Source organism: Arachis ipaensis, chromosome B10, assembly GCF_059453495.1.
Source record: "Arachis ipaensis isolate K30076 ecotype BB chromosome B10, ASM5945349v1, whole genome shotgun sequence".
NCBI lineage: Eukaryota > Viridiplantae > Streptophyta > Magnoliopsida > Fabales > Fabaceae > Arachis > Arachis ipaensis.
This window is the reverse complement of record NC_142435.1, coordinates 11,427,192-11,549,087: the sequence shown is the minus strand read 5'-3', so window position 1 is coordinate 11,549,087 and position 121,896 is coordinate 11,427,192. Positions and strand designations below refer to the sequence as shown.

The 121,896-nt window shown below is 35.3% G+C and overlaps 13 protein-coding genes and 1 pseudogene across 17 annotated transcripts; 6 read left to right on the top strand and 8 right to left on the bottom strand.

Moving 5' to 3' along the window:
* Positions 1-2,069: 2,069 nt before the first annotated feature.
* Positions 2,070-4,815, top strand: LOC107620113 (transmembrane emp24 domain-containing protein p24delta4-like). The gene is made up of 4 exons (XM_016322328.3): positions 2,070-2,324; positions 2,901-3,110; positions 4,460-4,536; positions 4,671-4,815. Exons 1-4 carry the CDS (start codon positions 2,070-2,072, stop codon positions 4,813-4,815), a joined length of 687 nt encoding a protein of 228 aa, XP_016177814.1.
* A 525-nt stretch (positions 4,816-5,340) lies between these two features.
* LOC107624007 (F-box/RNI-like superfamily protein) lies at positions 5,341-8,043 on the bottom strand. Its single transcript, XM_016326435.3, has 4 exons — positions 7,701-8,043; positions 6,421-7,164; positions 6,040-6,320; positions 5,341-5,951 (listed from the first exon to the last, which is right to left on the bottom strand). The coding sequence occupies exons 1-4, from the start codon at positions 7,702-7,704 to the stop codon at positions 5,715-5,717; spliced, it is 1,266 nt and encodes a 421-aa protein (XP_016181921.1). The 5' UTR covers positions 7,705-8,043; the 3' UTR covers positions 5,341-5,714.
* Positions 8,044-9,207: 1,164 nt separating this feature from the next.
* On the bottom strand, positions 9,208-11,704 carry LOC107624032 (putative plastid-lipid-associated protein 4, chloroplastic). Its single transcript, XM_016326465.3, has 6 exons — positions 11,321-11,704; positions 10,535-10,648; positions 10,343-10,438; positions 10,185-10,259; positions 9,823-9,890; positions 9,208-9,606 (listed from the first exon to the last, which is right to left on the bottom strand). Exons 1-6 carry the CDS (start codon positions 11,639-11,641, stop codon positions 9,534-9,536), a joined length of 747 nt encoding a protein of 248 aa, XP_016181951.1. The 5' UTR covers positions 11,642-11,704; the 3' UTR covers positions 9,208-9,533.
* Positions 11,705-20,058: 8,354 nt separating this feature from the next.
* Positions 20,059-25,504, top strand: LOC107622887 (chromosome-partitioning protein, putative (DUF639)). Of its 2 annotated transcripts, none has more exons than XM_088505872.1 (11): positions 20,059-20,486; positions 20,751-20,979; positions 21,369-21,523; positions 21,738-21,836; positions 22,073-22,230; positions 22,782-22,947; positions 23,226-23,362; positions 23,463-24,150; positions 24,300-24,412; positions 24,628-24,883; positions 25,004-25,504. In XM_088505872.1, the coding sequence occupies exons 3-11, from the start codon at positions 21,377-21,379 to the stop codon at positions 25,301-25,303; spliced, it is 2,064 nt and encodes a 687-aa protein (XP_088361998.1). In that variant the 5' UTR covers positions 20,059-20,486; positions 20,751-20,979; positions 21,369-21,376; the 3' UTR covers positions 25,304-25,504. The 2 variants fall into 2 exon arrangements, with proteins under 2 accessions (XP_088361998.1, XP_016180441.1); XM_016324955.3 differs by having other exon boundaries at positions 20,069-20,486; positions 21,376-21,523.
* On the bottom strand, positions 25,472-27,035 carry LOC107622889 (pathogenesis-related thaumatin-like protein 3.5). The gene is made up of 3 exons (XM_016324957.3): positions 26,847-27,035; positions 25,919-26,588; positions 25,472-25,831 (listed from the first exon to the last, which is right to left on the bottom strand). The coding sequence occupies exons 1-3, from the start codon at positions 26,905-26,907 to the stop codon at positions 25,693-25,695; spliced, it is 870 nt and encodes a 289-aa protein (XP_016180443.1). The 5' UTR covers positions 26,908-27,035; the 3' UTR covers positions 25,472-25,692.
* An 8,482-nt stretch (positions 27,036-35,517) lies between these two features.
* Positions 35,518-36,799, bottom strand: LOC107621885 (fatty acid elongase 3-like). Its single transcript, XM_016323866.3, has one exon. It carries the CDS (start codon positions 36,726-36,728, stop codon positions 35,862-35,864), a length of 867 nt encoding a protein of 288 aa, XP_016179352.1. The 5' UTR covers positions 36,729-36,799; the 3' UTR covers positions 35,518-35,861.
* Positions 36,800-39,166: 2,367 nt separating this feature from the next.
* On the bottom strand, positions 39,167-40,491 carry LOC107624509 (fatty acid elongase 3-like). The gene has a single exon (XM_016327002.3). It carries the CDS (start codon positions 40,272-40,274, stop codon positions 39,456-39,458), a length of 819 nt encoding a protein of 272 aa, XP_016182488.1. The 5' UTR covers positions 40,275-40,491; the 3' UTR covers positions 39,167-39,455.
* A 1,134-nt stretch (positions 40,492-41,625) lies between these two features.
* Positions 41,626-42,528, bottom strand: LOC148579147 (uncharacterized; annotated as a pseudogene).
* A 4,352-nt stretch (positions 42,529-46,880) lies between these two features.
* LOC107623077 (plant/protein, putative (DUF3411)) lies at positions 46,881-50,622 on the bottom strand. The gene is made up of 8 exons (XM_088505859.1): positions 49,921-50,622; positions 49,299-49,463; positions 49,088-49,180; positions 48,894-49,009; positions 48,257-48,355; positions 47,858-48,163; positions 47,570-47,734; positions 46,881-47,460 (listed from the first exon to the last, which is right to left on the bottom strand). Exons 1-8 carry the CDS (start codon positions 50,266-50,268, stop codon positions 47,169-47,171), a joined length of 1,584 nt encoding a protein of 527 aa, XP_088361985.1. The 5' UTR covers positions 50,269-50,622; the 3' UTR covers positions 46,881-47,168.
* A 489-nt stretch (positions 50,623-51,111) lies between these two features.
* Positions 51,112-52,309, top strand: LOC107621962 (E3 ubiquitin-protein ligase RING1). Its single transcript, XM_016323913.3, has 2 exons — positions 51,112-52,069; positions 52,175-52,309. Exons 1-2 carry the CDS (start codon positions 51,157-51,159, stop codon positions 52,213-52,215), a joined length of 954 nt encoding a protein of 317 aa, XP_016179399.1. The 5' UTR covers positions 51,112-51,156; the 3' UTR covers positions 52,216-52,309.
* A 473-nt stretch (positions 52,310-52,782) lies between these two features.
* On the top strand, positions 52,783-55,700 carry RBL10 (RHOMBOID-like protein 10). Of its 2 annotated transcripts, none has more exons than XM_016326282.3 (9): positions 52,783-53,048; positions 53,604-53,824; positions 54,025-54,079; positions 54,157-54,237; positions 54,326-54,422; positions 54,506-54,573; positions 54,713-54,811; positions 55,196-55,237; positions 55,419-55,700. In XM_016326282.3, exons 1-9 carry the CDS (start codon positions 52,890-52,892, stop codon positions 55,572-55,574), a joined length of 978 nt encoding a protein of 325 aa, XP_016181768.1. In that variant the 5' UTR covers positions 52,783-52,889; the 3' UTR covers positions 55,575-55,700. The 2 variants fall into 2 exon arrangements, with proteins under 2 accessions (XP_016181768.1, XP_016181767.1); XM_016326281.3 differs by having other exon boundaries at positions 52,784-53,048; positions 53,568-53,824.
* A 2,788-nt stretch (positions 55,701-58,488) lies between these two features.
* On the top strand, positions 58,489-60,523 carry LOC107620111 (HSP20-like chaperones superfamily protein). Of its 3 annotated transcripts, none has more exons than XM_021114440.2 (3): positions 58,489-58,577; positions 58,791-59,740; positions 60,117-60,523. In XM_021114440.2, exons 2-3 carry the CDS (start codon positions 58,813-58,815, stop codon positions 60,347-60,349), a joined length of 1,161 nt encoding a protein of 386 aa, XP_020970099.2. In that variant the 5' UTR covers positions 58,489-58,577; positions 58,791-58,812; the 3' UTR covers positions 60,350-60,523. The 3 variants fall into 3 exon arrangements, with proteins under 3 accessions (XP_020970099.2, XP_088361685.1, XP_088361702.1); XM_088505559.1 differs by having other exon boundaries at positions 58,512-58,577; positions 58,770-59,740; XM_088505576.1 differs by lacking the exon at positions 58,489-58,577 and having other exon boundaries at positions 58,750-59,740.
* Positions 60,524-61,585: 1,062 nt separating this feature from the next.
* Positions 61,586-65,305, bottom strand: LOC107623585 (uncharacterized). Its single transcript, XM_016325907.3, has 5 exons — positions 64,784-65,305; positions 63,855-63,964; positions 63,387-63,758; positions 62,365-62,992; positions 61,586-62,116 (listed from the first exon to the last, which is right to left on the bottom strand). The coding sequence occupies exons 1-5, from the start codon at positions 65,028-65,030 to the stop codon at positions 62,022-62,024; spliced, it is 1,452 nt and encodes a 483-aa protein (XP_016181393.1). The 5' UTR covers positions 65,031-65,305; the 3' UTR covers positions 61,586-62,021.
* Positions 65,306-106,727: 41,422 nt separating this feature from the next.
* On the top strand, positions 106,728-109,224 carry LOC107621599 (putative plastid-lipid-associated protein 4, chloroplastic). The gene is made up of 6 exons (XM_016323631.3): positions 106,728-107,127; positions 107,417-107,530; positions 108,479-108,577; positions 108,666-108,740; positions 108,824-108,891; positions 108,986-109,224. The coding sequence occupies exons 1-6, from the start codon at positions 106,852-106,854 to the stop codon at positions 109,056-109,058; spliced, it is 705 nt and encodes a 234-aa protein (XP_016179117.1). The 5' UTR covers positions 106,728-106,851; the 3' UTR covers positions 109,059-109,224.
* Positions 109,225-121,896: the final 12,672 nt, after the last annotated feature.

Here is a 121,896-nt window from a genome sequence, read left to right as displayed (position 1 = left end):
AGGCCGCTGCAAAGAGAAACTCATTTTTGTTGAGGTTAGAACGAATCCAAGACACAAAATCCAAACTAGAGTCCTCAGCGGTCATTCCCAAATTTAAGCTAATCCAAATCTGACGAGCTTTTTGGCAAGTCCTAAAGCAGTGGTTAATATCCTCTAGAGCAAGATAACATCGCTGACAAAAATCAGAAGTAGCAAGACCTCTTTGAAACCGGTAACTAGCTGTGGGAACTCCGTTGTTGAGACAAAGCCAGAGCAGACACTTTATCTTCTCCGGTATTCTCAAGCGCCAAAGCCAAAGCCAATTTTCATTATCGTTCCAGCCAAATTTCTTCTTCAATAGCCATTCATACCCGCTTTTAGTTGAGTAGGTGAGAGTATTTGAGTTTGTCCAAAACCAACCTGTTTTATCTCCTGCCTGCTTGATAGGATCAAAGAGCATCAAATCAAGTTTAACTTCTTCCGGAATCATTGTGCAAAGAATATCCCACCGCCAATGTCCATGGTACCAGACATCTTCTAGCTTCAAGTGAGAATCAGAGATGTGCACAAAAGGAACCAAAGGAGCTAGCGTTCCACATGGTCGCCAAGCATGATACCAAAAGGATTGAGACATCCTGCCTGTACACCAATCAAAACCATCACGAAGCTTTTCTATTGTCTTATAAATCGCTCGCCAAGTGCTTGAAACATTATTAGAAAAACTGGATGAAAAGCAAGACCTCCCAGATAAATATTTTGCCAACATAATTCTTACCCAAAGCTTATCATTATTATGCAGTAATTGCCAAACAAGCTTTCCTAATAAAGCAAAATTTACACACTGGGTATCTCTAATTCCCAAGCCTCCATATTTTCTTGGAGTGACAACTTTGCTCCACTTGACATAATTTAAGCATCGCTCCCCCACCTTTCCCTTCCACAAGAATTGTCTAAGCACAGAATCAATCTTTTGACAAATTGAAGTAGGAAAAAGAGTCACTTGCATCTGATAAATAGGAAGAGAAGAAGCAACAGATTTAATTAAGCAAAGCCTGCCTGCTCTGTTAAGGAGCCGACCTTTCCAACTAGCCAGCCTATTCTTGATCTTCTCTAAAGAGTCCGCAAAAATAGACCTAGCAGCTCGAGGATGATTAAGGTTCACCCCCAAGTATTTGCCTAGGTCACTAGTAAAAGGAATATGAGAAACACCAGACAACATTTCCTTCCTTCTATTTGAGATATTTCTAGAACAAATAGCTTTAGATTTTTCAATGTTAACCTTCATACCTGAAGCTTTGCAGAACAACTCCAAGGTGTGCACAACATTCCGAACTTGATTTTTCTTTGCTTTACAAAAAAGGAGGAGGTCATCTGCAAACATCAAGTGAGAAACTCTAGGTCCTCCTCTAGAAACAGCCACACCATCCCAAATACCCTCGTCAACTTGTTTGGAAATGAAGCACGCCAATCTTTCCATGCACAAAACAAATAAATAAGGAGAAATTGGATCTCCTTGCCTGAGCCCTCTGCGAGGTTGGAAGCTGTCCAATAGATTCTTATAGTTTATATAGAAAACTTTTTAAGTTTTAACTGTCTTTCAAATCAATAAATTTTTGTAAGCGAATCCTTAAATTAAACTAAGATTACAAAACATTTTAAATTCTTATACAACTTAATGCAACTCTATCTAATTTTATAAATTCTAAATGTAAAAATTGATTCAATATAAGACAAAATTTAATAATAAACATTAAAAACTTTATAAGAAATAACTAATTTTTAAATTCATATATATTCTTAAATGATTATCTAAAGAGAAGAATGTGACTGGATAGTGGATACTCTATCATGCATCAAAAACTGATCCTCAAATTTCACTCACAAAACTTATTAATAATATAAAAATAAGATTAAAGAAAAAACAAAAATAATAATTTGAAAAGAAAAAAAGCGGAAAGATAGGAAACAGAAAGAGATCGAAAAAGAGAGAGATCGAGGAACAATTGCCACTGCCATTGCCATTGGCAATTGCATTTGCATTCTTCGTCGTTGTATGTGTTTATATCTTATATAGAAAGTGAAGCAACATCATGTTGTTGGAACTGCAAGTGAAAGTGAAAGCCATAGTTTTATTACTGATCTTCTGCTTCTTCTTGCTGTCACTGTCACCGCCGTGTGGAGCCATCTGGATCACGTTACAGGCGAAGGCTACTTCCACGAAATGCGTTTCAGAAGAAATCCAAAGCAACATCATCGTTTTAGCTAACTACTTTGTCGTTGCTGCAGTCGGTGCCGCTGATCTTCATCATCGCTCACCTCCCCGAAACCCTACTATTTCCGTCAAGGTATCGCGTACCGATCTGGATCGATCGCTTTTATTCTCGTTTGTTTTCGTTTCTCACACAACACAATAATATAATTAATTCATATATCTCACCTTCATTATTAGGTTAGATTATTTTGGATCATCTTTCATCGACGACCTAATTCGATTTGTGAAATTGATTTAGTACTAATATTAGATAGTTCATGTGGTTTGTGCCATGAGAATTACTGAATATAATATGATTCATTCAATTTACGTGTTTCTCTTATTTTGATGAACTCATCTTTCAGGCTATTTTAACTTTTTATCTGAATGCACGTGCTTATATGTATATTTGCTCATGCTGCTACCAGTGAAGTGAATGCAAATAATCCTTCCAGAAATTATTATCAGGGTTCTATTATGAAAATTGATACATTTATTAGATACATTAATCATCGAATAATAATGCATTAATTATAGAGATTAGAGATAGTAGTGTCTTAGTTTCTGTCTGTATACCTATTATTTTGTTATCAAAAAATAACTTCCACCGTTTCTTGTAAGTTGATCTCTGGATTTATCTTATAGTAATAGTACTACAAATTTTGTTTAGGTGACATCACCATATGGAAACAATCTTCATTTCAAGGAGAACGCAACAATCGGCAAGTTCGCATTTACAACTACAGAGACTGGGAGCTACCTGGCATGCTTCTGGGTGGCTGAAAATCAAGGAAACGAAGAAGTTCAAGTCAACCTCGATTGGAAAATCGGCATTGCAGCCACGGAATGGGAAACAGTTGCTAAGAAAGAAAAGATTGAGGTAAATATTCCATTCATAAGTCATATCTACCTACATATATTTTCTTAATTTACCTATATATTCCATTTATGGCATCTACAGATGAATAATCAGTTAGGGTTTGATAAATCTCAGTATTTGTAACACACTTCGAATAGAAATAGTTAGGGTAACTTATTTTGTATTTTATATTAAGAAACTCACGACCTTATTACTATTAAACATATGGTGTGATTCTATTTTAAAATGAGATTAAGTTCTATCTAATAGTAATGGAAGTATGATAGTTTAAAATGGAACCTAAGTACATCTATCACAGCTCTTTTTTTTTAATGCTACTTTGAAATTGTGACTCAAAAGCATATACAATTATCAAAACTGATCTAACAATTAACCTATCTAAGGCATTGAATTACTTAATACTGAGTCAATAATTTAACTGGTTAGTTACTAATCGAACCACTTAATTAAATGTGAGGTAAGCTTGCTTGTCTCAAATCGAAGGAAAACTTGTTTGACTTCATCATGTTTGACCGGGTTAATTATCCCAATTTTTATATTAAAAAAGAGTGTGTTTTGTTATATCATGAAGATGAAGAATGTATCATAAAATTGTGGAAAAAAAAATAAAAGAAATTAGAGGGTCAGATTTAAAAACAAAAAGTTAGAGGATTAAATTTGTATTTATAATTTTTTTTAAATCACAAATCTGAGAGCCATCCTCAGATTTGTGTATTCATAAAATTTTATTATGAAATCTGATCTTCAGATTTTTTATCTCCACATAAAAAAAACACTTAATTTATCCACACTAATGAATAATTGTCCATTTCAAAAAAAAATTAACCTAATTATTCACGGTCCGAACTATTCATAAAATGCTTTAATCACCATGAATGCATTAATGTTTGTATCTTGATAAAGTACTTAATACTACATTTATAAAAGAGATTGAGACTAAAAGATAGAGATTGTCTAAAAGACAAAAATTAAAAAATTAAGACTAAATTAAATTTTTATATTATATTTAGTGTAAAATATACAGGATTAAGTTATGGTTTATTATCTTATTTGATTCAATATAAATGTGAACATGAAATAGTGTTAAAATTTCAATCTTTTTTAGTCTAAAAATTTTAGTTCCTTATGTCTCTATTTTCTAAAAATAATGAAAAGATTGAAATTTTATGTCTCGAAACTAAAATTTTAATTCCAATCTTTAATTACTAAACACAATATTAAATCTTAATATCTCAATATCAGTTTCAATCTTTTAAAACAAACACTACTTAACAGATTATGCTCTGGATATTGCCCCCTTGAAGAATTTATCTTTGCTAACATCAGTTTTATATGTTATTGATGCTTAGGGGGTAGAGCTTGAGTTGAGAAAGCTGGAAGAAGCAGTGGTGACTATCCATGAGAATTTGCTAAATCTGAAGAACAGGTATCGTAATTTTTATTATATGACAAACGCCTAAATGTTGGCACTTATTTTTATTTTTTCCCTTATCATCTTTGAGGCGGTGTTGCAAGTTGTCTCGACTTTTTCTGATTAACCATTTCTTTTTTTCTTCTCAGAGAATCAAATATGAGGGGCGTAAGTGAAAGAACAAATGCCAGAGTAGCATGGCTTAGTATAATGTCCTTGGGTATCTGCATTGTAGTTTCAGCTTTGCAATTTTGGCATTTGAAGCGATACTTCGTAAAGAAGAAGCTTATCTAGAACTAGATGGTGCTAAATTTAGGTCTTTGGATAATTATTTTTTTTGTACAAATGATTTTCTCAGAATTGATTTTATCAGGTTTTTTAAAGCTTATTAGAAAAAAAAAAGCGAATAACTTTTCATTTTACATTTTAATTTTATTCAAATAATTACAAAAATATAGTAGTTTCGTGTGACAAATATAAGCACACAAGAAAAAAAATTGAAAATCAAGAAGGAATTTTATAACTTGAAACATTAGCTTTTACTTGACGAAGTAGAGGCATATTACAGCACTTATTCACTTAAATCTTGCTAACCTACAAGATTTTGTTATAATACAATAGCTATACTTTCTATTGATAGGAAGAAAGGGGTACAAACAGTATTCTAAAAGGTTTCAACTTTCAAGTCTAAACCTCATTGTTGTACACAACTTAAAATGGTGGATAGTATATAAAGTATAAACATCTTTTTCTTAGCAACACCATTATCATGTTCTTTTGATAATCACGTGAAAGATGATAATCCAATCATTCTCCAAATTAGCTTAACAGAAAGATCATAATTCCAAATGAAGTTCAAAAACAATACATTAGAAGTTTACAAAGTCAATTAGCTCCCCCGAAATGTTGAGAACCATACATCAATTCAGCAGTGAGTAGTCCAGCTTAAGCTAAAAATGAACAACAAAAGTCTCTTTTGACAAATACAAAAATGAAAAATAAAAAGTGTAGACTAGTGCACAAGACTCACCCACTTAATGGGAGAGTAAGTCCATAACCTTATTCAGGCAAATAAAGAGCCTATTTCTAAGATTTGAACTCATAAGGCAACAACCTTGCCAGTGAAACAAGGTTCATCACCCTCTTCCTATATTATGAATGCATCAAGAAACAATGATAGCCTTTTATAAGCTTTATTCTATTCGTACCTTCTCATGGTTCATGTATCTCAAGCGGCAAATCTCATCAAAAAAATCATCAGCACTGGTGTGGCAGCTCTTCATTTGAAGAATCTTTATAACCATGGTCCTCAAATTTTTCCCATACTTCAACAAGGATTCAAGAGTACTGATTTTCTGTTCAGCATTTAGTGGTGATCTTACAGTGATTACAGCCTCCTCCAAACATGGGATGGCAAACCCAGGATCAACCTGCAAAATGAATCAATATCAGCATTAGATAAGATTTCTAAGAGCACACTTAATCAGAAGAGTAATATTTAGCCTATTATGAATTTACATGTTTCAGACTGTTCCTCTGGCACAGAGCTGCGAACATAGCTCCATGGATATCAAACTTCCGCAGCTTTGGATGGCTATTGAAAAATTCAACAAAATCAATCTCTGGAAAGGGTTGCAGAGCCTCAAAGTCCCCTGTGAATTCAACCTTCATAAAAAGATGCTTCACCTCACTTGCCAATTTCAGCATTTTACATATTGCATCCCAGCACCACTGGACTCCCCGCATTGACAGGAACTCCAGAACATTGAGGTTTCCGAAATCTATCATGTATACCCTCCCTGGAAACAATTAACATGAGATGAAAGAAATATAAGAACAAGAAAACACAGCCAATAAAAAAAACTATATGTACAAGAATCACTTAATATTGAAGATTACCCGAACTGTTGGAAATTGAAAGCTTCTTCAAATGCCCGGTTTCAGGGACCCTGATCCAACTACAGCCTTGTACCTCAAGGGATTCAATTTTCGGAGAGATAAGAGAAAGTGAACAGTTTCCCAAACCATAAAAATCAAGCTTACACTCCTCTAAATATGGCAGCTCAATTGAAATTGATCTAACCCCCTCACATCCAAGCAACAGCAACCGTTTAAGATAAGGACATGCTTGAAGCACCACAGTCAATACAGGATCCTCCAATCTTGCACCAATTATTTCAAGGGTGCTAAGATTTTGGAAGACATCCCATTTTGGCGAATTTATCATTAAAACACCCCACAATTTTAGAGACACCAAATTCTTTGCTGCCCCAATGCAGTCCAACTTTGATGGACTTTCACGTGATGCCTGGTTATCAGTAAGGTTGTCCATTCGAAGCTCAAGCTGAGTGAGTGATTGACCTACAAGAGACAGCCATGAAGCAAGGCCTGAAGGGGAGAAAGGGCTATATACCACTAACTCTTCTAATTTTACAACAGTTGATACCATTCTCTGCACAATGTTGTCCGGAATTTCACCACTAGAAGGGTTATCAAATGAGTTGCGAGGAAAATAGAGAGTTCTGACATAAGTTGTTGCATCTTTCCATCGCTTAGAAACACAGTTACAAGCTGCCACATCACGAGCATTACTGATGTGGGACAAGATGTATTGAAGTAGGGCATCGGGGAGAGATTCCATGGCTGAGGACAATAATCATAGAGGTAATGAGCAATATGAAATAGACAGATTCAAGTAAAGAATATAATTGAACATAGGGAAAACTGCCATCACTAAAACCTCAAAATACATGACTAAACTAAGCAAAGAATTTTGCTTCCCACCTTTACTATCACAATCTCCTTCGAGTTGACCCTTGTTGCTTCAACTCACCTCTGAAAACTTCACTCTTTTTACTCAAACAATAGATTTTGCAACTTTAGATTATACTAACACTATCAACATGTGAGAAATAAGAGAACTATCATATTCAATAAACTTGCTCAAAAAATTGAAATCTCAGCTAGCAATGCATACATTTCTAGAGTAACTATAAAGGCCCAGTTAAGATTTAAATATTTCATGACAATTCAAAACAGAAATGAAACCGAATCTGAGAAATTCAAGTAAATGCAGTAACAGAACCCACTCATAACTCAAACCATAAACATCCAAAACAAAAAAAAAGTTCAATTTTATTCCTCTTAGTTGAGCGTAGAATGTGACGGGAAAAACTTACACATAATGAGATCCGAAAAGAGTGAGGAAAGAAAAAGCTTTGGCAATTAACGCTGAATGAAGATCTGGGTATGGGTCTTCGTTACCCCTTGCCTGTGCTGTGCCAAAGATTCTCTCCTTCTCTCTCTTTCTCTCTCACTCTCACTCTATATTGCAATACCAAGAGGGACATAATAATATAGGGAGCTCATAGGAACAGTGTTTTTCTTTTATTGCAAAAAAAAAAAAAGAACGAAGAAGAGAGAAATTTTTTGGATTTTTTTTTTTAAATTTTCTGGAAAGTTTGTGTTGTTTTGTTAGTTGTCTGTTTGGCTCAAGTTGAAAATTTTTGGAGAATGAGGGTTGCGCCTCAAAATTAAAATTTGCCCGCTTTCATTTTCGCTATTTCAAATATTTTTTGACCGTTCAAACAGGCAGGCCAAGGCTCCAACATATAAAACCATATAATATATATAGTTATATACATAATCCTATACATGTGAGTTACTTGCCATGCTTAAACACACACCCACCCACATTATTATTAAGTAACATTTTATATATCCATCACTGTTAGTTAAGTAGATGAAGTTATACCATTGTATTTGAACTTGATATCTTTATCATGAAGAGTGATTCTTAAAAAACTTTAGCACTGTATGTAAGCGTGTTACTATGCATTCAACAATTAATTAATTAAATTCTAGTAAGAATAATTCTCCACATACAAGGATTTTTCCATACAAGTCTTTATAAATTATTTATATTCATGTGCTTCAAACTGTTATTGCACGTTCTTCACTGCACGATTCTTCTTCTTCTTTTTGCTGTATGTTCTTCTTCCTCCTCCTCCTCCTCCTCCTCTTATTCTTCTCTTTCGTTATCGTCGTCACCAAGAAGAAGAAGAAGGAAGAGGAGGAGGAACGCAAAGCACGCTATAAAAATCGTTGAGTAGCGCGCGTGTGTTTGCCCCACTTTATATGACTTGTAAACTCAAATAACTTGTATATATAGTACTACTCTTCTAGTAAATGAGATATATCACGTTTAGAGATTTAAATTGATTTATCGCCGTGGTAACATTAGTAACAATGTGGAGCAAGCACGTTGCAAAAATAGAGGCAAGCTTTGTTTTAAGCACTCCTTGACAACAGCTGCTTAGCTTGCAAATTGCATTTTTTTTTTTCGGCATTAGAAAAATCTTTATCACCAGCTAAGGAAGCCTTTTTTTTGTTTTCATAAAATTATTTAGAAGTTGTTTAATTATGTTAATAGTGGTTTATTGAACGAGTCATAATTATTACAATGACAAAAAACCAAATGTTATAATAATTAATTGATCATTCACCTAAACCAACCTAAATCCTTCACTTAAGAAGGTCAAAAAAAAAATTTAAACTATCATCATATGCTTCAATAGTATTGGCTATACTAACATGGATCTGTGGTCACAAAAACATAGTCGCTTTGAATGCATCTATTAATTAATGGCACATTTCCAAGCTGTCTTGTTTTCCTGAATCCATAGCTTAGTTGATAAGATATTAAATCAAATTAAATAATATAGTATACATCAAGTATCAAGATTTGACAACCACTTATTTTGTCTCAGACTCAGAGTCTCCACTTAATACAACAAACTTACAAGGGGTGGATCATGGATGTACTCATAAGTCATAATTTCAGATTTTTTTTTAATACACCAAGAGTGCTCAAAGTAAAATGGTTTTAACTGTTTGAGACTTTAAGTCAACTTGAATAGCAACACTGCAGCAGAAAATTACTGTAAGTTTCAACTTGTATATATTTTCAACTAGTTGAGTCATAGAATAGAAGTGCTGAGAATACATCATTTTCACACAGGAACCCGGTAAGATGGATCCACCATTTTCAGGATGAACAAGTTTCCTTTGTCACCTCTTGATACTCTGTTATTTTGAATTATGATAATAATTAATCAAGTAAGCAAGCATCACAATGAATATTTAATTTCTACTCTATAATATAACAACTTAACAAGTCATATATATAGGTAGCTAAAATTGAGATGAAGCTAAAGAAAAAGTTCCAATGGGTTTAATTTCATTGCTTTTTCCGAGTGGGATACAAAGTAAATGTGACTAGAATAAAATGTGGCAACTCACCTAAGTTCTTCATCTAAATATGTAATTTCCAATTCACCACGGGCTCTTCCAGGTGCTTTCACAGGTATCTGCACATTTTTTATTATAACTCTCACAAGATTAAGGAGGTCAAGTAATAATTTGCTATGAAATTTTGAAGAAGCCTGATAAAATGATATGAAGAACTAACATTGCAAAATATAATTTAAGTCATAATTTGTCGAACGAAAAATGTTTGGTAACAAAAAAATATTAGACAAAAACAGTCAGAACTTACCTTATTTAGCATTCATTAAATTAATGAATGCTAAATAAGATAAGTTATAGCTGTTTTTTTGGTCTCCCTAGCATTACCGTTTATCGAAACACTGAATAAAACTTACCAAGCCTAAGATTTTGAATGTATCAAATTGTACAGCTACTTTCCTTGCATTTAGAGGTGTTAGATTTGCTGTCACCTACACAGTTTAAAATGCTGATTTCATTTACATGTGAAATACAATTTAATTATCTGAATTTTGTAATAATAATGGGTACGCGCCTGGTTGAAGAATGGCCAAGACTCCATGTTTTGAGCCCTAAGGGTATCCACATTGATTGCTTGATAATTTGTAACTGATCTCAAAAGCTTTGGTCTCTGTCATTCAATATATGATATTAACGAAAGCATACAGAAAATGAAAAGGCTAATCAATTATTTATCAATGACATAGAAATAGTAGTATTGGTTTACCTTGGTTTGCAAGATTGACTGAGAGGTAGTGTATATAAGCTCCCATTTGCCATCAAGTAGATTAGATTTCAGGGGCTCCTTTGTAGGATTTACTGCTTCAAGTTTCCGTGCAATCTATTTAGATGGAAATAAATCCCAACAATCAACAATGAACATGCACGTGAACAACTTACATCAAAATTTCCTCACAAATATACCAAAGAATAATGCATATATAATTTACATATTTGTAAATATGAAAAAAAGTTCATGAAACCACTTTAAGTTTTTGAAATAAGTAATTTTATGATATGGTATAAAAACTTGTAAAAAATATATAAAATTTAAGCAAACCAAATCAAAAAAAGCTTTGAGTGCAATGGATATGGTAGATTAGAGTTTAAACTCTATCCTAATTGAATCCGTACATCTTAAATCTCTTTCTATCCAACCCAACTTGAATAAAACAAATTTATTTTCAATAAATTACAATATTTAGTGTTTTCAAATTTTATAATATCAAATATTATTTATGTATTATTAGCAAATTAAATTATTAGGTCAGTGACACTAAATACTTGAAAAACTTGGATTCAACCCTACCTATGGTATCATAAACTTTTTGAAGTAAGTAATTAATGAGTAGGAAATGTAGCTCCATAACAATTTTTTATGAATTATGGATTTCACTTGCGCTTATTACTCGTATTCTTCTCTGGAATCATAAAATCCGCATCCAAAAACTAAACACTGTTGATAAAAAATAAATAAAGTTGAAGGAGATAGTAGAAGATTAGGAAATGAAACCTGATCAACAGTTTGCTGGTCATCGGGGGTGGCATCAGCACCTCGATCAAGAGGTGCAATGGCCTGAAGTAGCTCTTGCTTGATGGTGTTGGCATCTTTGCCGCCTTTCTTCAAGAAAGCAGGGAAGAATGAGACTTGAGCTCTCCATTTCTCAGTCTGAGGAGTGGTGGCGGTTCTGATGATGATAGGGAAGTTACAAGAAGAAGAAGAGAAATGCGGTGGATGAAGAAAGAGTAGTTTGGGAGAGGAGGAGTGATGTGTGGTGTGGAGAGGTGGAAGGTGGTGATGGTGTGCGCCCAAGGAGGGAGAGGATAAGGCCATTTTTCATGTTCATCTGCCTTTTCCTTTTCCTTTTCCTTTTCATTTTCCTGCTAAATTTTCTTCTCAAAAAATAAATACAGATTAATGGCACATTTGTATTTATTGATCAAAATAAAAAAATATAAATATCAAAATGAATATAGATACTTTATACATATTAAAATTTATTTAAATAAAATTAAATTTAATTAGAGAATTAATTATTTATTAATTAATATTAGTTAAAATGTTATTTTTAATTCATATTAATATTTATATAAACGTCTAAAATTGTATATCAAAACATTCAAAATTTTATTAAGAAAAATTCAAAAAGAAAAAATTAAAATTAGAGAAATAATATGTATTTAAAATTGAAATTAAGTCTTAATAAATTTAAATAAACAAAAATATGACTAAAAAGTATTTTTTAATGTATTATTAGTATAAAATAATTCTATATATATTTAATTACATAATAACAAACATTTGTAACATTAATTATATAAAATATTATTAATAAATTAAAATTAAATTTTGTTAAAAAATTAAATTAAACTTGATTATAAAATATAATTTTAAATTTAACACACTAAAATATGTTACACCATCATATAATCACGTGTATTTTTTAAATAATTATTTATGCAATTAATATCAAAAATAATTATTTTTAATAATATAAAATTATATAATTAGATGCACATTTAAAATTATTTTACACTACAATAATACTCTATATCCATATAAAAAATACATCCAAGTTATCCAAGTAATATTGGTCACCCTTACTCGTTTGTCATACATGCGCTACATATAACGTGCTGCAACAACCTTCCTCTCTACTCGCATGTTCTTCTTCTTCTCTGCTCGCGTTCTTCCTTATTGATCTGCATTGCCTTCATCGTTTTCTCCTCTGGTTGGGTTCATCTTCTCATTTTCTTCTTTCGATCTGATTATGTTGCATTTATCTTCTTCCTATTCCTCTTCATTTTCTTCTTCGATATGCACTTCTGAATCAAAACAATGAATAACTCAACTTCAAATCAGTTGAATGAGAGTGATTTGGATTATTCTTCTGAAACGAATCGAACTGATGAAGTTTGGATTGTTCAATTTTGAATCGAATTGAATGGAATGGAATGCAATTGCTAATTTGAATTGAATTGAATTGAATGGACGGAGGTGTACTGAATTGAATTGATAATCTGTAAATTGTAGGAACTCAGTACTATATAATTGTTTCACCATGAGTATTGTGTTCGGTTCATTATGCAGAAAGCTGTTTGAATTTGATTTTATATAATGGATTATGTTTCATTCACTCAGTACTATACAATTGTTTCACTATGAGTACGCGTTCGATTCATTATATAGAAAAGCTGTTCGAATTTAATTTTATATAATGGATTATGTTTCGTTCACTGAGTACTATACAATTGTTTCACCATGAGTACTGTGTTCATTATACAGAAAGCTGTTTGAATTTGATTTTATATAATGGATTATGTTTCGCTCACTCAGTATTATACAATTGTTTCACCATGAGTACGTGTTCGGTTCATTATGCAGAAAGATGTTCAAATTTGAATTTATATAATGGATAATGTTCCATTCATTTAGTACTATACAATTGTTTCACCATAATAACATATTCGGTTCATTTCTGTTCTACACAATTCAAAACTCTTCCTCCTCACCTTCTACTGCTTCTTCACCAGAGAAAAAATGAGGAAAAGGCAATAACAACAAAAGAATGATGATAAGGAGAAAATATGTGAAGAAGAAAGAACATGAAAAAGAAGGAGGAGAATGAGGAGGAAGAGGAACGCAAAGAAAAAGGCAAAGAAGAAGACGCTCCCTGCGTAAATGAGCGTGAGAAGAAGAAGAAGCGCGGGAAAAGAAGAAGAAGAAGAGCAGAGAGAAAAGAAAAAGAGAAGAAGCGTTGGATAAGAGCAGTTTTATGTGTATTGAATGCATGTCTTTTACATTTCATTTAATGGTATTGAATTTTTTTAATGTTGGGCCAACTTGAATGAACTTGTATACAAAATTACATGAATGTATAGAATGACGCGTCCCGTCATTTTAGGTACGGGACACAATTTAGTGCTCCACAATTGTTTGGAATATTAAAACTCCTCTTAGAAAGTTAGGAATAAGTTACCGTTTTGTAGTTTAAATAATACTTTTTTTTTGGTAATAGTTTAAATAATGGTTGGGCTTGTTACAATAAAGATAAGGATGGATGCTCATTGATGGTGGATCTGATTTCCTATACTGAAAGGAGTAAATTCCCATGACAGCACAATTAATATAGTTTGAAAGGTTGAATTTATTTGCCTATAAAAGCATAAACGAGGCAAATAGTTTTTACACACAGTAACAATAAACAAATGCAATTCTCTCTCTCTTTACTTTTAATACTTCTTTCTATCTTTATATATATATATATATATATATATATATATATATATATATACACATTACAACATATAATATTATTATTATATATATAAATCATTATTGAACTAATTATATTAATACTAAAGTCTTCTATTTATACATCTTTATTTTATATTTAATATATCTTTTATTTATTTTACAACAGGGCTAACATTATTTTTTGGTTTTTACTTGGACCTGTTTTAGGTTTCTTTTATTTTTAAATTGCTATTGGATTTTTACAAAATTATAATAGAAACAAAAATTAAAAACCTCTTAACAAAAAAAAAATTAAAAAGTTTAAAAAGTTAAAAAGACAAAATACTTCTTTATAGTGAATTTTTTAAAAAAGTATAATATGTTTTAATTAATTGCAAAAAGATAAAATTTTTTTAGGAATTAAAGTTGTTTTTTTCCAAAGATACATAGATTCAAACCTACAACCTCTTATATGAGCACGAAAAGATTATACCATTTGAGATATAACTGATTGACAAGATTAGGGTTGTTTGATTTTTAAAAAATAAAATAAAATATGTTTGAATGTAAAATAGATAAAATTATTCCTGTTGAAGATTTAGTTTAAACTTTTAAAATATCCATTTAAAGTTTAATTAAAAAGACAAAAATATATTTTTAATATTAATGTTGTTTAAATATATTTAAATTTAAAAATTTGAATTTAATATTAAAAAATTAAAATATCATGTTTAAGATAAATTTTAAAAAGACCAAAATTTTTTTAGTATTAATGTTATTTAATAAAAATTAAAATGTTAATTTTTTTTTGTCAAAGCCAGTCACCCAGTCCAACACAAACAGAGACCCGAAAACTCCACTCCACCCAACGCCTAATACCATCTCCTTCGTCACTGCAGTTCGTGCACCCTTGAAGCATGATTGGGATCGGTAGAAAAGTTTTGATGCCGTTTGTTCTCCAACGCTCTGGTTCCGCAGTCATCTCTGCTCCTCCTTGGTCACATGTAATCTTTCCTCTGTAATGGATTCAAGCCTTCCAGATTCTAGTGATTGGTGACACTTGCTCCACCTCGGTTTCAAGAGGTTCACTCTCAGGCGTATGGGTCTTGCCTTCGGCCGACGCCGCCGCTTGTCTTCTGTGGTTCTGTGTTGATTCTCCGATGCTACTTGATCTCCGTCCGCAAAGGCTTTAAGTTCCTAACGTTTTAAAATTGGCTCAATATTGTCCTACCATTAGGGATCTATTAACAAAATTGGTGGTGGGACAAAATTGAGACGATTTTGAAACGTTGGAAACTTAAATAAGACGAAAATGCTGGGAACAAAAACGATACATAAAAATAAATTTTAATTTTATCTTTCAATAATATCAATTTTTTAGGTACATCGTTATTTAATTATTTTTTAACCACATCCAAGTAAATTAAACTTAATAACATTACTTTTATTCTAAATAAATTTAATTTTTTTTATAATTTTACTCTTACATATTTTTACTCATCATGAAATTTTTATAAAATGACTAGTATGTAAACTTGCGAAAAAGAAAAAAAATTGATACATATACAATAAAGTATAAATTGTACTTTTTGTCTCTAACGTGTCAAAATTCTTTAACGTTTAAAAGTAAAAATCTTTAAAAGTAAAATTATAAAAAAAATTTTATTTATAATGAAAGTAATGTAATTAAGTGTAATTTACTTAAATGTGATTAAAAAATAATTGAATAACTATGTACCGTAAAAAATTGATATTATTGAAGGATAAAATTAAAATTTATTTCTATGTATTATTTTTGTCTCCAATGTTTTCGTTCAATTTACATCCCTAACATTTTAAAATCGTTTTAATTTTATCTCGTCGTCAATTCTATTAACATATTCCTAACGGCAGGACAACATTGAGCCAATTTTAAAACGTCAGGGACTTAAATAGGACAATTTAAACATTAGGGATAATTTTGAGACTTATCCCAAACGTTGAGGACAAAAATAATACTTTACTCTTTAAATAATTAAAGTTGTTTTTATTAAATTTAAAAAATAAAAATTTGAATTTGAATTTTTTTTGGATAACCAAAACACGGAAATGTGAAGTTGAATTTAATTAATTGAACCAAATATATTATTTAATATTAAATTTAAATATTAAGATGTTCTTTTGGGATTAGATTACTTACCTGAGTTAGAAAGTAAAATTTTAAATTTTAATTTAAAACAATAAAATAGGAACAAATATTTATTTTTTTAAAATTGAATAAATATAATTAATTATATAAATATAATAATACGAATACGTTTATTTTTATCAAATTAAATTAAGTTACTAGTTAAATTATATTTATTTAAATTTTAATTTAAAAATTTTATAATTTAAAATTTTAAATTATGTGAATAAAATTAGATTAAATAAAAATAAAAATATACCAGTACGATTTAGATCATACTGTAATGAGTTTATGAAATTCTAAAATAAAATAAATCTTAAAAGATAAAAATAAAAAAATGTTATGGAAAAAAATAAAATTTTTTATTTTATTTCAGTAAAATAATTAACATTAATAAAATACTAAAATTAAAAAAAAACGTTGCTTAATAAGTACAGATGAGAGATTAATATTTTATGATTATTTTATAATTTTTATTTAAAAGTATAATTTTAAGTTAGTGTTAATTTTTTAAATATTAATTTTTAAAAAAAATATAATTTTTTAGTATTAATTGTTTAACAATGTTATCAATATACAATAAAAACGAGATAAGTCTCAAAGTGGTCCCTGAAGTTACTGTCGAGCCTCATAGTGATCCCTGAAGTTAAAAATTACTCATATTCATCCCTGAAATTACACTACGGAACTCAGACTTGTCCTTCCGGCCAATTTCGTCCAGCTGGCGCAACCGGAAAGCTAACTTGGACTCGTTGGTGACACGCTGTCAGCACAACAGTTAGCTGACGTGGTGACGTAAACTGTTTTGACTCAATTTGGTCCCTAAATTGAGGTTAAAAACCCTAACCCCCAATTGACTCTCTTCTCCTATTTTCTCCATCGCACACTCTCTTCTCCTCTCTTCTCCATCGCACCAGAGGTAACTCTCCTCTACAGTGTCTTCTCTATCTTCGAAAACTACACGTTATGGCTAGCGCGAGCAACGCAGCTGGGAGCTCCAACAACCCACGATCATTTGAAAGCATCATGAGAAGAATGAATAAAAACAGAGATGTGCGTCTGCCAGAATGGTGTGGGTGCGGGTCGAGACTAGTGTTGCGATGGTCAGCGACGGATTCTAATCCAGGGAAACCGTTCGTGGGTTGCCCAAACTACAATGTAAGTGTTTGATGCTGTTGTTTGCTGTAATTCTGGATGTAAACTTGGTTGATTTACTTTCCTGGGTGCAGACTACAGGTAAGAGGTGGTGTGGGTTGTTTCTGTTGGTGGATTAAATTCTGGAAGAAGATGCGGTAACATGTGATTGTAGAACAAGCTCTTCAAATGACAACAAAAAATGGAGGATGAAGATTAGATTCTAAAGTTAGAGTTCTCAAAATGGGGAGAATTTTGCTGTTTACATGTATGCTGCTGCTACTGATTACAATTGTTGTGCTTGTCTTAAGGTTGGATAGGCAATATAGTTAATTGTATTTAGCAAAAAAAAATGTGACATGAGATATGCATATGTTGTTCTGTTCATGTATTTGTACCTGTCCTTTTGGTTGAAAAAAATGCAGATTAAACTGTTTGACATGACTGTGTAAGAATAATTTGGAATTTGAATAAACAAGAGGTTATATGTAAATAATTGTTCTTGCACTACTAATGGATTCATCTAATGGAATTAATCTTAATTGCATATCAGAGACCAAGAAAAAAAAAATCTGCCACAGCTCAATTCAAGGGAGTCATAATCCATATTCATATATTCATAATGCAGAAAACATATTTAAAATAGGCATTACAGAGTTAGGGCAATATTCAACAAGTATATCAAAGTTCTCAACATATTGAGAACACAAGTTTTGAACACTAAAATCTCCAACACTGGTTTCAAAATTCAGAAAGCACGCTGCTTCATCAAAATAGATAAATAAAATAGTCTTCTCCTAAACGTAATAATCCTAGTCTTCATTTTTTGTTTCTGCGTGGTCTGAATCTAAGGTTGGGAACAAACTTCATGAAGTTAGCAAACCTTGTAACGCTCTCCTGTGATGCACCTTGCATAGAATGAGACGGATGATTTGTTGCGGGTTAACTGGTTGCTGGTTGGGTGGTTGCTGCTTGATTGTTGTTTTCTGGAGTTGCCTTTTCTTGTTTGGAGGACTTCCTTTTGGGACGGAGTTTTGGTGGCCTCACAGGAGAAGGCAAAACCTATTAGTAAAGACATGTAAAATAGTTAGTAAAAGTGCATAAGAACATGCACATAATAAAATGAATGTCATCTAATTTTTTGAACCTATTGAGAGTCATCGGTTTGTGACAAGGATGGTTGACTGAGTTCAAGCTGAATTTTGGTGGACAAGGGTGGCTTCACCACCATTAGCAGCAAGGGGTTGGGCAGCAACAGCCTCTGCAGTAACAGCAGCATCCTCATTAGCAGCTCTAGAGTTACATAAGTGACATCAGAATGGTCCCTTCAGTTTTATAAGTGACATCAAAATGGTCCCTATTCTTTACATACAAATCAGTTCATTATATACACAGCAGTTCATCAAGCATTAGTCCATCTACTAAGTAAAGCAGTAGTTCATTATATACACGGCAGTTCATTATATAAGCAGTGATCCAACTACCCTGTAATGAGTATCTTCTCACTTATTCTATTATCACAGCAGCCAATACTAATTATACAACAACAAATAAATTTCTAAAACATACCTTCTGCTTATCTGATACGAAACAGAGCTTGTTTTGCTTATAATCTCCCAAGTCTTCATGAAGTAATTCCAAGAACCACCTCCAGTTTTTAGTATTTTCAACAAGGACAATTACATATGCAATCACGTACATATGATTCTCTGCATATCTAATATGAAACAGAGCTTGTTTTGCTTATAATCACATTCTTCGTTGTCATTTGAAGAGCTTGTTCTACCATCACATGTTACCGCATCTTCTTCCAGAATTTTATCCATCCACAGAAACAACTCACACCACCTCTTACCTACAGTCTGCATCCTGGAAAGTGAATCAATCAAGTTTACATCTAGAATTACAGCAAACAACAGCATCAAACACTTACATTGTAGTTTGGGCAACCCACGAACGGTCTCCCTAAATTAGAATCCGTCGCTGACCATCACAATACTGGTCTCAACCCGCACTCACACCATTCTGGCAGACGTGCATCTCTGTTTCTATTCATTCTCCTCATGATACTTCCAAATGATCGTGGGTTGTTGGAGCTCTCAGCTGCATTGCTCGCGCTAGCCATAACGTGTGGTTTTCGAAGATGGAGAAGACACTGTAGGAGAAGCAATAGAGGAGAGTCACTTCTGGTGTGATGGAGAAAAGAGGAGAAGAGAGTGTGCGATGAAGAAGGGAGGAGAAGAGAGTCAATTGGGAGTTAGAGTTTTTAACCTCAATTTAGGGACCAAATTGAGTCAAAACAGTTTACGTCGCCACGTCAGCTAGCCGTTGTACTGACAGCGTGTCACCAACGAGTCCAGGTCAGCTTTCCAGTTGTGCCAGCTGGACGAAATTGACCGGAAGGACGAGTCTGAGTTTCAGAGTGCAACTTCAGGGATGAATATGAGTAATTTTTAATTTCAGAAATCACTATGAAGCTCGAGGGTAACTTCAAGGACCATTTTAAAACTTATCTCATAAAAACTCTATTAATAGAATATCTCTTAAAATATTATGCTAATACACATACAATATTAATAATGTAAAGAAGTTTTAAAATTCCAAAGATTAGGAAAGTATAGTAACATTTACCTAGAATGACTATCATCAAAATTAAATTCTAAAAACATTGACTTGACTTTAGTTTCTTGTAAAAAGGTGATGAATTTTTTTCATAAACATTTAGCACGTGGAAGGGCACTACATTGAGGGGTGGCCGGTGGCTCTCATTCTCAACGCAAGCGCAGGAATGCTATTTGCATACGTTTCTCTTTCTTTCTTGATTTCTTCCATTTTAGATACTAATCACTTCCCTTTCCCTTTCCTCTTTTGATCCATCATTTCGTCTTCAGCTTCAGCTATGAATTATCAGCTCCAAGTTTGAAACTTGAACTTCAAACACACTTCACTCATGAAGAATGGGGCCAAAGCTTCCATTGACCCACTTCAGAATAACACCCACTTATCTTGTTTTTTCATCCCGCAAAGATTTCCATGGATACCATAAGTATTCCCCAAGAATATTCTCAGAGCAGAGATTTCCCTTCAAGTTCACGCCTCAGTCTTTGGGGGATAAACTCAAGCTCAATGACATAACTCCCAGTATGTTCTCTTTCAAACTCTTTTTCAATTTACTTCTTTGTATCAGTTTCTATTATACGTTTGCCTTTTGTTTCATTAAGATATGTTGTTAATTTCTGTGTAAATTTGAAATTGCTGATATTGATGCTAAGGAATTTGATTTCCCTCATATTTTGAAGTCTTGAAGAAGTGTTGGTGTGTGTTGTAGTTATTTATCTTTAGTTTTTTGGTCTCCTCATTGTGAATTTGCCTTTGAACTTTTAAATTTCCATTTCTTCTTCATAGATTCTATACAAGAGAGGTTGAATGCATTGGTATCAAGGACCCAGAATTTCTTAAATGAAGTGGCTTCTCCCCTTGCAAAGCCTGGTCAAAATAGGAAGCCTTCTCATGAAAATGAACTCGGGTTTCAAGTAATGGAAGACATATTAATGGTAGAGGAGACAATAGAACGCAAAACCCGATATGGGGTTCTATCTCTAGCTGCTGTTATATGTATTGAGCAATTCAGCAGGTGAATACATTTGCATTCTTCTATCTATGTTGGTGACACTTTTCTATAATTGTGCTTTGGATTAATCAAATGGATCATATTTAAGAAATTCACGAGTCAAGACTAAGAAGTAGCGCTATATCATATATGCTTTTTGCTTATGCCATTGGAATGTACAATAAACATTAAAATGTTTTACTCCCAAAATTACAGTGAAAAAGAGGTCATTGGAGAAGACACTTACTTAATGTTTTCTTCAATATGAAAATATATGAGTGGCTTTTGAGCTAGCTATGATTTAAGTTATGACCTAGTTGAGGAATTTGTCTTTGTTTTCATATCTCTTAGTTTGCTTACTTAATACCTATAAGACTGATACAGAAATTATTATTTGACATGATGGAAATAAGATTGCAGGATGAATGGATTGACTGGGAAGAAGATGCAAAAAATTTTTGAAGCACTTGTCCCGGAATCTGTATGTGGTGATGCCCGTAACTTGGTTGAATACTGCTGCTTTAGATTCTTGTCAAGAGATGGTGCTAATATTCATCCTTCCCTTAAGGTTAGTCTCATCTTGTTCTTTGAAAGGTGTATTGGAAAATTTGTTCGGTTTCTGTTTTTAACAATATGTCGGGCTTAGCACCCACATGCAGACAGAAGTTTGTCAGGTTTCTTTTCCAATCAAATGAATTAATAAATCAAGTACTGTATGAACAAATTTATTCTTTTATGTTCTCTCAAGAACATGCTTGCTGCTTGTTGAAATTTTTGCACAGGATCCTGCATTCCAAAGGCTGATATTCATAACCATGCTTGCTTGGGAAAATCCTTACACCAATGACCTTTCCAACAACTCAGAGAAGGCTTCCTTACAGGTACAGTTCTTTCCTTTGCATGTAAATGTCCCTTTGAATTGTATGAAAGGAGGATAATCTTTTTCTTAGGGATCCCCTGTTTAGCTTTTCTTTTCAAACTAGTTGAACTTGTAAGAGTGGTGCATGGCTTATTGGAGAGAAAACTACTAAGTACATCTTTTATCTTTTCAGTTAGTTCTTTCATATTTCTGATGTAGAGTGCTCATTTTAGATGCATAATTTTGTGGGCTTTGCAGAGTAAACTTGTCACTGAAGAAGCTTTTGTTCGTATTGCTCCTGCAGTCTCTGGTGTGGTTGATCGACCTGTAGTGCATAATCTTTTTAAGGCTCTTGCTAAAGATCAATCTGGAATTTCTTTGAGCTCATGGCTGACTTACATTAATGAATTTATCAAGTAAGTTTGTCTTTTTCTCTCCCTTTTTCAATGATGTTGCATTCTTACAAAAAGGCATCCAAGCAAAGTTTGGAAAGAATAATTGGGATGCATGATTAGGGGATTAAAGTTTTCTACTGAAAACATCTTCTAAATAATCCAATTCCCATAAGAACAAAGTACGATGAATTATTAGCTCTTCGATTTTTTTTTTGGTTCACTTCTATTGAAGTATCTTTTGATATTTATTTGTGCTGCTTTAGACTTCTCTCCTTTGTGTCCTTTATCCAAATCTGCTGTGCTCAAGGTTAATGCAAGCTATTACTAAAAATAAACTAGGTTTCCTGGACCTTTATCCAGTTTCTCTTCTTTGATATAGTTCTGAGTTCTGCATTATGTGGTATACGATCATTTCTATAGGATAAAGATAAGCAAGTTCTGCTATTGTGTTGTAGTGTAAGAATAGTCTCATTATTTTACTTCTACATTGATTTGCTGGAGTGCTCTCAACTTCTATATAATGTCTGATATTACAGAACATCTCTGCTGACCTTGTACTAATATTATTGTAGAGTGCGTGAAGGAAAGAGGTCATATCAGATTCCAGAGTTCCCTCAAATTTTAGGGGAGAGAATTTTATGCATTGGTTCCAACAGTAAGCAACCTGTTCTGAAATGGGAGGGTAATATGGCATGGCCAGGCAAACTCACTCTTACTGATAAAGCAATATATTTTGAGGTACACAGTCTTTGCCACTTTCTCCACATACAAGACCCATTGATTTCTTCAGTATAATCACAATGACCTCTATGCCTAATTTATTTGTCTTGCTTAGTTTCAATTTGATTGATATGTTGTTTTGTTTGGCCGAAAGAAAAGTCTCTCTGGTCAAAGTAAGCTGATTATAAATAACAAGAGAAAAAAAGAAAGAGGGGGGGGGGGGGTTAGAATAGTTCCTCTGCAAGGAGAAAGGGATCATTATCTTTTTCTATTGATAACTTAAAATAAACGTTCAGGCAGTTGGCTTGCTGGGAGAGAAGAGAGCCATGAGAATGGATCTTACACATCAAGGATTAAAGGTAGAGAAGGCAAAGGTTGGGCCTTTAGGGTCTGCACTTTTTGACTCTGCTGTTTCCATTTCTTCTGTCTCAGAGTAAGTATGCTTTGTTCCATCGAGCATTGGATGCTACATTTTAAATTTTTAATATCATTGTCTTACAATAATTGATACTTCTACTTTATTTCATACTTAGGCCAAATAGCTGGATACTGGAATTCATTGACTTGGGAGGTGAAATGAGGAGAGATGTTTGGCATGCTTTGATAAGTGAAATTATAGCGTTACACAAGTTCACACATGAATATGGACCTGATGATTCTGACGAGTCATTGTTTCATGTATACGGGGCTCACAAAGGAAAGGAAAAAGCAACAACCAGTGCCATTAATGGTATAGCTAGACTCCAGGCGCTTCAATGTATGAGGAAGTTGCTTGAAGATCCCATCAAGCTTGTTCAGTTTTCTTATTTACGGAATGCTCCACATAGTGACCTCGTCCTTCAGACTTTAGCTGTTAACTATTGGGGAGGCCCACTGGTTACAGGATTTGTGAATACCCGCAATCAGCCAGAGACTCAATCCTCTGAAGAAATGTCTGATGGCAGCAATAGCATCAACCATGTTTTTGACATAGATGGAAGTGTCTACTTACGGAAGTGGATGAAATCTCCATCTTGGGCATCTAGTAATTCCATTAATTTCTGGAAGAATACTTCAACCAAAGGCTTAATATTAAGTAAGAATCTTGTTGTGGCTGATATGTCGCTTATAGAAAGAGCAGCAGAAATAAGTAAACAGAAATACCGGGTTGAGGAGAAAACTCAAGCCACCATTGATGCTGCAACTCTACAAGGAATACCCAGCAATGTTGATCTCTTTAAGGTTTGGATGCTCAACTTAATTACTTCTCATATTATGAGTGGCATTTTAGTTCACTATACATATAGTTTTGAGCAATTACATAATTCTTCATTAGCATAATAATTGTGCCTGGACTAAGTCTGCATGAGATTGGTCTTGATCATCTGCAGGAGCTATTTTTCCCCTTCACTCTAACTGTCAGAAACTTTGAAAAGCTCAGGCGCTGGGAGGAGCCACCATTGACAGTTGCATTTCTCTCTCTTACCTATACAATAATCTTTAGGTAAATTCACTCCTCAATTTACTTTCTCTGCTATTAATGATTGTTGCTTTCTAAAGGACATTTGTCTATGATCACATGGTGTGCTAAACTGATAATTATTTGGTAGCTTCCAGATTTGGATTTCTGTTTGACGCATTTAGTTGCTTACATTTTACGTATTTCTGGAAGGTGGAAACCTTATTTTAGATGAGCTAATGTGTTTTTGTCTTCTGCAGAAACTTGCTGTCATATGTGTTCCCCATGATGCTGATGATTTTGGCAGTTGGAATGTTGACAATTAGGGGCCTTAAGGAGCAAGGTCGCCTTGGACGATCGTTCGGTAAAGTAACAATACGTGATCAGCCACCTTCCAATACAATACAGAAGATTATTGCTGTAAAAGATGCGATGCGTGATGTTGAAAATTTCTTACAGCAAGTGAATGTTGCACTTCTCAAAATACGTTCTGTTTTCCTCTCTGGCCATCCACAGGTATAGTTATGTGCTTTCAAAGTAGATCTTGGATTTTTTATTTCGGCGATATTTTCATATTATCCTTGCTCTTTGCTCCTTGTTTTAATGTATGTTTAATTTGATTTGCTTCCTTCTCAGATAACCACTGAGGTTGCACTAGTCCTGTTAGCTTCTGCAACTGCTCTTCTTGTTGTGCCATTCAAGTACATCCTTTCTTTTCTTCTCTTTGACTTGTTCACGCGGGAGCTTGAGTTTCGGAGAGAAATGGTTAGGAAATTCATGAAGTTTTTAAGGGAGCGTTGGAATGCAGTGCCGGCTGCCCCAGTATCGGTTTTACCATACGAAAATGAAGAATCAAGATCACAGATTTACTTAAAGGAGAGCAATGACCAATCAAAATCACAAGAAAATAATATCAGTGGTAAGTCCAGTAGATAGTATCACTAGTTTCCTGGCTGCCTAAGGAAAATGTGAAGATGTAAATTTTGTTTGATTTTTTTGTAAAGAAAAATAGAAAGTTTGTGTGCTAGCTTAGTTATATTTTGGATTTGCTACATAAAATGCTTGAGTTGGATAGTACTCTTTTTTAACTTGTGTTTCATAGGATTGAAGAAATCAATAATATATGGTTTATTACAATTGAGGATTCTACTGATGTTCTCAACAAAAGTGAATGAAACAACAAAACAAAGAAACATTGATTTACAGTTATGGTATACTAAAAAAGATAGTTGAATCTCTAGTCAATTCCAACCGGTGAAAAGGTTATGTTGTTGTTATAATCATATCTGCCACATAAATTACTGCATGACCTTTTTATCCATTCGCTAAGATAAGCATAACTTGGACACATATGCCACTAAGAGCAAGAAGACCCACCACCAATCTGGTTTTGTCTTAAAGCCTTTTGAATTTGAGCCATTGCATAAAAGCTGCTTGCCATGATAAGAACACACGGTTTGATTCCTGCATCAAAGGATATTAGCAACAATTATAAGAATATAGGATCATGGTAACTTGTAAGATGACAATAAGTGTCAAGAATAAGAATACCTTGATCCACAGAATGTGACAATGAAATCTGCTCCAGTGCATGTCATAACACTGGTTGGGTCATCACGTGCAAAACTATAAGCTACAGGGCACACTTGTTTGAAAATCTTGGAGTAGTTTGAAGAAGAACACATAGCAGGGTCCTCATATATGCCTCTGCAGCAATACTCATCAGTGTTGAAGACATCACAGGCGCTCCTACAAGCAATGACTTTGTCGTTTTTCTTCACCGTCAGCTGCGAAGGACAGTTATTCCTCAAGTCGCCGTCGCAGCCAGCAGTGCTGCAATTCCCAGAGCCATTCACAGCTTTCACTGCAATAGGCAAGTTGAAGCCGTCAACAAGGCTAACATCATAGAAATCAGGTTTACCATCACCGAGTGTGAACTCTGCTATGGTGGAAGGTGGGGTTCCTGGGCCGGTGCAGTTTATATTGCCGCCGCAGCCACCTGTTTGGCAATCACCATTGCCGTTCTTGTCGAAATCACATCCTGTTCTTGCCCATATCCTGCCACTCCATCCGGCCGGTGCGGTGTACACTGCTGATTGCCCTGGTTTCAGTGTGAAGCCATCACCACTAAAGTTCTCACTTGGTGTAATCCCTGGCCATACTGTTTCCTTGCAGTAATTCACTATGGTCACTGATTTACTGCTTCCACCAAGTTCTGGTGCTGCAACATCAAATTACAAGCTATTGAACAAAAATAACTTCCAATATAAGACGAAATGAGTACACAAAATATTTGCATTGAAGTTTTACATAAAATAAATGGATCAAGAAATATATTCAATTGAAAATTGAGAAACATTTTGTAGTAGGAACCTATATATAGAGGCATCAAGCAAAAGGTGTAGCACTAAATGCTATATTTGCTCTGCATGGCTAAGGTTGGTGACACAACAAAAAGGCTCAAGTATGAAAAGTTTACCGGATGCAATGACAAGGAAGATGAAAGTGAGTTTGAGAACTGCACTATAAGGATTAGCCATCCAATGACACTCTTATAGCAGTAATTAGTGTCTCTAATTACGTGACATTTGATCAAGTGATGAAGAGTTGTGTTATTTATGAGTATGCTGTAAAGAGAGGAGTTGAAGAATACGTGAGGAATGTGAACACTAACAACCGAGAAAAGCTTCCTTGCTTAGGAGATAAATCAAAGGATACCTTGCTCATCAATGTCATGCTCATGTCCTAAGATTCATTTATTCTTTCACTTTTTTCCCTCTTTTAACTTATTTCTCAAACTTTTCTTCTTCTCCTCTTGTTTTGAAGTGCTTTACAAGATTCACCCAAAATAACAGGATATTTTAACTCTCTGTAAGAATTCCAGTATTACTGCTTTAATTTACTCTCAGCCAAATATGTATTTAACTTCTTTTGAATTAAGCTTAAATGAGATTTACTCTAAATTCTAAATGATAAAATTAAAATTACCTGAGAACTATTTTTATAAAAGAGCATATTCTAACATTTAATAGTAAATATTATGCATAAATTGTTAATTTTTTTTGCGTCGCAGTGTTAATATGACAATTTTAAACCTATGAAAGAGACATTTTTAGAATGAGTAAATAGTTAAATTAGTCCCTGAAAAATCACTCGTTTTTCAAATTGATTTCTAAAAGATTTTTTTTAATCAAATTCGTCCTTTAAAGATTTTAAATTAGTCATATTACTCATTCCCTCATTTTGTTCTAATCATGTTAATAGTTAACTAAGACTTCTAAGTGTGTGTTGGAGTGTCATTTAACGTGTCACATTAGCAAAGTTTTACACCATCAACAAACAAAGTCACGGAAGGACTAATATAAATAATTTAAAATATTTAAAGAACGAATTTGATTAAAAAATTTTTTTAGAAACTAATTGAAAAAAACTAGTAATCTTTCAAGGATTAATTTAACTATTTACTCTTTTCAGAATATATTAATTATTTTGATGGCTAGTTAATTATAAAAAGTTTCCACTCTCATACATATTTAAAAGCTACATAGAACACCGAATGAAGGAAAACAAAGGAAAAAAAAGAAAGAAAAAGAAAAGGCCTACCATGATATTTTACACACTCTTTGTATGTGAGTAACGACTTTATAAAAACTGTCCTATATTTTTAAGAGTGATTATCATTTAGAAAAATAATATATAGAGATAATCATAGATGTGTTAGATATTTTATAAAATCAATAATTTGTGTACCTCTAGTCATTGTCAATAAATTTTTTTATTTAATTTAAAAACTTTTAATTCTTGAATCATAAACTCAGATAGAATCAAAGTGTGTTTGTTTATTATTATGTAATCAGAATTGAGGACCCAAATTTTATAAAATTTATAAATAATCGTGTTCTTTTTATCAAAGAATAGACCAACTGCCAATATAATTAATTAATAATTACGACACCACTCAAATTAATTTCTATATTAACAAATTGGACCATAATTAGAATAAAAATTCTAACATTCTCCCACTTGGTCCAATATCTGTTACGTATAGTTTGTAATTACATACTATGCTTAAACAATTAAGACAAATTATATGAATCATAGCGATAGGTTCTCATTAATCGAGTATTACCTTCTATGTATTACAATGTAACATCTCCTAAGTGAATAAACTCTTTATGTGGTATTTCTGTAGGAATATGCACAATACTTATTCTAGGTCCTTCACTGAATTTTATTTGTCATTCTCAATTATGTATGCGCATATATATTAATCAATGAGAAACAAACAATAATAAGAATTTCATATCCAAATATATCATATAATATAAAATAAGTCATATAAGTGACGTTATAGAATATAAACTCATACTAGTAACATGATCCTTAAACAATCCTGGTGGCATGCCTTTTGTCAAAGGATCAGCTATCATCTGTTTAGTACTAATATGCTCTATCTGTACCTCATTAGACCTAACTTGGTCTTTAATGGCTAAGTACTTAATATTGATGTGCTTACTTCGACTACTACTTCTATTATTCTTAGCCATAAATACAGCAGCTGAATTGTCACAATATATTCTCAATGGCCTAGAGATACAATCCATAATCTTAAACCCAGAGATGAAATTCTTTAACCAAATACATTGTGATGTAGCCTCAAAACAAGCAATAAACTCGGCTTCTATGGTAGAAGCGGATACAAGTGATTATTTTGCACTCTTCCAAGATACTACTCTATCAGCATGCATAAAGATGTATCCTGACGTTGACTTCCTAGAATCAACACATTCCACCAAGTCTGAATCTGAGTATCTAACAATTTTCAAATTGTCGGTTCGTCTATATGTAAACATGAAGTCCTTGGTTCCTTGAAGGTACCTTAAGACCTTCTTTGTAACTCTCCCATGGATAATTCCTGGATTACTTTGATATCTTCCTAACATGCTAACAGCAAAAGCAATGTCAGGTCTTGTACAGACCTGAGCATACATTAAGCTTCCAACGGCTGAAGCATAAGAAATATTTTGTATCTGTTTCTTTTCAAGTTCATTTTTGGGACATTGATCTAAGCAGAATTTGTCACCTTTCACAATAGGTGCAACACTTGGTGAACAATTTTGCATTTTAAACCTCTCAAGAATTTTATTAATATAGGCTTCTTGAGATAAACCTAAAATTCCTTTATGTTTATCTCTATGAATCTTTATGCCAATGACATAAGATGCGTCACCCATATCTTTCATATCAAAATGTCTAAAGAGAAATTGTTTCACTTCATGTAACAATCCTAAATTATTTGTTGCAAGCAAAATATCATCTACATATAAGATGAGAAACATGATCTTACTCCCACTAACCTTATGATATATACATTGATAAGAAATATTCTCAATGAACCCAAACGAAAAAATCACATTGTGAAACTTCAAATACCACTGTCGGGAAGCCTGCTTAAGACTATACATTACTCTCTTAAGCTTGCAAACTAACTCCTTACCAGCACTTGAGACAAACCCTTTGGGTTGTCTCATATAGACCTCTTCTTCCAAATCTCCATTAAGGAATGCCATTTTCACATCCATTTGATGCAATTCTATGTTAAAGTGTGCTACCAATGCCATAATGATGCGGAAAGAGTCTTTCTTTGAAACAGGAGAAAAGGTTTTATAGTCAACTCCTTCCCTTTGAGTAAATCTTTTGACAAGTCGAGTCTTGTAGCGCTCAATATTGCCTGATGAATCCTTCTTGGTTTTAAATACCCATTTACAGCCAATGCCTTTTTCCCATCAGGCAATTCTACAAGATCCCAAACTTGGTTATCCGCCATAGAATTCATTTCATCCTTCATAACATCTAGCCATAAATTGGAATTACGACTTTTCATTGCTTGTGAAAACATCTTTGGGTCATTTTCATCACAAACATTGTAGTCAGACTCAGCAAGATATACTACATAGTCACTAGAAATTGTAGGCTTTCTTATTCTTGTTGATCTTCTTAATGTTGCATCATCAACCTCTTGTAAAGGTAGTGGCATAACAGGTTCTCCCTCTTCTTAAAGTTACTCTTGAGCAATATGTTTTTGAACAACATTTTTATTACGAAGAGTTTGATCCTCCACCATATGATATACTTGAACATTATCTTCATGATGTGGAACATCAGTAATAGGTTATTCTACATTGACTCTATCTGTATGGGCATTGTATTGAACAATCATTCTTGTACATGAAGAGATTTGACAAACATTATCATTCTCAACAATTTTAAGAGGATGATTTCTCACACTTTTCACATCATGCTCTAAAAATCTTGAATTTCTAGATTCAACTATTTTACTTGAATGGAAGGGATAATAAAATCTGTAACCCTTAGACTTTTCTGCATAGCCGATAAAATAGGCACTTATCGTCCTTGGGTCCAACTTCCTTTCTTGTGGATTATAAACTCGAACTTCAGCAGGACAACCCAAAATGCGTATATGATTCAAACTAAGTTTCCAACCTTTCTATAGCTCAAATGGAGTTTTAGAAACTGCCTTTGTTGAAACTCTATTTAATATATACGCAGCTATCTTAAGGGCTTCACTCCACAAGGATAAAGGAAGATTGGAGTTGCTAAGCATACTCCTCACCATATCTACCAAAATCATATTTCTTCTTTCAGCTACACCATTTTGATCTGGTGTGCTAGGCATGGTGTATTGTGCCACAATACTATGCTCTTGAAGATACTTTGCAAATGGACCAGGTGCTTGTCTACTTCCAATATATCTCCCATAGAATTCTCCACCTCTATCTGATCTCACGATCTTAATTTTCTTTTCGCATTGTTTATCTACTTCAGCTTTATAAACTTTAAAAGTGTCTAATGCCTCATATTTATTATGAAGCATATATAGATACATATATCGTGAATAATTATCAATAAAGGAGATACAGTATTTCTAACCACTTAAGAACATATCAGGACAACATATGTCAGTGTGAATTATTTCTAATATGTCAGAACTCTTCTTAGCACCTTTTTCATACTTTTTGGTTTGTTTTTCCTTAATGCAATCCACACAAGTATCAAAATCAGTAAAGTATAGAGGTTCAAAAACTCCATCACTTACCAATTTATTCATTATCTCAATGGAGATGTGTCCCAACCTTCGGTGCCACAACATGGAGGATTTTTCATTCACACCATTACTATGCATAACCATAAGACTATACAGAACATTATTAGCTAAATGAATTTTAAATAAATCACCAGTTAAAGTACCACGTCCAATAATATTAGAATTTTTAATAATGTCAACAGAATCATCATAAAAATTTATACATAATCCTTGTTTTACAAGCTTAGATAAAGAAATCAAATTTTTAGAAAAATCTGGAATATAAATTTTTTTTAAATCTAAAATACAACCAGTATTTAATACAAGTCTAAATGTTCCAACAGCTTCCACACGTGAATGCATCCGATTGCTCATATAGATGCTTAGTTCACTTCTTATCGGTTTCCTTATGAAACCCTGCATGGTATTTGAAATATGAATTTCAGCACCAGAATCAATCCACCAAGTGTCATGACAAATTTCAACAACATTAGATTCAAAACACACTGAAGGAATAAGATCACAAAAGTTAGTACATTTCTTTTCAACCCAAACTTTAAATTTTGGTCACTCCTTCTTCATGTGTCCTTTCTTTTTAAAAAAGAAACATCGTGCACCTTCTTCCTTCATAGGATGGGATACAATACCCTTTCCTTTCTTCTTATGAGCTTGCTTTTTACTACCCTCATTTGTCATTAAAAGTGCACTTTCACCAAGTTCCTAAATTAGCCTTCCTTCCTCTTGCACACACATCACCAGTAATTCGTTAATGGACCATTTTTTCTTATGTGTGTTATAAGAAATCTTAAATGGTTCGTACTGGGTAGAAAGAGAATTCAGAATAAGATGCACTAGAAATGAGTCAGAGATCTCAACCTCTAAAGCTTTCAACTGTGCTGCAATGTCTCTCAACCTCATGATGTGTTCACGCACACCTCTTATGCCGGTAAGCCTCATGGATGACTTGCAAGTGCGCCTTACTAGAAGACTCAAACTGTTCATCAATAACCTTCATGTAATCCTTGTCATTTCTGCAATCAGGAATTGAACCTCGGATACTAGTTGAGATACGAGACTTAATTGACATCATACTTAAACGGTTGGATTTCTCTCACCGTTCGTATAATGCTACCTCGACTTGAGAACTAGTATCAGTAGGTGCCGGAGGCTCTTCCCTACGAAGAGCATAGTCAAGTTCTGCACACCCTAAGTAAAAGAGAATCTTATCTTTCCATTCTTTATAGTTGTCACCACTTAACAAATGAACTTCAGATACAGTTTCAGATATCATTATTGCTACAAATAATAAATCATACTAACATTACTCAACTTTAAATAAGCACATCAAAATCCATAACATATGATAATACATGCCAATGCAAGTCATATCAAAATAAATATGAATCATAGTGTCATTAAAATCTACTTGTGGGCAAAGATTTTAACACACATAATATTCACTATATTAACTAAGGTATTGAAAATAGAAAATAAAATACTACTTCTTAATACCTGTAGGCTAATTAAGAAATAAAAAGATATTTTCTATTTCAACCTAATTATATGTGAATAACATAATAAATTCCTATGGATAAGTTCATTATATAATTCACAACAATTACAAATATATCATATTAATATTTATGTGATTTTTTAAATATAATTATTATTATCAAGGATGCTATGGTTATTTCTCAATAAATCATATATTAATCACAATATGATATGCAGCGAAATAATTTATATTGCATGCAAATATAATCATCAAATAAATAAATTCAGTAATATGAATTATCAAAGTGGAGACGATCTAGTGGACAAATATTTTAGCAATATTTAAAAGATCCAAATTTAAATCTCACTCCTGCCAAAGTTTGAGTTTTTATAATAAATTTAAATTTTGAAGCCCAACAACTTCAATATTTAGAAGATCCAAGTTCAAATCTCACTCCTACCAAAGTTTGAATTTTTATAATAAATTTAAATTTTGAAACCCAACCACTTCAACGTAAAAGTAGCAAGCATCCAATGTTATATAACAAACAAAATTCATCCATTGAAACAAGTTCTTTCTGTCTTCTCTCTTCCAGTGTCTTATCTCTCTTCTTCTTCTCTCTCTTTTTATTTTTTATTTTTTTTATTTATTCAAGAATAAGAAAACTTATGGGAATCACAGAAAATTATGCTATTATAAAAAACAACTACGACATAAATTTAGAAGATTCCTTCTAAGAATAATATTTATTATTCCCTCTTTTTATGGTACGTCAACTTTAATTTCAATAGTTTTTCTTACTTATTTTAAAATTCATACTATACATTCTTTTTTAAAAATAATTTATCAAAATAATGCACAATAATTAAATTTTAAAATGGCAAAATAGAGATAATTTGGGTCTGATACCATATGTTAGATATTTTATAAAATCAGTAATTTGCGTACCTCCAGTCATTGCCAATAAATTCTTTGATTTAATTTAAAAATTTCCAATTCTTAAATCACAAACTTGGATAAAATCATTCTTTGATTTAATTTGAAAATTTTCAATTCTTAAATCACAAACTCAGATGAAATCAAAGTGTATTTGTTTATTATTGTGTAATTAGAATTAGGGACCCAAACTTTAACAGTCGTATTCTTTTCATCAAAGAATAGACTAATTATCAATATAATTAATTAATAATTACAACACTACCCAACCTAATTTCTATATTAACAAATTGGACCACAATTAGAATAAAAATTCTAACAAGATACTATACTTCATTTACTAACTATCGATATATTCATTAACAAAACTTCTAATTTTTCTTTTTAGCTGCGTAGGGTTGCCCAATTATGAAGGTTTTGAGACATGACATGTATGTTTTGAGAGAGACAATAAACAATTAAACATTTTAAAATTTACTATTACATACGTACTAAACAAGTTGCAGGCTTGCAGCTGCATTGAAACAAAGAATGCCTTTAATTTTCTAAACAAAATTATACTTGCAACATTCAAGCCTTGTAAGAGAAGTATATAAACAATAGGATCTAAATTTAAATATACAATTCCATTTTTGATACCAATGTGCGCGTAACAATTTTCTCCATGCAATCCTATCTTATTAGAAACAAAAACAACAAAATTTGTAACTATAATAATGATAAACTAGACACTTCATGGGCTTAGAGTAGAACGAGATTTAATAAAAATAACAATATATAATAATACTATGGATAAAATATTATTTTAATTTCTAATATTTAGGTTAAATTTTAATTTGGTCTCTAATGTTTCAAACGTTATATTTTAATCCCAAAAATATTCAAACATCTTATTTCAATCCAAAAAAATTTTAAATAGGTTCAATATTGTTCTATAATTAAATTTGACACAAATAATTTGCATATTTTTTTTACTAAAGATAGAAAAATTGAACTCGCAACTTCTTAATTGAGTATGGGGAGATTATGCCATTTGAGCTATAATTCATTGGCAATAGCATTCATGTAAATAAAATAATCAATTCGCCAGCAATTAGGATTTGGAGTTTTGTACAAAAAAAATTGAGAAAAAAAAGTATTACAAAAAATTTTTGATTATATTTTTTAACACATAAAAAAAGATATAACTTAACAACAACCTTATTAATGTCCACATCACTCAACATTGAACTTTTTTTTTAAACCTTTTGGAACAAAAAAAAATATAACATTTAAAGCGTTAATGACTAAATTAAAATGGGAACCACCCAGATAAAGACGCTGAAAATATCTTTTTATAAAGATGTTTTTTAATAATTAAAATTTAACACATATAATCGATTAAATCGTGTTATTTTTGTCAAAATTAGACTAGACAAATTGATTTGACCGAAAAATGGTGAATCGAATCTTGAACTGGTCTAAATTAATATTATTTTTTTATAAAAAATGTCTACAATACTCTATTATAAAAAATGACTAAAATATTTCTATTATATATATTAATTTTGAAAATCCTAAATTTTAGTCCTTTATTTTTCTATGATAAGGTTAGGATTTAGAATTTTTAAAATATATATATAATAAGGGTATTGTAGTAATTTTTTATAAGAAAATAATATTAATTTAGATCAGTTCAAGATTTGATTCACCATTTTTTTCGATTAAATCAATTTGTCTAATATAATTTTAACAAAAATAACATGATTTAATCGATTATATATATTAAATTTTAATTATCAAAAAATATTTTTTAAAAAAAATATTTTAAACATTTTTATCTAAATGAATGGCTCCCAATTAAAATTTGACCCCAACATTAAGGATCAAAATAGTATTTTACCCTAATTCTATATAGACCAAACATTAATAAAATAATGACAATGCATGGTACAATTAAATTAAGACTAATACTAACATCATGAGATGTGATAAGCACAAAACAAGCCCTTGGAATAATCCTGCTTAACGTTGTTGAGAGTAAACTTTTTCTTGGAGTTTGCAGTACTACCATAATTCTTTTTGTGAAAGTCAACGAACAAGACCAAAAGAGAGGAATAGAAAACGACATTGAAGGTCCAACCCCAAACACCAGAGCACCCTGAACCCGTGAAGTGGTAGTAAAGCATCAAACTCAGAACAACGAAGCTGGAGTAGAACTGCATGATCTGGATATTCGTCACAAGCTTCTTCCACTTAGGTCTCACTCCTAGCGCGCACGATAAGTAGTAGGCGTACATTAGCACATGCACGGAGGCGTTGGTAAAGAGTACCGCCGGGAAGAGTGTTTGCGAGGTTTGCAACCATATGTAGCACATGATGACCACGTTGGAGTGGTGGTACACGTGGAGAAACGAGAGCCGTTGGATGGAGTTGCTGAGGATGATGAGGAGTGTGTCCATGAACTCAAGGATCTTGGAGAGGTAGAAGATGTAGGCCCAAAAGAATATGGGCCCAGTGGGCTTGGTTTGCGGTGGGAAGCAGATGATCCAGTGGACGTGAGGTGCATGCGAGATGGTGGAGAGGAGGCAGCCAAGGGCCATGACGAAGGAGAGGAGGAGGAGGGATGTGTTGTGGACGGCTGAGATTGGCCTGAGGATGGATTGGGGGATGGACGGCAGGGATTTCATTTGAGGGAGGATGAAGATGGACGACAGGTAGGAGAGGATTGTGAAGCAGAGAAACTGTGGAGTTGAGGCCATGGTTTTCCCTGGCGTCCATGTGAAGTTCTTGATTGTAGGGTGGTTCACTAACCAGTACTCTAATGCTGCCAATATGTTACTCATTCTTCTTTTCTTTTTCTTTCACACTCAAGCTAGCACCACCCTTAGTTATAGTGTGAGAAAGAAGAATGATATATGGAATGAGGAGTCATATATATAACATGCTCTCAAATTAGTTATTAGTCATTTAAAATTAATTAAGAAGAATAAATGAGTATTATTATCAGCTATGTAATATTAGTTGTGATAATACATATATCTAGATGTTTAAATAATAAAATACTGGTGTAGAAGGTCCCATTTAAGTGCTAGCTGTATGAAACAGAGACAACTTCGCTATATTGAATGTTGCTCGCTCTTAATAAATGGTAACAGTCTTGATAGATAGGAGCATGACTTCCCATTGCCACTGCCACTGCTAATGAAGGTGCCAATCTCATCGCCTCTTTATTTCACCCTGTCATTGTTATTGCCACGTCAACTCTTAAATAGCCTTTGGTGAAGAGACAAAACCGGAAATACGGAGATTGAAAGATAGAAACTAAGGTAGCATTTGATTGAGAGGCAGAGACTGAAAGATTGATACTGAGAGACAAAGATTTAGAGACAGAGACTGAAATAAATCTTAGTATTATGTTTGGTGCAAAGTGGGAGACAGAAATTGAAATAAGAATGAAACTCTAATTTAATTTGTACAAAGGATAAAATTGGAATTAATTATTTAAAATGAGAGTATTTTAGGTATAAAATGTTGTTAAAGTTTCAGTCTCCGTCTTTAAAAATTTCAGTCTCCTGTGTCCCCACTTTTTGGAGATACTGAAATACTAAAATTTTGGGGACAGAGACAGAAATTTTAGTATCAGTCTCTGAGCCAACAAACATGATACTGAGTCTCAGTCTCTCAGTCTTTATCCCAGTATCTCAAAACAAACGCTACCTAAGAGACAGAGATTGAAATAAATCTTAGTATTCTGTTTGATGTAAAATGGGAGATAGAAATTGAAACAAGAATGAAACTTTAATTTAATTTGCATAAAAATAAAATTAGAATTAATTAATTAAAATGAAGATATTTTAGGTATAAAATGTTATTAAAGTTTCAGTCTCGATCTCTAAAAATTTTAGTCCCCTGTCCCCCTACTTTTTGGAGATACTGAAATTTTAGAGACAGAGACAAAAATTTTAGTACCAATCTCTAAACCAACAAACATGATGCTGAATCTCAATCTCTCAATCTCAATCTCTCAATCTCTGTCTCAGTATCTCAAAACAAACTACCTTATAGTTTTCATTTATTTACACATACATCTCTTCATGCATGTAACTAGAATGAGATACATCAAACTTTATACATGTAGATTTTAGAAATGGTCAACATACATGTTCTATATATATGATTATATCCACAACATGCTAAAAAAAGAAAGAAAACAGAAAAAAGAAACAAGGTATATATTGAAATAATGAGAGTGGTTATTGGTTAACACTTAACAGGGATGCATATATCTCTTTTTATCCCAACCATTATTAATGATATACATTGCACACTTGTGCAGCGTTCAATGGTTATGCGATACATTCAGTTATGGAGAAAATCTAGTTACACCTGTCCATTTGTCGATTTATAATCTCTATCGGGGTTCAGAGAAAGAGAATTGAATGGCTTTTCATTTAGTTATCAACACCAACTAACTGCGGTTGGGTGCGTTCTTCTATCTGCAGAGGTCACAAGTAATAATAAGTACGTATAATAGTAGTTGGACACACAATCTCTCTTTAATTTGTACATAAAAATACACATATAATTAAAGTGGATATATACTATATACTATAATATAAATAACATTAGTCATGATCAGCAATTAGTTAGAGGTATTTAAAACTTAGGTACTGACAGAGGTTGTATATGAAGCATCTTACATAACCAAAAATGCAACGTTTATGAGGTTGGGTGATCCTTGATTTTCAGTCTTGGGTCCCTAGTCCCCTACAGTTTCTCCTAGCTAGTTTCACTAATAATGTTGCAGGACATATACCTAATTAATAAGGACTCATCATTTGAAAACATCATTATACCTAGCTCTGGCTAAAGTTCATGTATTATTAAGTGTAAAATGATGAGTAGTTGTGCATAATGATCAACTTAAATGTTTTTCTGAAAGAACCGGAAGCATGTGTATTGAATATTAATAGTGAATGAGTCAAGTGAGAGATGATGATGGAGTCCACAAATTTTGTCCAATGAACAAAGTTGATATAAATATTTGTACTATTCACAAAGTGGCATTTTGTACCGCATAGGCCCAACATACTCGTTTATTTTTTATTGTTTATAAGCGGGTATAGGGTAGATATATCTAAGTTATTTATCCATAAGCCAACCACACGTTACATTTAAGTTAGTTTCATGCTTATTTGCTTGCCATGCAGAAGGTAGGTGCGGCTTTCATTCTGTGTATGAAAGGGATGTACAACAATACAACATTTGAGCATTAGAAATATGCATTAATTAGTGACTAATATTATTGATATGATTAATTTGTAATCAACAATTACCACAAAAAAAATAAACAAAGTTGTTTCAAGAATGAAAATGGAAATGAAAAAATAGTGATTATGAGTGTTCTTTTTAGTGCTTCCCGCATCCCTCAACTCAACTGGTGAATGGCTAATCCGTCAAGCATCGAAACTTCAAGAATTCGCTGCATACATAAAGTAAGATTCCAATTTCTGATACAGTTTAATCGGACTAGTTAGCGAATCACTAAACCAACTCAAATTGGTAAGTGATTATGAGTGTTTAATCTTCTTGTTCTTGTTCTTAGCATAACTCTTGAGATGAAAGTCAACGAACAGGGCCAAAAGAGAAGCATTGAAAACCGCATTGAAGCACCAACCCCAGATCCCGGAGCAACCGGACCCGTAGAAGTGCTGGTACAGCATCAAACCTGAGACGGCGAAGCTGAACACGAACTGCACGATCTGGCAATCCGTCACGGCGCGCTTCCACCGCGGTCGGATCCCTAGCCCGCTGAGGAAGTAATAGCCGTACATGAGCACGTGCACGGAGGCGTTGGTCACGAGCGCCACCGGGAACAGCGACTGCGAAGTTTGGAGCCAGAGGTAGCACATGACGAGCACGGTGGCGTGGTGGTACACATGGAGGAACGTGAGGCGCGCGAAGGAGCGGGAGAGAACGATGAAGAGCGTGTCGAGGAACTCGAGGATCTTGGAGAGGTAGAAGACGTAGGCCCAAAAGAAGAGAGGCCCATTGGGCCTGGTGTTTGGAGGGAAGCAGATGGCCCAGTTGAGGTGAGGGATGTGGGAGAGTGTGGTGAGGGCGCAGCCAAGGGACATGGCGAGGGAGAGGATGAGGAGGCTGAGATTGTGGAGTGCCGTGAGTGGCTTTAAGAGATTCGGGGAGAGTGGCGGAAGAGGGAGGACGGAGAGGATGAGGATCAGGGATAGGTAGGATAGAACTGCCGCCGACAGGAACATGGTGGAGGAGAACGGGGTTTGAGGTGGGTCCCATTGGAAGTTGAGGATGGTTGGGTGGTTAACTAGCCAGTATTGGAGGCCGGAGATCATGGCGTTCGCCGTCATATTCATACCCGTGAATACCGATTGAGATGCCTCACCTTCACTTCAACTGGTTCGCAATGTGTGGTTTTGGATAAGTGGGGTTTTGGAGAATGTGATGGATTGCGTTATTAATTCACTTGGGAGTTGGGACTTCGCTGTTAATACTAAATAGATTTTTTTTTTTAATTGTAAAATCGCCCCAACCATACTTCAAGCGAGAGGAATATGTGTATATTCTTCTCATTTTTGTGCATTTAAGTCTTATTTTGGTCTCTGAGATTAACGAGTTGCATTGATTTAGTCCTCCAGATTCCGATTGCACTAAATTAGTCATCCAGATTCGAAAAAATGCACCACGTTAGTCTTTAGCCTATTTTCCGTCACCGGATGACTAACGCCGTTAATGACGTAGCCAAATATTACCACGCTGGACACACTAACGGTTATATGATGTGGCGTAAAGTTTGATTTACTCCAATTTAGTCCTTATCCCCCCTTTAAAACCTAAGTTCATCATGTGACCTCATCATCATCTTCTTCTTTTCGTTTCTCTCTGGTTCTTCGTCTCTTGCTCCCTTCCGAGTTTACCATCATGATTGCAAGTGGGAGCCAGAGTTCCATGCGGTCCAACACAAGGAGTTTCAGTCGAAGTAGAGCATCGGGTGTTCCGCAGTGGTGTGGGTGTGAGTGCCGCCCTGTTCTTCGGTGGTCCACAACAGAGGCTAACCCTAACAAGTCATTCTTTAGGTGCCCTAACTACAATATTAATGGTAAGAGGTGGTGTGGTTTGTTTGTCTGGACTGACATTGGAGAAGAAGACCTCAGAGGAAAGGTAATTTCTACTGTGGATGGTGACCAAGTTAGGGTAGATTTGGCTTGGAGAATTGGGAAGATAGAGGCTGAAGTTAGAACCCAAAAAATGTACATTTTAGTTTTGGCTTTGTTTATAGTTTTTGTTGTTGGTTTTATGTTGGTAGATAAAGCTTGAAGATGAGTTTGTGTTACTGTGTTCAGGGTGGAAGTGTATTAGAAGAAAGAAAAATTCTCCTTCTCAAATTTTCTAGTTGTTTTCTGTCATTCAATGAAATTGTTAAAAAAAATTGCAAAAAATACATCTGAAGTAGCATAATTGAAGCTGGAAGAAATTGTCATAATAATAATAACCATATCAATAAGTTTTAACAAAAGTAACAATAATCCTGCCATATTAATGACAACTCTCCAGACAAGTAAAGAGTAGTTCTAATTCCAAAATACACCTTAGCTAAAGGACACAGAGTGCAATCATTGTCATATTGTATTCAAATATACTAAAAGTTTACTGCCATAAATTCAGCCCACAAAACAAAAAATATGATTCACAAAAAGATTCAAAGTTTCATCTAAAATAGGCTGCACAGATCAGGTACATCTTCATTTCTTCTTTCTTGGTGGCTTGAAGCCAGGTGTTGGGACAAATTTCAGGAAGTTGGCCAGTCTGAAAGATGTGGCTGAGCTTGCTCCTTGTAGTGGATCCATAGTGATCGATCCTGATGGTGGTGTGGAGGACCTCCTTCTGGTCTGCAACTTGGATGGCCTCGCAGGTGGATCCTGTTTCAGTAGGACATAAATTCAGTTGAATGTGGACAACAATTTTTAGTATGAGTTGTGAAACTAAATGCAAGTATTTCTTGACTATGTTGGGACTGTTGTGCATCGGAGTAGTTTAGCTGGGAGAGGTCGATCTCAACCACCTGGGCATCAACTGGTGCAGGTGCCTAAGCAGGGGCTTCTGGAGTAGCTTGAGAAGGTGCTTGTGGATGAGACTGAGCAGGTGCATCTGGAGGAGCTTGAGTAGGTGCTTGAACAACATTTTCTTGTTCAGTGGGCTTTGTCTTAGTAGCAGCTGCAGCTGCAGCTGCATCAGCAAGAGCTTGAGCAACATCAGCTGCTCTCTTTTTTGGACAACCCCTCTTTATGTGCCCCTTTTGTAGACAGTATTTGCAAGTAAATGGTTTTAGTTGTCTCTTTAGAGTCTCAGTCACGTTAGATTTCTTGCTTCCTCCATTACCCTCATCTGCATCCTTTCTCCTTTTCTTTGTTAGTGGTCCGGGCTTCTTCTTTTTCTTTGAGCTTGTGGTCTATTCTGCTCAGATTTTTTTCAAAGAGATTGTCCAGGCAATGGATTTACATAATGTGCATAAGTGTCTCTATATGCGTCCATAGTGATCCACTTATGACAAAAATCTTCAGGTCTCTTATTCACCCTTGCGAGTACTGCACACGCATGCACACAGGGCATTCCTGAAGTAATTAACAAAGTAATGTGTTATTAAAGTATTTAACACAGGTCTCTTATTTAATAAAGTATTTAATTACCTGTTAGCATCCAAAATTGACATGTGCAGAGTCGTTTGCCCAAATCCACTACCATGTTAGTTGGATGACCATGCACTTCAAACTTCTCATACTCATCATCCCCAATCCAGATTGGCATCCAACTCTTAGACTCCTTCCTGATCTTATCCAACCTACTTTGAACCACTGGTGGTAGCTTTCCCACATGGTTGGCTAACTTAACTTTATTTTTAGCGATTGACCTCATGACAAACATTCTGACCTCCTCAAGTAGCGTGATGATTGGCTTGGCCCTTGTTTCCTTAATTCTTGCATTAAAGACCTCGCAAGCGTTATTGCAGATATTATCAAGTTTAGGAGCATGATTAAATGCTGACTTTGTCCACGACTCCATAGGCCCCTTGTTCAGGTAATTCCAGGCCTCTTCATTAATTATTTTAATCTTCTTCATATTGTCAGAGAAATCTTGATAAGTTGTTGATCGTGCGCATTCCCAAAGTAACCCCCTTAACTCTAAATCCTTCCACTGCTTGTTAAAATTTCTCCATAAATGTCACACGCAGAACTTATGGTGGACATGAGGCATTACCTCCTGGACTGCAGAAAGCAGGCCTTGCATGTGAATCAGATACAATTCGTGATACATAATAGTCCCTGAGTTACAAATCGTGACACATAATAGTCCTTGAGTTACAAATCGTGACACATAATAGTCCCTGAGTTACAAATCGTGATACATAATAGTCCCTAAGTCATATTACCAATACTATACACAAACAGTATAATCAGTCAGTTCACAGCTATTCAGACCAGCATGTGGACACATAATAGTCAAAGAACTTACATTAACTAGCAGTAGGCTACACCTTAAGAACTGTTCTAATAATAGAGTATACTATGAAAGGGCATGGAGTAGCAATTTATATTTACCTTCTGCATGTCGCTCATGAAGCACCATTTGTTTTCTTTATAGTCTCTGAGGTCCTCATGGAGTAGCTCCAGAAACCACCTCCAGTTCTCCGTGTTCTTGACGTCCACAATTGCCCATGCTATAACATAGATGTGATGATTTGCGTCCTGACCCACAGCGGATAGAATCTGGCCTCCAGTTTGTGTTTTAAGGAACGCACCATCTAAACCAATCAGTCGCCTACACCCTGCCTTAAAACCATTCTTGCACCCACTAAGACATACATACATCCTCTGAAAGATTACCTCTCCATCTGGTTGGGGGATGGTTCCTATTCTAACTGTTGAACCTGGATTACACTTCAAGAGGGTTTCTCCATAGTCCCTGACCATTGCATACTGGGCCTTCTCATCTCTATACACCACAGCTCTAGCGTCTGCCAAGGCTCTAGAAATTGAATTCCTATTTAGCACCAGATCACACTTGGACTTGAAGTAGACAGCTGCCTCACATTGTCTGAAGTTAGGATATTTCCTAACCTTCTTCACTAACTTGCTAGTCAACCAGTTTCTATTTGCAGCTCGGTTGGTGGCTTCTCTAGCACATGTATGATCATCATTGAAGGTTTTTATCTGCCAACATGTCTCCTCATGGTCTCGTGAGGCATATACCACCCACTTGCACTCCTCATTCTTACAGACAGCCTTGCATCTCACAGCATCGTTCTTAATAAACTGAATCCGCCTATCTTCTTGAATTGTAAACTCTCTCACCGCCTCTCTGAACTCAGACTTTGTATTAAACTTCATCCCCACCTCAAGTTTTAAATCACCGAACCGAATACCATCTCTAAATACCGGGAATACATCATCTGGATCTTCTTCAGAAAATTCATCTTCCGAAGGAGGAGGAGTCTTCATTTCTTCCAAGTGCCAAGAGTTGGCACCATCAGACTCTGCTCCAGGATCCAAAGCGTTGTCCAGGTTTTCATCTCCTGTCACAGGGACTTCTAAGAAACTTAAGTCCACCTCACACTCCTCATCATCCATCACCAATGCATCATCATCGTTAAGAAACTTCCTCTTAGACTTTGCTAGTCCCTCAGTAGGTGCATGCTTCAACCCAGGCTCTCTTTTCTTGGTCTCACATTTTTTTTCAACAACATAATCATCACTTGAGCTATCATCTCTCCCAGGATCATATGAACTGTCCTCTATGGTGTGTTCATCTTCAGAAGAAGACAACCTCAGCACTTATTTTTTCTTGTCATGTTGCTGCCCCTTCCTCACTTGTGAAGCAGATCTTGTGCAATAGGCTTTAGTTGTGATTTTGGGCTTTGGATTTGGTTTGGGCTTGGACACAGAATTCCGGTTGGGCTTGAGGTTGAGCTTAGAGGCATTCTTCGGGTTGGCAGTGGCCTTATGTGATGATGTAGTATTATTGGATTTCAGATTTGGGTTGGCATTTGAATTGGGTTTAGTTTTTGGGAGAACTGGAGGAGTATTGGTAACAGGATTTGCAGTAGTAGCTTGGCTAGGATTAGAGTTGGATGTGGTAGTGGGGTTATTATTTTGGGGTGTTGGGTTATTAGCACCAGGATCTGTTGGTTCTGTGGTCTTGGGTGGTGAGGTATTATGCATTGGTTCATTGTTGTTGGTGAATGGAGTCTCATCAGCAGGGACAGTGGGTATATTTGCTTGGTTTGGGGTCTTGTCTTGTAGGGGTTCATTGTCAGCTTCATCACTAACCTCTCTCAAATCATCATGGTCACCCTCAATATACTCCACAATCTCATTTCCCTCAAGAATTTCTGGTGTTGAAACTGCATGCTCAAAGTAAACATCAACCAGCCCATCATTCTTTTCACCCATGAAACACATCTCTCTCAACTCATCATCACAATTCAGAGCTCTTAACCTAATGTCTAAACTCCTCCCGGGCACATGCCACCAACATTCTCCTATCCTATCATATCCTAGTTTTTTATAATAATTTCTAACCCAAAAAACATCTAAAGTATCTACATCAATGTCACCAACGCATGCCTTCTTATCAGGAGAATATATAGTCATCCCGTTTTTATTTTTCTGAAACTTTCTCCCATGGTGGAACATAATATCTAAGTGCACATCCATCTGTATGATTCAAAAAAATCTCTTTTCAGCACCAGTTCCACACAATGATCCCTTTAAGATAGTTTTCATCAACTACATTCATATATGATAGAAATATATATCAAAATAACACACATTTATCCACCATCGGAACAGAGCATGAAGACAAACCCCAAAAAAACAGTTGCAGACAACATCAAAATAAAATCCTAGCCCAAATTCCACTACAAACCTTAAGGAAAAACAATATACAAAACAATAAACTATGATCAACAACCATCAACGCATTCCCTAAAATTTGAAAAAATAAAATTTTAAAATCTTCACTAACCTCGGTGACGGAACAGAAGCTCCTTGTAGCGGCAAAGCACCTCCTCAGACAACTATACAGTGTTCACTCGTGATCCAGTAGTCTCCAGGAATCCTATTGCAGTTACTCGTTCCTATTTTGAGTGAGTAACGGAAGAGAGACATTTTTCCTCTGCGTCAATCATGGAGGAGTTGAAGACGAAGAGTGGAGACAAAAGAGGGAGAGGCCAACGTTTTGTTTTCCATCGCATAGAAACGACGTCACTCAAAGTGGTTTTTTAGCGCCAATTTAGAAACGATACCGTTTCCTCGTGTCCAGCGTGGCAATATTTTGCCACGTCACTAACAGCGTTAGTCCTCCGGTGACGGAAAATAGGCTAAGGACTAACGTTGTGCATTTTTTCGAATCTGGGAGACTAATTTAGTGCAATCGAGATCTGGAGGACTAAATCAGTGCAACTCGTCAATCTCAGGGATCAAAATGGGGCTTAACTCCATCTTTTGTACATATTTTACGCATAATTGTTTTTATATTACAATTAATGAATAAAAAGTAGAAAAAGAATTAAAAAAAAATCATATCATAAAAAATATATATTTATTAATAAACCTAAAATCGATACAAATATAATTTCTCGGCTACCTGCCACTGCTGCACACGCTTTTCATTCCCTTGTGTAATTACACTTTTCGAATTTACCAATTTTCATTACACTTTACCTGCACCATCTAATATTCAAATTGAACTTGGGAATGATGATAAAAAGGTAAAAAAAAACAATAATAATAAACAAAGGACGACGGAACTTTATATGCTCAGCTATATTTTATCACCGACATTTCTATGCATTTATTTACCTAAGCTGGTATTACTTGACACTTGTTTACTGAAACATAAGAGCTCTACTCTTGAAATATGAAATATCAATTGAAGTTGTATGGTTGAACGATTGAACGGAAGTGTTTCGATCAAAGGGGAAAAGAACTAGCTCTACTTTATTTGAGATTCAAAATATTACTACAAGTTTCGGATAGGAAACACAATATGGATATAAAAATCCGGGAAAAAAATTTGAAAACAATAAAACCCCCTCAAGCTTTAGCGTGATGAAAAATTTGGGGCCACTAGTCACACTCAAACCCCTCCAGGTTCCAGAGTATGCAGAGCCTGAAACCGCAGGGACACCCGAGCAGTAGCTAACAATGACAAACAGCAAAATTGGATAATGCCTACGTTTACATTTGAAGAAACTAAGCTGTTCCTGCAGCAACCTTCTTCCGTACAATCCTTTTTCTTCGAGCTTTAGGGGCTGACGATTGTCCATCACCAACGGAACCTGCATTCTCTTGTTTGATGCCCAGTAGTCCAAGGCCTGAAACAAGTGCATTCTTAGATATAAACCATCTTGAGGACTGTTTTTCTACATTTTCAGAAGGCCTGCTGTAAACTTTCTTCAAAAGTTCATCCGAGTGAGCAAGGGGATCTGCCTCCACTCCAAGCCAGGCTCGCCTGGAAGTTTCTCCTAATTGAACGTTCATGACCCTGCATAAAATTCAGAGGAGAAAGGCCATATTCATGAATAAGTACATAATGACCACATGGTAAACTGGTATTGGGGAGATGAATAACTCAATGGGGGGGAAAAGCACACCTCAAGGCTGTGCTGAAGAACAGTGCGACTCCAATGACATCAAAATGGCTAACCATTGCTCTATCAAATCCACATAGCAGTTGATATCTCAGATTAGCATAGATTCCAAGAAAAGCACCATAACCAAGTGCATTGCTGCTCACACTTGGGACTGTCACAGATAACCTGCCATTCAGGCACAACACATAAAAAGATAAAATTAGCATTTAATACTCATAATTTTATCAATTACAAGTAAAACTCATTTCTGAAGCTGATGAAAATAAGGTGGGCTTCAACCCTGCATACCTTCCCTCCTTTTTCCGGGCCAAAGAGTTAGACAAGGCACCCTGTACTGCACCAGTGCTTAAACCAACCATGCACAACTCAGCAGCCTTGAACAAAAAGCATTGGATTCTCTTTTGCAAGTCAAATTCCCTTAGTGGATAGCTCTTTTCAAATATGTTGTTTGGAAGCTTCTGCAATGTATTTTGTAGATCAAATTTAAATGTGTTGCCGTATGATCGACAAGGAGCAAGTGACCAAACAACTACTGCATTGCATGCTGCTACTGTCAGCACATTGATTAGTGCAAGATCCCACTCCTGCTTTATCCTAGAGATTCAAATTAAATTTAATCATTATCACTTCAATTCATTGATGAGAATACAGATAAACCTTCAAATCAATTTAAGATAACAAACACACCTATCCTTCCGATTTTTAAGTTCCCACCATACTGAGCAACCTATTGTAGCAGCTTCCTCTAATAGAAACCTATACATGAATGCAGGATCTGCCAGCAACCTGTGCAGTACATCATTGATATATCAGGCTATACAGCTTATAAAGGAAGTTCAACATATTAATTTCCATTTCACAAATTAGCAGCACATTGAAGATAAACATGATTCCCGAGTTTTACTAGCGACATGAGAGGACATATATTTCATGCTCCCACATGTACATCACCTGAATTCGAAAATTAGATACCTAACAGACCACTTAACCCCACTAGCACAGAAATATAGCCCTCTTGTTCTTTCAAGAGGGAGAAAAAACAAAGGTTTGTACTTCTTTTAGTTGATCGAAAACCTAACCTTACCTTCAAATCCCATGTAAAATTGTAAATATACTAAGGTTTTTATCAGAGGACTTTCTTTCATATCTTTTCTACCTTTTGTAAAGAAAATTCCAAAAGAAGTAAAACTAACAATCCAGCAGCATGAAAATTAATTGCACATATACAATTGTATTGTATATACAGAAAAGTTTTGTTTTTCTGGGTTTTTTTTGGGGGGGAGGGGGGGGGGTGTTTGTTCCAAGAGGCCATAGCTGAGATTACCTGCCAATGAAAGCCCTTGATATTCCTTGTGGTAGTGCTCGTGAAATAAACCTACTAGTGGTTGGCCTGGCATTGATTGAAAGGAATTTTACCATTTGAGCTGAGCTAACCAATCCCTAAAATTAAAATTTTAGTCAGTTCCTGCATATAGACCTATACTTCATAGTCTAAACATAACCTGAAAAGCACAGTACCAATTCATAAGCCTGCCGAAACCCAGCAGGCAAATCCATCATCGTCTTTTGCCATTCATTTAACACAGCATCCACAAATTTACGATCAAATAGCTGCAACAAGGAGAAAGACATTACAGGTTTTGCATATATTCTAAAATGAGGACAGACTCTTAAAAAGATTTGTTATTGCCAGAAAACACTCTTAGATAGCACAAATGAGATTTCTAACCTCTTCAAGAAGTATCCGTCTCCTAAACAATCCGCCTTCATCTCCCTCATCACCATCATCAAAGTCATCAAAGTAATCATCATCATCACCATCATCATCGCCTCCGTCACCACCACCATGATTGATTTTCTTTCCAATACCTCCACTACCTCCCCCAACATCTAGCTGCCGAAGGAAAATAAAAAAATAAAAAATGAATTCGCAGATACTAACTTGCAAATAACAGCACAAAGACTCACTCGTTAAACCACAGCCCACATCCACCACATAACTATCAGACACCACTCATGAGTAAGACGTTAAAGCTAATAACAAGACACTATAAATAAAAATAGTTAACTGGAAAAAAGGGAAGAAAGAAAACACAGAAATGACGCTTCTATCATCAGTGTGTTGAATTCTGAAGCTGCTTAAGTACATATATTAGTTTCCTTCCTTATAAGCACGTAGAAGACACAACTACGTAGCTGAAATAGCACTGTAAATAGAGAAACAGCATAGCTAAGCATTCTTTTATTGATTTCCTTCTACTTTCCGTTTCAACTATCCAAAACCGAACAAGAAGTGTTTCGAATTCAACCCTAATTTACCGTTGCAAAAGAAACAAAGAAAAAGCACAAACCTCAGGGCTCGACTTGGTTTGCTTTTGCGTCGTGTCAAGCTTGGATTTCTCAAGCGTCACGGCGCCAAGGGAACCGTACTGCCCCTTCATAACCGGACCCAACGAAGCCGAGGAAGAAGGAGACGAAGAATTCGAAGCCGCGGGGGCCGCAAAGCAGCGCTCTAGCATAGAGACGGAGTCGCTGTCCACCTCGGCGGGGGACGCCGAGGCCCTAATCGGCAGGAAGCGGCGACGGCGGTGGTGGATAAAGGGGAGAGGCGGGAGGGAGGGTTTAGAGGACAAGGTGTTGGCGTTGACATGTGAGTTCATAGGCATGATTTGCGCCGTGTGAAACACCGCGTGAGACATTGTTGGTGGTGCGTTTGGATGGACAGAAAATTGTGATTGGATTTTGCTCAGAAAATGTTCATGAGTGAGGAGAGGGCGCCTCTCTCTAGAAAGTTAGTAGAGAGAGAAAGCGAAAGAGGAAGAGAGAGAGGGGATGGGGCGCTGAGGGTGTAGATAGCCCACTCTGGACACTTGAGACCCAACAAGCCAACAACCCAATCCCAAAGGCCAAGTCAATTCATTCTACTCTAACCAGCTGAGTTCACTCGCCGGGTCGACTCAGCCGCCTCATTCACAGTTATCATTGTTTTCCTACACTTTCTCATATATAATTCGATATAAAATATTTATATAGTTTTATCAGGCTGGGCCAATAAAATAAAATGAAAGAATCCTTATTATCAGTAGTTTAATTAAAAATTTGAAAAGATAAGAGACTCGAATCCGCAACCTCTTAATTGAGTATGGGGAGTCTATTAATTAGCCAATGAGTTATAACTCAAATGACATAGTCTCTCCATACTCAATTCCTATCTTTGGTATAAAAAAAAAAAAATCAGTAGTTTAATTAGCAGAGTCTTTTCTTCCCATTCAAGGTTGTTATTAGAAGAACCAATAATTTGGTAATGTAAACATGCATGCAAAGCAATAAATCATTTGCCTTGCTTGTGAAGAGCACACAGTTTGTGTCCTTCTCAAGTAAAGCAAGCCAGCTACAAAAACTAAAACCCATAGACATAGATGAACGAAATCAAAAACCATTATCATCATCAAAGGAATCCCTTTCTTATGGCACCAATCTAACTTTTCCTTCACCTATATATACATGTAAATAGGTCCAGCTTATTATTGGTTCTGGTTCTTCCTCAACAATACACCCTCCATTCTCCATTTTGCTTGCATACATACATGTCCTTAACAGGGCGTCCTCGAGTGATCGTGAATGGAGTCCGAAGAACAAGAAGTTTCCACTGTTTCTGGTGCCTTAACTGCCAACGAACAGTGAGAATACCTGCTACCTATCCAAACGGTTCTCTCTGCCCTTATTGCTTCAATAGACTCCGTTATGAGCTTGACATAACAAGGCCAACAAGGTTTCTCTTCACCAACAACAACAATCTGGAACCTTCACCAGCTTCTCAGCTATTGAATGGCCTCGCTCTCATTCTCCATCCACCTCAACACAATCATAACCGATGGGAAGGACAAGAAGAAGAAACACTAGAAAATCAACAAGATCCACGAGCTTGGATTACTCTCAGATTCGTCAGGCCAAATAACAACGGTCCACAGAGACTTATGCCTCCACCGCTGCAGCCGCAACCGCAAGCCAACAATAACAGCGATCCGATTGATGAATTCATTCAAAATTTGGTCGAGAATAATAACAACCGGCCGGGGCCGCCTCCGGCTTCGTCTTCGGCCATCGCAGCGTTGCCGGTGGTGAGGCTGGCGCGGGAACAATTGGCTAGTGATCCGAACTGTGCAATATGCAAAGAGGAATTTGAGGTAGATGGAGAAGTGAGGGAGTTGCCGTGCAAGCATTTCTACCATTGCGATTGCATTCTACCATGGCTGCGCATCCATAATACCTGCCCTGTCTGCCGCTATGAGCTTCCTCCTGTTCCGGCGAGTGAGAATCAGAATAATAATCATAATCATAATATTAATAATAATGAGCAGCAGAGGTTTATTAGCTTCAACTGGATTTTGAGACAAATTGCTTCGATCAGTAGCCCCATTCGTGCTATCTTGGATTATTGGACTCACAGACATTACTCTAATCACCAAGATAACAATGCTCCTGCTCATGATGATGGAGGTAAATTAATTAACATAACAATAATCAAACTCTCGTTAATGAAAGCCATACATACATGATTGCCTAACTGATTAAGCTTTACTTTGGAGTGTATATTCCATGCAGGTACTATTAGCTCTTGGTGGAGAGAATTGTTCATCTTATAGCCTCAAAGGTGCATAGTATTTATTAATTAGATTATTATGAAAGATTCTGATGATGACGATGATGAAGACTTCAAAAGAGAGTACTTCTCCTGCATCCTGGTTTACCTTATTATTATTATTATTATTATTATTATTATTATTATTATTATTATTATTATTATTATTATTAATTGTTTTTTTATTATTTACTGTATATAACATTTTATAACTTTCTCTGTGCATATTAATCGCTAGGGAAATTCCCTTGCTGAATTGAATAATTTGAGCTGTGCATCATCATCATCATCATCATCAAGTTGTTTAATTTTTCCGAATTAAATAAATGATGAATTAACCATATAAAAATAATAATAATAATTGAGAAGGAAAAAGAAAAGTATTTAATTTTCTTATTTTTGTGTATTCAATCAATTCATGTGCACAAATATTTTCAAAACTTACTAATATTGTAAAGTTGTAATTTCATACTAGTACTTTTAGTTGGTTTTATTTTTTTATTTTTTTTTTTGTCTCTCTTTTATTTTATTTTATTGCGTGTACTTTGTTTTTATATTCTCTTCGTAAGAAGATTTCTGAGACACCTGTGAATTTCGAAAAAGAAAAAGAAAAATAAAAAGAAAAAAGATGAGAAAATGAGCGAAAGAGAAAAGTAAGAAACGAGCGTGGGAAAGAGAATGGTAGGAGTGAATGGTCCTCAGCTTTTCCTGTCGCCAGTTTGCAAGGCAGCTCCTTACCCACTTGATCTCATCGCCACTGCCGCCGCCGGCCACCTTCTCCGCCACTGCTCCAACCACCATCTCCGCCTTGACGCCCTTCTTCACTCCTGTTTCAAGGTCTCTTATTAACTTATTCTTTTACTTAATTTTGCAACAAATTACGCAGCGTTTTTGTTCGATTTCTCTGAAGAATTTGTAATTACTTCATTTTTATCATGGGAACCTGCTGAAATTGAGGTCATAAGTGTCATATTATTTGAAAAATGTTGCTTTTCGGTGAATTTCGTTTAGAAATTAGAATAATCATGGGGTCCTAGTTCCTTATGATGATTATACGTTTAGGATAAAGAGGTTATAGACTCATAGGCTACTATAGTGGTTGACATGTATCAATATAATGGATCCTTGTTTGGTTTTGTCTATTATTTTGGTACCTTAATGCTGCTTTTGGAAACTGAGACAAGACACAAATACTGAATTGAGCAATATTTTGCATCACTTTCTTTGTATTAATGTCCTATCCAAGCTACCAAAAGCAGCCTTAATGAAAATGAGCAACCTCTTGTGGCTTCTCAGTCTTCTTTTGATGTTGTGGTAGCATACCCTGATGACTCTAGTGTTTTTCTTCTTGAACAGAAACTCACTTCTCTTGATCAACTGTTTAAATTGAAGGATAAATGGTGCCAAAGTTCCCTTAAACTCAAAGGACTAAATTTTCTTCAACTTTCAAACAATGATTTGAATTCCACATGTTCAACTAGTTTCTCTTTCTTTAATGGGGGAGGACATGGAGCACACTTTGGAAATGATGGGATGTCTAACTCCAAGATGTCTGGAAACAATCCATTTAATGGAAGGAAATGGACAAACATTCTCCTTGCTGCTAATGTCTTGTGAGTATTACCATATTCCCATGAATTTTCTTTTACATTGTTGTGTGCATATAGCTGTAAGTTGTAACAATGCATAATTTCATTTCTTTTGTTCTTTAATTCATAGTTTCCTAGTTTATTAGACAGTGTTAGTAACTTGGTGTTTCTGCAAATCGTCAGACTTGGTAGATATCTTATTATTTTAATTATTACTTGCACAGATTTTATATTGCACAACTTGCAACCCAAGGCAAGCTTTTGTTATGGGGAGCGAAGGTAAGGTTGCAATTAAGAATATGAAAACATCCTAAATTTTGTGTAAGGTTTTACATGTCAGGTGTGTATGTTACTAGATAAACAGTCTGATTGACAAAGGACAATTTTGGAGACTCGCCACATCTTCCTTTCTGCATGCAAACGTTGGACATCTCCTGGTCGGGTCAAATATAATTAAATTGTTTGAAGTTTGTTTTGTTACGGCCGATTTGTTCATTTATTAAACTTACTGCATACTCTCTTCAGATCAATTGTTATTCGTTAAACTCAGTTGGTCCTACCGTGGAGATCTTCAGTGGTCCTAAAAGATTTCTTGCAGTATACTTTGCCTCTGCAATTGCAAGTAACGGTTTATATTCTCTCTACAATAGCCGATGAAATTGCTTACCTCCAAATATTCTGATTCCTCAATTTCTAGAAAATCAGGTTCGGCTATGAGTTATTGGTTCTGCAGAATGCCTGCAGTAGGTGCATCCGGGGCAATTTTTGGACTAGTAAGTTCTTTAAATATTATATTGGCCGCAAATTCACTCTACTTCCTTCTTGTTATTCTACTGCTGTACACATAGATAACCACAATTGAAGCTATAATTTTATTTTTACCTCTCTCCTAATTAGCTATACACGATTCAGGTTGGGTCAGTTGCAGTGTTTGTCTTGAGGCACAAGGACATCGTAGGAGGTGGTAAAGAAGATTTGCTGCACATAGCACATGTAATTGCACTCAATATGGTAAGGGTCTTCTTTCCCTGTGTCTTTTCATTTAATCCTTCTCGATTGTATTATCACTCATCTTCGGATAGCGTCTGCTTTCTCGTTCTGAGCTAAGATGCTCAGATCACTTCTGAATTCTGATTCTGCTAAATTGTTGCTCTGACATTAATATTTGGTCAGATTTTTATGCATGAATGTCATGTACTTGCTTAAATATGTAATATACTTATATGCTTGTGTTGGGGAGAGAGATTTTTTCCATGCAATTTTAATTACTTAGGGAACCTTATTCTTCTATTGACTTGTATCATCACTCTATGATTTATTGGGAGGTTGCTGTAAGCCAGTAACTTATGTTTCTGGTCTTTTGTGTTCTAATGGTGACACACATTTATGATGCAGCTCATTGGACTATTATCCAATGGCATTGACAATTGGGGACATGTAAGTATTGCACCGATTTATATCTCATTTTTTTATCCCTCAATTTAGAGTTAATCAATGAACCTTTTTCAAATACCTTCAGATTTTTAGTTTCTTTAGTTAGGTAGCACAGTTGTTGGCCATACAAAAATTAGTTTCTTTTACCCTTGCTAATGCTACTTTTTGACATGTTCTATTTCAGTTAGGAGGGTTAATTGGTGGAGTTGCTGCATCTTGGCTTATTGGACCTGCATGGAAACATGAATCTACATCAAGGGATGGAAGAAGGCTCTTCACTGATAGTGCTCCATTGTATAAACTCTTCAAGAATAAGAGAGTACCTAAGCAATGGAAATAAGATCATAATGTTGGTGCTTAGAATGAGAACCTATAATTAAAAGAACAAATTGTCAATTTCTGGTTATTTGTAATGATTGATTGTATTTTACATATTTCGTTTAAATTATTTTTTTTCATGCTTTTATATCTTATTTTTATTGATACTAATTTTTCTTTTCAAAATAAAAATCACATTTCTGTAGACTCTTCATTTTAACTTTTTTACATGTTTATAATTTATTACTTGCCTATAAAATTAAATTATAAATTAAATTGATGGCTTCAGTTTTTTTTTTTTTTTTTTTTTTGGGGTGGTTTTGAAATGTTGATCCTAGAAAGGGCAAAGTATACCTTTTCTTACATTTAGACATTAGCATACATTATTGCAAAAACTGCATCTTATAAGTCTTATTTTCTTAAATAATTTAGCACTCATCTGAAATACCGTAAAAAGAATATATTGTTTCTCGATGTCCTTAAAAATGTAATTTTTTAACCATTTTAAGTTGAATAAACTATCCTTAAATTTGCTGCTCCAATTTTTTATAAATATATTCATGAATGTGATTACTCAGGAAAGTAACTCTGAAACAATGTCATTAAACAGAAAAATAAAAAAAAAATTTTTGAAGTAAAGAGAGCTCAACACAATATGGTGGAGTGTTAAAAAACACAAAAATAGTAAATAACATCTGACAACTCAAAGTACATAACATCTAGTCATCTTCGACATTGCCATCAACAATCAAAGGGTTTTACCACCAAGCCATTCATCAGAAAAAGTAAAAGACTTGTTCATAATTTCCACCACACTTGAAGCTCGATTTGTGTAAATTCTATCATTCCTTTCTAGCCAAATCGTCCAAATAACAGCAAAAAATCCAACAAACCACCGCTTCCTCTCATTTTTTTCGTTGAAATTTTCGTCCAACTTTCAAAGTGTTGCTTCAAAGAATCTGACATTGTCTAAATCCTTCCAAGAGCGAATAGTCAAGCTCACCACACCTGTCAAGTGAACTCACATCCAATAAACAAATGATAGGCAGATTCTACAGACTTACAACATAAAACACACATATTCTCATTCTGGTCAATAACACCTAATCTACACCGTCTATCCTTAGTATTCACCCTGCCGACCAAAACAAACCAAGAAAACAGCTCAATACTCGGTGGGACAAAACCTCTCCAAATAGCATTAGTGAAGCTATAGCTTGTGATTTCCTCCGGAAGAGCTTCCGCTTGCAACACCTGTACAAAAGAGTTAGTCGAAAAAATGTCTGATCTATCAAACTTCCAAACCACTCTATCCTCTCTCTCAGTTGTCAGTTTAACTGATTGTAAATGCTCATGCAGTTGGTTTACTAGCTCCAACTTCCAGTGGAATAACTCTCTTTTTCATTGGAAACTCCAAATCCACTCTATCCCATCCAAAAATTCACAATCCCCTATAATAGATCCTTTAAGGTTTGAAACCGATAAAAGTCTTGGAAACATATCTTTCAACACACCACTAGGCAACCAGCTATCCTCCCAGAACCGGATTGTTCTACCATTTTCTAACTCCATAGACAAGCCTCGAATCATCCTTTCTCTCACATGTGGCTCTCTAATTTGTAGTTGACAGATGTCTTTCCAGGGACCCCCTCTTATAGGTATCGATTGACCACTCAGTATCTCAGCAGGATTCATATTATTACAGGAGCAAACAACTTTCTTCCATAAGGGACAGCCTTCTTTCGAAAACCTCCACCACCACTTGAATAGTAGAACAGTGTTCCGAACTACTGTATCACCAACTCCCAACCCACTTATCTTTTTTGGAGCCATTACTAGTTCCCACTTCACCAGCGGCATCCCGTTCTTTCCGTCCTCTTTACTCCACAAGAACCGTCTTAGGGAGATCAACTTCTCCGCTACTGTCTTTGGCAACTTGTGTAAACTGAGATAGTAAATTGGCAGATTATTAAGAACAGACTTAATGAGAACCAACTTACCCGTCTTATTGAGTGTCTTTGCTTTTCACAGACTAAGTTTTTCTTCCACCTTGTCAATCACTGGTTTCCATGTCTTAACAAGCCTCCGATTTGCTCCCAGATAAATGCCCATGTATCTGACTAGTAACGACGCCTCCTTACATCCCAACAAATTACACATCTTTAGTGTCCAACGCCGCTCACAATTAATCGGAATAAAGCTGGACTTCTCAAAATTAATACTCAACCTAGCCATCAGCTTAAAACATCGCAACAATCGTTGGTAATTCCTAATAGTCTCCTCCTCAGTAGGACAGAATAGAATAATATCATATGCAAATTGCAAGTGTGACAACTCGATGTTATCCCGTCCAACCAGAAGTGGAAATATACGCTCATTCCTCACCAGCTCCCCAATTATTCTATGAAGAATATCAACAACTAATACAAACAGAAAGGGGAACAGTAAGTCTCCTTGCTATAGAGTGTAGACCCCTTTTCATCTTGAAGGGTTTAGAGGGAGCTCCATTTATAAGAATTGACATAGATGCGCCTTAATCCAGCTCCTCCACCTAAGGACAAAATCCATTTTATGTAGCACAGTATCTATAAAACTCTATTTGACCTATCATAAGTCTTTTGAAAGATAATAAATTAATAGGATGCATCATACGCATTGAGTGCAAAAAATAATAATTATAATAATATTTTAATTTAATATTTATGATTGTGAATAGTAATATGATTGTCAATTATAGCCAATTAGTTGATATATATTAACTTGTTAATGAATCTGCGAATAGGCTAAAGTGTTGGGAATGTTGTTGAGGCCCTTTAAACCAAAAAAAAAAGTTCAAAGGGAAAAAAAAATTATATGAACTCTGATTAATAAATAAATAAATAATAATAATAATAAAAAGACATAGTGGAGTAGTAACGTGTAAAAAATAAAAACGCACACACATTTGTGAAGGGTGATAGTGTTTAACTGCTTCCTCTGTGAAGTGTTGGTTTGTTTCATCGTACTTGCGGCCATCATTGTCACTGTGAGTGTTCCTTTCTCTCTCCTTAGCTTGTTCTTATTCATGCACTCATTTTTTATTTCACTTCCTTGTTACATGCACAACCTTGTTTTCATTTATGATTGAACGAATTATGTTTATTTTATTTCTCAATTGGGATTCATAAATGCAGAAGCTGCATTCCTAAATTGTGATTCCCTACTAAATTGTTATTAGTTTTTAATAATTGTTGTACAGGTGATTGAATCCACACCCCCACATGGATGTGAAAGGAACTATTTATTATGAGAGAAAGCATGTTCCTAAAACTAATATTCCAGTGATTAGTGATTGCAAATTTCTAATTGACTTCATAATGAATAATTACTTGGGACCTGATGTTAAGTCTGATATTCCAAGACGTTCAGTTTCTCAAAGACTAATTACAGGAATGCCACCATACAGATTCACTGATTTGGGACCTTCCTATGTTAGCATTTCTCTCTTAGAGAGATTGTATTACTATTTACTAAGATATGCTCTCCCTGGTCTTGTTCTTGATATCAATATGTTTCATATGTATCTAAAGGGAAAATTGCTTTTTCCAAGCTCTGATTTTACTGAGAATAGTAAGCAGTTTACAAGTTTTTACCCTTTGGATCTTCATCCACAGAGGTGGTTCCCTGAGAGCTTTAGAATCATTAAAGGCATTGTTTTAATCGATGATCCTATTTCGTCGGGCATCAAGGAGAAGGATTTAAATAGGTTCATGTCTTTAACTGGTGTGAATACTTTAAAGTTGAATCAAAATGAATGTTTAGGTGTTAAAATTGACACTCAAGTAGGCAAGGATGTTGGTGATAGTAATGGAGCCAACGAGGCTCCGGAGAAACAGTCTACGCAAGAGTACAAGAGAAAGTACATTGACGACACTCCGCCAACGCCGGAGTTCCCCCGTGTTGTCCCCACAAAGCAATATGCCACCGGAGATCATTCCAAGAAGATTTGTAGCAGATGGGATGGACCTTCCTTGATGCCCCTTCTCTCTATTCCAGACGTTGACGATTGCGACCAAGGTTCGTCTTTTGTTTTAACAGGGACAGCCAAAAGTGGGAAATGTGGTCCTCCTGTGGGTGTTGTGGATATTGGCACTAGTAAAGCAGCATATCTATTCCGGGTTTCGTTACCAGGGGTCAGAAAAGATTATAGTATGTCTCTCCTCTTTTTGATACTCATGGTTATTGTGATTGCATTTTATAAATGATTATATGCTGGACTCATTGTTTTTATAAACTACAAAAAATGGAAATGGCCTTTTAAATGTTATACCACATAGCATTTGTTATAGGCCTCTGATAATTGTTGTTCCATCAATGATGTTCATGAATGATGTTGAGGAACTCCATAGCTAGCTTAATGCCTTTAACAAATTGGATAACCATAGGAAGTGAAGTCCATAACAGTTATTTCTGTGACATTCTTTTCTTTTAGTATATATTACCATTGCTGCAATGAGCATGATGGACTAATATTTTGAGAAACATATAACTAACACTAGTAAGTCTTGTCTTGTTTTTGTATCAGGTCAATTCAGTTGTGAGATTGAATATGATGGGAGGGTTCACATCAAGGGGTTGTTAGGTGGTGGAAGAACCATAACAAAACAATCACGAGTTTATGACATGAAAGTCCGGCAGTTGTGCTCGCCTGGACCATTCACGCTTTCATTCAGACTTCCAGGGCCGGTCGATCCAAGACTGTTTGCACCTAACTTCAAATCTGATGGCATTTTTGAAGCAGTTGTAATCAAGCACTAGCTAGTTATCAGGGAAAGAGTTAAGAGCAATTAATCTTCCTTTGTAAGCAAAATTTTGAAGTTTCCTCAAGAGAATGAACTACATTCCTTACCTTTTGTGGAAACCTTGATTGGCTAAAATAATTTTGTTCATGTAATTATTTAGTATAATTTAAAGAGTTTTATCTTATGGGAAGCCTTTTTGGTACAACTCTTTTAGACTTTAGAGTCATTTTAATTAACTACCATCTATGACATACTTGACTTAATCTATCCTCAACAAATTTAACTTCAATTTCCACTTGAACTAGTTTACGTTTGTTCAACTACTGATGTGTCATCCAAACCTTTATCAATAGCTAGATAAAAGAATTTCCCTACACAACAAAAGATGATTGGCACTGGTTTAGGCACATTTCAATGCAAATGTGTCATACTTGGAAATTATTTAACCTCCTGTTGAGACAAAATCAGTCTCATTCTACCAAAGAAAGAAAAATGAAAATCGAAGAAAAAAATGTTTTGCACTTCTAGAGTATTTTTTATGTTTACATAACAAACTATAAATCTTTGGAAAGTTTTCAAGTTTACCGGTACACCGGTATTTCATTAATTTTTAACCGTTGATCTTAATTATATATGTAATTAAGATCAACGGTAAAAATCACTGAAACACCAATATACTAGTACACTTGAAAATTTTCCTAATTCTTTACCTATTTAACAAGAATTATCTAGAATTTTTACATTTATCTATAGGAGTGTATAACAGAAGCAACCTTTGATTGTATGAGAACTAGTTACATTTTTTCTAATTTTAATTTAAACCACCATTATTTAGAATTCATTGACCTTCATATTTGAGACATTATTCGACTTGAAATAGTAACTTGTCTAAAGTCAGACCTTCATACTTCTTAGGGTTATGTTGGACCTAGTCACATTACATGTGACAACTAGCTAACTACAAGTATATTCAGATGCCAAATTTTACAAAAACCTTTCGAGAATAAGGGGAAAGAGATTCATCCTTTTCCATATTCCATGCATATGGCATATGTATATTGTGTGGTACGTATAAATTGCAATTTAATCCGCATATGCCTTACTTAACTACACAGAAAATGAGAAAAGTATCATTCAATTTTTTGTTTTCTAGCGACTTCCATGGTCCCTTTCAGAAAGCATCTTGTTATCTTTTATCTTTTTCTGCATATTTTCCACTTCGCGAATTTTTTAAGAGAGCACAAACAGTGAGTACTGTAAACTTATCACATTGCTGCATGTTACTACTGTAAACGTTTTACAGACTCAGATGCTCAAAGAACCTGTAATTACTTTGCATATCATACAGTTGAAAATGAATACAAGGGATGGTTCTTTTGACATCTGAAGGCCAATATTGCTCTGGAACATTCTCTTCGTTAGTTGATCCCTTTGGAATCAATTTTTCATGCTTTATAGAATAATAAAAACTAGATTGAGAGGCCTGCCAAATTTTCTGGCTTTGACCTTCTAAGTTTAACCACCGGAAGCTTTACAATGGTGGTTGCGTTGGCTGGAGTAAAAGTAAGACCTAGTAGAATTTGTCGAAAGCTGCTTCCTTCTTTCGTCTGTGCAAAACTTCCAAAGCATCATGGTTAGGTTGATGTCCTTGCATGGCTTCAAGATCCTTAGGCAACATCTCCATGTCATCAAAATGTGATATCATTGAGGAAAACAAAAGAAACTAATAGCATACAAAATCCCAGTAGAAAAATTTTGCTATGGAAATCACCACCTGCTGAAGCTGCACCCCAGAAACAAAATATGAAGTTAAAAACAGACGTTTTAAGATCACAAAGCTAATCGGGTGGCCAAAAATCAAGGGATCTATTATATTATGTTTAATAGAATCTAATAAAATAGCACAAGAACTTTAAGATGATGATATAGGTTTCACTTGTTAGAAACATATTAGGTAAACTTATCATGAATCCCACTTACAGCAAAGCAAAAGAAAACAAAAGGAGGATCAATCAGTCCAGATAAACTTACATATTGAGGATGGAGCAAGTGAATAAGACACCAGTCTTTTAGATATTTCTTCACCCTGCAGAAGCTTGGAGCCACGGGTCACCCGAAGATCAGGTGACGCATCTGGGACTTTCTCCGTATTGTGGCTTGCTGAATGCGAGGTAGGAGTAGGAGCGGGAGGTGAATGATATTGGGAAAAGGAAGTTTTAGAATAATTCTCTCGTGAAGGCTTTGAAGGATATAATCCACTATATGGACAGGGGTCTGGAGGAAGTTTAGTCACAGCAGAAGATGCAGGTGCAGAAACTTCACAGTCGAAACAAGGGGGTTGCTCAACACTTGGTGAGGGTACTGGAGAAATTGATGGCAACGGAGAAGGAGAAGGAGAAGGAGAAGGAGAAGGGGAAGGAGAAGGTGAGGTGGCATGCAATGTATCCCTTAAAACAGAGGATAACATGATTTGTATGACAATGCCAAAGCGAGAGTAATCAAGGCCAAGATTTCTTGCAGCAGGGCCTTTTAATATTTCAGCTAATTGTCTCAATCTTCCAGGTAGGAGGCTCCCAAAGCCTGGCATGACTGAAGCCTGCACTGTTACTGGAGGAGCTACTGTTGAGCCCTTTGCACTTGTTATTTTTACAAACACATTCTGCAGAGAAAGTGACGGTATTGTTATTTATTAGACATCATACAAACAGTTAGTAGAAGGTTTATTTGGCAATCTATGCTAGACTCAAACAGAAATTGTAAACGCCAACTGGAGCAAGAACAGAACATAAGAGAGTTGTGCATCTGGACTTTGCTGTATCCAAAAACTACATTATTTTCTCACCAATAAGGATGGATTTCATTTATCACCAACAAGGTTTTGGAGTTACAGAGCTCGTACTTTGCCAAAATAGTACAAAATTTAACGAAGAGACATTAAACTTCTGTAGCCGTTTACCAACATCACTTGTTTTGCTTTTCTCATTAAAGGGATATTTTACTAAATTATTCACAAGATATAAGTAGCAAAACAGGTTATGAGAATAAGAACATACCTCATTTGACTTCAGATGCAATCCAGACTTCAATTCATCCTTTAGGTCATCAATATTATCCAGCACTTCTGATGTTGAGTTATAAAGAGTAAAATTAAAGAGAACCTCAGGTGTCTGCCAAATAGTAGCCGACTGCACTGGTATTACAGTCAACCCCCCAGAAAACTTCAATATCTCAAATATACATGCATTCCCAAATATTGATTTTGTCAGAGTCAGATTGGTTTGCTGGAGGAACAGTTCAAGAAACGATGACCGCAGCACACTCAAGAGTGCTGGATCTATTGAAGCATTCATTGGAACAGAAAGAACACCGAAAACCACGTCAGTCCAGTTAGGTTGAACACTTTGGCGCATAGATAGGACAGCCACCTGTCAAGAGTGAATAGCTTGTAAGAGACTTGCCATGCCTAAACTGAATCTAGGGGGATGAAAAGAAGATAAGACCAAAGAAGCTTGCGGCTGAACCTTTGTATTTGGAAGACCTATTTCACCATATATATCATATTCTAATCTTTCAACGTATGGCAGAACTTCTGAGATGGGTCTGTCCATTCTGAAGGAAGCTTGAAGGAAAGCTGAAAATATTATCAGGAAAAAACGTCATCATGGTAATTCAGGAACATCGGTTACAGAAGCATCGAAATGGATATACCATCAAAAGAACATTCATAGGAAATATAATATAAAAGAAAGCCAAGCACAAACAAATGAGTACACAAATCAGATGCAACATACACAACAAATGATGTGAACAACAAAAAGACTAAACATTGAAAATCAATGCCTTGGACTGAACATTAACCACAGTTTCACAAGTATTACAGTTCTTGAGTCCTCTTGGAGATTCCCATCAATATAATTTTGTCGGCAGAGCTTATTTCCAAAATAGAACAAATTTTATATCTTTTGATCCACACATTTGTAGTTCCAAAACATTAAGGAGAAAATTAACCACCAATCAGAAAAACATCAGACTCGTATTAAAAGCTGAATAACTACTCTAACAGCCAGAGGCAGTATATAATTCCTCAAACAAATAACCAAATAACCAAAAAAAAAAAAAGGAAGCCATACAACAAGAACCGAAAAAAATCTAAAATTTTGAGAAAAATATCAATACCAAATTACCAATAAATAAATAGACGGTTTCTCAGAAGAGCCAAATTCGGGTTAACAGAACACATCCCCAGCGAACTGATTACTGAATTCGTGTTAGTAAGTACGCAATTCAGCAAACAAATCATAAATATATATAATTATTAGAAATTTAGAACATTGAAATAAAATAACGAAAATGCAAAATATAAGAAAATTTGGCGTTGCTTAAAGCATGAAGAAGGGAATAATTCCTCAAGCGATGAAATCAAAGAAAAGAGAAAGCGGTAAGGACAAACCGCTATGCTTAATTTCAACTTTGGCGTCGTAGCTGAGTTTGTGGGCGTAATTGGGAAGAATCCAGAAGATTCCAGAAAGAAGAGCGGAGAGACTGAGTATGAGAACGAAGAGGCACTTGAAACTGATGGTTCCGAGAAGAAAGGAGAAAGCACGGCACACGATTCCCGATGAGTGTCGTTGTTGCTGTTGAGCGTTGTTCCTCTGCTGTTGGTGCTGCAGGTACTGCTCTGGTTCCTGTTTCCCCATTTCCAAAGCATCTGGAATGAATCACAACGCAGCAAACCACAATTCTCTCTTTCCTTCTCTCTCTGAGGTTCAGAATTTGTCAGAAGCAACGAGAAGAAGTGGTGGTTAGAGAACAAGTGTTCATCTTCTTTCTTCTTTCTTCTTTCTTCTTCTTCTTCTTCTTCTTGTTTTCCACTTTCTCTCTCTAAAGTAGAAGTTTTGAACACATTCTCTCACTAGATTATAAACACACTTTTTACGGTTACTGTACAGTGTTAGTGTGTATATCTTTACTTGCAATGCAATCTCTCTGCTCTACTCTTATCTCTCACTAATCTTTTTACAAAAAATATAGGTTTAATTATTTTAGTAAATTTATAATTAATTTTTTATATTTTGTTTTTTGATTAAATTCTTATATTATTTTTATATTTATAATTAAATTTTTTTATATTAAAAATGTTAAAAATTAAAAAAGTATTCTTTTCATAAAATATAAAATAAAAATTTAATTTTAATATTTTTTATACTGATAGTAATTTAATTATAAAATTAAAACTAATATAAAAATTTATCTAAAAAAATTAATTATAAATTTAATAAAATTATAAAATTAATATAATAATTATAAAGTAAAATAGCATTTAATTTTTTTAAAATAATTACAAAATGACTATTGAGGAGCTAAACCGAGTGCCTTAAAGGTATAAATCTTATGCATTCTTTAACATAGAAAATTTGGAAATACAATAATTATTTATGAGTTTATCTTTTATTAAATTCAGAAAAGTAAAGTAAAACAGTTTTTTTTAAATAAATAAAATGACAATTGAGAAATGGGAGAGAATACCCTAAAATTATAAATCTTAAGCACTCTATTAATATAAGAATACAATAGTTTTTTTTTTTTGTATTTACATAAAAGGTAATTAATAAAAATGAAACAAGATAATAATAATAATAATAATAATAATAATAATAATAATAATAATAATAATAATAATAAGTATTTTAATTTTTATATATTGTCGATATAAAATAATTTTATGTAAATAATACATTAATAAAAATAATTAATTTTTAAATTAATTGATTTAAAAATCATCTAAACATATAAATCAGATTGAATAATTATGTAAGACTTTTTACTTTAGATAAAAATTAAACTTTAATAATAATAATAATAATAATAATTATTATTATTATTATTATTATTATTGTTATTATTATTATTATTATTATTAAATGCCGGCTTTAAAGGGTAGCGAAACGTTGAGGAGAAGCAAAGGTGAAAAAGAAAGAAAAGAAAAGAGTGTGCGAGCATAAAGCCAATGGAATATGTTATGACTTATCACCATATTATTATCATCATACTTCAATCTTATGCAATGCCACACACTATTATCATTCTCAATCAATTTTTTTTACATGATAATAATTTCTATATAAATTTGTACCATTATTATTATAAGACCTAAAAAGTATTTGAGTTCATAATTAGGTATTTTAAAATGTAAATATATATTATTGAATGAATAAAATGAAAAGAATAAAAAATGACAACTTTGTAAACGATTTCAATTCATTTTTTGTTTTGTATATTAGGTTGATAATAGTATTTTTTTTATTATAAATTAGTGAGATATTAATCTCAAATGTAACTGCATTTAATTTGAGATACAAAAAGAAATTAGATTATATAATTTTTAAAATATAAAAATTGAACTCTCCAATTTTTACTTCTAAAAATAAAAAAAAATTGAAGTACAAAAATCAGACATTAATTTCTATACCTTCCATATTTTTAAAAAATTATCAAAATTACAATGATAAAAAAAATCACCCGTCTCATCTTTACCCAACAAAAAATTAGCCATTTGGATTACTTATTAGAATACTAGTAAATAGAAATTTTACTAAAATAAAATAATGAATTGCTTAATGCTTATCATGTACTAGTATTCCAACCTCCTCTATTTAATAATTTATAGTTTTTCATTCACATTTACAACTGGCACCACAACAATAGCATTTTTTGTCGTTTAAAAACAAACAAAGTAACTTCTTTCTTAATCCTTATCATAATTAACCGCGAATTTAAGTTGAGTTTGTTTGGTTTATTTTATTTTATTTTTTTTGTCATTATAATTGTTTAATTATTCATATTTGACTACATAATGGAACTTTTGTGCGATGCTTTTGTGAGGAAGAAGCTAAGAAATACACCAATGAATACGAAGCATGTGGGTGACAAGGGGGGAATTTTTATTTGTACACTTTATTTTCTGAAATAAATAAATCATATAACCAATGAGACTAATGATATATGCACGTTGTAATTGTCAGAACCAAAGATCACATAGCAATTGGACAACAACTATTAATTGAATTTGCCAACGCCTTCCACTTAATAAGCACTATCATATACCTAATTAAAGTATCTCCACGTACACCAAATGTTTCTCCATTTTTCCTAGGCATGCCATCTATGTTATAAATAAGGGTCGCTCTACTGTACAGATGCAATTTTGTACAGATTTACAGATATACCATCTCCTTGTGTCTTTTGCCGACACGTGTTGTCTCCCTTATGCGCCGCTGGAGCAGGCTTTCGGCGAGGCGTGGCTGTGTGGGTGCTCACGGGTGGGCCGAGTGAGCTGAGGTGGTTGCGTGAAATGGAACGGGGTTTGTGTGCGCCGGATTCCGTTGGTGAGACATTTGCGTTTTGGGCTTAAGTGGAGCAAAAAAAAAAACAATGGATAAAAAAAAGGCAACTAGGGTCTTCACCTCACGCCTCTCCTCTCAGCAGAGCAAAACCTAGCTCCGTCTACGAGGGTCGCCGCCACTGGTCTGCTCGCTATCGCTGCTGGTGGCGCTTGGGATCTGCGTGTGTTCGTCGTGGTGAAGCTCGCTTCCTAGTTCGCAAATCGCCAGTTGCTTCGTTGCAGCGGTGGAGTCGTTGTCCCCCGGCCCTTCACCTTGGTCATTGGAATAAATAGTTGATGTAAGATTAGTTAAGAACTTAAGATAACCAATCTTTTACTGTTGAAGTCGTTAATTGTGGGATCAAACTGTAGGAGTAATTTTTTTTTTTGCAGGAAAAATATGAGTGAAAAGGCAAAGAATTGAAGGAATAAGCACTGTAATTACAACATGGACAACTATAGAGAATTTAATTTTAACATGTGTATGATGATGCTGGGTTTTAAACGGTCTTATTGCTATGGGTCCTGCTAGCAAGGTAGGCATGATAATGAATATATAGATGTTGAGATGGCACTTCCTAGTATTGCCCATGTAGGTTTTTGTCATCTTTTAGTATGCACTTTGATAGTTCATATGTTCTCCATGGAAATTGATTTAAGCTGTTAGTTCCATGTGTTGTATTGTAAATTGCTTGGTTTATTCAGAAAGGAATGTTCTATGCTTGATTGCCTCTGAATATTAGAGTTGTTGTAGAGTTAAAGACTTGTTGCACTCTACTAAGCATGGATAACTTTAAAGATAGTAGACACATAGATATGGTAAATCCAAAATTTTGTTTCATAGGGGACAGGCCATATATGTAAATTATAATGAAGCTTGTAAATGAATTATAATTAGATATTAATTTGTTGTTGATATTATAATAGACATAATTTTTTTTTTTAATTTCTGTGATTAAAATCTAAAAAGGATTTTTACTCTCATGTTAACAATTGTGCTGAGAACTTTGTTGTGCCTAATATGATGTATAGGCTATTAGTTTCTGTTTTTAAGTTTGTGAAGAAAAGTTAAAATTGGTGAGTTTTGTTAAGGAAAGGAATACATTGGGCAACCTTTATTTTCACTCAAGGAAGAAACAGGTGAATTAAGTTCAATCAGTTAAGTAGAAGACGAGATGGCAGAATAGCTGTTGCTGGTTTAGTTAAGTGGAGAAAATATTTTTTTATTCCTTGCGAAGGTGCTGATGAATTCACTAATGACATAATGAGTGTTAATATGTTAATTATAAGTTGACCAGTGATATAATGTATTTTTTAATTATAATGAATTTCTTTTTGTCACTTGCAACATTTTCCTTGATGAATTCTATGTTAAAACAGTTTCGATACACTATCTCATGCCAAGCTTTCATAACTAACTAATAACTTCATACTCTTTATATCTATTTCGTAAATAGAATTCTTAATTTTTTTTTCCTCTTATTAGCTGCTTTTAAAATTCTTTATTATAAAAATATACTACAATTTTATATACTTATGTTATGATCCTTGAACAACAACTTATTAATTATAATTTGTTAAAACTTGATTTTTTTAAAATATTGGTGATGATATTTATTTTAAATTGTAATTTTAAACTTGTGACTATTTTAATTTCTTTACTTGCATAGGACCGGTTCTATCTAGACAACCAATAACTTATCCATTAAACCAATAAATCAATAAACTAGTTATCTGACCGATTCAATCATCGCGTCAGTTTTTACAACTATGATTCAGTCCACTCTACTGACCAGTTTATTGGATTGCGGTTTATCGTTTAAGGACTATAGATCATGAATTACGGTTTAAAGTTTAAGATTTATAATTTACGGTTCAGCTTACATGGTTCATGGTTCACGGTTCAGGAATTAGTGTTACGGTGTCCTCTCACATAGAGAAATAGACAAATCAACTGCAATTTAGGCTTTAAAGGTATAGACTTTATTTTTTCGGTTTTTGGGTTTTAGGACTATGGTTCAGGTTTTTTCGATTTTGAGTTTTCGGGTACCAGATTCAGGTATAATGTTCCGGAGTTAGTGCTACCTTATACTTTCCCAACAAGAAATTCACAAATTAGTCGATTTTTTGGGTTTTGGATTTATCATTTAGGGTTTACTGTTATGGTTTAGTGTGACGGTTTACTTTCACCACAACAAACAAACAAGTCAACTGCATTATTCATGAATCTAACCTTCATTTTGTGTCATCGTCACTCCTTCCACTATTTCATAACTTCCACCCAAAATACCTTGAAGATCATCTGCTAACTGTTTTCTGATTTTACTTCTACTCGTCACCAATACTATTTTTACATAAGAGGCATACTCACATCTACACTAATCAAAGTAACATTTTCTATTGCCTTCTTTTAATTAGAAATAATACTTAGAATACAAAAAAAAAAAATGTCACCTGAACACTCCACATCAGATTAGGGGTTTAACATTCAGTAATTATAGCGTCAACCAGTAACGGATATAGAAAAATTTTGACTTTTGGACAAAAATAACATACGAAAATATTAAAATATTTAATCTTAATGTATTTATATTTTTGAATCTTCACGTATATTAGTTAGACAATAATATAATAAATAACTGTAATTAATACATCTAAAGTATATTAACTTACAAATATTTTTTTATTGCAATTTTTGGGCAAAATATGTCATACATCTATTATTAATACTACAATGCGTAATTGCATATTTAATATTGGTTAAATCACATTTACTATATTAACTTAGAAATATTTTTTCTGGTCACATTTACTATATTCATTTGGGTGATATACTCTTTCATTTTTCGTTCAGGAGTCATATACTTTTCAATGATATATTCCTCCTACATCATAGTTTTCACTATCCATAATAACACCTAAAATAACCAAGGCCTTATGTGAAATTTTTTGGTCTCCCGGCCCAAGCATTGCAACAACATGCTTGGCTCCAACTATCCGTTTTGACATTTTCAGAAAAAAAAAAAACCCAACGGAGCCATTCACCCTTTCAGCTTCAGCAGCTTAGCTTCGTACCGTTCTACACAGACTACCACGCTGCTCCCAATTGCATTGCTCTTGGACACGTGTCACCTCTGATTTCTTTCAATTCGAATATCTGTAAATCTTTATATAATGGAATCTGTACACTATAATTATCCTATAAATAATTATATATCGTTTTTCATTCTTAAATTATTATATTTCTTTAAATATAGACCTAGTATTCGTTTATTTGATTTTATATATATGCATGGCTAGATAAGTTTTTGGTTAAATATCACTTAAATTATCATACAAGTTTATAGGATATATTTTTGGCTCGCAACGAAAGGTAAAATATTTTTTATAAATTATAGAGAAAATGACAAATAGATCCCTGACTTTTTACTCCGCGGACATTTTCGTCCCTGACTATTGAAAAATACTTTTAAGTTCCTGACCTTCATAAAACTTGGACAGATCAGTCCCTGACGGAAGTATTTGGACGGATCAGTTCCTGACGGAGGCATTTGGACGGAGGGACTGATCCGTCCAAGTTTTATAAAGGTCAAGAACTTAAAAGTATTTTTCAATGATCAAGGACAAAAATGTCCGCGGAGCAAAAGGTCAGAGACCTATTTATCCTTTTCTTTAAATTATAATTAGAACTCCAGCTGTATCGTGTATTATCCATGAAGAGAGAGAATACTTAAAAATGATTATTTAGGGACTAAATTTTTATATTAGTATCTGAAATTTATAATTTTTATCATTTTAATTTTTTAAATTTAAAATTTATTATATTAGATTTTAAGTCTAATTTTAAACATTATATTAGTTTATAGACTTTTTTCGGATTGAGTCAATGAGCAGAGTATTGAATTTTCATGTTTATTTTGTTTAAACACTAAAATAAAACAATATTGTTTAGTGTTATATTTAGCGTGATAAGCTGGTGCTAAAAAAATTTAAAGATTAATATAATGTTCGAGAAAGTCTAGGGGTCAGCAATTTTATTAAAATTTGACTAGTACTTAATTAGTAAAATGAAAGTGAGCAATCTTATATCATTAGATATAATCTCACACCATTAAAAACACTAATAATAACTAATTAATAACAACAATTTACAAAAATTACTACCCCTAACATTCCTCAAAATTCTCTTCTTTTTCTTCAACAAATGAAGAAGAAAGGTTTAGGTTATTTGTTCAGTAATGATCACGAAGTCACTCCTTAAATAATATTGCAAAATTAACTTAGTTAATTAAGTGAGATTATTTTAATAAGTCTCGTTGGTAATTTGGTATATATATATATATATATATATATATATATATATATATATATATATATATATATATATATATATATATTCATAACCTCCTCTTTTCTTATCTATTTTGTTTTGGCAAAATTGGAGATTTATTATTATTTGACCAACAAAATATATTTTATGCAATTGATTTGATATTTGCCTTTCGAAGTTATCAGTAATAGTTTTCATTTGTATTTTCATTTAATTTATTACTTTGTGATATTCCAATACAATCTTTATCTTGGATTTTACACTTTAATTTGACATTGTTATTGAAGGTTGTTATTCCTCCTCTTGAATAGGTTTACAATACCATAGTACATATTTAACGTGTAGTTAGTAATTTAATTAATTCCCTTTTCCCATGGCTTTTGGTTAAACAAATAAGATAACTTACAAACACAAACAAGTAATTAAAATATTCGGTGTCCACTAATTTAGAAATAAGCAAGAATCAATGAACTATCTAGCTCCCGTGATAAGCTGGAATCATGTAATTAATTTAGAAGATAATAACCTCATAATTAATTAAAGTGTACGTAGCATAAACTTATCAAATCATCATATTATTCCAAATGGGACACTGTGTTAGTTTCTAGCCATTTAATCTGTTTTCTTAAACTATAAACTAAAGCTATATAGTACCAATGACTATGCTAATGAGAGAAAGAGACATGTATCATGTATGTGTTTTCATCTCTTATAAATTGTTCACACTATTTTGATAAAAATAAAACAATAATTTAAAAAAAAAACTTCCTTTAGAAGTGATGACTCGTGTGTAGGACTGGAAGTGAGTCAAATTAGTTTATGAACTAATTCAAATTCCACTTATTAACAGCTTGGTAAGCTGAATTCATGAGCTGGTGAGCTGAGATTGAGTTTGGATAAGTTCAGCTCATTAGCTCATGAACTGATTCGATTATATATATATCCTATATGCATTTAATATATACTTTTAATATATATATATATATATATTAATCGTGTTAATTATTTAAAATTTTATATTTATTTTTTTATATAATTTTAATGTAGGACATAAATAAAAAAATTTATAATTTATTGATAGATAGATAATATATAAAATTGATCTTTTTAAATATTTTTTAAAATATATAAATTATAATTTATTAATATAAAATTATAGATTATGTTCCTATTATTTGAACCAACTCGTGAGTTCGAGCCATCTCGTGAGATTTTGATGAGCTAAGTTTAAGTTTAAGAAATAGACTTCATTGTTAATGAGTCGAGTCATAAATAAAGTTCAATTTTCATGAGTCGAATATGAGTTTGATCTAATTCGACTCAATTCTTCTCACGCCCAACCCTACTCATGACTATATGTATACTCTCATAATTAAAGTTCAACGTTATTAAAATTTATTACTCTACAATTTACAATAAGATCAATAACATTTCTAAGAACAGAAAAGTAATTATTTTTGCTCAATGCATTGGTTTCTTTTAATTGAGAGGGGTTTAGAACTTAGAAGCCCTTTTAATTAGTTGATATAATCATAAAGAATGACATGTAAGTCAATTTACTAATTAAAAAAGCATTTGTCAAATTAATTAGGTGTTTGTATACTTAACTAATAATCAGTGTAACATTTGATACTAGATATTTAGTTTTTTTTTTTTTTTTTTTAAGTTGCTTAGTTTGATATTATTAGTTAATATTTTAAAAATTCATTAAAATAAAAGATGAAGCACTCTTCTGAGAAACATCAAAATGAATTATAATATGACAAAGCAACAACAACCGTATCAAATATTAGGTACTGAACAATATGGATATACCATATGGCTAGGTCCTACCTGTATTCAACATGCATGATAACATAATTTTGATAAGCTAAGGATACAGAATATCCAATATATAAAATAGAAAAATAGATAAAGAAATCTATATAAAATTAAATCTGAGAGAGGTCTTATTTGAAAAAATGCTTATTATTTGGTGAAAAATGTGTAATGATTTTATAGTAATTGAATTAAAAGAACGTTTAAAATCTCACTTAGCCTTGATTTAATATTATTTCTGCATGTTGACATAACTACTTAATTCAAAAAATTTAGCAAAATAATGTAAAAAAAAAAAAAAAAAAAAAAGGAGAATGAAGGCCAGCCACATGCACCATCACAATTTTGAAAAATATAATAGTCTTCTGTATGTGCATGATCATTGCCAAATTTAATGTCATGTATCAAATTCAATCAATAATATAAAGTCACTACAACAAATTAGACATTTAGCGGCGATTCCTGGAGCCGTTTAGCGGCGGTTTTAAACCGCTGCAAAACATATCACGGCGGTTTAATGAGTTGCCCAAAGATGGGGCGCGGCTAAACGGATAGCGACGGTTTTTTCCAATCACTGGAATAATCGCCGCGAAATGGAACATGGGTTTTGCGGCGGTTATTACCCGCCGCAGTATGTGGATGGAAAATGTTATTTCTCATTTTGCAGCGGTTTGTAACCGCCGCTAAAATACCAGTGACTTGAAAACAACTTAATTTTGTGACGGGTGATAACCGCCGCGAAATATTAGCAAGGAAGACAATATTACTGTTTTGCGGCGGTTAAAAATCGCCACCAAATTCAAATTTCCCATTAAAAATTTTAGATTTTCTATTATTTTGTCTCTTTTGAAAAAGTATGTTCATTAAACTTTAATTTGTTTACTTTTTAATTAATTTAGAGAAATTGCAACCAAGTAAAACAGCTCAATTAACATAACAAACCAAATTAAATATATGCAAACATAACATCTATAATAAAATTGTCATAACATCATCCAAAAAAAGTAAGAATGCTTAAGTTGAAGAAAATAAGCATAAAACTCTAAACCAACTTAAATGTAAAAGTATCTAAGAACATTGACTGAAATTCAAAATTTTTATTGCGGGTCATGATTGCCAGATGAAGATGGCCCTGCGCATGACGAGTCCGGTGTACCACCAAAAAAGTCAGCTCTGCAGCAATCTCAACTGGCAAATTGCCTCCTTGCTATTGGACTAGATATCCCAAGACCTTATGTATTGACTGTCTCTTCGCCTGCTCTTCTTCTAGCTTAGCCATTGGTGCACGAAATTGTGATCTCTAGCAACGGTGCCAAAAACTCAGTACGCACGTTCATAATCTCAAATTCTTTTTCACAACTCCGATACAACTAACCAGCAAGTGCACTGGGTCGTCCAAGTAATAAACCTTACGTGAGTAAGGGTCGATCCCACGGAGATTGTCGGCTTGAAGCAAGCTATGGTCATCTTGCAAATCTCAGTCAGGCAGATTCAAATGGTTATGGGATTTTGATAATTAAAATATAAATAACAGAAAATAAGATAGAGATACTTATGTAATTCATTGGTGAGAATTTCAGATAAGCGTATGGAGATGCTTTGTTCCTTCTGAACCTTTGCTTTCCTACTGCTTTCATCCAATCATTCATACTCCTTTCCATGGCAAGCTGTATGTTGGGCATCACCGTTGTCAATGGCTACTTCCCGTCCTCTCAGTAAAAATGGTCCAAATGCGCTGTCACCGCATGGCTAATCATCTGTCGGTTCTCGATCATGTTGGAATAGGATCCAGTGATCCTTTTGCGTCTGTCACTACGCCCAACACTTGCGAGTTTGAAGCTCGTCACAGTCATCCCTTCCCAGATCCTACTCGGAATACCACAGACAAGGTTTAGACTTTCCGGATCTCAAAAATGGCCGCCAATAATTCTAGCTTATACCACGAAAACTCCGATCTTTTGGAATGGAGGCTAAGAGATAAACGCTCAATCCAAGGTAGAACGGAAGTGGTTGTCAGGCACGCGTTCATAGGTTGAGAATAGTGATGAGTGTCACGGATCATCATATTCATCATGGTTGAAGTGCAAGCGAATATCTTAGAATAGGAATAAGCTTGAATTGAATAAGAAAACAATAGTACTTTGCATTAATTCATGAGGAACAGCAGAGCTCCACACCTTAATCTATGGTGTGTAGAAACTCTACCGTTGAAAATACATAAGTGATGAAGGTCCAGGCATGGCCGAATGGCCAGCCCCCTAAATGTGATCTCTGAACATAAAATTATTCAAAAACTAACCAGAGATATAAAATAAATCACTAAAAGTAGTTTTTATACTAAACTAGTAACTAGGGTTTACAGAAATGAGTAAATGATGCAGAAATCCACTTCCGGGCCCACTTGGTGTGTGCTTGGGCTGAGCATTGAGCTTTCATGTGTAGAGACTCTTTTTGGAGTTAAACGCCAGGTTGTAGCCTGTTTCTGACGTTTAACTCTGATTTGCAACCTGTTTCTGGCGTTTAACTCTAGAATAGGGCAGGAAGTTGGTGTTTGAAGGCCAGTTTGCATCGTCAAAACTCGGGCAAAGTATGGACTATTATATATTGCTAGAAAGCCCTAGATGTCTACTTTCCAACGCATTTGAGAGCGCTCCAATTGGGTTTCTGTAGCTCCAGAAAATCCACTTCGAGTACAGAGAGGTCAGAATCCAACAGCATCTGTAGTCCTTTTTCAGCCTCTGAATCAGATTTTTGCTCAAGTCCCTCAATTTCAGTCAGAAAATACCTGAAATCATAGAAGAACACATAAAGTCATAGTAAAATCCAGAAATGTGATTTTTATTTAAAAACTAATAAAAATATACTAAAAACTAACTAAATCATACTAAAAACTATGTAAAAACAATGTCAAAGAGCGTATAAATTATCCGCTCATCAGCCGTCAATTCTGCAATCCTCCTCTTGGACTCTTCATTAGGCTCTACAGAACCCGATGTATGTCCAGCAGAGTTACCAAAGACTTGGGTGGGACATGGTCCAGCACCTAGGGCATGAACTCGTCCTGGGTGCTCCTTTCCGAGAACTTGTGCTAGCGAGTCATTTTGTGAAAGGTGCTTAGAGGATCCATCCTGCCTCTCAACAATCACAATTGCTTCCTACAAATATGCAACACATTGGAAATGCATGAGTTAACAGTAGCACGATATATACAGTAAGCTAAGTTGCTTCAAATTTTCAAATATGACTTACACTAACAATACGCGCATCAGGATGGATATACGAGCCATCTTTTTTCTTAGGGGTAAGTACAATTTTGGTCCCTTAAGTTTAGTGCCAGAATCGAATTCGTCCCTCTTGTTATTTTGCCATTAAAATCGTCCTTAATGTTTTTTTTTGTATTAAAATCGTCCTTTTCAATAAAATTTTTTATTTTATTCCTAAACTACCCCTATCCTATTTTAATAATAAAAATTATAAAATTAAAAAAAAAAAAGAAAACGAGTAAAAACGCGTTGGGGGTGGGGGAAGAAAAGGGTATACGAAGGGGGGAGGGGAGGGGAGGGGAAGGGGGAAGGGGGGAAAGGGGAAGGGGGAAGGGGGGAGGGGGACGGCGCCAGGGAGCCTCCGTCGTCGCCGCCGTGACCTCATCGTCGCCGCCGCCTCTTCCAGAACTCTGATGATGATGACGATGAAGGGAGAAGAAAAGCCGCCGTCCCGCCGCCGCAGTCTCGCCGTCCTGCCGCTGCAGCCGCTGCCTTTCTTCGAACCAGATCTGTTCTTTGTGCTTTGAATTTATGTTTCTCTGTGTTTGTCTGTTTCTGTTTCTCTGGCTTTGTGTTTCTCTGTTTCTGTTTGGGGGTGGGGGGAAGGGGAGACGGGGAGGGAGAGGGGACGCGGGGTGGGGGTGGGGGTGGGGGAAAGACGTGCGGGGTGGGGGTGGGGGGAAGGGGAGGCGGGACTAGCGATGGGGGGTGGCGGTGAGGGTGGGGGTGGAGGAGTGGGATGGGTTGTGGTGGTGCCGTGGGTTGTAGGGGTGGCGGTGAGGGTGAGGGTGCGGGGTGGGGGTGGTAAGGGTGCACGGTAGGGGCGGGGGTGGGAGGGTGGAGATGGGAGTGAGGGTGGGGATGTCGGGGTTGTGTGGGGTGGCGGTGAGGGTGCGGTGTGGGGGTGGGCATGGAGGTGGGAGTGGTGGGTGTGGCGGTGCAGTGAGTTGTGGGGGGTGGCGGTGAGGGTGCAGGGTGGGGGTGGTGGTGGGAGTGGTGGGGTGGGGATGCCGTGGGTTGTGGGGTGGTGGACGAAATTGTGTTCCATGTTCTTTGTACTTGTGTGAGATTAACAATATATAATTGTATTGAATCCTCATTGTGGCTCTATGTGTGGACACAACTCCGTTCAACTAACCAGCAAGTGCACTGGGTCGTCCAAGTAATACCTTACGTGAGTAAGGGTCGAATCCCACGGAGATTGTTGGTATGAAGCAAGCTATGGTCACCTTGTAAATCTCAGTCAGGCAGATATAAAGTGATAAAGATGTTTTCGAATATTATATAATAAAATAGGGATAGAGATACTTATGTAAATCATTGGTAGGAATTTCAGATAAGCGAATGGAGATGCTTTTCGTTCCTCTGAACCTCTGCTTTCCTGCTATCTTCATCCAATCAGTCTCATTCCTTTCCATGGCTGGCTTTATGTGATACATCACCACTGTCAATGGCTACTTTCGGTCATCTCACGGGAAAATGATCCAATGCCCTGTCACGGCACGGCTAATCGTCTGGAGGCATCACCCTTGTCAATGGCTTCATCTTATCCTCTCAGTGAATAATATGCTTACGCACCCTGTCACGGCACGGCTATTCATCTGTCGGTTCTCGATCATGCTGGAATAGGATTTACTATCCTTTTGCGTCTGTCACTAACGCCCTGCAATCGCGAGTTAGGAGCTCGTCACAGTCATTCAATCATTGAATCCTACTCAGAATACCACAGACAAGGTTTAGACCTTCCGGATTCTCTTGAATGCTGCCATCATTCTAGCTTACGCCACGAAGATTCTGGTTAGGAGATCTAAGAGATATTCATTCTAGCTTATTTCATGTAGAACAGAAGTGTTTGTCAGGCACGCGTTCATAAGGGAGAAGGATGATGAGCGTCACACATAATCATCACCTTCATCACGTTCTTGGGTGCGAATGGATATCTTAGAAGCGAAATAAGAAGAATTGAATAGAAAACAGTAGTATTTTGCATTAATTTTTGAGGAACAGCAGAGCTCCACACCTTAATCTATGGAGTGTAGAAACTCTACCGTATGAAAATACATAAGTGAAGGTCCAGGCATGGCCGAGATGGCCAGCCCCTTTGATCTAAGAACCAGGCGTCCAAAGATGCCTAATACAATAGTAAGAGGTCCTATTTATAATAAACTAGTCACTAGGGTTTACATGAGTAAGTATTTGATGTATAAATCCACTTCCGGGGCCCACTTGGTGTGTGTTTGGGCTGAGCTTAAGTGTTGCACGTGCAGAGGCCATTTGTGGAGTTGAACGCCAGTTTCTGTGCCAGTTTGGGCGTTCAACTATGGTTTTGGATCCTTTTCTGGCGCTGGACGCCAGATTTGGGTAGAAAGCTGGCGTTGAACGCAAGTTTACGTCGTCAATTATTGGCCAAAGTATGGACTATTATACATTGCTGGAAAGCCCTGGATGTCTACTTTCCAAAGCAATTGGAAGCGCGCCATTTCGAGTTCTGTAGCTCCAGAAAATCCACTTTGAGTGCAGAGAGGTCAGAATCCAACAGCATCAGCAGTCCTTTTTCAACCTCTGAATCTGATTTCTGCTCAAGTCCCTCAATTTCAGCCAGAAAATACCTGAAATCACAGAAAAACACACAAACTCATAGTAAAGTCCAGAAATGTGAATTTAACATAAAATCTATTAAAAACATCCCTAAAAGTAACTAGATCTTACTAAAAACATACTAAAAACAATGTCAAAAAGCGTATAAATTATCCGCTCATCACAACACCAAACTTAAATTGTTGCTTGTCCCCAAGCAACTGAAAATCAAAATAGGATAAAAAGAATAGAATATACTATAAATTCCAAACTATCAATGAAACAGAGCTTCAATCATATGAGCGGGACTTATAGCTTTTTGCCTCTTGAATAGTTTTGGCATCTCACTTTATCCATTGAGGTTCAGAATGATTGGCATCTATAGGAACTTCAGATTTCGAATAGTGTTATTGACTCTCTTAGTTCAGTATGATGATTCTTGAACACAGCTTCTTTATGAGTCTTGGCCGTGGCCCTAAGCACTTTGTTTTCCAGTATTACCACCGGATACATAAATGCCACAGACACATAATTGGGTGAACCTTTTCAGATTGTGACTCAGCTTTGCTAAAGTCCCCAATTAGAGGTGTCCAGGGTTCTTAAGCACACTCTTTTTTTGCTTTGGACCTTGACTTTAACCGCTCAGTCTCAAGTTTTCACTTGACACCTACACGCCACAAGCACATGGTTGGGGACAGCTAGTTTTAGCCGCTTAGACCAGGATTTTATTCCTTTAGGCCCTCCTATCCACTGATGCTCAAAGCCTTGGGATCCTTTTTATTTTGCCCTTGCCTTTTGGTTTTAAGGGTTATTGGCTTTTTCTGCTTGCTTTTTCTTTTTCTTTCTTCTTTTTTTTTTCTATTTTTTTTTTCGCCCCTTTTTTTTTTTCTGCAAGCTTTGTTCTTTGCTGCTTTTTCTTGCTTCAAGAATCATTTTTATGATTTTTCAGATTATCAAATAACATGTCTCCTAGTCATCATTCTTTCAAGAGCCAACGTATTTAACATTCTTAAACAACAACTTCAAAAGATACATGCACTGTTCAAGCATACATTCAGAAAACAAGAAGCATTGTCACCACATCAATATAATTAAGCTAAGTTCAAGGATAAATTCGAAACTCATGTACTTCTTGTTCTTTTGAATTAAAACATTTTTCATTTAAGAGAGGTGATGGATTCATAGGACATTCATATCTTTAAGACAGAGTTACTAACTACTAATGATCATGTAATGAAGACACAAACACAGATAAGCACATAGAAAACGAAAAAAAACAGAGAAAGTAAGAACAAGGAATGAGTCCACCTTAGTGATGTCCTTGAGCTCTTCTATGTCTCTTCCTTGCCTTGGCTGCTCCTCCTTCATTGCTTTTAGATCTTCTCTGATTTCATGAAGGATGATGGAGTGCTCTTGATGTTCCACCCTTAGTTGCTTCCAATAATTGTGTGGAAGAAGATGTATCCCCTGAGGTATCTCAGGGATCTCTTGATTTGCAGTCAAATGTTCTACCACTGAGCTATAGACCCTTGATGGAGCTTTTGTCTTCCCTTTCCTTCTTTCTAGAGGCTTCTCTGACCTTAGGTGCCATCAATGGTTATGGAAAAAAAACAAAAAAGCTATGCTTTTTACCACACCAAACTTAGAATGTTGCTCGCCCTCGAGCAAAAGAAGAAAGACTGAAGAATAAGAAGAAGATATGGAGGAGATGGATGGGAGTGTGTGTTCGGCCATATGGGTGGGATTGGGTGGGAGAGAGATGTTGAATTTTGAAGGTAGTGGGTGTATGGATGTGAGTGGTAAATGGAAAGTAGAATGGATGATCATGAATGGGAAGAGAGATGATGAGGTAGGTGGGGATCCTGTGGGGTTCACAGATCCTGAGGTGTCAAGGCATTTACATCCCTGCACCATTTTAGGCATGTAAAATGCCCCTGCACACAACTCTGGGCGTTCAGCGCCAGGTTGGTGCCCATTTTGGGCGTTCAACGCCCCGTTGCTGCCATTTCTGGCGTTGAACGCCAGAACCATGCTTGTTCTGGGCGTTCAGCGCCAGGATGCTCCCATTCTGAGCGTTCAGCGCCAGAACTATGCTCTGTTCTGGCGTTTGAACGCCAGACAGATGCTCCTCCAGGGTGTGATTTTTCTTCTGCTGTTTTTGATTCCGTTTTTGATTTTTTTGTTTATTTTGTGACTCCACATGATCATGAACCTAAGAAAACATGAAAAACAATAAAAATAAGAATTAGATAAACATTGGGTTGCCTCCCAACAAGTGCTTCTTTAATGTCAATAGCTTGACAGTGAGCTCTCATGGAGCCTCACAGATGTGCAGAGCTTTGTTGAGACTCTCCAACACCAAACTTAGAGTTTGGATATGGGAGTTCAACACCAAACTTAGAGTTTGGTTGTGGCCTCCCAACACCAAACTTAGAGTTTGACTGTGGGGGCTCTGGTTGACTCTGCTTGGAGAGAAGCTTTTTCTGCTTCCTCTCCATGGTTGCAGAGGGAGATCCTTGAGTTTTAAACACAAGGGAGTCCTCATTCCCTTGAAGGACTATTTCACCTCTGTCAACATCAATCACAGCTCTTGCTGTGGCCAGGAAAGGTCTTCCTAGGATGATGGATTCATCCTCTTTCTTTCCAGTATCCAGGACTATGAAATCAGCAGGGATGTAAAGGCCCTCAACTTTTACCAATACATCTTCTACGTGTCCATAAGCCTGTCTTCTTGAGCTGTCTGCCATCTCTAGTGAGATTTTAGCAGCTTGCACCCCATAGATTCCCAGTTTCTCTATTACAGAGAGGGGCATGAGGTTTATACCTGAACCAAGGTCACACAGAGCTTTGAAGATCATGGTGCCTATGGTACAAGGTAGTATGAACTTTCCAGGATCCTGTCTCTTCTGAGGTAATGTCAGTTGATCCAGATCACTTAGTTCATTGATGAACAAGGGAGGTTCAACTTCCCAAGCATCAATGCCAAACAATTTGGCATTTAGCTTCATGATTGCACCAAGAAACTTGGCAGTTTGCTCTTCAGTAACATCCTCATTCTCTTCAGAAGAGGAATGCTCGTCAGAGCTCATGAAGGGCATAAGGAGGTTCAATGGGATCTCTATGGTCTCTAGATGAGCCTCAGAGTCCTTTGGTTCCCCAGAAGGAAGCTCCTTATTGATCACTGGACGTCCCAGGAGGTCTTCCTCCTTGGGATTCACGTCCTCTCCTCTCCTTACAGGTTCGGCCATGGCGCTTATGTCAATGGCCTTGCACTCTTCTTTTGGGTTCTCTTCTGTGTTGCTTGGGAGAGTACTAGGAGGGATTTCAGTGATCCTTTTACTCAGCTGGCCCACTTGTGCTTCCAGATTTCTAATGGAAGACCTTGTTTCATTCATGAAACGTACAGTGGCCTTAGATAGATCAGAGACTAGATTTGCTAAATTAGAAGCATTTTGTTTAGAGTTCTCTGTTTGTTGCTGAGTTGATGATGGAAAAGGTTTGCTATTGCTAAACCTGTTTCTTCCACCATTATTAAAGCCTTGTTGGGGCTTTTGATCCTTCCATGAGAAATTTGGATGATTTCTCCATGTTGAGTTATAGGTGTTTCCATAAGGTTCACCTAAGTAATTTACCTCTGCTATTGCAGGGTTCTTAGGATCATAGGCTTCTTCTTCAGAAGATGCCTCTTGAGTACTGTTGGATGCAGCTTGCATTCCATGCAGACTCTGAGAAATCATATTGACTTGCTGAGTCAATATTTTATTCTGAGCCAATATGGCATTCAGAGTATCAACCTCAAGAACTCCCTTCTTCATAGGCGTCCCATTACTCACAGGATTCCTTTCAGAAGTGTACATGAACTGGTTATTAGAAACCATGTCAATGAGTTCTTGAGCTTCTGCAGGCGTTTTCTTTAGGTGAATGGATCCACCTGCAGAGGTGTCCAATGACATCTTAGATAACTCAGACAGACCATCATAGAATATATCCAGGATGGTCCATTCTGAAAGCATGTCAGAAGGACACTTTTTGGTCAACTGTTTGTATCTTTCCCAAGCTTCATAGAGAGATTCACCTTCTTTCTGTCTGAAGGTTTGAACATCCGCTCTAAGCTTGCTCAGCTTTTGAGGAGGAAAGTACTTGGCTAAGAAAGTCGTGACCAGCTTATCCCAAGAGTTCAGGCTGTCTTTGGGTTGAGAATCCAACCATAATCTAGCTCTGTCTCTTACAGCAAAGGGGAAAAGCATGAGCCTGTAGACTTCAGGATCTATTCCATTAGTCTTAACAGTATCACATATCTGCAAGAATTCAGTTAAGAACTGAAAAGGATCTTCAGATGGAAGTCCATGAAACTTGCAGTTCTGCTGCATCAGAGAAACTAATTGAGGTTTCAGCTCAAAGTTGTTTGCTCCAATGGCAGGAATGGAGATGCTTCTTCCATGTAAATTGGAATTAGGTGCAGTAAAGTCACCAAGCATCCTCCTTGCATTATTATTATTTTCGGCTGCCATCTCCTCTGCCTGTTTGAAAATTTCTGAAAGGTTATCTCTGGATTGTTGTATTTTAGCTTCTCTTAATTTTCTCTTCAGAGTTCTTTCAGGTTCTGGATCTGCTTCCACAAGAATGTTCTTATCCTTGCTCCTGCTCATAATACAAGGAAGAATGGACAGAAAAATGATAATAATAATAATAGAGATCCTTTATACCACAGTATAGGGATCCCTTATGTGAGTAGAAGAAGAGGGGGAGATAAAGGATGTGATGTAAAGGAAGAAACACAACTGTGAGGATTAGAATGTGAGATGAGATGTTAGGACATGAATGAATAAATAGAATGAGATGGGGGAGGAATAATTTTCGAAAATTATTTTGAGAAAGAGTTAGTGATTTTTGAAAAATGGTTTTTGAAAAAGTTTAGTATTTTTTTCGAATTTTTTTTAATTTAAAATAATTAATAAATTAAAAAGAAATTTTGAAAAAGGGGAGAGATATTTTCGAAAAAATGAGAGAGAGAGAGTTAGTTAGGTGGTTTTGAAAAAGATAAGAAACAAACAAAAAGTTAGTTAGTTAGTTGAAACAAATTTTGAAAAGATAAGAAGTTAGGAGGTTAGAGAAGATATTTTGAAAAGATATTTTTGAAAAAGATAAGATAAGAAGATATTTTTGAAAAGATATGATTGGAGTTAGTTTTGAAAAAGATTTGATTTTTTTTTTTAAATCTCAATTAATGACTTGATTCATAAGAAATCACAAGATATGATTCTAGAACTCAAAGTTTGAATCTTTCTTAACAAGCAAGTAACAAACTTCAAATTTTTGAATCAAAACATTAATTGATTATGTTATTTTCGAAAATTTGGTATAAAAATAAGAAAAAGATTTTTGAAAATTATTTTTGGAATTTTCGAAAATAACTAAGAATTTTGAAAAAGATTTGATTTTTGAAAAAGATTTTGAAAAAGATAAGATTCTCAAATTGAAAATTTGATTTGACTTATGAGAAACAATTTGATTTTAAAATTTTTTGAAAAAGTCAACCCAAATTTTCGAATTTGATGAAAGAAAAAGGGAAAGATATTTTTTTGATTTTTGAATTTTTATGATGCAAGAGAAAAACACTAAAAGGATGCAATGCATGGAATTTTTAGATCAAAACAATGAATGCATGCAAGAATGCTATGAATGTCAAGATGAACACCAAGAACACTATGAATGTCATGATGAACATCAGGAACATATTTTTGAAAAATTTTTAATGCAAAGAAAACATGCAAGACACCAAACTTAGAATTCTTTAATGCTTACGCACTAAGAATTCAAGAATGCATATGATAAACATGAAAAGACACAAAACAAAAAATCATCAAGATCAAACAAGAAGACTTACCAAGAACAACTTGAAGATCATGAAGAACACTATGAATGCATGATATTTTCGAAAAATGCTAGATGCATATGCATGTGACACCAAACTTATAATATGACTCAAGACTCAAACAAGAAACAGAAAATATTTTTGATTTTTATGATTTTCAAATTTTTTTGGATTTTTAACTTATATTTTTCGAAAATTATTTAGAAAAAAAGAAAAATAAGGGTTCAAAATTTTTAATATGAATTCCAGGAATCTTATGCTCTAAAGCTCCAATCAAAGGGTCAGGCATGGCTTAATAGCCAGCCAAACTTTAGTATGTAAATCAGAAACAGTAGCAGGTGGATTAACTCCAACTAGCTTGCTCTTGATAACAAATTGCTGCCTCAGTCTAAATAAATTTAGACATGGCTTTACAGCCAGCCAGGATGCAACATATAATTACATGGGCTGAAGTGATTAGTTGAATACCAATCCCAAAGTAGTTTGGGTATGGCTTTACAGCCAGATATGATTCAACATATTTCATGAAACACTAGAATTCATTCTTAAAAATTTTGAAGCCATAGAATAATTTATTTTTGAAAACATTTTTATTATTATTATTTTTTTTTTCGAAAACATATGAGAGATTTTTGAAAATATTTTTGAAAAATTTTTGAAAAGAAAATAAAAAGAAAATTACCTAATCTGAGCAACAAGATGAACCGTCAGTTGTCCAAACTCGAACAATCCCCGGCAACGGCGCCAAAAACTTAGTGGACGAAATTGTGTTCCATGTTCTTTGTACTTGTGTGAGATTAACAATATATAATTGTATTGAATCCTCATTGTGGCTCTATGTGTGGACACAACTCCGTTCAACTAACCAGCAAGTGCACTGGGTCGTCCAAGTAATACCTTACGTGAGTAAGGGTCGAATCCCACGGAGATTGTTGGTATGAAGCAAGCTATGGTCACCTTGTAAATCTCAGTCAGGCAGATATAAAGTGATAAAGATGTTTTCGAATATTATATAATAAAATAGGGATAGAGATACTTATGTAAATCATTGGTAGGAATTTCAGATAAGCGAATGGAGATGCTTTTCGTTCCTCTAAACCTCTGCTTTCCTGCTATCTTCATCCAATCAGTCTCATTCCTTTCCATGGCTGGCTTTATGTGATACATCACCACTGTCAATGGCTACTTTCGGTCATCTCACGGGAAAATGATCCAATGCCCTGTCACGGCACGGCTAATCGTCTGGAGGCATCACCCTTGTCAATGGCTTCATCTTATCCTCTCAGTGAATAATATGCTTACGCACCCTGTCACGGCACGGCTATTCATCTGTCGGTTCTCGATCATGCTGGAATAGGATTTACTATCCTTTTGCGTCTGTCACTAACGCCCTGCAATCGCGAGTTAGGAGCTCGTCACAGTCATTCAATCATTGAATCCTACTCAGAATACCACAGACAAGGTTTAGACCTTCCGGATTCTCTTGAATGCCGCCATCATTCTAGCTTACGCCACGAAGATTCTGGTTAGGAGATCTAAGAGATATTTATTCTAGCTTATTTCATGTAGAACAGAAGTGTTTGTCAGGCACGCGTTCATAAGGGAGAAGGATGATGAGCGTCACACATAATCATCACCTTCATCACGTTCTTGGGTGTGAATGGATATCTTAGAAGCGAAATAAGAAGAATTGAATAGAAAACAGTAGTACTTTGCATTAATCTTTGAGGAACAGCAGAGCTCCACACCTTAATCTATGGAGTGTAGAAACTCTACCGTATGAAAATATATAAGTGAAGGTCCAGGCATGGCCGAGATGGCCAGCCCCTTTGATCTAAGAACCAGGCGTCCAAAGATGCCTAATACAATAGTAAGAGGTCCTATTTATAATAAACTAGTCACTAGGGTTTACATGAGTAAGTATTTGATGTATAAATCCACTTCCGGGGCCCACTTGGTGTGTGTTTGGGCTGAGCTTAAGTGTTGCACGTGCAGAGGCCATTTGTGGAGTTGAACGCCAGTTTCTGTGCCAGTTTGGGCGTTCAACTCTGGTTTTGGATCCTTTTCTGGCGCTGGACGCCAGATTTGGGTAGAAAACTGGCGTTGAACGCCAGTTTACGTCGTCAATTCTTGGCCAAAGTATGGACTATTATACATTGCTGGAAAGCCCTGGATGTCTACTTTCCAACGCAATTGGAAGCGCGCCATTTCGAGTTCTGTAGCTCCAGAAAATCCACTTTGAGTGCAGGGAGGTCAGAATCCAACAGCATCAGCAGTCCTTTTTCAACCTCTGAATCTGATTTCTGCTCAAGTCCCTCAATTTCAGCAAGAAAATACCTGAAATCACAGAAAAACACACAAACTCATAGTAAAGTCCAGAAATGTGAATTTAACATAAAATCTATTAAAAACATCCCTAAAAGTAACTAGATCCTACTAAAAACATACTAAAAACAATGTCAAAAAGCGTATAAATTATCCGCTCATCATGGGGATAGCGGTGAGTGTGCAAGGTGGGGGTGGGAGGGGGAGGGGGAGGTTGTGGTGGTGCTGTTGGTGGTGGTCGTGGTGCTGGTGGTGGTGTTGGTGGTGCTGTTGGTGGAGGTTGTGGCGGTGGTGTTAGTGTTGGTGGTGGTGGTGGTGGAGGAGGTAATTATGTTGGTAGTGGTGAGGGTATTTTTGTCCAAAAAAAATAAAAAGGACGATTTTAATACGAAAAAAAACATTAAGGACGACTTTAATGGCAAAATAATAAGAGGGACGAATTCGATTCTGGCACTAGACTTAAGGGACCAAAATCGTACTTACCCCTTTTTCTTATGAGTCATAATAAACAACTCTCCTCTACCAACGGGCCTTCCTTGCTCTTTCTCCTATATCGTTGATATCGACACAACTTAGTAAATAACAACATATTCAGGAAGATTAATCAAAATCTTAATGCAAATAATGACTTATTACCACTTCGTCTTTTTTTCTTGCCAATGTTTTGGAGCCCCCAGTATGTGCGTATAGTTGCTTGCTCGGATTTAAAGCATTCTGTCTACACTTTTTCTATGAACAAATAATAGAACAAATGTAAATGAGAAAGAGATGTTGAATATAAAATGTAAGGGGAGTAATATATATACACATGTATATTTTTGTGGAAATAATAAAATATACCAAGGCTTACCTTTATTTCTTCCTTCTGGTGATAGTCAATAAACTTTTTCCATTCATTTTCGTCTATTCCTTTCGGGTGATGCTTAAGATTTTCCTCATAAGTCCTTATTTCTTTGTAACACCTATGATACAAGTGGTGCCTTGTATCCTTCCAAATCTTTCCTACCCTCTTCATAATAATATCGCGCTTTATTTTTCCTCCGGTATCGTCCTCATAGTAAAAGACCCGCTGCAATTAGTTGACATTGTCATTAACCAAGACCAACTAACAAGTATAAGACTGATAATTTGAAGAAATGCCACAACCATTACAGGCTAATTTAAATTGTTAAAGTATGACACTCAAATCTAGTACAAGCAGTCGTAATTACGTATAAATGAGAAGTGCTTAAACTATGATATGAAAAACAAAATACGAAAATTTTACTAATCATATAATTTACCCATGCAAAAGACCTTACAAAAAAAATGAATACTAAAATTGCTTAAATTGTAGAAGCTTAAAGCTGTACCTTAAGCATGTCGTATGCATGTTCCTTCTTAGCTTTGCTCACATGCTTCCAACTGTCTAAGTGTATGGGAAACTGGGAATAATTGGCACCCAAACTTCCTATGAAACCACTCAATAATCCTGTCGTCTGACCAATCGGTTGCAGCTCTTTGTTAAATGGGAGTACTATCTTTGTATTGGAATGGAGCGCTATAGCCTCCTTCACACTCAGCCTAGACACTTTTCTCACGCCGTCCTCTAAAAAGTTTATGGGAAACAAAATTACTATCTAATCATTGCACAAAAGAAAAATAGAAGTAAAGGACTATAAAGTTAACTGTTTACGAAAATAGGAGGACAAAAAAGTGTACCGATTACAGTAACTTCCCAGAAATCTGTATCTTTGCGTTTCTGATTGTTATGCTAACCTTCGACTTCTTGGGCAGCAAACAAGTCGTCGATGTGGTCTTCAAACAACGAAACTTCATCCGCCTCTGGGTCGTAATCCTCATCCTCTAATTCATGATCAGGCACTTCCGTGCGATGCCGAATCTCTATGTGTTTTGTGGGAGTTTGAGGATTGTCAGCACTGCTCGACTGCACAAGCCTGTGATTGATGCGCGGTGCACGAAACGATTCATTCATACGGGTTGCCGGAACTCTATTAGCTGAGAACAAAATCAGAGAAGCCCTATCACGTGGTTGCTCACGTGATGATTGAGCTCCTCTAGTCATGGACCCAACCTTAAGAGTTAAGACAATATGAAAGCATTTAAAATTATATTTTAGAGAAAGAATTCATATTGAGAATTATTTTAATTCATAAAGTAATCATTTTGCCGGGAGAAAAATTAACATGGTTCAATGATACAATTGAAGGATATATAATTTTCAGATAAGGTTACGTCAAGAAATGTTAACCACAAATACTAACCGTTGTCTCTTCAGTTTTGGCATTACTTCCGGCATCTTTCGGAGGTTCCCGTATAACGTTGTACCGTGGTTTCCTTGGCATCCTTACAAACCTGGACAGAAAACAATATTACTAGACAAATGACAAGCACAGCATAAAAAGACCCTTAAAGCAAATAGAGCATACAAACTATACCCCAAAATTAGGGAATACAAAATTATGAAATCTATATGGAACACTATAAGGCACATTACATGATACATCATAGGTGAAAGGTGTAAACCCCGGTTAAATTAGTAGATAATTAGTCAATAAATTGGTTTTTAATAAGGAGGATTAGAAATGTGAATATTATATTAGATTAGGGTAGAGCTCATCGAAACAAGAATTTTGACACTAATTTCAAAAAAACGGTCCAAAATTAGACCGAAAGGGCCGAACCAGTTGAACCGAACCCAAACCGGGCTGTCAGTCCAACTGAACCAGCCCTTTTAAGTGAACCCAAAGCCTTTCTTCCCCTTCACTTTAACAGAAACGAAGCTTTCAGCTTCCAGTGAAGGGAAGGACGAGAACTTCGCTGAAAACCCTTACGGTGGTTCCGATCCCCGTAACTTCTCCGTCCGAGCTCCGATTGCCGCACCGTTTGCGGCCACGCGTCCACCGCGTCGAGCTCTACATTTCTACCAGAACAATTTCACTGGTAACTTGTTTAATCACTCTCAGTCCTCTTTTCCCCCAATTTTCGAATTTTTAATGGGAAGGTTGAATTTCTTTGATTTATGATGTTTTAGGATCCAATTAGCTTGAGTAAAACATTCATTCTTGCTTATGTGAAGCTTGGGTAAGGTGAAGATACGATAATTCTATTTTATTTTCATTGAATTTGAGCTTTGAGTATTAAATTGGATATATATGTGTTATGAATGTGTATTAGGTTGTGAATAAATAATTGGAGCTTGAAATTGTGAATACTGGAGGAAGCAGATTAGTTGAGTTTTGAGGGGCTGCCTTGGTTTTGAATAAATAGCTTTGGTCGTTATGTGGAAATCGGCCAAGGTATGGTTTAGGTTTCTTGCATTTAATATATAATGTTCTGTGAAAACTTAGGCTAGACAACCATAGGATAAGTTGGAATGCAGGTGTATATTTAATGTTTAGTAATTTGTCGATGAATATATTTGGTTGAAGTTTATTGGATAATTAGTTATTAATTTTGGATGGTGAATGTTGTTATATTAATTTGGAGAGAATTATGGTTGAATGTTATTGTTGATGAACATGGTTGGTTTGGTGCTTGTTGATTAATTAATAATTTGGTGAATTATTGATTTGAGGTATTTTGTGTTAAAAGCCTAGGATTAGTGAACTATGATCCTTAGTTGAATTTTGGTTGTTGGATTTGAATATTGTATGAGTATAATTGTTGATCTGAAGTAGATTTATTGTGGTGATTGTTATGATGATGAGGAAGGGTATGTTGAATTAAAAAGAATGCAGGTTTGGACTCGAAAAGGGTGGCAAAGTCTAAGTTTTAGAGGAGATGCTGCCGAAATTTTATAAAAAAAAAAATTAGAGATTTTATTTATATGATTATTTATAAAGATTTAGATTCAAAGGTTATATGGTTTGATTTTGAGTTATTAAGAAAATGAGCATGTTTTAAGTTTGATTCATTTGGAAAACAATGAATTATGTTTTGAATTAGAACTATTGATGGACGGAATGGGAGGTGTGATAATGAAGGATAAGGATTGAATATGATTGACGTATAATGATGAATGAGATGCGATTGAGAAGGATGTGGATGTTGATGAATTATAATAGAATTATTTATATGGCTTATGAATTTGAATAATCTGAGATATGAGATTCCCTGGATTAAGTGCCATGGCTTGCCACCACGTGTACCATGTTGAAAACTCGATACTCTGTTGACCCTACGGCGTAAGTGTGACCAGACACTATATAAATTTCCGGGAATGTTACCCCCATTGAGCAATATTGATTATTTGAGAAAAAAGCTATGCATAGACTCTTGGGGATGCACGTCGGGAGATAGAAATGCCAAGGAACTTGAACTGATGCAGTTAAAGCAGGGACAGATGACTGTTGCTAAGTATACTAGCAAATTTGAGGAGTTATGTCGCTTTTCTCGTATCTGTCAGGGTGCGCCTGAAGATTTTGCTAAATGGAAGTGTATTAAATATGAGGGAGATCTTCGGAGCGATATTCTGAGCTTCGTTGCCCCAATGGAGATCAGGGTATTTTCTGAATTGGTGAATAAGAGTAGGGTGGCTGAGGATTGTGTGAGGAAGGCGGCAGCAGAGAAAGGGAGTTTGAGGGTGCCTTTTCAGAGGCCTTCAGGGAGGAATTTTACTCCGAGAGGTAGGAATTTCAAGCGTGGAGGTTTTGTTCCGCAGCAAACTCAGGGTCAAGGTAATTACAGAAGGCCGAATACTAATGCTAGTAAAAAAAAAGGTTTGGGAAGCAGCCACAGCAGGATCTGAATTGTCAGAAGTGCGGAAAGTATCATCCTGGAGTTCCGTGCAAACTAGGACTTGGAGTGTGCTATTCCTGGAGACAGCCTGGGCATATAGCCAGTAATTGCCCGGAGAAGAAGAAGTATGAGACTGGTAGGGTGCAGCAGCCGGGGAGAGTATACACCACTTCTACCATAGGTGCTGAGGGATCCGAGACACTGATTAGAGGTAATTGTGAAATGGATGGTAAAATTCTAAATGCTTTATTTGATTCAGGAGCGTCTCATTCATTTATTGCATTTGAAAAGGCCCATGAATTAGGATTGAGAATGGTGGTTTTAGGTTATGATTTGAAAGTATATAATGCTACTCATAAAGCTATGGTGACTAGAATAGGATGTCCACAAGTTCCCTTTCGAGTACAACAGCGTGAATTTGTGCATGATTTGATTTGTTTACCTATGACTGATCTTGATCACATTTTAGGATTGGATTGGTTATCCAAGAATCATGTTTTGCTTGATTGTTCTGAGAAATCAGTACAGTTTATGCCAGAAGGGTCAGAAGCACCGGTTGTGGTGAATAGTTACTATTTGAATTCTATGATAGTAAACTGTTCTGGAACTGAATGTCAGGGTATTATGTTATTAACTGCGGGACTATCAGGTGATGATCAGAGTTTAGAGCAGATTCTCGTTGTATGTGAATTTCCAGATGTGTTTCCGGATGATATTAATGAATTTTCACTTAACCGGGAAGTGAAATTCGCAATTGAGTTGGTGCCTGGAGCCGGTCCGATTTCAATTACTCCTTATAGGATGTCACCTTTAGAAATGGCTAAACTGAAAGCTCAGCTGGAAGATCTGTTGGGTAAGCATTTTATCCGACCAAGTGTTTCTCCGTGGGGAGCGCCAGTGTTACTGGTAAAGAAGAAAGATGAGAGTATGCGGTTGTGTGTCGATTATCGGCAATTGAATAAGATCACTGTGAAGAATAAATATCCATTGCCTAGAATCGATGATCTAATGGATCAATTATAGGGTGCCGGTGTGTTTTCTAAGATTGACCTGCGATCCGGGTATCATCAGATAAGGGTTAGAGACGAGGATATTCCGAAAACTGCTTTCAGAACGCGTTATGGTCATTATGAGTATACAGTGATGTCTTTTGGGTTAACTAATGCCCCGGCAGTATTTATGGATTATATGAACAGGATTTTCCGACCGTATCTGGACAAGTTTGTTATTGTCTTCATTGATGATATTTTTGTTTATTCTAAGTCTGAAGAGGAACATGCTGATCACTTGCGAACTGTGCTGCAAATTCTAAGAGACAGGAAGTTATATGCTAAGTTATCTAAATTTGAGTTCTGGAAGAGTGAAGTGAAGTTTCTCGGCCACGTGGTGAGTAAGCAGGGGATAGCTGTGTATCCTGCTAAGGTGGAAGCAGTGATGAATTGGGAGCGACCAACTTTAGTGACAGAGATCAGGAGTTTCCTAGGTTTGACGGGGTATTATCGCAGATTCATTAAAGGATTTTCACAGCTCGCCTTACCTTTAACTAAGTTGACTAGGAAGGATACGCCTTTTATCTGGACTCCAAAGTGTGAGGAGAGTTTTCAAGCACTGAAGCACAGGTTGACTACTGCACCCGTGTTGGTATTACCTGAACCAAGTGAACCATTTGAAGTGTACTGTGATGCATCGCTGAAAGGTTTAGGGTGTGTTCTGATGCAGCACCAGAATGTTGTAGCATACGCCTCACGGCAGTTAAGGCCGCATGAGGTGAACTACCCGGCACATGATTTAGAACTTAGTGCTGTTGTGTTTGCTTTAAAGATTTGGAGGCACTACCTCTATGGTGTTAAGTTTCATGTTTTCTCAGACCATAAGAGTTTGAAGTATCTTTTTGAGTAGAAAGAGTTGAATATGCGTCAGAGGAGATGGATGGAGCTTCTAAAAGATTATGATTTTGAATTAAATTATCATCCAGGAAAAGCGAACGTTGTGGTGGACGCTTTGAGTCGGAAGTCTTTATATGCAGCTTGGATGATGTTATGGGAGGAAGAATTACTGAAGGCATTTCAAGGTTTGAATTTGGGAGTTAGAGAAGAATATGGAATTTTGTGTTTGAGTCAGTTGCAGATTTCAAGTGATTTTAAATCAGAACTTCTGAAGGCTCATCAAGATAGTGAAGCGTTACGTAAGGTATTACCAGCAGTTGAACATGGAAAACAGTGGAGAGTGTCAGAAGGACAGGATGGTTTGTGGAGGTTCAAGAACCGGATTGTTGTGCCAGATATTGGAGACCTGCGACAGAGAATCTTGAAGGAAGCTCATAAGAGCGGGTTTTCAATTCACCCAGGGAGCACTAAAATGTATCAGGATCTGAAAGCGATGTTCTGGTGGCCAGATATGAAGAATGATGTGGCATTGCATGTATCTAAATATTTAACGTGTCAAAAAGTTAAGATTGAGCATCAGAGACCATCAGGGACCCTTTAGCCTTTAGAGATTCCACAATGGAAATGGGAGAGTATTGCAATGGACTTTGTGATAGGTTTGCCTAGGACCCGGTCTGGTTGTGACGCTATTTGGGTGGTTGTGGATCGACTGACAAAATCAGCTCACTTTCTTCCTATCCGAATAAGTTGTACAATGGAGGAATTAGCTCGAATGTATATTAAAGAGATTTTCAGGTTGCATGGCGTGCCTTCTACCATTATATCTGATAGGGATCCTCGCTTTACATCAAGATTCTGGGGCGCTTTTCAACGTGCATTTGGGACTCAGTTAAGCTTGAGTACTGCGTATCACCCTCAGACAAATGGTCAATCAGAGAGAACTATTCAGACCTTGGAAGATATGCTAAGGGCCTGTGTTTTAGACCAGCCGGTGAGCTGGGACCGGTATATGTCATTAGTAGAGTTTGCTTATAATAATAGCTTTCATGCGAGCATCGGAATGGCTCCATATGAGGCTCTGTATGGCAGAAAATGTCAATCTTCGTTGTGTTGGTATGAAACTGGAGAAAGGAGTTTATTAAGGCCTGAGATGATAGCTAAAACTACTGAACAGATAAAGAAGATTCGTAGTCGAATGATTATAGCCCAGAGCCGCCAAAAAAGTTATGCTGATCAGAGGCGAAAGTCTTTGGAATTTGAGGAAGGGGAGCATATTTTTCTGAAAGTTACACCAACTACTGGAGTGGGAAGAGCTATTAAGACTAAGAAACTAAATCCCCGTTATATTGGACCGTTTGAGATCCTAAAGAGAATTGGGCCAGTGGCTTATAGAATTGCCTTACCACCGTATCTTTCAAATTTGCACGATGTATTTCATGTATCGTAGCTTCGGAAGTATACTCCTGACGCAAGTCATGTTCTAGAACTGGAACCAATTCAAGTAAGAGAAGATCTAACTCTCCTAGTAATTCCGATGAGAATTGATGACATCAGTATTAAACGATTATGCGTAAGGGAAGTATCTTTGGTAAAAGTAGCTTGGAGTCGAGCTGGTATCGAGAAACATACCTGGGAGCTCGAATCAGATATGCGAAAGGACTATCCACATCTCTTTTCAGGTAACTAGATTTGAATTTTGAGGGCAAAATTCTTTATTAGGTGGGTAGGATGTAAACCCCGGTTAAATTAGTAGATAATTAGTCAATAAATTAATTTTTAATAAGGAGGATTAGAAATGTAAATATTATATTAGATTAGGGTAGAGCTCATCGAAACGAGAATTTTGACACTAATTTTGGAAAAAATGGTCCAAATTGGACCAAAAGGGCCGAACTGGTTGAACCGGACCCAAACCGGACTGTCGGTCCAATCAGACCAGCCCTTTTAAGTGAACCCAAAGTCTTTCTTCCCCTTCACTTTAACAGAAACGAAGCTTTCAGCTTCCAGGGAAGGGAAGGACGAGAACTTCGCCAAAAACCCTTACGGTGGTTCCGATCCCCGTAACTTCTCCGTCCAAGCTCCAATTGCCGCACCATTTGCGGCCACGCGTCCACCACGTCGAGATCTACATTTCTACCGAAATAATTTCACTGGTAACTTGTTTAATCACTCTCAGTCCTCTTTTCCCCCAATTTTCAAATTTTTAATGGGAAGGTTGAATTTCTTTGATTTATGATGTTTTAGGATCCAATTAGCTTGAGGAAAATATTCACTCTTGCTTATGTGAAGCTTGGGTAAGGTGAGGATACGATAATTCTATTTTATTTTCATTGAATTTGAGCTTTGAGTATTAAATTGGATATATATGTGTTATGAATGTGTATTAGGTTGTGAATAAATAATTGGTGCTTGAAATTGTGAATACTGGAACTTGGAGAAAGCGGATTAGTTGAGTTTTGAGAGGCTGCCTTGGTTTTGAATAAATAGCTTTGGTCGTTACGTGAAAATCGGCCAAGGTATGGTTTAGGTTTCTTGCATTTAATATATAATGTTCTGTGAAAACTTAGGCTAGACGACCATAGGATAAGTTGGAATGCAGGTGTATGTTTAATGTTTAGTAATTTGTCGATGAATATATTTGGTTGAAGTTTATTGGATAATTAGTTATTAATTTTGGATGGTGAATGTTGTTATGTTAATTTGGAGAGGATTATGGTTGAATGTTATTGTTGATGAACATGGTTGGTTTGGTGCTTGTTGATTAATTAATGATTTGGTGAATTATTGATTTGAGGTATTTTGTGTTAGAAGCCTAGGATTAGTGAACTATGATCCTTAGTTGAATTTTGGTTGTTGGATTTGAATATTGTATGAGTATAATTGTTGATCTGAAGTAGATTTATTGTGGTGATTGTTATGATGATGAGGAAGGGTATGTTGAATTAAAAAGAATGCAGGTTTGGACCCGAAAAGGGTGGCAAAGTCCGAGTTTTAGAGGAGATGCTGCCGAAATTTTATAAAAAAAATTAGAGATTTTGTTTATATGATTATTTATAAAGATTTAGATTCAAAGGTTATATGGTTTGATTTTGAGTTATTAAGAAAATGAGCATGTTTTAAGTTTGATTCATTTGGAAAAGAATGAATTATGTTTTGAATTGGAACTATTGATGGACGGAATGGGAGGTGTGATAATGAAGGATAAGGATTGAATATGATTGACGTATAATGATGAATGAGATGCGATTGAGAATGATGTGGATGTTGATGAATTATAATAGAATTATTTATATGGCTTATAAATTTGAATAATCTGAGATACGAGATTCCCTGGTTTAAGTACCGTGGCTTGCCACCACGTGTACCAGGTTGAAAACTCGATACTCTGTTGACCCTACGACGTAAGTGTGACCGAACACTATATAAATTTCCGGGAATGTTACCCCCATTGAGCAATATTTGATTATTTGAGAAAAAAGCTATGCATAGACTCTTGGGGATGCACGTCGGGGGACAGTCTAAGGACAATTCAGACTTGTCGGGTTGGCTGGATAACCGATAGATGAGCCTCATCAGCCATAGAACAGGCATGCATCATATGCATATTACTTGAATTACTTGCTTGTGCTTTAATTGGGTGTGCCTATCTGTATTTGCCATGCTAAATGTGTATTTGTTACCTGCAGTAGTTGTAACCTTCCTGTGTTTGCCTTTATCTGTCTATTTGTCTGTGAAAATGCATGATGGAGTTGGAGGTATGGAGGAATGGTAGTATAGGACTTAGATTTAAGGTTAAGTTAAGTTAGGATTAAATATTTTTAGAAAACCACCTTTTATGGCTTCTGTTTAATACTTTAAGCTCTATAATCTGAGTGTCGGCGTTCTAGGATTACCTCTGGCATTCCCAGGACCTTATATATTATGTGTGTGGCACCTTTACCATACTGAGAACCTCCGGTTCTCATTCTATACTATGTTGTTATTTTTCAGATGCAGGTCGAGAGGCATCTCGTTAGGCGTCTGGACTCTTGATGCGGAGTGGTTACAGGGTTATTTTGTTATGCTATGATGTATATATATATATGTACTTGGTTTTCTCTCCGCATAACTTGTTATTTTGATCCTCTTAGAGGTTTATGGAGAGGTAGGATTGTGTATATGTACTTTTGGGTTTTGGATATGTATGTATATATATGTAAATATTCTCTGGCCAGTCTTGACTTCGCAGGCTGAGTCAGGAGCTTGTTATTTTGTATCTTTGGCACTCTATTCCTACTTCTGTCATCTTATGTTTAGTAGTTATAGTTTTCTTAGCACACAAGTCAACTCGTTCCTTGAGCGTTGCGTTTTTATTTTGCGATTTTTGTTTCCTCTATTCTTCAAGGCTCCTAGCATATTATAATTCTTCTGCTATTATATGTACTCATTTTATTTTAGAGGTCGTAATACCACCTCTATTTTACGACTTAAGTGTAAAGCTTAGTGTGGTAGGGTGTTACAGAAGGAATATTAGAATTTAATTTTTTTAAATAATTTAACTTTTTAATCAATTAAGTCTAATTAAATTAGTTAAACATATAAAACATTAATTAGTTTTAATATTAGTTAAAGTCTTATTATTTAATAGGATTAATGACTGGTTTACAAATAAATTTGAATGTGTCATAAAAGCACATGTATATCAAATTAATTCTTCACCTGGTAAGTAAAAACACTTGAATAAGTGAAGGATTATTTATTATCAAAAGCCAAGAATCAAGCTTGACAAACTGCAACGGTTATACTATATTGGATACTTGTTATTCGAATATATAAACAAATAATAGTAGTATATTATAATATTATAATAAATAGAAAGATGAGTTGTTATATTGAGGTGGGTTCCCTAATGAATGTTGCACTGAAACTCTTCCCTACTCCCTACTTACTTTGCTTATATTTCGCGATAAATAAAGGGAGAAGAAAATAAATCAAGAATGCACAAAAAATCCAAAACCATCAACCTAGGTCAAATTCACTAATAACATCATTTTCACAGTATCAGCAGTAACCATACCAAATCAACAGCAACCATACCAAATCAATTAGCTGATAACATAACTTCAACAAGAATTAACATACCATATTAAGAATTTCATACCTCATAAGCCATAACATAGCCTTAGCCACAACCAATGAAATAACAGATCTATATAAGCAACAAAAGTGAACTTACTGAAGCATTAGAAGGAACAGACGATGGAAGTAATAGTTCGCAGTGAAGTGACCAAAATTAACAGAAGCAACCAAAGAAAAAAAATACAGAAGCATTTGAACAACAGCAAATAAAAGCAGAGACATGGGAAAAAGAAAAAGGAAAAGTAAAAAAAATAAAGACGCGAACAAAAAAGGGAAGAATACGAACCCGTGAAGGGACGATGTAGGGAAGAAAAACACACGACGACTGGCAGTAGAAAGGGAAGAACAGCGGCGGTTGAGGGTGAATAAGTGAAACTCTGTTGGATCCCCGAACTAGGCCTCTTTTTTTTGGGATCCAAAATGATGTTTCGATCTTTCATTTATTTTAAATAAAAAAGATACATAAATACTTTTGTTTAGAAATTAACCCAATCACATGTGACGTACATGAAATTTGCAGTGCTTCCCTTTTTACTCTAAAGTTGTAGCACGAGATTCAATAGAATTTTTGAACCAAAATAAAAAAATAATGGGAGTTACACTTATCAGTTATCATAATTCTAGAAGAGGAGAAACGAAAATACGCATCAGAACATAATGATTAGTCTAAAATAATGAAAGAAGAGAAGGAAAATTACATAAGAAATCTACTTAACACATGTTTTTAATGGAAGTCTTGATTTGATGAGTATGAATATATGATTGTCCCATCCCCTTGAACTAGCTGCCTCACTAACAGCTTTTAAAACATGCAGATGCAACACAGTCCTAAGCTACTCTTCATATTTTGTTTACTTACATACTTTGCTTTTAGTTTATTTACTTTGCTTATTTGTGTTTTTGAATTTTATATTTTATTTTTTCTATTTCATATGTTATTTTATCTTATATTAATTTTTTTCTGTTAAATACTCTAGCAATGTTGCTCGTTGTGTTGATTTGCGACAGCGCAAGTTATCTGGGTTGAAAAGTCATGACTGTCATATTCTGATGGAACCATTACTCCCAATTTTGGTGAAGAATGCACTTCTGAGTCCGGTGTCCAATGTGATTGCAAATTTGTCATCATTTTTCCGAGAACTTTGTGGGAAAGCCATAAACCCTATGCAGCTTACTGAGCTTCAGAATCATGTTGTGCAAACCTTGTGTTAGATGAAAATGATTTTTCCTCCATCTTTCTTCATCGTCATGGTTCACCTCACCGTGCATCTCGTTGATGAGGTTAATCTTGGTGGACCAGTACATTATAGGTGGATGTATCCAATAGAAAGGTTAGCTTGCTGATAAACCCCTTTAGTACATTCAGTTCAATTAATTGTGTATTAATACTGAGCATTTTATTGTATTTATCTAAAAGGTATTTAGGGCGTTTGAAGCAATATGTTCGTAATAGGGCACAACAGAAGGCTCAATTGCAGAAGGCTATTTATCTGAGGAAATCCTGACTTTCTGTTCTAGGTATTTGGATAATACTGAGACTAGAATCAACCGACCATGGCGAGTTGATGATGAGCCCGTTGACGTTCTTCATAATTCAGAGGAAAGTATGTTCCCAACTATTGAAAAGGCATTAGGGGCTGTTTCACATTTTGAACTCACTCCAATAGAAAAACATCAAGCTCATCATCATGTGCTAGTCAACTGCGATGCCGTGGTTCCGTTTGTTGAGTAAGTATACGCATGTATTTCTAAAACACCAATATAACTCTTTTCTCCCAGTGACTAGTTGGGCTAATTTTTTTTTCTCCAATAAAGTACATTTAGGGAAAAGACAAAGCAAAGCTTGCGTCATCAGACAAGGTCGTAAGCTAAGATAGATAGTGTTATCCATGTAGAATTTCCTCGGTGGTTCAAGCATGAGGTTGACATTACACTAACCTGACCAATGTGTTTTTAGCCTGGAATTAGTACTATATGAAAACCGATTTTAATATAAGGCATGAATGTTATGTGGTTCCAGGTTCTTATGGAAAGTACGCTTCAATCGAAAGACCTGAAATTGCTTGCGTGCGGTCCCATGATTTAGGCAAGATGTTTCGGAACGTACAATGTTAACGGGTACAAATTTAGAACTATCACAAAGGAAAATGGGATGAAAACACAAAATAGTGGAGTATATGTATCATCTAATACAAGAAGTTATGCAAGCATGCGTGATAATAGAGTGGCTGTTGGTGGTGTTCCGTATTACGAAAAAATCGTAGACATAATTGAATTGAATTACAGCTGTTCCTTTACAGTAGTATTGTTCAAATGTGTTTGGGATGATACCACTACCAGTAGAGGCATCAAACAAGACCATTTGGGGCTTACCAGCGTTAATTTCTCTCATCCAATACACACTGGTAATCGTGAAGAAGTTGAACCATACATATTGGCATCGGAAGCTCAGCTTGTATACTATGTGGATGATGAAGTAGCTAAAGAATAGAGTGTTGTGGTTTATGTGAAACCAAGAAATTTGTATGACATGGGAGAAGAGAATGAAGAAACTGAAGTTGGTTTTTCTCCACAGTCAGGGTTGAACATGTCACCGGAAGGTGACATTGGAGATTTACTGTTGACAAGGGAGGAAGATATAAAAGACATCATAGAAAATGCCTCATAGAATTTTGATGATGTCGCGTAATGCATTGTATGAAGCATTTTAATGTAATTTAAAAATGATCTTTCTGTCATAAACTAAGTTAAATAAACTCAGCGTTGTACGTTATTTTCTTTGGTTACTTTATACTTGTGTAGTTTTTTTTAGTTAAATATTTATGTTATTGTGAATTCTCATGAGTAAAAGCAGACTTTTTGATTCTTTCAACGATTTTAATACAGAAAAGTTAGTTTAAGTTAAATCTTTATTCCTTCTACATTTGTTGTTTTTCTTAGGATTGCATTTTTTATAATCTTGCTATGTATTACGCAATATAATTTCACTAGTGTTACGTTTTGAAAACAATAGTAAACATAACATGACGGTGTAACATGATCGATGAAAAATGAGGACTTTTCGTCATCCTCTGCAAGCACAACAATTGCTACAGAGCTTCTATTTAAGAAAATTGGCCAAACTACTAACAAGGGTGATGGTAATTGTCGAAAATTTGCGTTTAGTTTTAAAATTGTCTAAGCATCTTGTAGTTTGTTTTTTTTCTAAGTCAGTATTTAATGACTCTGGAGTTCTCAATTTCTTCTATGTATACTCATTCTGTTATGTGCATGTTGATATTTTCAGTCTTACCTGAATATTCCGGAGAAATAGTTCCTGACAGTCTAGATGGAGAAGAGTCTGATTCAAAAGACAATTTAGATGAAATATCCTCTGTCGCAGTCGATAGATCCATGCAGATTGATCTGAATAAGGTTCCGGATGAAGAGGATGAAACATTAGAAGACCAACAAGATAAACAAGATGACATACATGTTAAGCAAAAGTGCTTTGATCTGAATAAAATGCCATGGTATGGAGATGAAATATCAGATCCTCTAAAACGTGAAGCCCATAGATTCATAACAGAGTATTTTTTGCCAGGTCAATACGATGTTGGAGAGAAATTTTGATATTTTATTATAACAGTTACGCTGATTTCCTTAGTTTAATGATTTAGGTCGCAGTTGTACATGTTTATTCTTGATTTAGGTTTAGTAAGGCATAATTTCAAAGAGGAGTAACTTTGATTTATGCTCTCTAGAACTTTATTTTAACTTCATATAAATATCAAAGTTTGATTTTATTTTCTTCTTTTACATCCATGATTGAATGCAATTTTTAAATTCCAATAACGTAATCAAGAAAATCTTATTAGTAAATTTGTTCACATGAGTTAACATATATAGTTTACAAGTAATTTGTCAATTTTTTAACGTAAAACGAATGTAGAAAAAGTGTTATGACTATAAGTAATAATGATTTAAACATATGTAGCTTCAGATAGTAGTCGTTACTTAACTAGATTATACCCAGATGGTTATTACTAAAGAGAACAATGCAATATGTGGTAATACGCATTTTGCGGCAGTTTAAATGAAACCGCCACAAAATGCCTAACAATAAATCACCAGCGGACATATAGCGGTGGTTTTCGAAAAGACGCCGCGAAATGCAAACCTGATGGCAATATAGCAGCGGTTTGAAAAAAACCGCCGCTAAATGTCGGCATGCTAGCAGCCCTAACCCCTAACCGCCGCTATATGTGCCGCAGGTTGTCTTTTCGAGGCAGTTCAGCAAAACCGCCCCAAAATTTCCGCCGCTATATGCCGGATTTGTTGTAGTGAGTGGAGAAATTAAAAGGGTGTGTTAATATTAATATTACGGTAGTGTTAGAAAGACAACATCTAAATTTATTTTAGGCTGCATTTAGTTTTGAGAATACAACAAGACATGACGTTTAGAATAAAGACACAAAAATTAATATTTTTGTATTTTATTTGATGATAAACTGAATATAAGATAGAATAAATAATAAAAAGTCTAGTTTATTTTATTTTTTCACATAAAATTTAGAGAGAAAAATATATCAATAAAAACTATAATTATAAAAAATTAAGAGTGAAAAAAAAGATAAAATAAATTATATTTTCAGCTAGTGTCTCTGTATTTTTTTTGCTGAAAGGACCAAAAATATACTAATTTAGTATCTCAACATACAGTATCTATGTCTATGTCTTATTTATTAAATACAATTTTATGTCTTTGTGTCCATGTCTCAGTATTTTATACTTATAAATAAATATAATCTTATATAACATAACATCCATAATTTTATCCATATAACATTTATGCATATATAATTACATATTTATTATATTTAAAATTGTACAATTATTCTAGTAATAATTAATAAAGGCTAAAAAAAGACAACTTTAGACGATTTGGATTGATTTTTTATTATCTTCCAAACATTATTGTGAATATTAATATATCAGAGAAGAAAAAAGTGTGGTGGTTTTTTCCGAAGAATGAGCACAAGAAATAGGTGTTTGGTGCAACGCCATGAGAAGGAAATAAAATTGAGAAAGTGTCAACCACCTAGAATTTGATAGCACGTCGTAGCAGCTTTCATGGTGGTTGAATATTGTTGACATATGCTTGTCCCTCCTCTAACAAGGTAGCAACTTGATGCTCTAAAATACCACACAAAATACATCTCCATTTCTATTCTTGAATTAACCATTCATTTTGAAAACCACATTTTATTTCTCTCTCTTTTATTATCTTGAAAAATACTCATAAATAAGCCTCATTCTTAAAGACTTATTTTTATTAATTAAATCAATTTTAATTTACTTTTATTATATTTTATATCAATAGTTTAAATTTAAAATTTATAACTCAGAATTTATGATATTTTATATTTTATTTTTTTTAATTTAATAATAAATTAATTTTTAAAAAGTGTTTCACTATTTACTTATTACTTTGTAAATAACAAATTTAATTTTGATATATAATTGTACCGTTCATTATTTTTTTAGGAGACATGAAACGTTTAGAGAAGATGACAAATAAATCTTTATTCGTGTAACTCAAAGATAAATAAGTTTTTAATTAATTGAAAATACAAAAACGTCACTCATCTTTTATAATGCTAGATATATTAAGTTCTTCTAGATGACATAGGGTCAGTTTTAGGGGTGAGTACGGGTAGCGGGTACCTGATTACCCATCCGAACCTGAACCAAACCAATTAAATTGATTCTGGAATCAACGGGTAATCGAGCCCAACCCGAACCAAACCGATGGCTATTTTCGGGTATCAATTCTGGGAGTGCGGAACCCAAACCAACCCATAAACCCGATCATATATTAATTAAATAAAAAATATATATATTTCTATTACACTTTTGTATTTAGCTTCTAATATGTTTGGTATTTAATATGTTTGGATTTAATGTGTTTAGTGTTTAATATGTTTGAATTTTAATGTGTTTAGTTTTTAATGTATTTAATGTTTAACACATTTGGATTATTTCTATTGATGTTATATGTTTATTGTACTTGCTGAATTTTTAAGATAAAAATTTAGATTTTTTTTATGAATTTTAAAGTCATCACCCGAATTGAACCAATCCATTTTTAATCGGTTTGGTTTGATTCGGGTACATACATAAAAAAATATAAATCCAAACCAAACCAAACCAATTACATTTTAATTGGTTCGGTTCTAATTTTTTCTTGAACCCAAACCAAACTGACCCATGCTCACCCCTAATCAATTTTGATTGACTTTTGAAAAAAAAATATTTATTTTTTTCATCTTTTTAAAAAATTCTTTTTTTAACAGACAAAATTTATTTTATATTTAGATAAGCTTTTTAAAAAGAATTTTTAAATATTAAAAATATCTTTTGCTTCTACTTTTTTTAATAAAAATACTTTTCTTTAAAGACGTATTTAAATAAGTTTTAGATTGAATAAAAGTATTTTAATTTATTTTAAAAAAAAAGGTACTTTTTTCACTTAAAAAATCAATCCAAACTAATACATATTTATCTTCGTATATTTTAGACGGAAGAACTTAGTTGTCTTATATTTTAAAAGGTAAGAGATATTTTTGTATTTTCAATTAGTTACAAACTTATTTATTTTTTTAATTAAAGAGTCAAATATTTATTTTTCCTTTTTTCGGAGATTTCTGAATTTTTTTTTTTTTTTTGGTATTGGTTTCTGAAATACTTAAAATTCATTGAGATAGCAAAGCCCAACAAATAAGAGGCCCACAAGTTGGTGAGACTAAAAAGCAAGCCCATAACCAAGAGGGACATATTACATATATATACTCATCTGGGCCGAATTAATTTGGCAAAATTTTTTTAAAAGTCTTAGATAAATTTTAAACCAAAAAAAAAAAAAGGAAATCTCAGTTAAATTAATCTCACACTCCTTAAATTTATCAAAATTACATACACTACTCTTCTCTATTTTACCAATATACATTTACCTTAGGGGGGGGTTAAAAATGACTTTCTATTAAAAAAAATTTAATGTCATTTCAGTTTTTTTAATAAGGCAATAGAATTAGAAAGAATATAAATACACTAACTGGAAGCAAATTTTTGCAATAGAAAAAAAAAACATGAATTTTCAACTTGTATCCATTTTCATTTTCAGCAGACAAAATGTTAGCATGAAACTCTGAGTGTATCATCTCCGAATGGCTCTCTCTACTACTCTTTCCTTCAAATACATAAGAATCGATTCCCATAATTCCATACAACAGCAGCCACCATATCCTCTTTTCTCATGTTCACCACAAAAATTGACACTATCTGATTCTGGAAAATGGAGGAACAAGGTTTCCTTCTTCGAAGGATTTCGGAGCAGAGGAAAAAGAGATGTTGAGAGCCTCAAGAAGGAGCTCCTTGACACAATTGAACCACTTGACCGAGGTGCAGAGGCTTCTGCTGAGGACCAACAACTTGTGGACCAGGTTCAACTTCAACACGTGTCTTTTACACATTATTACATCATTACATCACACACCGAGCAATAACAATTAAGGGTGTGTTTACTGTTTAGTGTAGCATTGAAAAGTTTTTAATTTTGTTGAAATCTTCACTTTTTTTTATTTGGCTAATTTTTTTCATTTTAAATGTAAACGTGATTCTGTAGTCTAATTCAGGTTCACTAAAAACTAAAAATTTTAATTTTTATGTTGATTTATTTTTGTTTGACTATTAATTAAAAAAATGTACTTTTTGGGTTCTGTATCTTTCTAGATTGCTCGTAAACTTGAGGCCGTTAATCCTGTCATGGAACCTCTTAAATCTGATTTACTCAATGGAAAATGGGAGCTTCTGTATACAACATCTCAATCTCTTCTGCAGACACAGGTTTATTAGTCTAGTTTCTGGCATACCCAATATAAGTTTCCATTTCTCACATTCTTAGGGAAAAAGTTTTTTAGTTGAGTTGAGACATAGATTTAGGTGTATGTGGTAAAATCTTTATTTTTTTTAGAGTAATTTATTATAATTAGTTTTTGAAAGATAGGGTTTTTAAATGGTAGTATTTATATTTAGTAAATTAAATTAAAAAATAATTTTTAATAAGTATAATTATTTGATAATAACATTTAAAATTTAAAAAGATTATAATACATATAAATATAATAATAAATTTAGTTTTATTAATATACGAACTTATATTAAATTTTTTAATTTTAATAATTATAAATTAACTTTAAAAAAATACTTTTATGTGCTTTCAAAACATGTCAAATTTTTTAAAATTATAAACACAAATAATACATGATATCTTTTACTCACCATAAATAAATAAGATGTTTGCACTTTTTCAAAACACAAGTAGTTTTCTTTAAAAAAAAACTTGACTAGATTAAGGGCCTGTTTGGGAAGGTTCAAAAGTTTTTTTTTTTTGAGTTTTTAACTTATAAAAAGTAGTAATATTAATGTCTAGTGCAGTTTTTAAAGCTGAATTGTAACCTTTTAAGAATTTATTTAATTGCTTATAAAAAAATTAAAAAAATGACTTTTCTCATAATAAAAGAGTTTTTTTTATTATATTTCTTTTTTAAAATAAGTACTTTTAAAATTAAACACAAAATAATTTATTTATAAACTACTTTTGATATAAACATTTATTATTTAAACTATTTTAAAAAAAAATTAATTAAATTATTTACCCAAATTTAACCTTAAGTGCTAGTCTTATGTGCGTGAGTCAACCTTGCTCTTATTATGTTCTAAATTTATTATTGATTTGCCTTAGCTAGCTAAGTGAGAATTAACTAGTTATTGGTGAATTAAAATATGCAATAGAGACCTAAGTTGTTGCGACCAAATGGAAAGATATATCAGGCAATCAATGTGGATACCTTGAGAGCTCAAAATATAGAAACTTGGCCATTCTTCAACCAGGTAATGCATATTTTTACCCACTAGGCCTCTACAATCTTTTACTATACTTTGGAAGGAGCTTATTCTATTCTATTGGACATTGGTGCAGGCCACTGCAAATTTAGTGCCACTAAACTCAAGAAGGGTGCTTGTTAAGTTTGATTTCTTCAAGATTGCTAGCCTGGTATTACTTTTATAAGTTTCATATGTGGTGTTATTTATCATGGATTGTACTGTGTTTCTTTTGTAATGCAATTATATGTGCAGATACCTATCAAATCACCAGGGAGTGGTCGTGGTCAGTTGGAAATTACTTATTTGGACCAAGATTTAAGGTTATCTTACTCAGACCAAACACCAATGTTAAATAACGTTTCTATTTGTTCATTATTATTGTTACTGTAATCTGATTTTGAATTTACCTTACAGAATATCAAGAGGCAACAGAGGTAACTTGTTCATCTTGAAAATGGTGGATCCATCCTATAGAGTTCCTCTTTGAAGCTCTCCTTCAACTGCCGATGTTTTGTATGAGCATATTAATTTACGTAAAGTTAATAGTTAACCATTATTAGATAATAATTTAATCAAAATTATCAAATTATCTAACGATTCTCAATTATCAACTTTATTATAGACAACTGCATATATATTTTTACCTTTATTTACATGTGAGAAATTGTTTTTTTCTGCGTGCCTCTGTAGATTTGTGTTCTGAGATATGAATTTACTTTAACTAATTTGATCAAAATACCTACTCTTTGCTTAATTCAAGTGCAGAAAAAGAGTAAGTACTATTTCTATCCATGAAAGTTGAAAACGCTGACAAATCTACCCACGAAAGAAAGAAACTATCAAATGTAACCATCAATCGTGACATCCGTGGGACGAAACTAACCAAGCCTTATTCCGGCGTTGACTCCGTTAGTAACGCTACCTATGTGGCACTTCACGGCGTGACATGGCTTGGGGGGCTTCACACATGGATTGCTGAGCAATGTGACCGTTATAATGTATCCTCAACCCCAAAATTTCCCAAATTCAAACCTTCTTCCATCCCAAACACGAACCCTAGCCCTAGATTCACAAAAATCTTCGAAATTATACCAATGTCGAGGCAAAGACTCTTTACTCCACCTTTGAATGGCAGTGGTAGTGTGTCTGAAAGCTCAATTTCAAAGCGGGTGCATGATAGGAAGTTCAATGGCATATATTTCTGTGGGTTGGGGGTGACACTGTTACAGTCAGGGACGGCGATGAATCCTGGGAGGTGGTTCGTCTGTTGTCCGAATTGGAAGGTAATCCGTTGTACACCCTGTTCTGTGTGAGTTGAATGTGTATTTGATTTTAGTTTTTTTGCCATGGATAGAACTCGGACTACAGCTTCTTTGCATGGGTAGACGAAATCGAAGGGTAGTGGGAGGGTTTGAGGAGAGCACTGTTAGAAAGAAAGATGCAGGAAAACGTTAATGAGGTTGAGGCTGAAGTGAAGATGCTCATGAGGTTAGAGAGGTTTGAAGCTGAAGTTAGTAAACTTAGGTTTTGTCTTGTGATTATGTCAATAAGCTGAAGTGAAGCTGATTTTGTCTTGGTGGTGGACGGAAGGCAGGCTGCGGCCACCTACTTGAGCTTGATCCTCTCACTGTGGGAGTTGGCATGAAGTCCATGAACCTGGAAGTAGTGCCCTGGGAGGCAGCTTGCATGGTTTGAGGTGTCACAGTGGGTGGCACATCAGAGGGCGGGGGTGATGGACTAGTACTAGTTGGTGTTATTGGCCTGACAAAAGCTGGAGCAGATCGTGGTTGCTGAGTAGTTGGTGGTGGTCTTCGCAGATTCTTCTTCTTCTTTGGTGGCTCTTTTGCAGTTGGTGGCCTAGTTGAAGGACACCTGACTGGATTAGGAACGGGTTGAGGAACTGGGGTAGTCTCCTACAACAGTAGACACATATGAGTGACATAATTAAACAGAACTTGTAAAATGAAGTTGTAAAATACATCACTAGACTTACAGTCGGTGGCTGAGATGCTGCTGCTTGAGCTGCTTCAACAGCTTCCAGAGTTTCCTCCCAGAACATCTCTTCTAGTCTTGCCGCCTCCTCTTCATCATCCTCAGCAGCTGGGTGTTGACTTGAACTTTGTCCCCCAGCACTCCCAGCCATTGCCTCCTTCTTCTTGGAACAGCTATGACTGTTGTGTCCAGTCTGCAATACATATGTCATGAAATAAACGTGGACATTCAAAGCACAAGTAATGTAAGCATATGAATTATGGTTTACCTTTAGACAGTACTTGCAGGTGATGGGGCCATACTTTCTGGGGGCCCTATGGGGATCTGTGGTGGGTTCTTTTGGGGCGTCGTTCTTTTTGTCTCTTTTCAACTTTGGTCTTCCAATCTGCTTCTTGTATACTGGGGGCAATATAGGAGGTAGATCAACATGCTGCCAGTATTTTTGACTAGGAACAGATTGTATGACGAACTGGTATGTGCTATTATATGCCCCCATAGAGAGCCAGTTGTGTGCATGTTCCTCTGGTCTCCTATTCTGGTATGCAAGGGCAGCACATGCATGCCTGCACGGCAAGCCAGTCAGTTGCCAAAACTTGCAGGAACAAGTCCTCTTTCCTATATCCACCATAACCTTATGTGGCAGGCAGTGTACTTCGTACACATTTCCAGGATCATCTCCAGTTGGAAACGGCCGCCACTTGTTGCTCTCCCTTTTCTCTTTTTCCAGTCTACTCTACTGCACAGGAGTGATTACTCCGTTATACCCCACCAACACCTTCTTGTTTCTTGCAATGATGCTCATCATGTAACACCCCACCTCTTCCAGAATAGTTATAATAGGCTTTCCTTTCATTTTCTTGATCCTAGAATTGAATGATTCACAATTGTTGTTCGTGTAATTGTCAGACTTTGGATATTCGCTAAAACCACTCCTACTCCATTGACTTGGAGGGATCCTGTTCAGATACTCCCAAGCATGGGGATTAACCTGTTTGATCCTATCCAGTACAGCATTGAACTCTTGAGAGGTTGTGGCCTTGGCACATCTCCACATTCCCATTTTTAATTCTGTATCCCCCCACTGTTTTCTAAAGTTCTACCATATGTGCATAGCACAAAATCTATGATGTGCTCCTGGATTCACTTCACGCATAGCAGGGATGAGGCCCTGGTTGAGAAAAGTAAAACAACTATATGATTATACCCTATGAAGGACAATAACAATGACAGCACTAGGTATGCACAATACATTGTAAAAAACTAATAATGAAGACATACACAGAGAATAAGAATTCACTCATTACCTTCTGCATGTCTGACATGAAGTTGATTCCATTGATTGCTGCGTCACCTAAGTCTTCTTGGAGGAGTTCGAAAAACCACTTCCAACTATCCTTGCATTCGCACTCCACAACAGCATACGATATAGGGTATATATGGTTATTGGCATTGTGGCCCATTGCAGTCAACAACTGCCCAGGGTAGTATCCCTTTAGAAAAGTTCCATCTAACCCTATAAAAGGCCTGCAGCTAATGATCAAGACTTTTGTGTGGTTTAGAATTTCACAAATAAAATCTCGTTGCAATATACTTCCTAAACCAACAATAGTCCTTTCATACAAAAATTTGTTTGTCACAAGTAACAAACCCCTAAAATCTATAAACTGAAGTATTGAACCTCGGGTCGTTCTCCCTAGGAATTACAATGAAGTGTCTTGTTATTGGTTATGAGGTATTTTGGGGTTTTTGGATAAGAAACATGAAAAGTAAATGGAAATGAAATTCAAATAACAAAAAGGCCTTGGCAAGGTTTGGTGGTCAAGGATCTCTATCCTAATCACTAACCAGAACATGAGAATTGGCAAGGATCAACCCCATTAAGTTATCTTCTAACTAATAAAGGAAAGTCAAATGAGCTATGTCAATCCAAGTCCATAAGTCCTAGTTCTACACTAAATCAATTAGTGAGATCTAGAGTTAATGGCTCCCAATCGTCAATCACTTGGACATTAGTAACTCAAGAGTTTCTAAGTTACCTTCCCAAGCCAAGAGTACTAAAATCTACTCTAAAATCTAACCAATCATTTCATCAAATACTTGGAAGGCACGAAAGAAAAGCATAGTAAAATTACAAGAATTAAAGAAATCTACAACTACAAAAGTAAGAGATTAACAATAGAAAGACAAAACAATAGAAAAGTAAACTCCTAACTAAAAGAAGCATTTTAACAAACACAGAGAAGGCAATAAAAGTAAACAACATGAATTGCAAGAATTAAAGAGGGATCTAACTAGAATAGCAAGAGATCAACAATAGAAGAGGAAGACAATTATGAAACAACAAAGAACTTACCAATTGTATTGAAGAAGAAATGTAGATCTACAAAAGAAAGTTCATAAACTACAACTAACAATACAAAGAAATTACAAGAGAAGAAGAATTCTATAACTACAAGAGAATAATTAGGGAAGAAAAGGAAAATTAGAAGAGAGAAGGAGAACTAGATCTAGATCTAAAACCTAATCCTAATTCTAGAGAGAAGTGGGTGCTTCTCTCTCTAGAAAACTAACTATAACTACTCCTAAAACTTAAACTATGACTAATGATCCAAAGTATTAAAGAGTATATTGATTTCCCTTCAACCCTTGTCTTAAATAGCATCAGAAATGAGTTGGATTGGGCCCACAAGGCTTCTAAAATCGCTGGCCACGAGTTGCATTAAGTGAACCATGTGCCACCATCGACGCGTACGTGAACCGTGCACGTGCGCGCCCCTATGCGCGTTGCAACTATGACAAATATTATATCATTTCGAAGCCCCGGATGTTAGCTTTCCAATGCAACTGGAACCGCATCAGTTGGAGCTCTCTAGCTCAAGTTATGGTCGATTAAGTGCGAAGAGGTCGGCTTGACAGCTTTTGCGATTCCTTCATTTCTTCATGAGTCCTCCATTTCTACATGCTTTTTCTTCATTCCCTTGATCCAATCTTTGCCTCCTAAATCTGAAATCACTTAACAAACAGTTCAAGGCATCTAGTGGAATCAAAGGTGAATTGACTTTAGCTAATTAAGGACCTAGAAAGCATGTTTTCACACTTAAGTACAAATTGGGAGACAATCATGAAACCATGCTATTTCTTTGAATAAATATGGGTAAAAGGTCATAAAATCTCCTAAATTAAGCACAAGATAAACCTTACAAAGGGGGTTTATCAACCTCCCCACACTTAAACCAAGCATGTCCTCATGCTTAAACCAAGAAAGAACAAAGGGTATCAACATTTATTCAATGTAAACTAATCTAAATGCAAACTATCTATATGCAACTATCTACATGAATGCAATTGCTTGGTCAAAATAAATCAATTCTTAAGAATACATATATGCACAAGGGCTAAGGGTATTAACAACCATGCCAAACCACAATTGAATTGAGCTATTAAATATTTTTACAAACTTGCATGAGGAGTGATGATCATAGGTGGAAAACATGTAATTGAGCAATCGAACCCTCACCGGTAGTGTTTGCACTCTATTCGCTCAAGTGTTTAGGGTTGATTCACTCAATTCTCCCCTAATCATGCTTTTCAAGATTTGTTTTTCTTCTAACAATTGACATTTATTTCATGCATACATACAAGTATCATGAGGTCTTTTCATTGGTTGTAATGGGGCTAGGGTCAAAGTAGGATGCATATATGGTCAAGTGAGCTTGAAATTTGAATCTTTGATAAGCTTAGACTTCCCACCTAACCTATGACATCCTATACAACTTCAAAACTAACCTAACTACCCATTTTTCTCACTTTTTTTTCAACATACTCATGCATTTACTTTTCTTGATCACAACACATATGCATTGATTCTTATTGACTTTACTTTGGGGCATTTTTGTTTCCTTTTTATTTCTTTCTTTCTCTTTTCCTTTCTTTTTCTATTTCTTTCTTTTTATATTTTTTTCTTCTTTTTCTTTTATTTCTTTTTTGTTTCTTTTCCTTTTTCTTTTGTTTTTCTCATTTTTTTTCTTTTCTTTCAAACTATATACAAGAATATCAATGCATAAGGTCTATACATTTTATCAATACATGAGCATATACCCAATTCCCAATAATTTTAATAAAAATACAAAACTACCATTTTATTCTCCCAATGTCCTAAGATTCCCACACTTGAATGATACACACACTCTAGCCTAAGCTAATCAAAGATCCAAATAAGGACATTTATTGTTTTTCGCTTTAAGGCTTGTAATGTGCTAAATTAAGAACAAGTGGGTTAATCGTAGGCTCAAATTGGCTAACAATGGAAGATAAAAGGTAAGGCTATTTGGGTAAGTGAGCTAAATGAAATGATGGCCTCAATCATATAAATGCATGAATACACAAAATAATGGACATAAAGAATCAAACAAATCAAAGATCACAATCATAGGAAGAGAATAATGCACACAAGAAGGAAAATAAGTGGTTATAAGATGTAACCACACCATTAGGCTCAAATCTCACAAGCTTGTGTTCTTAGCTCAAAAACATGATCCACAATATATATATAATTCAAGAAAGTCCTATGAAAAGTTTTCACTCAAATCAATTGGTGCCCTACAGATAGAAATCTTGAAGAACCTCATTATTTTGACTAAACTTATTATGTATATATATATGCAAAATTAAGAAAATGCAACAAAAATTCGAAAAACCTAAAATGAAATGCAAAAGTGTTGGAATTAGAAATTTGTCACCCAAAATCGCCGATCGGTCGGACGACCTCCCCACACTTAAAAGTTTGCACCGTCCTCGGTGCACTCAAAGATGAGTAAGGGAGATGGGTTGTTACAACTAATGAGTTCCGTCAAAAGATTGTGCGGATGACTTGTTTGTTGCCCCATGTAGAAACTTTCCTTTTTCCTTCTTTTGGTGGCCAACCTAAAAGGGGAGAAAAAGAAGGAAAATCAAGCCTATATCGAAGATATCAAAGCAAATAGAACATAGGTGGGGGCTAATGCCAAATAAAAGTAGGGTTCTCACTACATGTTAGCTACACATGTAAGTGAGAAAACAATGTAAGCTAAGGCATATCATTAAGCTTGATGCAAGAGTAAAGTCAAAACATGAATAGAATATTGAACATCAAGATCAAATAAGAAGTGACACAAACAAGATTAGTGATAAGCATGAAAGCATTAGGTCCCATCCAAACTCAATGATAATGAAGTACAAAAACAAAGAGTAATGAATGAGGAGGGACTAAAGCACTAATCTTGTGTGTGGAACAAATATGACCATTAATGTTAAACAAGTCACGAAGCACCAAAACAATGCAAGAATTTCTCAACAATTGAGTATAAGAATTCAACATCATTATTAAAATGAGAAACTTAAAAAAAATGAAAACATGCTATAAAATCAAAATTGAAATGTAAAGAATAGAAGTATGCAAATGCAATAAACAAAAGAAAATGGAAGATGAGAAAAAAAAATCTCTTTTTTTTACCGGCACGGACGCGTCATGCACGCTTATGCGCCGATGCGCAGTTTGGCCGAAGGGCGCGTACGCGCCAGGTGTGCCTACGCGTAGATGAGTTGTGGAGGTATGGACGCGGACGCGTACAGTGCGCGTCTGCATGGTGTGAGTTGGGCCAAAGGCTTAGTGCTAGCCCAAAGCTGGCACAACTCTCGAGTCGTTGGCCTGGAAACTGCTTCAGCGGATTGGCGCGCGCGGCATGTGCGCGGGCGCGCGCATTGCAAAAATATGTGTATCGGCGCGTAGGCGCGCAGTGCGCGCACGCGTGCAAACGGTTGTGCCATTGGCCCAGTGTTGGCGCGAGAGTGGCCCAACTCTCTGGAAAGAGTATGAGTCTGTATCCGCGCTATGGGCACGGGCGCGCACAGCGTGCGCTCGCGTCCCTGGCCTCTTTTTTTTTTTTTCAGAAATAGCAAAAATAGCTCAAAATCCTCCTAACACTACCTGCAACTCACAACAAATCAAAATTGTGAAAATACAAAAAATCTTTTTGGCTTTTTGAAACTTTTCAAATACAAGAAAAAGAAGCTTGCTCCACAAGCAACCTTCAACCAATTTATTGAACCAAGTGTATGGAAAGAGAACTACCTACAATGGTAACTCAATTCACTTATTAATCAAAAGTGCAAGAGGGTGGAAAGAATTTACCATGGTGGGGTGTCTCCCACCTAGCACTTTTAGTTTAAGTCTTAAGTTGGACATTTGATGGGGTCCTTGCTATGGTGGCTTATGCTTGAATTCATCCTTGAATCCCCACCATTTTTTGCATCTCCAATGACCACCGGGATCCCATACTTTGCTTGTCAACCCCCCTTTTTCTTTATCTTCATGCTTCCAATAGGGTGACAAACTTATTGAATTCTCTTTTGAACTCCTACTCATCATCTTAATTCCATTGACTTGAGTACCACTCCACCTTTGAATCCTAAGATTTGAGTTTCCACCCACTATGTACCTTGATTCTTGTTGCCAACCAACATCCAACTCTTTTCTACTTTCTAACCCACAAATAGTTCTAAGTTCACCATCCGTTTCTAAGAATGCATATTGATATGGGCCAAGAAAATTAAAGGATGAGATGATTACCCACTCAATTTGTAATTTGGATGGTGACTTAGCAAGGAAGATATCCAATGGTCTTGACATTGTAGGCTCCACTTCCTTTGGCTCCTCCTTGATGATTTCTATCTTTTGACAACTTTCTTCAAATTCTTCTTGTTTGCTAACTTCTTCCAACTCTTCTTCATTGATCAAAACATGCATTGGAGGTTGTGCAAATGCCTCCTCAACATCAGTTTCACATCCCATGGAAGAAGCTTCAACAAGATCACCATTGTCACTTGATATAGAGTTGTCTTCAATGATGGAACGTCCTTCTTGTTTAACCTCCCCTAGGTCTTCTTCCACTTCTTCTTCTTTAACAATCTCCATCTCTTCCACTTGTTGCAAAACACACTCCATTTCCTTGTTCTCAACTTGAGGCTTTAAAATCTCCCTCATACTTCCCTCTTTGGTTGCTTTTCCACAATCATCCGTGGACATATTTTGCTTGTGGCATGAATCCCACGAGTCCAACTTTTGACGGATAGTTGCTTGAAGCCAATCCATTGCTTCCTTGAGATGATCCTTTTACTCTTGTTCCTCTTTACTAACATAAGTAGGATCATATTACTCTTGAATTTATGGACATGGATATTCTTCCATGGAGGGTTGTAATAGAAAGGAGAAATCATCATGTGGTTGGAAAGGAGGCTCACCAAAGCTTGGAGGTTGGAAGGTGTTTTGGTTATTGGTAGAAGGTGGAAGTATACGGAACATAAGTTCTTGGAGGGTAGAGGTGAAACTAGTAAGTGCGGTTTGGAGCTCTTCTTACTCTTGAGAAATGATACCAAGTGTATCATCCATGAAAACTTGGTTTGAAGGGTAAAGATGTTGGAGTGGTGGTGATTATATGGTTGCTTGTTCACAATTATCACAAGGATATGCATAGGGGGAATATGAATTAGGATTGTGTGGAGGCAATTGATGGAAATAGGATGTGGATTGAACATATGGTGGTTGGAATGATGGTGTTTGAGGACTATGTTGAGAGTATGGTGCATGAAATGATGGTGGTTGAGTGGCATAATCATGATAAGAACCATCATATCCATTGGAATGATATGCATTATAAGAGGGATTACCATCATAGTAGCTTGGTTGAGGAGGTTGTCATGATGATTGCTCATATGTATGTGGCTCCCTTCTCAAGAATTCATCTCTCCCATAATGTGAGCCATCATTCAAATTTTCATCACCTACAACATAGTCATAACCATATCCAAAACCACAAGGACGAGAATTCATAGTGATAAATAAAAAAACAAAACTAATAGAGTCATAAAACTAACAAAAACTAACAAACAATCCAAAAAGAGAGCTATTCACAATACTCACATATATACAACAACTAATAACACAACACTATTGCAACTTTTCCGGCAACGGCGCCATTTTGATGATCAAGACTTTTGTGTGGTTTAGAATTTCACAAATGAAATCTCGTTGCAATATAGTTTCTAAACCAACAATAGTCCTTTCATACAAAAATTTGTTTGTCACAAGTAACAAACCCCTAAAATCTATAAACTGAAGTATTGAACCTCGGGTCGTTCTCCCTAGAAATTACAATGAAGTGTCTTGTTATTGGTTATGAGGTATTTTGGGGTTTTTGTATAAGAAACATAAAAATTAAATGGAAATGAAATTCAAATAACAAAAAGGCCTTGGCAAGGTTTAGTGGTCAAGGATCTCTATCCTAATCACTAACCACAACATGAGAATTGGCAAGGATCAACCCCATTAAGTTATCCTCTAACTAATAAAGGAAAGTCAAATGAGCTATGTCAATTCAAGTCCATAAGTCTTAGTTCTACACCAAATCAATTATTGAGATCTAGAGTTAATGGCTCCCAATCATCAATCACTTGGACATCAGTAACTCAAGAGTTCCTAAGTTACCTTCCCAAGCCAAGAGCACTAAAATCTACTCTAAAATCCAACCAAGCATTTCATCAAATACTTGGAAGGCACAAAAGAAAAGCATAGTAAAATTGCAAGAATTAAAGGAATCTACAACTACAAAAGTAAGAGATTAACAATAGAAAGGCAAAACAATAGAAAAGTAAACTCATAACTAAAAGAAGCATTTTAACAAACACAGATAAGGCAATAAAAGTAAACAACATGAATTACAAGAATTAAAGAGGGATCTAACTAGAATAGCAAGAGATCAACAATAGAAGAGGAAGACAATTATGAAACAACAAAGAACTTACTAATTGCATTGAAGAAGAAATGTAGATCTACAAAAGAAAGTTCATAAACTACAACTAACAATACAAAGAAATTACAAGAGAAGAAGAATTCTATAAGTACAAGAGAACAATTAGGGAAGAAAAGGAAAATTAGAAGAGAGAAGGAGAACTAGATCTAGATTTAAAACCTAATCCTAATTCTAGAGAGAAGTGAGAGCTTCTCTCTCTAGAAAACTAACTATAACTACTCCTAAAACTTAAACTATAACTAATGATCCAAAGTATTAAAGAGTATGTTGATTCACCTTCAATCCATGGCTTAAATAGCATTAGAAATGAGTTGGATTGGTCCCACAAGGCTTCTAAAATCGCTAGTCACGAGTTGCATTAAGTGAACCATGTGCCACCATCGGTGCGTACGCGTACCATGCACGTACGCGCCCCTATGCGCGGTGAAACTATGGAAAATCTTATATCATTTCAAAGCCCTGGATGTTAGCTTTCCAACGCAACTAGAACCGCATCATTTGGACCTCTGTAGCTCAATTTATGGTCGATTAAGTGCGAAGAGGTCGGCTTGACAGCTTTTGCGATTCCTTCATTTCTTCATAAGTCCTCCATTTCTACATGCTTTTCCTTCATTCCCTTGATCCAATCTTTACCTCCTAAATCTGAAATCACTTAACAAACAATTTAAGGCATCTAGTGGAATCAAAGGTGAATTGAATTTAGCTAATTAAGGACCTAGAAAGCATGTTTTCACACTTAAGCACAAATTGGGAGACAATCATGAAACCATGCTATTTCTTTGAATAAATGTGGGTAAAAGGTCATAAAATCTCCTAAATTAAGCACAAGATAAACCCTACAAAGGGGGTTTATCAGCAGCCAACTGAAAAACCCTTTTTACACCCTTCCTAGCATATATATATCCTTTTGAATTTATGCCCAGTCCCTTCAACATAATCAGTACTAATCCTCACAGTGGAGCCAGGGTTGGTCCTCATAATTTCATTAGCATAGTCCCTAAGAACTGCATACTGAGCTATTTCTGACCCTTCTATTAGTTCTTTTGCCTTCACCATAGCCCTGTATATCTTCCTCTCGTTCACAATCACGTCATACTCCTTCTTGAAAAAATCTTGTGCCTGCCTTTGAGTCATGTCTGGATGATCACGGATCTTGTTTGCAAGCTCCTCTACAACCCATTTACCATCTGCAGATTTGTTCTTATTAACTCTGCTGCAGGTATGTTCATTCACAAATGTCTTCACCTGAAAGCTTAATGGAAACGACCATTTTGCACAGTATATCTGCCATGGACAATTCTCGTCATAACATATGGCCTTGCACCTAGTTGAATCCACTCTTGGAAAGAATATGCTTCGCCCTATGTTGATGTTGAACTTCCTAACTGCCTTCTTGAAATGGTCCAGATTTTCAAACTCCATGCCAAGCTCCAACCTTACTTTCCTTACTGGAGCATCTAGATTCGCTTGAGGAAATGCTACCTGCTGACTGTCTTCATCATCACTTGCAACAGAATCCAGCTCTTCCGACTCATAACAATGCATCCCTGCACTTGCCTCCGTCATATCTTCACCCTCCACAGGTATAAAAAATGAAGGATGCTTGTTTGGATCCTGGTTAGGTATGAAGGTTTGCCCTGAAGGAGGAGGCCTGACTGTTGATTGTCTCTTCCTCTTCTTTTGACTACCACCACCCACATATGGATTTATATCTGGTTTGGGCTATGAACTGTTGGGTTGAGGGTCTTCACCGGATGTTCCTTATCATTTTGAATGCTCTGCTCCTGAAACTCTGGTTCGTTGCAAGGCTGTGGGATGTACTGTGTGAAAACCTCAACAGATTCTGCAGGCCCTTTATCAACAGTGGGAGCCACTAACTCTGTAGAAACTGGAATTTGGTGTGCAGTTTCTTCACTTGCAACTGACACATTTGGCCGTTCAGGGTGTGGAGGAGTCTTCTCCAGCGGTTGATATGGAGGTAAATTGGGTTCGGTGGGTGCATTTGGGAGCTGAATGATCCTTGGTGCCTCTTCGAAGGTTACCTTTGGTGAATGTGTGGGTATATTTGGTTGACCACTGCTTATATCTGGTTGTCGTGTGTTTCTCGTGGTAAGATGGACGTCTTTGTCCAGCACATCATCCTCTGTTTGAGGATCCGGTCCAGGCACACCTCCTACGGTCTCACTCAATTTCACTAGTCTCTTTCCATTCTTCTTTGGGGTTGGGGGTCTCCTAACACACTATTTGGTTCTGTGCTTGACTGAGGTCCTATTAACAGTTAATATCTCAAGCTTTGGTTTAGGTTCATTGTTTTATTCTACGAAATCAGGAAGGTTAACTGGATGCTTAGTGAACACCTAAACTCTCCTCCCATTAGCAATGGCTGCTTCGTACATAGTCACCACATCCATGTCTAGTCTATGTAACTTCAACCCACCATCCAACTCCTTCCCAGGTTCAAGCCAGTAAAGCTCGCTCACATCAGTG

Bases quoted from the DNA above. Each gene is read 5' to 3' on its own strand.
- LOC107620113 (XM_016322328.3), top strand. From the start codon at position 2,070: ATGTTGTTGGAACTGCAAGTGAAAGTGAAAGCCATAGTTTTATTACTG. The intron at 2,325-2,900 runs GTATCGCGTACC...AATTTTGTTTAG, and splicing joins ACCCTACTATTTCCGTCAAG to GTGACATCACCATATGGAAA. The intron at 4,537-4,670 runs GTATCGTAATTT...TTTTCTTCTCAG, and splicing joins TTGCTAAATCTGAAGAACAG to AGAATCAAATATGAGGGGCG.
- LOC107624007 (XM_016326435.3), bottom strand. The intron at 6,321-6,420 runs GTAATCTTCAAT...AATTGTTTCCAG, and splicing joins TTCAATTTCCAACAGTTCGG to GGAGGGTATACATGATAGAT. The intron at 5,952-6,039 runs GTAAATTCATAA...TTCATTTTGCAG, and splicing joins AGAGGAACAGTCTGAAACAT to GTTGATCCTGGGTTTGCCAT.
- LOC107624032 (XM_016326465.3), bottom strand. From the start codon at position 11,641: ATGGCCTTATCCTCTCCCTCCTTGGGCGCACACCATCACCACCTTCCA. The intron at 10,439-10,534 runs GTAAACCAATAC...ATTGAATGACAG, and splicing joins AGTCAATCTTGCAAACCAAG to AGACCAAAGCTTTTGAGATC. The intron at 9,891-10,184 runs GTAAGTTTTATT...AAAAATGTGCAG, and splicing joins CATTCAAAATCTTAGGCTTG to ATACCTGTGAAAGCACCTGG.
- LOC107622887 (XM_016324955.3), top strand. From the start codon at position 20,303: ATGGGGCCAAAGCTTCCATTGACCCACTTCAGAATAACACCCACTTAT. The intron at 21,524-21,737 runs GTTAGTCTCATC...ATTTTTGCACAG, and splicing joins ATATTCATCCTTCCCTTAAG to GATCCTGCATTCCAAAGGCT. The intron at 22,231-22,781 runs GTAAGTTTGTCT...ATATTATTGTAG, and splicing joins TACATTAATGAATTTATCAA to AGTGCGTGAAGGAAAGAGGT.
- LOC107622889 (XM_016324957.3), bottom strand. From the start codon at position 26,907: ATGGCTAATCCTTATAGTGCAGTTCTCAAACTCACTTTCATCTTCCTT. The intron at 26,589-26,846 runs GTAAACTTTTCA...TTGATGTTGCAG, and splicing joins CTTCCTTGTCATTGCATCCG to CACCAGAACTTGGTGGAAGC. The intron at 25,832-25,918 runs GTATTCTTATTC...CCTTTGATGCAG, and splicing joins GTCACATTCTGTGGATCAAG to GAATCAAACCGTGTGTTCTT.
- LOC107621885 (XM_016323866.3), bottom strand. From the start codon at position 36,728: ATGAGTAACATATTGGCAGCATTAGAGTACTGGTTAGTGAACCACCCT.
- LOC107624509 (XM_016327002.3), bottom strand. From the start codon at position 40,274: ATGAATATGACGGCGAACGCCATGATCTCCGGCCTCCAATACTGGCTA.
- LOC107623077 (XM_088505859.1), bottom strand. From the start codon at position 50,268: ATGTCTCACGCGGTGTTTCACACGGCGCAAATCATGCCTATGAACTCA. The intron at 49,010-49,087 runs GTACTGTGCTTT...TTTTAATTTTAG, and splicing joins TTCGGCAGGCTTATGAATTG to GGATTGGTTAGCTCAGCTCA. The intron at 48,356-48,893 runs GTAATCTCAGCT...TGTACTGCACAG, and splicing joins TCAAGGGCTTTCATTGGCAG to GTTGCTGGCAGATCCTGCAT.
- LOC107621962 (XM_016323913.3), top strand. From the start codon at position 51,157: ATGTCCTTAACAGGGCGTCCTCGAGTGATCGTGAATGGAGTCCGAAGA. The intron at 52,070-52,174 runs GTAAATTAATTA...TATTCCATGCAG, and splicing joins TCCTGCTCATGATGATGGAG to GTACTATTAGCTCTTGGTGG.
- RBL10 (XM_016326281.3), top strand. From the start codon at position 52,890: ATGGTAGGAGTGAATGGTCCTCAGCTTTTCCTGTCGCCAGTTTGCAAG. The intron at 54,423-54,505 runs GTAACGGTTTAT...CTAGAAAATCAG, and splicing joins CTTTGCCTCTGCAATTGCAA to GTTCGGCTATGAGTTATTGG. The intron at 55,238-55,418 runs GTAAGTATTGCA...GTTCTATTTCAG, and splicing joins GCATTGACAATTGGGGACAT to TTAGGAGGGTTAATTGGTGG.
- LOC107620111 (XM_021114440.2), top strand. From the start codon at position 58,813: ATGGATGTGAAAGGAACTATTTATTATGAGAGAAAGCATGTTCCTAAA. The intron at 59,741-60,116 runs GTATGTCTCTCC...TTTTTGTATCAG, and splicing joins AGGGGTCAGAAAAGATTATA to GTCAATTCAGTTGTGAGATT.
- LOC107623585 (XM_016325907.3), bottom strand. From the start codon at position 65,030: ATGGGGAAACAGGAACCAGAGCAGTACCTGCAGCACCAACAGCAGAGG. The intron at 63,759-63,854 runs GTTCAGCCGCAA...CACTCTTGACAG, and splicing joins TAGGTCTTCCAAATACAAAG to GTGGCTGTCCTATCTATGCG. The intron at 62,993-63,386 runs GTATGTTCTTAT...CTTTCTCTGCAG, and splicing joins TGCATCTGAAGTCAAATGAG to AATGTGTTTGTAAAAATAAC.
- LOC107621599 (XM_016323631.3), top strand. From the start codon at position 106,852: ATGGCTCTCTCTACTACTCTTTCCTTCAAATACATAAGAATCGATTCC. The intron at 107,531-108,478 runs GTTTATTAGTCT...AATATGCAATAG, and splicing joins AATCTCTTCTGCAGACACAG to AGACCTAAGTTGTTGCGACC. The intron at 108,892-108,985 runs GTTATCTTACTC...TTTACCTTACAG, and splicing joins TATTTGGACCAAGATTTAAG to AATATCAAGAGGCAACAGAG.